This window comes from Erpetoichthys calabaricus, chromosome 2 (assembly GCF_900747795.2).
Source record: "Erpetoichthys calabaricus chromosome 2, fErpCal1.3, whole genome shotgun sequence".
In the NCBI taxonomy this organism is placed as follows: Eukaryota; Metazoa; Chordata; class Cladistia; order Polypteriformes; family Polypteridae; genus Erpetoichthys; species Erpetoichthys calabaricus.
In genome coordinates, this window is record NC_041395.2 from 186784359 (window position 1) to 186928537 (window position 144179).

General features: G+C 39.3%; 4 protein-coding genes across 6 annotated transcripts in view; 2 read left to right on the forward strand and 2 right to left on the reverse strand.

Moving 5' to 3' along the window:
* Positions 1-22655: 22655 nt before the first annotated feature.
* Positions 22656-81755, forward strand: LOC114645494 (uncharacterized). Its single transcript, XM_028793340.2, has 13 exons — positions 22656-23059; positions 25675-25853; positions 39978-40109; positions 61382-61520; positions 61607-61799; positions 62145-62286; positions 67427-67591; positions 67753-67790; positions 68126-68155; positions 69399-69565; positions 71463-71845; positions 79048-79144; positions 81498-81755. Exons 1-13 carry the CDS (start codon positions 22838-22840, stop codon positions 81738-81740), a joined length of 2130 nt encoding a protein of 709 aa, XP_028649173.2. The 5' UTR covers positions 22656-22837; the 3' UTR covers positions 81741-81755.
* Positions 81756-84982: 3227 nt separating this feature from the next.
* gatd1 (glutamine amidotransferase class 1 domain containing 1) lies at positions 84983-98657 on the reverse strand. Of its 2 annotated transcripts, XR_007934000.1 has the most exons (9): positions 98466-98657; positions 97776-97852; positions 93843-93948; positions 92985-93092; positions 90205-90299; positions 90004-90097; positions 89773-89884; positions 87312-88440; positions 84983-87236 (listed from the first exon to the last, which is right to left on the reverse strand). XR_007934000.1 is itself a non-coding variant. In XM_028794901.2 (8 exons), the coding sequence occupies exons 1-8, from the start codon at positions 98512-98514 to the stop codon at positions 88434-88436; spliced, it is 648 nt and encodes a 215-aa protein (XP_028650734.1). In that variant the 5' UTR covers positions 98515-98657; the 3' UTR covers positions 87277-88433. The 2 variants fall into 2 exon arrangements, 1 of the variants encoding a protein (XP_028650734.1); XM_028794901.2 differs by lacking the exon at positions 84983-87236 and having other exon boundaries at positions 87277-88440.
* Positions 98658-102994: 4337 nt separating this feature from the next.
* On the reverse strand, positions 102995-107294 carry LOC114643977 (uncharacterized). Its single transcript, XM_051922578.1, has 4 exons — positions 107155-107294; positions 105484-105875; positions 104870-105084; positions 102995-103063 (listed from the first exon to the last, which is right to left on the reverse strand). Exons 1-4 carry the CDS (start codon positions 107292-107294, stop codon positions 102995-102997), a joined length of 816 nt encoding a protein of 271 aa, XP_051778538.1.
* An 18445-nt stretch (positions 107295-125739) lies between these two features.
* The window catches only part of polr2l (RNA polymerase II, I and III subunit L), a 19730-nt gene continuing 1290 nt past the window's right edge, over positions 125740-144179 (forward strand). The window contains exons 1-2 of one of the 2 annotated variants that reach the window (XM_028794902.2): positions 125740-125855; positions 135618-135755. In XM_028794902.2, the coding sequence (XP_028650735.1) occupies positions 135661-135755 (95 nt within the window). In that variant the 5' untranslated portion in view covers positions 125740-125855; positions 135618-135660. Of the gene's footprint in view, positions 125856-135594; positions 135756-144179 lie in introns of both variants that reach the window. The other variant, XM_028794903.2, reaches the window with a different exon arrangement.

A 144179-nucleotide genomic window follows, 5' to 3' on the forward strand; every position in this document is an offset into this window, starting at 1 on the left:
CTAAACAGTGTCATCTCCAGACAGAGGAGCAGCTTCAGCGACAGACTGCTGTCACTGTCCTGCTTCACTGACAGACTGAGGAGATCGTTCCTCCCCCAAACTATGTGACTCTTCAATTCCACCTGGAGGGGTAAACAATAACATTATTCAAAGTTATTGTCTGTTTTTACCTGCATTTTTATTACTCTTTAATTTAATATTGTTTTTTGTATCAGTATGCTGCTGCTGGAGTATATGAATTTCCCCTTGGGATTAATAAAGTATCTATCTATCTATCTATCTATCTATCTATCTATCTATCTATCTATCTATCTATCTATCTATCTATCTATCTATCTATCTATCTATCTTGACATTAAGCACTTCAGTTGATATAGTTAAACTATAATTCAGGTAGTTGCTGAGAATTAATTATTGTTCTTGTGGATTGCTGTGATTTCCTTTGTCTGATACATAGTGTCAAAGATATATTGTCATATATCAACTTTATATACATAAAAAGATTAGGTAAATCGTGCAACCTTTTTATGGAACGCTTAATTTTGTTCAAAACCGCACGTCATATAGTATACATCTATAAATATAATTTTTTCGTGTTCATTAGGAGAATACAACAATGATACTCTCATGTCAATTAAACCAATTTAACGTGTGTATGTCAAACATGTATGTGACCCCGACACTACAGAAGCACGCACCTGCGGCACAAGGGCCGTGACACTCGAGAGACTCTATAACCCAGCCAGAGCCGGTATGGGGAGAAGGAAAGCCGGGCGGACTCCAAGCCCGCCCGCTGTCAAAAAAGAAGCCGGGGTTGTCATGCCCCGAAGAGAGGCCACACGGGAGGGTTTGTCCAGAAGATGAGGTCCTTATAGATGCCAATGGCCAGGATCTGTGTCGGTGGCCTGGGGGCGCCAATCCACGGCGTGACGACAGTGTGAGTTCCAGTACGAGAAAGGTAGATCCGGCTCCCATTTTTTCTGCAGGACAACAGGCAGAGGGCGAGCGTGGTGGAGGAGCAAAGCCACTACCTCATGGCAGGTAAGGGGGTGGAGGATGGGTGTCTTCCCGCTGGTAAAGGAGTATAAGCGGGAGCAACGAACCTCCGCCCCAAGCCTGATGAAAACCAAAGGGCACTGGTGGCAAAGGAGCAGGAGCTGCAGGACTCACGGTCGGCAAGGTGGAACGAGATAAGTCCAAGTCCACCGCTGGCTGACGAAACTAACCTGTGTTTGGCTGTATGGGAGCTGGAGGAGCTTCTCCAACCTGTGCTGTCTTTATTTCGGGCTCTGGGACTGCTCCATGAGATGCTCGAGTGGCTGGTGAGGAATGTTGGCACACCCCTAAGGGCTATAACACAATGGCTGAGGAGGCACAACACTGGATTCTCCAGCCGTACTGACGCAGCAGTACAGGTGAGCAACTCCTGTACCGTAGAGTATATGGGAGGGGCGAGTGAAAGGGCGGAGGTATTGATTGGTTCCCTGCGCCGAGTAGCCGTGCCTCTGACATGTGACACTGCTGTGATGACGGATCGCGCGGCTGGGGCGGGACTGACTAAGATGCATGTCAGCAGCCGGCTGAGAAGTGCCGGCTGCCAAACGATCACATCCCACATGCCGGCGTCGGTCTCGCAGGCATCTAAAGGGGCACAGACGGCATGGGATCTCCCTTCTACCCATAAGGGGACCCAGGCTGTCATTGTGCACCAGAATAAGAGGAGACCCCGGAGAGGGAAGGGGTCTCCAAACAGTGCGCAGATTGAGTCCATCTGCTCGAAGGCATTGGAGGGCTGCGCTGTGGAGAGGCGGAACCACCAGCCACCCTCAGCTGGGCGGATGTCAGAGCAGTACTTCACGTCCTGTTTCCAATCCCGCAGGGATCATACCAGAGGGGAGCGGCATTACTATGACTGCAATCGCTGTGGACACAGCTGGTGGTGTCGTCCCTGGAGGACGCGGGCGTTGGGGCAACACCTCCCGGTCTTTTGATCTTTTCATTCCAGGACAGAGCCGTGGACCAAAGGATGCCAAATCCTCATCCTGGAGAAGACCAGCCCTCATGGAACAAGCCACTATGCCCCACGGTGCTCAGCTGAGAGAGGGGCACTGTGGCAGACAGCTAGGACCCATGCCCGGCCGGAACGCCCCTTTGACACTTCCCTATTTTCACAAGTACATCTCCAAATGGTATCTTATTTCAAACAAATAGTGACCTGTTCAAAACTGTTCTAGGGACAGAGAGGACTGTGGACGAGTATGTTAAGGAGGAAGAGAGTCTCAGCCAAGCAAAGGTGTAACCACCTGAGAGAACTATTTTGAAGAAAATGATAAAGTACATTTTTGGCAAGAAGATACCAGCCTCCTTACCTGGACATTTGAGAGATTCAAATGTCTTCATGCCACAGGAGAATATTTGCTTTGACTGTAAAGACAATATTGATCACAAAAAGTCCAAAAATTATTACATTGACCAGAGTCTTTGATAGTGAGTTTAGACTTTGCTCCCTATTTGGCTTGAAATTTCTAGAAGTGACATTTGAGTAATAAGTAATCTAACCCAAAACCTCCGACCAACAACACCACCACCAGAGCCTTTTACAAACAGTGGCCATCACATGGAATGATATACCGTTATCAGTAGTTCCTAATTATGATGACCATATCATTCTTGGCTTATATGTTTGCTTATATTTAAGGGCCTTACTTTTTTTTTTTTAGTTGGGTGCAGTTAACCAGATTTATAGGTAGTATACTTTGTATGTTCCTTTCAGACATACAATGTTTTGAGGCGAGTATTTGAGGCCATGGAGCAAGCCAGTGGGTTCACACTCCCAAATCATAACAGGCTCCTTCATGCATTCCCACACTTTGAGGCCCTTACTGCACATGTGTATGGGGTTTTTTGTGTAAAATATGGGAATAATCCCACTGTTGTTATAATGGACCCCCACAAAAAAGGAGTTTTTAACATACCTGGCAAGTGTATTGAGCTTGTAGTTCAAATGACTTCAGTGTGCTCTTTATAAAACATCTGTTTTCTTGTGTAATCGAATAGTAATAGATTAAATCAACATTTCACAACTCATTTTAATACATTCAGTTTTAGTTAGTGATTTGTTTGTATAACAGAGGTCAGACTTTTAAATGAAGTCATAAAGTTAAAGGTTAGAACAGTACAACCGTTTTCCTTGTGTAATAGCTGTAGCTATGATTTGTTATGTCTCATATACAGCAATGGCTTTGGATTAGTGAATACTTAGTTTCTGCTTTTTTAAGGATGATGCTGTGAAGCAGTTATGTAAGGAAAGAGGTTTGGACAATTCAGGCTCCAAAATGGACCTAATCCTCTGACTGCATGAGAAAATTAGAAACAGGAACGTGTACAGTATGATAAAATATTTGAAAAAAAATGGGGGGCATCAGGTATGTTCCTTTAAGATATACTGTATATAGACATTCCCAGCAATTACATATGTGACGTTTCATAGCTTCATTGTTCTGGACTTTTTGGGGAGATATTATCCTAGTGGTTTTTTTTTGTTGTTGTTTCTTGGCCAGTTTTAGACCATTGCTAGAAATGTATTACATGACGTGCCTTAATAAATAGGCATGTAAAACATTTTAAATGTTTGTGATTGGAAGACTGATAAAATATTTACAGATGCAACAATTTTGTTCACAAAATTGATTATTGAATTATTATTGAGATTATTGAAACAGTGATCTACAGTACATACACCATAAATTATTTACTGAAAAAAATCATCAGTTATTCTTAATGTTTTTGTGGTATAAACCTGTTTTCTTAAGTTGTATGGTCCTCTTGACCCTCTGTGAAGACAGTGCAAGCTGTCTGGTTGAAATATACTGTATTTGCTTTTTAAACATGTCAAGGTCAAATGCATGCTTGACACAGTTTAAACGTTATGATCTTGTGTTCATAATTTTTCATGGATGGACCTGTGCATTAATGTATGTACCTTTGCCTTGTTTAGGTGGATGGGCAGTAATAATGTGCCCATGTGATCTTATCTATAGTGTAAAGTTCTGTCTGCGAGCAGAGAGCTCAAGAAATTATACGGACTTGGTTTTATCTTGGAAATACATGCTCAACATTATAGCATACAATTTTTCTAGAGTTTTAGCAACACCCGGAAACGGAGAAGTTGCCTTTCAGTCCTCAGAGCAAAGATTATTGGAGCCGTCAGAAAACAATATAAAACTGGCAAAGGAAAAGAAACTGACTGTCAGTCTCCCTTGGTTTCAAGAAAGAAACAGAAAGCCAGATGTAGACAGTCATCCAGTCAGTGGGTCCACTGAGCATTATGTCTTATATGACATTTTGCATGAAGCTAACACAAAAGATGAATGGGATCCTCTCCAAAGAATTAACCTGGTACCAGAGCTTATGGGGTACTTAAACTGTCAAGTCACTGAGCAATTGTTTTAAAAAAAGGATTGGAACAATTACTTTTTAAATACGATGTCCCCAATAACATAGATTTTTGTCATAACGTTCCACTATAGATTATGAAAATAAACAAAAGAATAAAGACCTCATTAAGAGGGTTCAAAATAGACTGGGGCAAAGCAAAATTTCCTTTTCTGTAAATGGGAAAGTAGTTAATGTAAGTTCTTTTTACGTTTCCGATTAGGGGAGAGAGGAGGGTTTTGTCTCTGTTCCAGATTTTTGTGCTTTTATTTTTTATGTATTTTATTTATTTATTTATTTTTAAAGGTGAGGGTGCAGTAGCAGCAGCTCTGCCAGAACAGACAAGTGAGGTGCTTGATAGCAGCCCTAGTGTAATACCCACTAGTATTCCAACAGGTTAGTACTAAGTGGACAAATTGCAAAATGACATATAGGCCAAAATTGTCATTTTATGAGCTGATGATTCGCAACGTTCTCAGCAGTTAGTTCATATGTGAGGAAAGGCAAGCTGAAGTTGGATAATATCTGTGCAAACAGGGTGTCATGGAGCCAAAGCTTCTCACCATGTTAACTCACTTTGGAATATACCCACTTAAAATGTGTTTTCCAAAAACTGCTATGCTTTCAAAGTACTATAAAAATGTATGTCTTTTGTTTCTGTAAAGCTACATAAGGCCTTGCATGCCCAGAAGCCTCACAATGAGATCATTGTGCATATAAAAATGTTACCTTGAAACGGATGGATTTTATTACTTTGGGACTAAATGAAGAACTGGAGGCAACAGTAAGAACATAGTTTTCTTCCATGATTTATCATTGCTTTTTATTTTGTTTCACAAAATGTCATCCACCCTTTCATTGTTTCTTGTCTTTGACAGATTGCTAACTGCTGCATGTGGCTAATCTGTGACATTCAAACATTGTGGAGTTTTTTTTTCTTTTTTTAAGGGAGTGTTAGTACTTGAGTTAAACTTAAATTTGATTTATTAACATGAGAACTTATTTAGGTAAAGGATATGCAAGTTGTTGATGCATACTGTATGTAGTTGTAACATGGAAATCGTCTTTGAACCAAGATCCCTTTGTCTCCCTCCCAGTAAGTATCATTTAAAATTATTTTGTAATTGGTAACATTAAGTAAAATGTGCACTATTAACCTAAAGCAATATAAAGTCAGTGCTTAGATATTTCTTTTTTTTCCTATCCCAAAATTTACTGCAATGCAGCCAAATGTCAATCAAAGGATGGCCTTTTGCTTCCAGCTTTTACAATTGTTCAATTCTACTTTTGCATTTTAATTAACAATCAATTGTTATTGATTTTAAGCTTTGTTTACCATTTATTACCATTTATTTAGCTCTGCTTTCTGCTGTATGTTTGAGCCATGCTGCATGTTTGCGGGGAAACCTTCGAAAAATATACTTCTACAGGTATTGAGACCAAAAAAGAAAATAATATACTTTTTGGACTCCAAAAATTCCTTCGACTTCCAGGATAACAGCTATGTGGTGCTGTTGAGGTTACATTTTAGAATTATTTGGACTTGTCCCAGAGTTGGCAGTTCCAATTCTAAAAATATGTTTTTTTGCTTGTTTGCCATTTGTTTATTCAAATATTGTATTTCACAGTGAGAACTGTTTAAATTTTTATTTGTATATTTGGTTGACATGGTTCCTTCAGATTTCTTAATAAATGATTTCCTTAAAAGAGTGAGACACTTAATGCTCCCCTATATGTGAAATACAGTTTCTTTTGATTGTTAATACTAAAACCTGATTCACAATTTTTTTATATCTTCAGATGGCCCTCTTTATACTAATCATTTAGGTGCCCCCATGGTAAAATATTGAATGGCAGGTCATGCAATATATTAAAAAACCTTTCTAGTGACACACAGCCAAATGAATACACAAGACTAGACTGTGTATAGACCAAAAATATCACAACCATCTTAGAAATGCTTTTATAGTTATTGCATTGTGAACCAGGCTTTTGATAAAGTTCTGACTACAGTGATGCATAATATTATATTTTTTCCTTTTAATTTAGTCCCTTAAGTTTGGGTTCTTGAAGCTATAATATGCTGTCTGGCTTAATTGTTTTACCATGACCTCTGCAAAGTTTTATTACTGTCAACTTTAACAAAACATTTCTGAACTGAACTGCTTAATAAAGACTTTTACAGAATAGGCAATGTAGCATTAAATTTTATGTATCTGAGACTGACAGTTATGTTGTACACAGAACAGCTTTCAATTTAATTTCATTTATATTTTTAACTGTCAGCAAACTTGCTACAAGAATATCTCCTGGAAATTAGATTTGTTAAACTTGTAATTCGCTTGTAGTATCTGACTTTCACATGTAATGTATAGATATATATTTTTTCCCTGTTACTAGAATGTCCCAAGCAACCTACTGGTTCAGTAGACTGTAGAGTATACATGTTCATGATATTTGATGTTTTGATTATAGATTTTATGTAACCTTACATTTGTACTTAGATTGTATATAATGTCTTTTTCTTTTTCTCTTATACTCTGACAGTATACACTTTATCTGACAATGGAGGAGGCCTTTGATTTTACTGCTGCAAATCTTTTAAAATGCTGCATATATGCATATATATAGATATATATATATATATATATATATATATATATATATATATATATATATATATATATATATATATATATATATATAGTAAAAAATAGCCCAGCTACAGACAGACACGACTCCAGATGTCCAAAACACACACGTTTTATTCACAATATTTACAAACTATTTATAGGTTTTGCTCAGTCCTTGGTCCTTCGGCCGCCTCCACTCCTCTCTCGCAAGCTCTGTCCTCTTCCACCCGACTCCAGCTCTCCAATTGAAGTGAGGCGGCCCCTTTTATTTTGCCCCGGATGTACTCCAGGAGCATGATGACAACCTTCCGGCAGCACTCCCCAGTGTGGCGGAAGTGCTGCCCTTGCACCCGGAATCAGTCCGGGCATATACCATCCCTGGTCCGTCAGCACTTCCTGGTGTACCGGAAGCGCTGTCTTCTAGGGTTCAAGGACCGTCCAGGCACCCAGGGAAGAATAGTGCCGCTCTCCCGGTCCGACCTACATCCAGGCATCCCGGCAGGGCAAAATTCCTGGACATCTATCACAAAATATATATATATATCTAGTATCTTACCAGAAGGATAGTGTAGAGGAGACATACAGAGATAGGCTGGTTTCTAGGGATGAAACAAAAAGGGCTTATTATGTTCTCTCGGACGAGAGAGCTGAGCCGTCCCATTGGGACGAAGGACCCAGCTAAAAATGGGTTAGCCCCAGACCAGCAGGCAGGGAGAATAAAGACTTGGAAATTCGATACTAAGGGATCAGTTCGGGGGCAAGCTATGGCACTCTGGGAACAGGTGTCATTATGGCTAAGCAATTATGGCTGAGTGGTGGTGGCTGGCCTTTTTTATAGCCCACCTGAAAGTGTTCCAGGTGCTTGACCACCTGGTCTTAATTGCACTTCCGGGTGGGGCTGATGATTCATCCAGCTGGGCTGTTGAAACCAGACAGCCCCCCCTAGTGGCCACCCCGGGCCCCAACCAGGCTGTGGAGGACTCCATCTCCCATGGAGCCCTGCGGGAGGTTGGGGAATCACCGCCGGCCAGGGAGGCTGCCACCAAGCGTCCCAGGGGAGGTACTGGGCTGCCCATGGATACTCCCCCGGAACATAAGCAGCAGGGGCGTCCCGGCTGGGCATGGGACCCGACCGTTCGTCACAATGCATATATGTTGTGAGGGATGGCCGGCCAAATATTCCAGTCCATACCTCCAGGCCGCCAGATGGAGGTCTCCCAGCAGCATGGAAGGTCCCCAAATTCCAGCAGGGCATTATGGACATTGTAGTTGTTATAAACAACCCTGCTGGATACCATGGGGACCACCAGAAGCCACTGTAGGGAGGCTTACAGAAGGCTACGTGCCCTATAACCCGGAAGTGCGTCATGATCACATGACCAGAAGGAACGACGTGCTTCCAGGTTGAAGAAAAGGACTTTTAATCTGACCCGGAAGTGATGAGGACTTATGGATTGTTGGGATGGAACCAAAACGAATAAAAATGTGAGACAACTAAAGCATTTTTTAAACACAATCCCTCCATTTCAGAGGCTCAAAAGTAATTGGACAAATTAAATAACTGGAAATAAAATATTCATTTCTAATACTTGGTTGAACACCCTTTGCTGGTAATGACAGCCTGAAATCTTGAACTCATGGACATCACCAGATTCTGGGTTTCCTCCTTTTTAATGCTCTGCCAGGCCTTTACTGCAGCGGCTTTCAGTTGCTGTTTGTTTGTGAGACTTTCTGTCCGAAGTTTAGTCTTCAACAAGTGAAATGCATGCTCAGTTGGGTTAAGATCAGGTGACTGACTTGGCCATTCAAGAATTTTCCACTTCTTTGCTTTAATAAACTCCTGGGTTGCTTTGGCTGTATGCTTTGGGTCATTGTCCATCTGTATCATGAAACGCCGCCCAATCAATTTGACTGCATTTAGCTGGATTTGAGCAGACAGTGTGTCTCTGAACACCTCAGAATTCATTCGGCTGCTTCTGTCCTGTGTCACATCATCAATAAACACTAGTGTCCCAGTGCCACTGGCAGCCATGCACGCCCAAGCCATCACACTGCCTCCACCGTGTTTTACAGATGATGTGGTATGCTTTGGATAATGAGCTGTTCCACGCCTTCTCCATACTTTTTTCTTGCCATCATTCTGGTAGAGGTTGATCTTGGTTTCATCTGTCCAAAGAAAGTTTTTCCAGAACTGTGCTGGCTTTTTTAGATGTTCTTTAGCAAAGTCCAGTCTAGCCTTTCTATTCTTGAGGCTTATGAGTGGCTTGCACCTTGCAGTGCTCCCTCTGTATTTACTTTCATGCAGTCTTCTCTTTATGGTAGACTTGGATATCGATACGCCTACCCCCTGGAGAGTGTTGTTCACTTGGGTGGCTGTTGTGAAGGGGTTTCTCTTCACCATGGAAATGATTCTGCGATCATCCACCACTGTTGTCTTCCGTGGATGGCCAGGTCTTTTTGCGTTGCTGAGTTCACCAGTGCTTGCTTTCTTTCTCAGCATGTACCAAACTGTAGATTTTGCCACTCGTAATATTGTAGCAATTTCTCGGATGGGTTTTTTCTGTTTTCGCAGCTTAAGGATGGCTTCTTTCACCTGCATGGAGAGCTCCTTTGACCACTTGTTGTCTGTTCACAGCAAAATCTTGCACATGCAAGCACCACACCTCAAATCAACTCCAGGCCTTTTATCTGCTTAATTGATAATGACATAACGACAGACTTACCCACACCTGCCCATGAAATAGCCTTTGAGTCAATTGTCCAATTACTTTTGAGCCCCTGAAATGAAGGGATTGTGTTAAAAAATGCTTTAGTTGCCTCACATTTTTATACAATTGTTTTGTTCACCCCACTGAATTAAAGCTGAAAGTCTGCATTTCAACTGCATCTGAGTTGTTTCATTTAAAATTCATTGTGGTAATGTACAGAACCAAAATTAGAAAAAAGTTGTCTCTGTCCAAATATTTATGGACCTAACTGTATGTAGATATTGGTTGGCTTCAAAGTTTAAGTCGGAGATTTGGAGATCATCTAATTTGTGTTACCATCAGAGAAAAGTAGTATTTTTTTCCCAATATGAGGTGTATCCACGAGAAATAAAACATTTGTTATTTGGTGAAAGTGAAATCCACAAACACTACAGGCAAAATATCCGAATCTACAATAATCTGTTCGTGTTCGCATCATTCAATGCTCAAAACGTAGATTTACATGATTCAGGATCATACACTATGAGAATCTGTGGTCCCACTACTACAAGTTTAATTTCAAAGAAATCACAATTCAGTCAGGTTTATATTTGTGATCACGGAGAAGCGATACAACATAGAATCGAAACAGTTAAACAATTGGACGTATTAGAAATTCTACAGCCAATAATGGATACAAATCCATACGTTCAAAAGTATCTTACTTTACACGAAATTTATCTGAAAAACATGGACAAAGTTTTCTTGGATTTCTATATGCATCCAAAAGATCACGCTCACATATATAATAAACCAACATGTGACAAATTGTCAGCGATAATAGTTTCAAAAGACGGATATTTTAAATACAGAGTTGATATTCGTGTTTATCCAAAAGCATGGCACGATTCATCACAAGCAGCAGATTTGGGAAATGACTAGTGAGTAGGGGGTTGGCGAGCAAACCAAGCAGGGGGCAGTATATATATATATATATATATATATATATATATATATATATACAATCTACAACTCTGCAACTACCTGGATGGATTGTTTTCAATAGCTGTAGAAAAGAGGTTAATTTTTCTACACTAAATCTTTAATGATAATATAAATTGTCTATATGAACAATGTCCTCTCATTTTCTATGTTTGTGATAGACTCTTACTAAAGCTCTGGAAAATGCTGAGAGGATTTCTGTAGCAGAGGCAGAGGGACATGTTTATGGATGGCCCAGTATATACAGAGTGGTATGTCATGTGAAAGAAGCAAGTCCTTTCTTTAACAATACCATTATTCTGTTAAGTAGAAAACCCTTTAACTATAGAGAATTTTGATAAGAATATGAACTAAATATATGTAAATGTAAGTATATACTATATGTTTAAAATGAAATTTTAAGTGAGCATTAGTACAACACCTTAAGTATTGATAAAAGCCAATTTCAGAATATGTCTTAAGTAGGATGTAGATATTCCAAACATTATAAGGCCAAGAGTTGTGCTTTCAAATGACTGTGCATTACAAACATGTTCATCCACATTACATTTTTCTTTAATTTATAAATATATACTGTATAATATAGGAGTGGTGCAGTGGTAGTGCTGCTGTCTCACAGTAAGGAGACCTGGGTTCGCTTCCTCCCTGCATGGAGTTTGCATGTTCTCCCCGTGTCTGCGTGGGTTTTCTGCGGGTGCTCCGGTTTCCTCCCACAGTCCAAAGACATGCAGGTTGGGTGGATTGGTGACTCTAAATCAGCCCTAGTGAGTGCTTGGTATGTGTGTGTGTGTGTGTGTGTCCTGCGGTGGGTTGTCGCCCTGCCCGGGATTGGTTCCTACCTTGCACACTGTGTTGGCTGGGATTGGCTCCAGCAGACCCCCATGACCCTGTGTTCAGATTCAGCAGGTTGGAAAATGGATAGATGGATAATATAGGAGTGGACATGCCACAGTTTTAATGCTTCAGCTTGTGTAATTTATTCCCTGATCAGTGTGTTTGTTAAATTGATTTTCTTTGTGCATTTCTTGAATTCAACTGAACCATCATTATTGTTGTTAATTGTAAATATTGTATTTGACATGGTTGCACAATTTATCCTGAATAATTATCAATAAAGTCAGCTTTTGATAGTCCAAATATTGAGTTTTCCTTGTCCTATTAAGTAGTGCTGACCCAATCAACTGACATACAGATGAAAAGTAGTAGAATTAACAGGTTTTACCAGAGCCTCCACTTGTAAAAACATGGTCTACAAATGGCATGTACCTTCAGGTACTTGCCAGTAATACCACAGGACTTAAAATAGTGTGGAAGCTGAGCATCCCAATCACACTTTTGCTGTTCACACTCAAAAACAGTCAAAGATGGTATGTTAGAATCTTATTGCTCTGGGGTCTCATTAAAATTACTTGGGCTGAAATGTTTTTGTATTGAAAATTGTCTCCAGCAAGGGGCTTTATTGATGTAGAACAGACTTGAGCCATTCACTCTCTTTAGTAATCATTGTGGAAATAATCAGATAAGAGCAATATGGTACAAAAAGTGAAACCAGAAATATTACCATAATAAATTTCCAACAGTTAAAATTGAATTACTTAAAGGTTAAGAATAGACAGAGGTTGTGTTGTGTATAGTAAAATGTCCAATGCAGCAGAGTCATTTACGGTTGGTTTAAATGGTTACATAGATCAGTTAGTAACAGAGAGCCTTACAGTCAGTTATACTGGAGCATACACACTCTGTGTACTCTTAATATATTGTTTGTTTAGGTAATCATGTAAGCCTTATGTCATGTTGATGTTTTAAGATGCCATGAAATTTCCGTCACCTCTAACTTGATAACAGTAACGATGTTGGTGCACATCAGTGCCTAGTACCTGATCAAACTCTTGGTAATAAGGATTCACACAATTATGTAGACACAACAGATAGGTTTATGTGTTATGCACACTACTAGGATCCGATAGGCTCAAACAGAGGCTAAATGAGACATGAACTACAAAAAAACATCTGTCTAGTTTTAATCCCTAAATGTAACTTTTGCATAAATAATTTTATATATTATAATAGACATTTATTTCATGGATGTAAAGAGGCATTACATATCCCAGAACTAATAAAGGTTCAATTAATTCAAATAGTCAAATAGCATGACTAACATTAGGAAAAAGCCACAAAAAATGCACAGTTAATTAATACAGTATTCAAGTCTAAACATTAGATCTTCACAGAGAGTTTAACATGGTAAATTTTTATAAAAAGTAATTAATAATTGAAAGGTGTCTATTAGATAGATAGATAGATAGATTACACTTTATTGTCCCTAAGTGAATATAAAAATTTTATACAGAGGTCCTGTAAATAAATAAATATAATAAAAACAAACAAACATCCCACTCGCCCTAACACACATAAAATCTTCTGGATTGGATAACAGAGAGAGCTTCTGTGGTCGATAACAGATTGAGATCTATAATAAACATGTTTCTTACATTTAGTATGGTTAACATGTGAAGGCAGTCAAAGGATGCCTTTCACTCATAATTTTATTGCCAGCTTTCTTAATTTTGTCCATTCCCTGTTACGTGAGTTTGAGTGTGTCAAATATCTAATCTAGAATCTTAATACAGCTAAAACTGGAATAGAAATCCACAGTGAATGAACTCAACAAAACTGCTGCTATACTGAGAATTGACAAGCATCCTTGTGGAATATTTGACACACCCCATAGTAAACAAGGGACAAAATCTGTTCTCTAGGCAGTATGAGGTTCAATGGAATATTACAGTACATGAATAGTAATGAAGGCGATATAACAATTTAATGAAGCATTTTTGCAGACTTTATCCTAGAGTGAAGACTTTACTTAGGTAATTTATTCAAAGTTTAAAATGTAATAGGTTTATAGCCACTCATCAGTGTGCCTTCAGTGTAGAATGTAGACTACTATTTCATTTTTATACAGTAATCCCTCGCTATATCGCGCTTCGCCTTTCGCGGCTTCACTCTATCGCGGATTTTATATGTAAGCATATTTAAATATATATCGCGGATTTTTTGCTGGTTCGCGGATTTCTGCGGACAATGGGTCTTTTAATTTCTGGTACATGCTTCCTCAGTTGGTTTGCCCAGTTGATTTCATACAAGGGACGCTATTGGCAGCTGGCTGAGAAGCTACCCAACTTACTTTTTTCTCTCTCTCTCTTGCGCTGACATTCTCTGATCCTGACGTAGGGGGATTGAGCAGGGGGGCTGTTCGCACACTTAGACGATACGGACGCTCGTCTAAAAATGCTGAAAGATTATCTTCACTTTGCTCCCTTCTGTGCAGCTGCTTCGTGAAGCGACATGCTGCACGGTGCTTCGCATACTTAAAAGCTCGAAGGGCACGTATTGATTTTTGACTGTTTGTTTTTCTCTGTGTCTCTCTCTCTCTCTCTCTCTCTCTCTCCCTGCTCCTGACGGAGGGGGTGTGAGCTGCCGCCTTCAACAGCTTTGTGCCGCGGTGCTTCGCATACTTAAAAGCCAAACAGCCCTATTGATTTGTTTGCTTTCCTCTGTCTTTCTGACATGCTCTGCTCCTGACGCGCACTCCTTTGAAGAGGAAGATATGTTTGCATTCTTTTAATTGTGAGACGGAACTGTCATCTCTGTCTTGTCATGGAGCACAGTTTAAACTTTTGAAAAAGAGACAAATGTTTGTTTGCAGTGTTTGAATAACGTTCCTGTCTCTCTACAACTTCCTGTGTTTCTGTGCAAATCTGTGACCCAAGCATGACAATATAAAAATAACCATATAAACATATGGTTTCTACTTCGTGGATTTTCACCTTTCGCGGGGGTCTGGAACGCAACCCCCGCGATGGAGGAGGGATTACTGTATTCGAGTAAACAATAACAGTCAAATATTTGTATTAATTTGACTGACTTAATTAAGCATAGTTTACACTTCAGTCTATGTGAACTCACTTAAATTAGACAAACACAAAATCTGTATTCATATGTTCATTGAAATCCCAATTCTCCTCCGATGTTGCTTAGTAATAGTAAGCAGTGAGCATCACCTGTCTAACCTTTTTTGTGATCATTATTTTTTAAAATCCCTATGCATAAATAACAGTCGTTAAACCGTACTATAATTACAATAATCCACTCGACAGAGTGCTATACTATAAAATATTGGCACTGGTAGGCTGCCATCACCTGTGTAGCTAACGATATACTAATGCATTGTTTAAACTGTTATTCAATAGAACAATGTGCTTATATTTACTTGCACTCAGAATGGCTTTGTGACTCCTGCTTTCTTTTTTAAATATTGCTAAGGCAATTGGCTGAAGTAGAAAATGAATGACAAAAGACCTCTGTTGATGATTTGCTGGATTAAAAGGTGATTAACAGCAAAGATTCAATTTATGATTGGATGAAGAAGTGATTGACAAACAAAAATCTAATGTCTGATTGGCTAAAGTCCAAAATGATTGACAGATGACCTCAATCACATGACACACTCATTTTTCTATGGGCGATCTTTGAGTATGAAATCGCTTACATACATCTCTGAGTATAAGCAAGTTTTACATATTAGGTCCCAGTATGCTGACAGCTACACTCTGATGGTAATGGCCAAAGACAGACTCGACAGTGGGTAGGGCTGATATGATTGTTAAGTAAAATATTCCTCTGCTGATCCTAAGGAGATCTTTAATTGAACAGAGTCACGCGGATGACAATTGCATTTACTCACCAGAAAATCACTTGTATAATCACCTTTCCCACTAAACCAAAAGAAGTATCAAACTTTAAATGCCATGGTGTTCCCACAGACTCTCTTTTCAATATTATAGCCACATGAAGGTTCAAGAAACTTAAATTAGAGAACTAATCCAAGAAAAGTGGAAACACTCCTGAAGCTCGTGGAAACTTTAGTGATGGCTTAAACAAAACAAGTCTAAAATAAAAAGAAATATTATCTTTTCTAAATCCCATCCTACTCTGCTCATCTAATTCTCTGTACAGCAGAGATTGTGAATTGGTAACATTGCTCTCCCCAACAGGAGTTTTCCACAACTTAAAGAAAGCGTTTGCTATGCTTGATGAAATCCCAGATGCATGTTGTTGTTATCACATTGCATGAAACAAATATATGAAAAATTTATTCTGGGAATAAATTTAATTTGAGAACCAAAAAAAAACAAACAATATTTTAAGCTTCTGCTACAACCAGAGGTTATTTTATTCAACATTAATGTGCAGGCGTAATCAAAAAATGAGGATGATGTGTGAAAATGAAAATCCCTTTGTCCAAAAACTTCTCTATCAAGTGAAAAAAAACAAATATTCTATTGGCAAGAATCTTTAGAGGCTTAAATCAGACTGCTCCAACCTAAACAACATAAACCAAATAGACATTTTATTATAATAAAGTAGTGCCATAAAGAAAGCTGGTAAAATCCCAAACTTACCACAAAAAACAATGAATATTGGAAACAATAAATCAATTTATCTGGAGAAACCATTATCATGAGATTATAATATTGCTTTCTGGATTAAAAAAAATGGAGAGAAATGCAAATAATTATTCATCTTTCAGGAAAGATAGATAGACAAGTAGGATCAAGAGAGAAGATAAGATATGAGTGTGTTAGTAAAGACAATTGCCTCAATTCTGGTAACTCAAACAATAGCACCTTGGTTAATGGCAATCTCTATGGTATGCATTTAAAGCATGGACAATGTGGTGATCATAAGCCATTTTAACTTTCTAAACCTTAATTGAGGAGCCTATTTGAGGAGCCTATTTTCGAAAGAAATATGGTCCAAGAATGGTGAAGAGGGTGAACAAATACTTCTTCACTCTCTCTCAAGTGCAGCTCATTGATAAAAACCTGATAAGCTCACTGACATAATCAAATTAGATTTCTCTTTTCAAGTTGTTCTAAAATGCAGACAGACAGATAGCACTTTACTTGTCCCAAGGGGAAAGTTAGTTTATAACAGAAGTTCAAGAAATATAACAAAAGACAACAACAACCCCCTTTAAATGCACACACGAATTACAACAAAGAAGAAGAAAAAAACTTATGGCTTGGCTATTGAGTGTCATTTAGTTCTAAATTGCACATACATTTGTAATACTCCAGCTTAAAAGTGACATTATTGTTAAAGACATTATACCTCTTTTCTGTGCCTTTTGGCATTTTAATGTGAAATTACAAGTATTTTTATATGTGATCCCATCTGTAGCATTCATGGTTTATCTTGTTATATACTACATTGCCTATTCAGTCAAATTTCATCTGCAAGTGCAAGTGATTATTCATCTTTCAGGAAAGTTAGAGAAGTAGAATCAAGAGAGAAGATGAGATGCAAGTGTGTTAGCAAAGATGATGGCCTCAATTCTGATAACTGAAACAATCACAGTAGTGAAGAGGGTGTGAGTCTGAACAGTGTAGAGTACTTTATCTATCCTTGGTAATCAGTTAGTAATCTGCTCTTCCAGCAGAATTTTCAAGCTAAGGTCCAATGAGTCAAATAATCTCTACAGTATTTTATTGTTTTTCTTGTTTCTTGTTGGCCATTTTATGTGTTCTTCCTATGTGAAATAACCAATGGACTTCCTCACTAGATGAACCTCCTAACTCAGCTGCTTTCTCATAGTTTAAAAGAATATTGGTTCCACTCCAAGGTTCTCCCTGCAGCTTTCAAGCTATCGATTTAATTGTAGGGTTGTTTACCAAACCAGCACAGGAACATTTCAGTTCCCTGTACTGCAATCCCATAGTGTTTTGCCCCTGTCTTTACTGCTGAAAATTGGGGCATATATTGGCCTGTAAATCAAGAACCAATGATGACATTCCTAAAATGTCCAGTTCTTTAAACATATCTGACAAATTCTTGACCACTGGTGTATCTATGCAATTGTGGAGCTTGTTGCCCAAGATGTCAGACACAGAAATGCACTCATTATCTTTTGGTGTTTCACATTTTGCCTTCTCTAAATTTAAGACTTTCCTTTGGCCTTGCTAAAGACAGTTACACCTGCTTATTCTGCATCTTCTAATGGTTCACCAGAATCAATGTGCTGAAAACATTTATAGATAAAATCTAAAATTTTGATTTTTTTAAATAAATAAATAACACAGTGTAATAATTACATTGAAATATAATATAACCTGGGGTTTGGTGCAGACTTATTTAACATTAACATTTACTTATCTAAATAATAATGTCTGTACTTCTTTTGCTAATGACTAGCAAGATGTGCCCGTTCATGTTCCTTGCACTTCAAAAAAGTCATTGGGATGCTGTTGCATGATCTTTCTCAATTGGCATCAGATTATATTAATGCACTCTGATGACATTGCCTGACAAATATAGAAAATTAGATCTAATTGTTAAGTAAATTAATAGTCTTTAAATCAGCAGCTGCACAGACAAATACAGGTTAAGTCAAAATTATGTTAACATTTGAATGACGGAAAGAATTTATTCACAAAACATACTTTATATGTGCAAGATGATTCTACAGGAATGTCTCAACCTGTTCATCATCATGTTCAACACATGTACTATATGTGGCAAATAAATTGTCCACAAAAATTGTATACAAGTATATACATAGCAGTACCATTAGTGTTAAGTGCATATTGGCTATTAACAGCCTACATTGAAACTGCAGCATCTCAAGATTTGAGTTTAACAGTTTTGAGGTGAAATAGAGGACAAGTTATAATAGTACTTATGGAACATGCAGACAACACAAACTGCATGAAACAAACAGAAGACCCTGCTTTCTGGTAGCAGTACTAACTGCCATGTAGCCAGGTGTTTGCTGTATAGCACAACACCATCAGACAATATGAAAATTAATTTTCTCCGTATTTGCCTTTTCTGCATCAAGACTCCATGCTCCTGTGAAATAGGGGCATCATAATGCCAGCTAATTTTCCTTAAAGTTTGAGGAACACACAAAAGGCTTCTTTGGTGGCTTTTTCAAATTTAGCACCATCAGGCAATCCTCCTCAGTGCTGGGTGAAGATTTAGATGTTGCTTAGCCCCAGCATAATTATAGTTATAACATCTTACACTCGCCGTATTCCTTATAGTGATTTTTTTAAAATTACTGTGGCTATCTTAGCAAATACTATTGGAATGTTTACACCTGCCCTGCAAAATCTTGACTGGGAAAAGCATAAAGTTAAAAGGAACAATGGAAGTCAAGTTGAGGACTGAAAGACCAAGAAAAGTTTCTGAAAGAACTGCTCATTGGATTGCTAAAAAGGCAAATAAAAACCCCCGCATGACTGCAAAAGATCTTCAGGAAGATTTAGCAGACTCTGGAGTGGTGGTGCACTGTTTTACTGTGCAACAACACCTGAACAAATATGACTTTCATGGTAGAGTCATCAAAAAAAGACCATTCCTGTGTCCTAGCCACAAAATTCAGCACCTGAAGTTTTCAAATGAACATCTAAACAATCCTGATGCATTTTGCAAACAAGTCCTGTGGACTGATGGCATCAGAATAAAACTTTTTGTCCACAATGTGCAAATGTATGTTTGGAGAAAAGGTGACAAAGGTGTAAAATTTTGCCAACAATACAGATTTCCATAAAAGATCAGTCAAGGCCAGTACTGTTAGCCAACAGGGTGCTGGCAGAAATTGGCCTACTGAAGGTAAAGAAGAGGGGGGGAGATGAGTCCGGAGGCAGGAGGAGAGGAGAGAAGGAAGGTAAACAGAGTGGAACTGAGAGTAGGAACTTTGTATGTTGGTAGTATGACTGATAAGGGGAGAGAGTTAGCTGATGTAATGGAGAAAAGGAAGGTTGATAAATTGTGCATGCAAGAGACTAAATGGAAGGGGAGTAAGGCCAGGTGGTTCAGAGGTGGATTCAAATTGTTCTATCATGGTGTGGATGGGAGGAGAAATGGGGTAGGAGTTATTCTGAAGGAACAGTATGACAAGAGTGTTTGGGAGGTGAAAAAAGTATCAGACAGAGTGATGATTATGAAGCTGGAAATTGAAGGTGTGATGCTGAATGTTTTTAGTGCATATGCCACACAAGTTGGGTGTGTGATGGATAAGAAAGAAGAATTCTGGAGTGAAATGGATGAAGTGATGGAGAGTGTACCCAAGGGACAGAGAGTGGTGATTGGAGCAGATTTCAATGGACATGTTCAATGGACATGTTGGTGAAGGGAACAGAGGGGATGAGGAGGTGATGGGTAGGTATGGTGTCAAGGAGAAGAATGAAAAATGTCAAATGATAGTGGATTTTGTGAAAAGGATGGACATGGCATGGTGAGGATGCAGGGAGTAGAGTTGGCAAAGGTGGATGAGTTTAAATACTTGGGATCAATGGTACAGCATAACAGCGATTGTGGAAAAGAGGTGAAAAAGAGTGCAGGCAGGGTGTAATGGGTGGAGAAGAGTGTCAGGAGTAATTTGTGACAGATAGGTATCAGCAAGAGTGAAAGGGAAGGTATACAGGATGGTAGTGAGACCAGCTATGTTATATGAGTTGGAGACAGTGGCATTGGCCAAAAAAACAGGAGACAGAGGTGGAGGTGGCAGAGTTAAAGAAGCTAAGATTTGGGTGTGACGAGGATGGACAGGATTAGAAATGAGTACATCAGAGGGTCAGCCCAGATTGGACGGTTTGGAGACAAAGTCAGAGAGGTGACTTGGACATTGGTGTTGGTTTGGACATGTGCAGAGGAGAGATGCTGGGTATATTGGGAGAAGGATGCTAAGGATAGAGCTGCCAGGCAAGAGGAAAAAAGGAAGGCCTAAGAGAAGGTTTATGGATGTGGTGAGAGGGGACATGCAGGTGATGGGTGTAACAGAGCAAGATGCAGAGGACAGGAAGATATGGAAAAAGATGATCCGCTGTGGCATCTATAACAGGAGCAGCCAAAAAAAGAAAAAGAAGAAGAAGATGTGAGCAGAAGCAAAAGTGTGTTTTGTGTGTTTCAGTCTCTGCCTCAGTAATTTGTTGACCCTTTACACTTCTAGATATACTAAGGTCTGGCCTGCATACATGTACAGTGGTTCTCCAAGGAGGATCGAAATGAGTGAAGATAAATGTCACTTATTTGCACCCAGAGTTTGGTAAATATAAAATATTTTTATACAAAAGTCTAGTTAACCATTTGCCTACAAAAAGAATGCATTTTTTAACTCAGATCTTTATCTATCTGACTATTAGGTACTTCAGTTTTGGCTACAAAGATTTGAATTGTTGATTTGTCTTTGTTAAGTGATTAGTTTTTGATTCTCTTTGATGAAAATTGTTTAACATAATAAAATACGAGTAACTTTCCCAACATAACCTAAGGAAAAAAGGATCAAGTCAAGATTTACATTTCCATGTGTGATGGACGGCAGGCATTTCATCCTGGCCTGGATGTCCCTCCTCAGAGAAAAGCAGCCTTTTCAGGGCATTACATCCCCCAGGATGCTAGAGGAGAGCTCCCCTGGATGGAAAGGGTTCCCGCAGGGCAGCATGGGACATGGAGTCCGTTTCTTCATTCCTGTTGGGGGCCGTGGGTGCTGCCAGGGGGAGCTCACCAAGAACCCGGGGACTATTACGGTTATGCCAACCTGGAAGTACTTCGGGGTCATGAGGACGGAAGCCCACAGTACTTCCGGGACACTTGATGAAAGAAGATGTGGTGTTGACCCGGAGAAGAAATACTTCCAGGTCATGGACTTTAAAAGGACTGTGGGAAACCCCAGCAGACTGAGCCGGAGTTGGGTGGGAGTGTGACGGAGCTGCTGGGAGTTGGAGGATTGTGTGATTTATTGTTATTGATTATTGTTTATTATTATTATTATTGGAAGAATTGTGGATTGTGTGGTGCTTTGTGCGCTTTATAGAAGAAAATATTAAAAGAATCTTCTTGTGCTTTTACAAGTGTGTCTGGGACGTCTGTCTGGTGGGTTCAACGGGGCGCTATAGAGCGCCTTATACCACACATGCACACATTTTGACTAGTGTTAAAAACACATAAACCATTGAATTCTGTCAGTTTTTTTCCCAAGAATCTGAATGGATTTTCCACATTACTAAAGGCACTGAATCCTAGAACTGACCTGTATCTAAAAACTGTCAAAAGAGAATGAACAGTTAATGAACAGTTAATAAAAGAAGAAATTTAATGACAACATCAGTTTTCATGGGACAAACATTAGACTAAATTCTTTGTAGCCCACCACAGTGCACAAAAATATTTGTCAAAGTACATCTTTTCATTTTAAATGAACCTTTTAACGCCATGCTACAGTTTCCCCTTGGGATGAATGACACATCTAAATGTCTACCAGAGACAGAGAGAAATATCCCATGAGGTAGCATTGTTTATGTTTGAGGTTGGATACATCCTGGGAATGCATAATATTAATAGTTGTGTGTGTTTAAATTGTATATATGAGCATCATGTGTATATCTCTTTAGAAGTTTGAATCCTTATCCATTGTGTAATCAACAAACAAAATACTTTTTAATAGTTTTTTGAATCAATACCAAGCTAATGTATTTAGTATTGTATTATAGATTTTCACAGAATTATGGATTAAAGTTTAATGTAAAAAGAATTTTTTGTATGTAAATCATCCACAAAATGCAGGTGTTTCCTTGTATTTAAATAGTGTTTTTAATGCTGTTACACAGAAAGTATCCTCCATCTTCATTTCTGGCTGAGTTCCAGCTCAAATGCTGAAAACTCCCACCGAGAAACACAATAGTCAGGCAACAAGTCCATAAATAGTCCTGTTCAGAAGATTGTCTACTCAGAGTGCAATTACATTCCTGACAATGTTAAGACTGGGTTGGTCTTCATCCTTGGTGGCTGAGCCAGTTCTGCTTGTAACTTCCTGCTTTCATTCTTTAAAAACAATGTATCTGACAGCATTTTTGTTCAGAGACTCAAACCAGCTAACACTTCTTTTATGGGCTCCTGAATTCAGCTGTCTTTAAACTGTGCACTTGTTTATCAGCTTGTTTAAGTTGTCTCAGCCTAGCATTTTACTGGAAACTGAAATCTGATTTCTGCAGTTTTGGGCCCTGTTAAAGAAAGATGAACATTGCCATGAATGTTCTCCTGGATTCCTTACTGGCAGCACCAAGAGGAAATTGGTTGTTTATAACTGGAACCATCAGCTCATCTGAGGCTGTGGGAAAATCCATGCTGCTCCTGCTACTTGCCTTGTCTATACTGAACAGCAGTCAGGCTACTGATTTCAAGTACATGGGATCTTCCTTGAGCCTGGAGATTCCTACAGGGAAAGCCATACCAGAGGTACATATTGCCATAGCCCACTTTACTATTAGAGTCATCTATGTTTCCATTTGTTTTATTACTTTATTTTTTGTTGTTCTCCTTTTTTTCCTTGTGAAGGGCCACAGTAGCTGCAGGTTTTCATTTTCATCAAGTTTTTTTTAATTGCAAGCCAGATATTACTATTTTTGTCTTGATTTTGATTAATTTGCCTGTTAGGATTCAATACCCTTAATTGCTTCTTTTATTCATAACCATTTTCTAATTGCTAAACAGATAACCAGATCTAGTTAGCATTTGTATGTTTTCATCATTATCAGCTGTTTCAATAAACTATTAGAAGCAAAACAGGAGAAAAACAGTGATGGTCTGGATAATTTTCTCAGAAAAGGAAAATCTACAATATTAGTCATGTCTAACATGGCAGTATTAGTGCACTAGCAATATTTAATTAAATATTTAATTTCCCTTAAGAACTGGCTTATAATTAAGAACTTGGCTGAAGTGAAACAGCATGGTTCTCCAGGTAGAGTATTCTCATAACCTCTTCTTTGTAATCCATAATTTTCTCCTTTTCCAAACTGAAACCATGCCAAACCCCACCCCCACACACACGGTTACTGCAAATTATTTACAGAATATAGAACGATACAAAATTCATGTTTGAAGTTCATGCATTCATGTTTGGAGCTGTATACTCTTTATTTTATGTTTTTATGTTATCACTTCATAATGATAAAAGTTGAAGACAGTTTACTAATCACATACTGTAACAGCTAAAAGCCATAACCATAAAGATAAATGCAGAAAGCTTTCACGAACAAGAAAGAGAATGAGGAAGAATTTAAACAATTAATGAAGTGTACATACGCAATATCCAGGCAACAGAGAAGACTGAAAATTGAAGACTGAGTGCTATGACCACTCCATGAACTGACTTCACTTCTGCATGAGGTGAAAAAAAAAATGAAGATTGAGTAAGTGTAAAAAAATGTGTTGTGTACTGCCAGACTATTTTTCTGTGAAGTCATTCAGCTTTGAAAATCCAATAACCTCCAGTGTCACAATTTCAGTTAACACAATAAACTGATGCAATGTGAAGGGAAAATTAGGAATAGTATCATGACCTAAAGTGACACCTTGTGTTTTTTGCCTTGTCACACAGTATATACTACTTAAAATAAGAGTTAATGGACTATTTTTCGCAGCATAATTACAAAGGATGAAATCTCCAGTAAACAGCCTTTTCTTCCTCCATTGAATTATTTTTTAAAAAAGAATGCAGGTCGTTTAATAATTGTCAACTTGTTATTTCTATTTGTACTTTTTTTGTTTGTTTTTGGCATGCATTGAATATTATATATGGCCACTGTGATGAAGTCATGTGTCACATAATTTCTGGGAATTCTGAGAGTGAGTATCATAGCAACAATTGATGCTATTGATGGAAAATGGTGGTGTCGTACAAAAATAAAATGGTTTCACAGTAAAACTCGAAATAATTTTGTAGAGCAAAATACATGTTTGTATAAGACTCCTAAGGCTCAAAAACCCTAGAATAAACGTAAACCTGGTCCAAATCCTACACCAAATATTCACAGAATAATTAAACAACACCACCCATTGTAACAGTGTGTGGGTAAACAGAGAATTACTGAATATTTTTTTCATTAGTGCATAATAATAAACTGATGCTCTGTGCAAGAGAGGACAGAGTCGACTATACTTCCTTAGAAGGCTGGCGTCCTTCAACATCTGCAATAAGATGCTGCAGATGTTCTATCAAACGGTTGTGGTGAGCACCCTCTTCTACGCGGTGGTGTGCTGGGGAGGCAGCATAAAGAAGAGGGACGCCTCACGCCTGGACAAACTGGTGAGGAAGGCAGGCTCTATTGTAGGCACTGAGCTGGACAGATTAACATCTGTGGAGGAGCAACGGGTGCTGAGCAGACTCCTGTTAATCATGGAGAATCCACTGAACAGTATCATCTCCAGACAGAGGAGCAGCTTCAGCGACAGACTGCTGTCACTGTCCTGCTCCACTGACAGACTGAGGAGATCATTCCTGCCCCACACTATGCGACTCTTCAATTTCACGGGGGGTAAACGGTAACATTATACAAAGTTATTGACTGTTATACCTGCCTCGCACTCTCTACCTTACATTTTTTAACTTGCACTGCATTTTTATCACTCTTTAATTAATATTGTTTTTATCAGTATGCTGCTGCTGGAGTATGTGAATTTCCCCTTGGGGATTAATAAAGTATCTATCTATCTATCTATCTATCTATCTATCTATCTATCTATCTATCTATCTATCTATCTATCTATCTATCTATCTATCTATCTATCTATCTATCTATCTATAATAGTTGCAAATAAGTTCTCCAAGCCAGAATACAGCGAGCAGCACTATACAATATATGTATATATATACAATTGTGTTGGAAGACAGGGTAAATAAATATACTGGCACCAAATGGGTGTTGTGTTTGGAAAAGCTATAACTTTAGATTTTGCTTGATCCATAAATATACCTTCTTATATTTCAGGTTAACCATGTTGATAACTGTAGACAACTACTCCTGTTTGCCTCCACTCATGCTAGCTCTAATTGTGTACTCTTTTTGCAGCTGATTGTGTACTACAGAAGCTTAGCATTGTCCCCTTGTCCCCCAGTGACCCAAGGGATGTGTCAAGTGTTAAACTGCACGTCTGTGGCTCAGCAGAGTAGCACTAAATACTCAGGCTGGTGTCTTAACCAGGGGCAAGCTGTGATTCCTATGAGCAACTCTTCAACACTGCAGATCAGGTAAGTGACATAGGATACATTCAACCTACAACTAAAACGTATCACATTCTGAAATTTTCCCTCCTGTGTTAAATAGATATCAAACTTTTTGTGCAGCTTGAATGATAAAAATCATTTGAAGTTGCCTTTCCTTGGTTCTGAATTGGACCACTTATAGATGTATTAATTTGGATATGGCCATAGGCCACTGTCATAGGCTCCAGTATTATACAGAGGTCATGTTCTTGGAGGAGATCGATGTATTCCTACATTAGAATCTGAAGCAAGGCTTTGTGCAGGTTACTGACAATAAATCATGCATTGTCTTGACACTGAGTTGGTTAGACTGGTAAATATGACCCATTTTTCTACCCTGATAAATGTTTTGGTGCAACGAGTCGCAGATTGTTTCTCTTCACAGTCTGACATATTTAAAAGCCTCACCACAACCACCAGTACCTAAAACCACTATTTGTTTGTTTTTGTTTATATGAGTATGGCCATTTTGTGTTCTTCTTTTTTATGGGCAGTATAGGGGGCAGAGATTGATGAGGGGACCCTGACTGTCTAGCATATTTTTTACTGTAGGTCTGCATTTGTCTATAAAAACCTGGAATAAACAGCCAATTAATAATTGGTTAGGTGCAATGGATTCACCATTCCAGTTTACTTTGGTAGGTCAAGTTTATGCTGGCTAACATCAAAATGTGTAATAGGTAATATGATAGTAGGGTGCAAAAACAAAGCACAGCATTAAAAAAAAACTATGCAAGCAAGATAAGCTTAAAAAATCCCCAAATTGTGTGGTTATTTCAAGTTTGCTTAACCAGACCCTGCTTTTGAGCTTATGTCAAATATTATGTCCAGTGCTACGATAACTGTGGAGGATAGAATAGCAATAGTTATCTCTCACCTGAGCACAGACCACTACATCAATGCCAACCATGATAAGAAGGCAGTTCCTGCACCTGGCTGTTATAACTGGGTCCTATTGACACAAGGTCAGATGTGACATTGTCTGTGACAACATCCAGTTTCTGCTATAAAATGGCAGTGCCCAGCTTCTTCAGTATCCTAAATGCCTCAAATATCGGAATAATCAGCAATAGATCTTTTTTGGTTATTTACTTTATTTTTTCTCTTTTAACTTTGAGTTTTGTTTTGCCCCTGACCCTTTCATGTTAAATTTACTCCTCTCACTTTTTTTTCTCTTTTTGACTCATGCCTTCTCTTGACTACAACAATCTGTCCTGACTGACTGTTAGTTACGGTGACTGAAGAATGCATTTACACACTTGGCTGAACTCAAAATGTTGGAGAGCCATAGAAAGGCTATGGTTGCAAACAATGTGTGCTGTGCTGACAGTGGTCCGATAGAGTCATAGCTAAAATAAGTCTGACAACAAATATGAGTACTGGCCTAGCATTTTGAAAAGGGTGGTTGTAGTGGTTAAATTTCCATCAGAACTAGAGTTGCCTTTTAGGGAACACAATAAAATTCTCTAGTGATTTGACCACAGGTATCCTGCAAGTTTTCTACAAGTTTAATCCATCCCTAAGTGTTATTTTTGGAAAGCATGGCAATGTCAGAAGTAACACCTTCATACCTTTTCTTTCTTACAATGGGTGTTCACCAAAATATAGATAAAAAATGCAAAGTAGTCTTCAAAATAGTCTGGTTTCACACAAGATGGGACAAATGATGACAAGTTAACATTTATAGTGTGATACATGTCACACAGTGGTTGCATTGAGTAATGTTGACAGTTTTCTGTGATTGTTGATGCTGTGGTTAAAATGATAAGCTCAGATATTATGTTCACTAATTTCTGCTCTGCTGATCTAGTTATTGTTGCATGTGGTCAGTTTCAGAGAAAGCATGCCCATGATTTCTCTTGCCAACTTGTAGAAATTGTATGTTTCAGTTTTACTTTCAGTGAGTTTTTGAATAGCACTCTTCACTGAGTGCAAACACAGAGTGCTGTGACAAGTTGTCAGGTAGACTTTACTGATTACATACTGAGTACATAAAGACACAAAGTAGTTTGAAACTGATTAACATAAATGGAGCCTTGCACTGTCTTTCTATTAATTAATTGTTGAACTATCAGTTTTACCAGGCTTCACCCTGAAAATTTCAGAAGGCAATGGACATCCGATATACTGCCGTCAGTTAATCGGGTGTATTAAAAGTACAGTAAAACCTCGAATATCCATCACTTGATTCACCATCAGTCTCTGTTCACTGTCAGGACCAAAGAAAAAATAAATTCTGCACGCCAGCACCTAGTTATTACTATACTACTAGTGTCGTGCAGTGCACTATGATCTATGAACATTGGAACAACTATCCGTTGTGCTAGCGCACAATGTTCTTCCCAGCACCATGTGTAATACCACATTTTGAAATCACAGTGTCAGTTACGTACCTTCCATTTTAATATCGTTTTATAGCTTTTTCTTTTGTTATAATTAAATTATTATACATAGATATGGCCAATAAACTTAAGTGTGAGGTGTTGGAACACACAAAAAACTGAAATTATAAATTTTTTACGAAATGGCGAAAGTGCCTCAAGTATTGCTTCAATTTACAGAGTCAGAAAAACAGCAATGAATGATACTAAGCGTCATGCTGACAAAACTGAAAAATGTGTTGAAAATGGAAACCACTGATGGTAATGTTATTATGTATTAATGTTAATGCGCTTCTATAATGTATTTTAATTTTCTCTTTAAATTCTGTTATATTACATTTTCTTAAAATATTGTGACATGCAGGCAGTTGGTGATGTGCTGAGGGGAAGTGGAAACCAGAAACAGTGGAATTCTGTAAGTGGTGGGACTTGGCAAAGGTCTTCAGTTCAGCAAGGGGCAGATACACCTTTTCGGAGACAATAGACAGGAGAAGTTAGGAGAAAAATGAAGGTGCGGCTGAAGGAAGTTTTGGGTAGGGAGTTAGCATATAATAAGAACAAGTGTTTGTGATAAAGAAAGAAAAAACATGAGTGGCAGGAGATAAACTAGTAGGGAAAGCTTTCTTTTATTGTTTTGGAGGTGTGCTCCTTAACCAGATAATGGAGTATAAGACAGGGCACCGTTCGTTACATAACGAAGACTCCCAAGTAAAAAGTAGAAAACTCCACTACCTCTGAGTTGTGTTTGCTTATTACACTGGTCATTACAATACTATATTATATTTTGTTAATATAGTTTTGTTTTGTAAATAAACTAGGGGGCTCAGCCCCTTGCTCGCTTCGCTTGCTCACCCCGGGTTTGATGTACCGGATATACAATGGGAATTGTTACATATGCATTATTTTCACTTTTTCTTTAAAACTTTTGTAAAAACAATACTTGTCATTTATTTCCGGCCCCAGGTGTGGTTAAATCTCTTTCTTGCAGGACGTATAACAATGCTCGCGTTGTGAAGGGGGGGTGGCTGAACACACACTAAGGAGATGCAGTCGGATCATGTTGACTTGCTGCTGCTGCTGGCAAGTTGCCTGTTATGTTTGTCACGCTGCACGTCGATCATTTTAAAACCTGTACAGCAGCTGTCCTTTTGCCACTTCGTGTCTCTGCTGCTCGCGTTGTGAAGGGAGTGCTGAACGCACGCTAAGGAGTTGCAGTCAGATCATCTGCTGGCTTCCAACTGCTGCTGCTGGCAAGCTGTGTGTTCTGCTTGTCGCTTGTCGTTGTTTTAAGAGCTGGGAGCACATGATGTCTGACTACCAAAATCATTCCAACAACTGCTTGGTTAGATGTCTGTGATCTTGTTTTAAATGTTGTCTCACTGCCTTGTCTCGCGTGACGTTACAGTGTCTCTCATGGGACGTCAAATTGCAATCTCTTGGCACCAAGTCTCATGTTTAAGGTCCCCGCAAGACGCTCTGTGGCCAATCTCTTTCATCTCGCGGGTCTTTTAAGTGTCTTCTGAGAAGATCACATCTCGTCTCCCTGGTCTCCCTTCCACCAAGATTTTTTTTATAATAGAGAGATACGACTATTCGCAAAACTTATCTACTGTATATCATTTTTAAAGTACATGTTCTGTTACCTGTCTTTTCTCCTACCCATCACGGCCTTAGTCTAGCCAAGTGCTTTTCTGTACTCAAAATTTTAAGTTTATTTTATTTTATTACCAGGGGCTAATAATAATGTGGGGTAGTGGGTAAGTCTTGGAACAATTAAAGGGAAACCATCAGAGAAACATTGTTTGGTCTAAAAGAAAGGTATACAATAGCTGGGTATCTTCTGCATAGGAGTGAAAATTAAAGTTATGTTTTCTAATGATAATTCCCTATGGAATTTTGTAAAGTGAGAACAGGTTTAGAGTACTGAGCCCTGAATGACATCATATTTAACTTCTGAGTATAATGATAGAGTACTTTCAGCACATTTCTGTACATACCAAAATCAGTTTGACGCACATGAACAAAATTATGTAAGCCCGAGAGCCCAAAGTAATTTTCCAGCCTTTGTAATAAAGTAGAATAGTCATTAGTGTCAAGCACTTCACTTGAATCCAATAACATATAATTATTGTTGAATTCCCACTACCCCACAGGATATTATAATTTTGTTTCTAGCACTTTTCTGTACTGTGTTCAGCGTGGTAGCCAGACTTAATTTTCTCAAATAAATTGTGATCTGTAAAGTGAGACTGAAACTACATGACAACCACTTTTTCAAGTATTTACAAAGAAAGTGTAAATTTTAATTTGGTCTATAATTGTTTGCTTATGTGACTGTATTAAATAGCTTTGGAAGTTTAGGGTAAGAGGAAACAGATGTGTTGTGGGATCTAATGCAGAAGACCTAAGAACAGGAGAGAATACCAGAGGAGTGAAGGGACAGTGTGATTGTACCCATTTATATGGAGCAGGGAGATATTGTGTTCATAGGAAATACTTAAGAACACTTTGAAATCACTTCAGTGATCAAAATTCGAAGTGTCTGAAGCCTCCTGACTCATCAGTTCAAGAAGATTACCACATATTATATACATTTGACACATCTTGATGTCTAGTTATGGAAGATTTCAAGCTTTTAAGTCCCCCACCCCCATTTTTGGACTTCTAGACCCCCAAAAAACCCTTATTTCTACTCAATTTTGGATCATATTTTCTCCAGGAAATTACACCTTTACGATAGAGTAAACCAATAGGTGTCTTTACAAAAAATGAACAGAAGGACTTGAAGCTGTGCATGTCACATTTCAACTGGCCCCAAGGGGTTCAACCTCTAATTAGGGATATGAGAGATCAAAGTTACTTATTTTCACAAAACTTTGAAAAAAAATGTGGCTCAGTAATGTAGTCATGGGGAGTGTTGTTTTTATGTTATTTTGAGGCTTCAATCTTTGCATTGAGACAGCTCAAGAAAAAGTCTAGTTTTTCCCAGTTGACTCTGGGGTTTGTCAGGGTTGTGTTCTTGTTCCTGCTCTTTTCAATGCTTACATGAACTTGTTGTTGGGCAAGGTCGTGGGGTCCAGCGGCTGTGGGGCATCTGTTGGTGAAGAAAGATTCATTGATCTTGATTTTGCCAACAATGCTGTCACGTTTGTGGAGTCAATGGAGGCTTCTGATTGGGGCTCTCGAGAGACTGAGCGAGGAATCTGAGTGTCTGGGCATGTAAGTGTCCTGAGTAAAAACCAAGATCTAAACCTTTAATGACCTCTTAGGCACAGCCATTAGCAGTGTGTCTGTCTGCAAAGAGTGTCGACCTTGTCAAGAGGTTTACTTACCTCGGCAGAGACAGTTATGTCTCTGGTGACTCTTCCTATGAAGTCAGTAGACGGATTGGGAAAGCATGAGGGGTCATGAGGTCACTGGAAAGGGGTGTGTGGCACTCCTGACATCTATGCAAAAGGACGAAGGTCCAAGTCTTTAGAGTCCTGGTGCTTCCTGTCTTGCTATATGATTGTGAGACTTGGACGCTATCCAATGACCTGAGACAAAGACTGGACTCCTTTGGTACTGTGTCTCTTTGGAGAATCCTTGGGTACCACTTGTTTGACTTTGTGTCGAATGAGAGGTTGCTCATGGAGTCCCAAATGAAGCACATTACCTGCAATGTGAGGGAGCGTCATTTACGGCACTACAGCCATGTGGCGCAATTCCCCGAGGGTGATCCGGCACGCAGGATCCTCATTGTTGAGAAATCAAGTGGTTGGACCAGGCCAAGGGGATGCCCATGTAACACCTGTCTGCGGCTGATAGAGGGTCATTTCCGGTGGGTGGGACTGGAGCGTGTGTCTGCTTGAGGGGTTGCCAGCCAGGATCCCAAGCTGTTTCGTCATGCGCTGTACCAGTTGTGACACATGAGTCACTGTCTTGCATCCCAAAACACGAGGCTGATTCTCAGTACTTTAGCAAAACCAGCTTTATTCAACTTGAAACAGGAACAATAGGGTTATTTATTGCAGCAGGAGCTACCACTCTCCCATACACAGACACAGCAAACGGGCTTAGTTGGGGCCAGGTCAGTGGCTAAGTTATGTTGTTCCCTGCATTTACAGTGTCCCTTGTATCACCCATTGGCAACAAAAGCTTATAGCCTTATCTTGATCGGCTCATAGTTGTTTCCACAGCGCTCTGCTGCTGTGCTGTGAACCTGTGGTTTCCTCGGCAAGATGCGGCAGTCGCACTTCAGCATGCTGTCCCTTTGGGAGGTCCTAAAAGAGAAACCTCACACAGTTCCTGCTCCCCAACCTGACCTGACCTGAAACTTTATTAGAAAAGAATACATACAGTGTTTATTGATTCGGCGAAGGTTTATAATAGAGTGCCACAGCAAGAGGTCTGGAAGTACATGAGAGAGAAAGGAGTACCAGAAAAGTATGCAAGGATTGTCCAGGATGGCAACATAATGAGGAAGTGAACACACATGTTAAACGCCTGGGTGTACCAGGGATCTTCTTTAAATCCTTACCTCTTTGATCTTAATATAGATGTCTTGACTTGATAATATTGTGTCATGTAACATAAGAAAGGAAGAAGTAGAGAAGAAGTTGGCAGAATGGAGAAGGGCTTTGGAAGATTCAGAAGTTAGCCTGCAGGGAGAGCTGTTGAAAAGAGTAGATAAGTTTATATATAAGTTCACTGTTAGGCCAAAAAGCAGACCTAGATGCAGAGATAACCCACAGAGGGCTGTGTGGATGAAACAATTGGATCAAGGCATCAGGAGTATTCATGTGATCGAAGAATTAATGTGAAGGTTAAAGGTAAGGCTTTTAAGACAGTGGTAATACCAGTACTGATGGAGCTGAAACATGGGCAGTGAAGGGAGTGCAAGAAAAGAAGTTGGAAGTGTCAGTAATGATAATGTAGAGATGGATGTATGGAGTTATCAAAAAGATGGACTAAGAAATGTGACAATCAGAGGTACAGCAAAAGTGGGAGAGATACTGTATATAAGAAAGTACAGGAAAGTAGGCTGAAGTGATATGGCCATGCAATGAGGAGAGACAATGAATATGTGGGCGAAGAAGTGATGGGAATGGAAGTAAAGGGTAAGAAAAAGTGGGGAAGGCTGAAGCAGAGCGGATGGATAAAGAAAAAGAAGAATTGAAGAAAAAGGTTTTGAATGTGGAGGAGATGCAGGACTGAGCTGTATGGAGAAGGCTGGCCAGGAAAAAATGAAGAGGAAGATAGAAGATTTGTCGGTATAGCTCTAATTTTTTTCAGTAAATTGCTGCTGCCAGAACATCTATTGAGCTTTTTACTAGTTTTTTTGGGACTGGGTCTAAAGGACAGGTAGTAGTTTTAATTTTAGAAAGTAAAGTTATTACTTCCTGTTCTGTTATCAAACTAACAATGTCAAATTTAGTGAAGTGAAGCAGAAATCTGGGAACTTATATTGTCAACTTTATCATTAAAGAAGTTCATAAAATCTGTACTTCTAATGTCTATCGATTGTTTGTATTGCCATTTATAATTCAAGTTTGTTAAATTATCCACTGATAAAAACAGTACATGAGGATTATTTCTGTTTTCATCCATGAATCTTGAATAGTAGTCAGAACTGACCATAAAGAAAGCTTTTTTATACAAGTACATTTTAACACAATCTGTCCATGCAGTATGGAAAACCACTTTTGTTGCTCTTCATCTACACTGTAATTTCCTGCACTCTAAGAGTGTGAGTACTCTCATTTAACCCAAGTGAGTCACATTACAATTACTGTAGATGTTGAGCTACATCATTTTCTATAATCATGTTTGGGTTTCTCAAAATATCATCTAGGTTTGATGTGGGGATATAATTCACATGTCAAACTATCCTTGTTTAAATGTGTGATTGTATTATTAAGAGCAAAAACAAATCAAACATAATTAAGTAGTGAGCAGAAATAACTTTATTTAATGGAGTAATATGAATTTTTAGTCTCTACTCTAATTAGATCAAATCTGACAATCTGTTGAGTCATTGATAACCTGACAAAACCATATTGTGTTTAACTGATAGGTAAAACATTTGCTAAAAAAGTCCATTTCCATATCAGTGTGTATATTAAAATCCCCCCTCAACATATAAATAATCATAATATACTTCTAACTCATAAAAAAGGCTGCCAGATTCATTCATGGACAATGAATACAGCCCTGGTGGTCTGTATATTGGCAAAACAATTGTGCTGGAATCTGTTTTAGTATCTGAGTGCCTTAAAGGATGTAAAAATCGCCTAAATTTTTAGAAATGGTTTGCAGTTCTAATTTTATTGGTTCTATTGCTCAACATGCATTAAAAGCTATTGAAGTATGTGTTTGAGAGGGCCCCTGTGAATATGTGTGTTCTCTGAGTGAGTCGCATCATTTTTCAGAATGTGTAGCCGAGGGACTTCTGATCACTTTCATTCACTACTGATATTTATGTAGTGTGTTTAATCACCATCACTTAACATCACCACCATTTAAGGAAGGATATTTTTTAATTCTGTTTTTTATAAGTTATAGCACAGATGTCCGTGACACTTTCAAAAATATTCCTAGCTGGTCTTAACATAAAATTTCAAAGTTTGTTGAACAATAAATTTTCTAATCAGCAGTTTTTAGTAATTTTTCATGTGTTTCCCTGAATGCCTCTGTTAATGGGTTTTGTAACCCAAGATTCTGAAAGTAACATTTCTTTTTTGTTTTATGCTCATTTTTAATTTTTTTGTGAGATTTTGTCAGTTTTCAAGGCTGAGCACTCATTTTGGGGGGTTTCTGTGGCCCTATATATGGAACCTCTTAATTTTTCAATTAAAAACATAATTATTTTATACTGTTTTCTCCACCATTTTGCCTATTACGTTGTTAGGAAAGCTTCTCATTGTCGGGTGGAGTGTCATCAGAGGTCATGAAACTCTGGTAAAAACATGTCAGGTAAAAATGTCTTGATTCAGGCACTTCCTGTTTGTGGATTTCAAAAGGTCCTTTTGTTGGTCTGTCTTTGTTTGAAAACAATCCTATTTATAAACTACTCTTTATTGATCACAAATTGATTTTTAGACTAATATACTGAATTCTTGTTTTGAATGGTACAGCTGTCTTCTCACCCATTTTCCTGGCTCTGACTTTATCTTTCCTCATGATCACCTTTAAAAAATCTTCGCTACTTGTGCACTAGCATAATAAAAAGCAATCTGAACAAGCTGAACATTTTTGGCATTCTGCCACAACATTTTTGTTTTGCTATAGGCACCTCCATTTCAGAGCAAATGCGTTGGGTGTTTCAATGAAAATTGTACTTAAAATTCACGATACATGTGACATCATCATGTAAATGTCACCTGTGCATTTCAGGAGCATCCAAGTTTGCAGGTAAATCCCTATGGTAGCGTTCAAATAAAAACTTTTGCTCATTGTCTGCCTGGATTAGAAATGAGTTCTGGTTATAAGTTCTTTGAGCTTCAGTTAGCAATTTAAATGTTGACATCAATACATTTTGACCTTCAGCCTTGACATTTTCTTGTCAATAACTATGTTTTATCAGCTTATTTTTATCATTCAAATATACTGTATATTGTGTTACTCCAAGTTAGTAAAGAAAAGCCAAGCAAAATGACACCTTTTATTGGCTAACTAAAAAGATTACAATATGCAAGCTTTCGAGGCAACTCAGGCCCCTTCTTCAGGCAAAATGTAATCATTACATCTTGCCTGAAGAAGGGGCCTGAGTTGCCTCGAAAGCTTGCATATTGTAATCTTTTTAGGTAGCCAATAAAAGGTGTCATTTTGCTTGGCTTTTCTCTACATTCATAATGGCTAACACCCTAGTACTCCAAGTCAGTAAAATAAACAGATTGGATGGATTTGACAATTATAACCCTATATCCCTATATATTGTAGAGTTTGAGGTTAGTGGTTGGCATCCTAGGATGATCTCAGCATGCATTTTTTTTCTTCCCATTTTTCTTGCATTGTTTTAGTTGGTTTGATGTCTTTTAGGAGATGTCTGCAGTGCATTATGTACCCCTGATGGATTTGGAAGACTGTGCAGAGATTCTGTCTATGAAGCAGTAATTGTGTGAAGCTGAAAAATGGCAAGTTCGAGGGATTTCTTTTTTTCATATGTTTGAGACCATCAAATGTCAAGCTTTCCGAGGGCAAACCAAAGGAGTAGTTATTGATCAGGCAGGAGGTCAGTAATGAGAATAAAAGTAAATACTAATAGTCAAAACTCCAAAAAAGTCATGGTGAAAATATTTAAAACTAGAAGTTTTAAATTACCTATAGATTTTCTTTCATCACTCACTGGAAAATGTTTGTTTTGTACAGTTCTCCAGAGTTTTAACTCTAGCCTCTACATTTCTGTCTTTAAAAACAATAGAGTAATGAAATTGCATATCATAATGTTGGTGATATACGTGTCCCACAAAGAAAATAACAAAGCCAACAGAGGAGAAATTTACTCAAAGTATTCAGGAAGTTTTAAAATGTAATTGTGACAATTTGCATTCTATCCATTCATCTTCTAAACCCACTTACGCAGAGTAGGGTTGCAGAAAAGCTGAAGCCTATCCCAGTTAGGATCAGGTGTAAGGCAGGTACGATCCCTAGATAGGTTGCTAGTCCATTACAGGCTGAGAAAGTATACACTCACACAAAACAAGGGTCAATTTAACATAGCCAATCCAACTAATCTGCATGTCTTTGGATTGTAAAAGGAAACGCATATCAGCATTTTAAAAATGCTTCAAAAAAATTATTAATTATGAAAAAATATTTCATGTGTATTGTATCTATTAAAACTAGCTAAATCATATTTGCATTTCATGCTTAGATTGTCTAACAATCACTTTTTGCCATTATTCCTCTTCAGCGCTATAAGGACCAGACTACTCTTGATATCCACCAGTCATACTGCTTGGTGCTCCTTTTACTTATTATAGTTTGTAGGAACTAGGCAGGCACAAGTTCCCTGTGACCCTGAACTGTATAATTTGGTTTGGGCCAGGAAATTTCCACAGTATTCTAGCCAACATAATATTTTTTTTCTCCAGTGTAATAATGCAATAATTGAATGTAGAAAACATATGTTACAAATGTTTGAATGATATACATTCCATGCTAATGTAATGCTGTAAAAATAACCAATAATCAATATGTTTCAAAAAACTGTACAGGCATGTGTGCTTTAGTTTTATTTCATTTGCATATTTACACTACGATTTAGTAAAACATTATTCAGGCATGTCACAATATTTAGCTTACTTAATGTCAGAATCTATATGAGGATAGTTTTAGGCATGACTTTATTAAACTGTAAAACAAGATCCTTTTTAAATGTTAACATCTAGGGTCAGACAGAGTAAAGAAACCCAAGTTAGTAAAACACCTTTTTAGCCTGGAAAATCTCTTTTATTTACTGACTGTGAAGTTGTGACATCTTGATTTTGGTGCTTTCTTTTCTCTGCCCCCCTAGTTTATGAACTGCTGCTTGTCCTTTCATCACGGGCAAGCTAAAGTTTATTGTTATGTGTACATAGTGCTATAAAATAAGTAAATAAAAAGTACACCAATTATAGACTTTACAGTATATACATTTTATATTTGCAGCACAGTATTATATATCTGCGGTGGGTTGGCACCCTGCCCGGGATTGTTTCCTGCCTTGTGCCCTGTGTTGGCTGGGATTGGCTCCAGCGGACCCCCGTGACCCTGTGTTCGGATTCAGCGGGTTGGAAAATGGATGGATGGATGGAGTATTATATATACACTTTGTTATTTTACAATATTTGTTCTTATGGCTGAAGGTTCAGCTGTCTTGTGGATAGAAATTGTTCCTGAACTTACTGGTGCAAGTGCCAATGTATAATCAGCCAGAAGTGAGAAGTGAGGTAAGCAGTTCTACAGGATGGCTGAGGTCTTTAATGGTGCTGTTTGCCTTTCTAAGTCAGCAACTGTCATATACAGTACTGTATGTCCTGAATAGAAAGCAGTTCTGTGCCAGTAATTTTCTGTTCCTTTCCCTTGAGTGCCAGCCTTTCCCCAGTATTACTTTTATTCACAAATAATACATCTTTTCTTTTAAAAATCATAATGTATCAGAGCATTTCTGTCAGTACCTTTTAAAAGGTCTTCAAAAACATATTAAAGTCCATTTTATACTCAGACTGCAATTGACTTGATATCAAGGAACTGTAAAAGATAATGTACAAATCTGATAAATATAGCAATATCTCAGTTAAGCAATCCTCCAAGAACAAAGCTCCTTTATAATAAATTTGTCATAAAATGTGCTATGGTGCATGGGAATTTTCAAGCTCCAGCCCACTAGAATGCTGTGATAGTCACTGAGCAACTTTCCTATACTGAAGAGTTGTTGTTCAGTTAGTTAGAATCTGAAGCCTATCTCAGGCAAGCAACTAGTGTAAAGCAGAAACAACCCCTGGATAGAACACTACTTATTGGAGGGTGAACACACTCATGCACAAACGCACACTTGGGCCAATTTATCAATACCAATTCACTTAACATTGCATGCCTTTGGACTTTGGGAGATAACCAGAGCACAACAACATGTACACAAGAAGAACATGCAAACTCCACACAGGGAGTTCACCTGGGATGTGAACACTGCGAACTCTGCACCACAGTGCTTTCTTTAGGCAATCATATTCCTCCTATGGTTCATCTAACTCTGATAAAATGTTTCTTATGTCAAAATACAGCCCTGGAACACACCTACTTTAATTAGCATAACATTATTAAATCTATAGATTATTAATATTCTGGACACAAAATGATTAGAAAGTTTCTGTTTTTCACAAATTATTGTTCAGCTAAAAAAAGTGGAACATGAAAATCCTTGCACCCTGCATACTACTGTAGAATAGTTTGCAACTTTATGGTGATGGTGATAGTGTTTTTGGAAATCCTGAGCTGACAGAAGACCAGATCAAAATTTTGTTATGTGCAGAGGGTCAGAATAGTAAATTTAGCAAAATTCAAAGGTTATAGAGAAGTTTTAATCTGGTTTCAGCTATGACAGATGCCAAACTAAATTAAAAACATTTACACAATTGCAAAGAACCAGAAGACTGTGTGATAAGGTATTGACCTAAAGTAATGGATTCTTCGGTTCTTTACTCAAGGTAGATATAGGACTGAAATGAACTAAAGTAGGATTGGGAATAGATAGATCTGGTTAAAAAACTGATTTGGTTCAGTGGAAGGATGGGTGAACAAGCAGATGAAGGACAATTCTATAAAAGTGGCCGAAGAAACTTTTGAAGGCTATCAGACTTGACTTGAAGGAGAAAATAAGTGGAACATTAAAGGGACACTTTAGTGGAAGGGATACACTTCAAGCGCATTCAAGATGAGCTTCAGTGTGTTTGCTTCATTATTATCAAGTAATGGAGGTAGTGCATCCTTCTAAACCATTCCTCAAATATAAGGAGATGCAGTTTTCCTAGTTATAATGTGAATTTTACCACAAAAAATAGATATCTATTAAAATGTGTACCTGTATTATAAGTCAAAGGTTGTTAAATGTCATGTTGCATGGTTTTGGAGGGAAAACATAAAAAAAGCCAATGAATAAAGATGTTCTATATTTTTTAATTTTTGTAACAATGTGATATTTCAGACATCTAGCAGATGCATCATACTATGCTAAACTCCTGTGCTGCCATTCCTTTTTATGTTTCAGACCCACTGGGTGCTGCTGGTTACCGGCTGATGGTCTCAAGTTTAGTCTGCCAATGAGTGTGGAATTGGGCATAAGATCGGATACACAAAATCCAAACCGCCTTCCTCAAGCTGGCATTTCACAGCCTATCAGGTGAGGCTGCATTTAGTTATGCAGATTTAGAGCTATACTAACTAGTGTCTGCACTTGCTAAAGACAAGCTGGAAATAATGGCTCATCTTAAATACATTATTTTTAATGAAATTTGTTTATTTACAGACCAGACACATCCATTATTATAGAAGAGGTATAATGCAACAATCAAACACACATTTCTATAAACAAATGGCACAAAATCAGTCCAAACAAAAATAGAATTAACCCAGATAATCAGACAAGATTAATAGAACCTTAGTTTGATAACAAAAAGTCCATTCTAATTTGTCATATTGATTAAAACAACAGGAATTAAACAGAATTGTTTTCAGAAGCCAAAAAGACTTACTATAGAATAACACTGTTGAATTATTGCCAGATTGTAAAGAAGATCTGAACAGTTCCACTGAGTCTTGAAAGGTGCATAACTCTGCCAGTTGACTAAAATTAGACAATGCACTAACATGGTTGTTCAGGATCATTGTTAGATTGTCTAATCCCTTCCACAATGACTCTAATCTCTGTTGTAAAAGAATAAGGAATGTATGTAAATCTGACATCATCCAATAGATGCTAATATCTTTGACTAAAAAGGTCTTAATTTGGCACAGTATCAAAACATTTCACCTAGCAAGGCTGATGTATAAAGGCATGGTTCACAATCTCCAATTCTATACCTTTAACCTGGAGAGATGTATTTTAAGATTAATTACACAGTTTTGTTGTACAAATTGATGAAGAATGAATGTTACAAATAAGCAAATTCCACTCCTTATCCGATATGTTAATAGAGAGGTCTCTTTCCCAGTGCTGCTTAATATTGTCTAGTGGTGAGCACCTTGACTTTATTTGATAAGTCTGCAGATAATACCACTGTTCTCCTCATTATAAGTGTGGACATTGATGAAAGCATTAGGGAAGTTAGGCCGAATCTTTTCACTAAATATTCTGATTTATAAACAGAAACACAAATGCAATGAAGGAATTCCATATTTAGAGCAGAGTTGTTCAAACGGTGTCAACAGATTGCCAAAATAAAGATCTCTGAAGGTCAAGCTATGCAATGACTTCCATAAATTAAGTAGTAAAGGGAGAGGCTTGAATACACAATTATCCTGTAATGGAGCAGTATCTGTCTTAAAGCATTTCCTACATTTCTTGCACGCGTAAAAAGAGTGAAAGGCAATCTGATCACTAGTAAACTGATGTCAATTATTGATGATCAGAACACAAGTAAGACAAATGAGAATGAGTTTATATAAGAATTTCTTTCCCTAACTAAGTAGGTGCAATCTTTGAACTTCCTGCTTCCTTCCACTGTATCATATTATGACACTCAGTAATAAAGCTGGACATCATGTAAAGCCATGCACTCTTTTCTTTATATTTTAATTTGATCCAAACACAAATATTTGAACTAAACCCAAATGTGTGCATTACAATAATGCAATATCCACATTCTACTCAGTTTCAAACAGAAACATTAAAACCAGTGAAAGCTCTGTTGCTGAGGTGTGCTAGATACCCTAAGGCAGGCATGTCAAACACGCGGCCCCCAGGCCGCATGCGGCCCGCAACAGAACTCTGTGCGGCCCACATTACAGATCCTAGTTAGCACTAAACTTGCACAAAATGATTACTATCATTTGTGATTGAATCATTCTGCATCTTTGGCGTTACTTATTGACTTTTCTTACTTCTGCCTTCTGACAAAAGCACGTTTCCCATGGCATTATGGTACCGGAAACGTCATCCGCTAATATAGCCACGACCCTTGTCCAAAGTTAATGAGCCGCAATGTCGCAACTGAAGTGCCATGCTGCTGCAGCCTGGCAGCAGGGGCGGCCTTAGGCATGTGCAAACTGTGCACCTGCACAGGGCCGCCACACCAATATATATTGAATTTAAAACAGAAAGAGAAAATAACGACACACCTGACGGCAATGTAGCCGAAAAATGTGTTTCTTGTTAATTAGTACACTGTATTTACTAATGTCGATCAAGTCGGAGCAGTAAGCTATATGTAGTATTATAAAGTTCTGCCGTGATGAGAATATCATGGGCCGCCACTTAGTTTTCAGGTTACGGACATGCGCATATAGAAGCGTGTCATGAGCACGAGGTGGCTATGCAGTGTCCGCAACGGACGTGGCCATCCCCCGTGCATAAGATACCATATTGGCATTGGCGGGCGAAGGGGCCATCGATTCTTTCTCTGCCCAGGGCCACCACAAGTCTAGAGCCGCCCCTGGTAGGCTACACTATTGGCTGGGCTGCTGAGACTGGCCACTGGGCAGAACTGACCATCACGAGTAGTAATAGCCCGCATATTTTCACGTTTTTTTGCTCTAGTTTTATGTAATTTTGTGCTAGTATTGTAACGAACAGTTAGTGCAGACTACAGCTGAAGATCTGAAGTGGACGCGAGAAGTTGGCGAGTTGTTTATTAACAAATGTTTGTGATTTTGAGTTTGTAAAATTAGTGTTGGTCAGGGGGCTTTTTGCATATCGGCTTATTTTACAATATAAACTTTGAAGTAAACTTAGTAAAGTAAAATTTGATTTTTGGAGGATTTGTTTTCCAATTTGAATTACTGAGCAATGAATTCAGTGAGCGTTTTCGTGATTTCAGTTCACACAAACAGGGCATTGTGCTGTTCTCTTACAACGTTGAGAATGCGCCTGAGAATATCCAAATGGAGTTGACTGAACTGCAGTCAGATTCTATTCTGAAGGCAAAATACAATGAAGTTGGTGTTGCCAGGCTTGTATGCTTACCTGCCACCCTCGTATGTGCAGATCTGTAAGTTGGCATCGAGAGTACTGTCTATGTTCTGAAGCACTTACCTTTGTGAGCAATTGTTTTCGTTAATGAAAGCTACCAAAACCGCACATCGCTCAAGACTTACCGTTGAGCACCTTTCATCCCTCATAAAAGTTGCAGCTGCACAAGATTTCAAGCCTGATATTGATGAACTAGTTACTAACAAGAGACGCCAAGTGTCGGGACAAAAGAAATAGATCTCACACTGTAAAACTCCTACAGTATATAATATAATAATATAAGGACCTAGCTAAGAGGCTAAGACTCTAATTGTACGCAGTTGTACAGAGATTGTATGGAAATAAATTGCTTTTCTTTAAACTTTAAGTGTTACATTTTTTAAAGTTTTCAGTATGTTACAGTGCGGCCTGCTGACGCACGTATGGCAGTCAAAGCGGCCCACCAATGGTAGTGAGTTTGACATGCCTGCCCTAAGGTGTTCCTACCTTTTGTTTTGTTAATGGGTTTCTAGGTGTTTTCTTTTTCTTTGAAATTAGCTTTGTTCCTGTTTCTAGGGAGTTTGTGTAATTAGGGATTGGCCTTCTCTTGTTTTGAATACTTTAAAGCTTAGCTTTGAATTGTAATCCTTTTAAAAATGCTACAATTATTGCTGCTTTGTTAGTATTCAAGATTCCATGTTTTCTTTAAGAAATTTCAGTTATTTTTCCTTTACTGTATAATTAATCTTTTTTGATAATTGATTCAAAATATCTAGTCTTTCAGTTGAATTACTTATTGTGAACTGCATGCTACAGGAGCATATAAAGAGCTGGCAAAGAGAAATTTAAATATGGAGTGAGGAGAACCGTTGGTATATATAAAGGAAGTCTATCTATGGCCCCTAAACATGAACGCCAAATTTACAAAACCAGAATTGCTGTCAAAAATAAATAAGCAGACATTCCTAACACTAAAACCTATGTTTTTATATTTTTGGTCAAAACTAAAATGCACATCCTAGGATGCTGCCATGTTATATAAAATGCTGTGACATAATAGTGAAAAAACATGAACAGCAAGCATGCCTAGCAGCTATAAACAAATAGCAGCACACACAAAACAAATTTCCAAGATGGCAATGTAATGACATCAAGAACAAAAACGACTGAAACATTTGGACAAACCTGGCATGTGTGAAAATGCAGGACCAGGTTATAGTGATGCCAAAATACAGAATCATGACAATTTTTCTAAAATAATATTATTAAGTATTTAAGTTTAATTAGACTCCTTACTGTCTTGAGCATTAATCATAGCACAGGATATGTAATACATTAAACAATTGATAAACATTGGACAATAGCTGTGATAGTTGGAGCACACCATCCTGTTCTCGTTTTTAAAAATGGGGATCGCCACCCTGGTCTGCCACTCCAGAGTCACAGTTCCTGATGACCACACAACATTGAACAGGCATGTAAGCCATGACAGTCCATCAATGTCCAAAGCCTTCCGCGTTTCTTGACAGATCTCATCTACCCCAGAGTCTTGCCACTGTGGAGTTGCTTAACTATATCAGTGACCTCCCTCAGGGAAATGAGCTTCTGGCTTTGTCTCCTCCACAGAGGGTTTGTCCATCGGGTTTAGGAGTTTTTCAAAGTGCTCCTTCCACCTCCAGACAACATCCTCAGTTTGGGTCAGCACTTCTCTACCCCCTTGCTGAAAACAGCCTGAGTGAATCACTCTCTTCCCTTTCTGAGTTGCCTGATGGTTTGCTAGATCCTCTTTGAATGTGATTGATAGTCGTTTTCCATAGTCTCTCTGAACTCCTCCCACACCCAGGTTTTTGCTTCCTTTTGTCCTGTCGGCACCTCTCTGCTGCTCTGGGTATCTCCCATGCCAACCATACACAGAAGGCCTCCTTTTCAGCCTGATGTCGCCCCCATCTCTGGTGACCACCTTGAGAGGCACGGGCCACAGCTCTTGGCAGCCGCTTTCACAGTGGAGGCTTTGAACAAGATCCATTTGGACTCTTTGTCCCTAACATCCCCTGGGAGGCGGAAAAAGCTCTTTCAGAGGTTGGAGTTGAAAGTCTTCTGGATAGGGGACTCTCCCAAATGTTCCCAGGCCACCCTGACTACTCACTTGGGCTTTCCACCATCTAATCCAACTCACCACCAGGTGGTTATCAGTTGACAGCTCTGCCCTTCTCTTTACCCGAGTGTCCAGAACATATGGCTGCAAATCTAATTATACTATTATGAAATTGATCATAGATCATTGGCCTAAGATGCTCGGGTACCAAGTACACTTTTGAGCCACCTTACATTTGAACATGGTATTCATTGTGGACAAACCATGCCTAGCCCAGAAGTCCAATAACAAAACATCACTCAGGCTTAGATCAGGGAGGCTGTTCCTCTCCAGATGTCTCCATCATAACCCACACTCTACTAGCAGAACTATGGAATCCCCAACGTATGACACCAAGATGGCCCTGTTACTCCAAACTAACATTTAGTGCATAGGCACATATGGCAGTCAGAGTCCTCCCCTCCATGACCTTCAGTGCACAGAGTTTGCCCTCTCGTTTTCCAGGATGAACTCCAACATGGCATAATAAGAAGCCCACTCCCACCTGATGCCTTACCTTGTGGGCAACTCCAGAGTATAGGAGAGTCCAGCCTCTTTCAAGGGTTTTGGTTCCAGGACCAGGCAAGTGAGTGGATGTGAGCCCAACTCTTCCTAGTTGGTATCTCTTTGCCTCACCCACCAACTTTGGCTCCTTCCGCCTAAGAGAAGTGACATTTCACATCTCAAGAGTTAGTGATGTTTCTAGGTTCCTGTTCTCCAAGACCTCTGCCTTTGACTGCCGCCCAGGTCACATTGCACCTTGCTACTATTCCTCCTGCAGGTGTTGGATCCACAGGAGGGCAGTCCCAAATCACATTTTTGGGCTGTGCCTGGCCAAGCCCTGTGGTAGGCCCAGCCACCAGGCACTTTTCCCAGGCCTAGTACCAGGAGACCCAAGTAACCCCATAACAGGAAGGGTACTGTTTTTAAATTTATGAATGTACATTTTTAGGGGCTTTGAATCACTCTTTGTCTGACTCCTCACCTGGAACCAATTTGTTTTGGGAGGTCCTAGCAATAATTTCTGCTCCAGACAACATAGCTACAAGGGTCACAGGACCTCTCAAACATCTCCAACACCATAAGGTGGCAAAATCTGGAAAGGAGACAATAGAAAATGACTGCAGCACTAGTGGTAAGTGAAGTGTCACACAGGTGCTGTTTAACCCATTTAACATCAAACCATATATTTGTTTACAGCTGGAAATAACACCAAGGTGCATCCAGCCTGGTAATTAAGACCAGAAAAACAAATTCAGAAAGTATCATACCCAGTAATCAGTTGAATAATTGTATCAGTTCTTGGTGGTACTAAAAATACATTATTACACTGATTATAACAATGTTTTATCCCTTACCTTTCTTAAAAGGTCAAGTTTGCATGATCTGTAAAAAAAAAAGTTCCACCATCTCTAGTGCTTTTATTCATTCTGTGACTGAATGGGTCTTGCATGGTATGCATTGCATTGGTGTTTAGGCTTTACTTGAATGCACCATGCACCACTCTATGCAATAAATTAGATGGACTTTTGGCAGAGGCCTTTTCATTCATAAAAGAAAAAGGTGACACGGCCTACTGATACTGATTAACTTATAGTAAATCCACTGTCAAACCCATAATCTCAAATCTTCATTTTATGCAAGCAGACTGCTACTTGGGAGGTGGTGAAAATAAAATTCAAAGTGAAGAGCAAAAGTTTTCACCTGACTTTAAATAGCTGGAGTTTAACTGAATGACTGACCAACGTAGTAGTGTTCTTCTTATTATTATCAGGTTGATTTGCTGTTTCAGTATTTCACACTGCCATTCAGAATTTTATCAATTGTTTCATGTCATTTTATTTGGGTAGTAATTTCCATTTGTTTTGTAGGATCCAAGATAATGCCTGCATGTGCTCTTTTCTTTCTGAGTCTTCCTGTCATGTCATTAGCAGTTGCACTTAGAAAACCCAGTGGCATCTGCTGTGCATCTGGAAAAATTAATTGTTATGCAACTAAGTCGTGACACTCATGAATGTTTGTTTTTTCATAAGATCAATACATTCCGCAAACTTCAGTGGGGAATTTAAATAATATATAATACAAATCACACAGATTTAATTTCAATCTCACTGCACTATAAATAATAGCAATTTGTCAAGATCATTCAACCATCCATCTATCCCTTCATCCATCAGTTTTCTAAATATGTTTATCCAGAAGAGAAGTGTACAGAAGTTGGAGCCTATTCCAGCAAGCATCAGGTGCAAGCCAGGAACAACCAGTGGACAGGGCACCAGCCCATCGAAAGGTAGATCATACCCCATAGACTACCAAATAGTAGCACAAGATTACCCTAATGCTTAATTCCATTGCAGTGGTCCAGACCAGGTTCAACTTCTATGCAGTTGATGTTGATAAACTGTGATGTTTACTTCAGTGATAACTTTTTAAAGGGTTAAGGAGTTCTTTAATATGATAATTTTATGCTCCTGACATCTGGTATAAAGCAATTTACTAAAGTTCAGGTTTCACACAGGCAGTGTAAAATAGTTTAAGGCTTTGGACTTCAGACCTTGAGATTTGATGTTCAAATCCTGCTACTGACACCATGAGCAAGTTACTTCACCAGCCCCTGCTCCAATTGAAAAAACAAAAGGAATGTTACCAATTTTATCACAAATATTGTAAGTGGCCTGGATAAAGGCATCAGCTAAGTAAGTAAATGTAGTATGAAACTATTACAAATCCAAATCTGAATATTTTTGCTTATAATTTACCTCCTTGATATCTCTGATAAAATCTGCAAATATCAGAAGAATGAAAGTATATTCTGTGAAGGAACCAGGGCGTCAGCAAGCCCTAAACCCCAAACACACAAAGAGTCCCGAGTTCAAATAAAGGATGGGTTTATTTACCACAATACCTTCACTATCGCACAAACAGAAACACAGTTTTTTCTCTCCATAATACTTTCTTCTCGCCACTGCACTACCCTCCTCCAGTCAAGTGTTGCTCGACTTCCTCCCAGCTCTAACTAGCCTGGATAAAGGAGTGCGGTCCCTTTTATTAAGGGCCAAGAGTACGTCCGGTGCCAGGGCCCCTACCTAATGGAGTACTTATACAAAAGTCCCATATTTTGAGGAGCACATTTTCCTGCAGCGCCCCATTGTGGCACCCCCAGACCCCAGCAGGGCTGTGCTGCCAAACTACAACTCCCAGTATTCCCTGCTGGTTCCTAAATGAGCACCAACAGAGAGGGCTGCTACCGTCTAGTGCCTGGAGAAAATGAACATTGTCCAGGGACAGTCCTTCCTTGTCCTCTCCTTTCATGGTGAGAGGACTCCTGTTTAGGCAAGGGATCTTCCTGACTCCTGGCCAGGATGCCTGTCCATCCTGTGTGCTTCTTACAATTCATAAATTGCTGAAATGCATTATAAATCACATTTAATTACACTAATATATGTTCTGTTATAAATATCAAAATAATGGCTCAGTGGTACCTGCTGCCTCACAGTTGTAGGTGCCTGGGTATGAGTTTGCACATTCTTCTACACCTAGGTTTTCACTGATGGTTACAGTTTCCTTCCACGTCCCCTTCTGTGAGTTGGTTAACTCCTGCCTTATACCAGACTTATAACATTCTAAATGGATAAGCAAGTGCAGAAAACAGATGCTGAAATCAGATGAATGAATAAAATGAAAATCATTAGTGTTTAAAGCTAATGTAGCCATGAAATCACAATTCAGATTATAAGAAGTTTAAACAGGTCATTTTACTTTTCACAACATTATGGTTTTCCATTTTTTATATAATATTCTATCCAGAATTATAGTTCATGCTTAATACTAAAAGGTTCCAAATATGTTTGTCATTACCAGATTGATTATCATCCATCTTACTTTTTTATTCAGATTTTTTAAAGGAAACAGACAAAAATGTATGCTACACCGGCAGCTAGAACAATTCATTATAAGTTTGCCTTACCTGTACTTAAATACAGAATTTTGCAGACTTAAAAGAGGAAGAACTACATAAACTTTAACTAACATTTCTCAGTCTGACTGAGTTCTATTTGTTTATCATTAAATGAAAATGGCTAAGTATGGTTTGGTTTCATCCATGTGGCCAGTGCTGCTGGGGTAGTATCTGGTTTGTGTAATCCTGGAATGTAAAAAGGACAACAGATTGATGGTTTAAAGTTTACACATGTAGCTGGTGTTTATCTCATGCTGCGCTCTGGTGCTTCACTCCTGTTACAAATCTGTACCCCTGCCTTCTGAAGTTCTCTTCTAGTACAGAATGTCTGTTTATTGGCAGGTTCTTAATCAAACTGCATGCTTCACACACAAGAAAAACAACTTACAAACTTTTATTTTTATATTGTGTACCTTCAGTATTAGCTCACTGCATAGAGTACAGTATGACTTTATTACTAAAATTTGGTACATATCACCAAAATACATATCTTTGCTCCATTTAAGACAAAAATTTCAAGTATCTATATATGAAAATACAGTACATTTATATGAGGTAACAAACAACCTTATGATGTTCACACATAGACAACAGAAATGAACATCTTTCCATATATTTGATGTGCATATTGTCTATCAATAATAAAATGCAGCCTGTAGATAAGCTTTTGAAAGAGTTTAGAATGAAAGTCACTAAAATAATTATGCAACATCTTAAAATGAAAACAGCAAGGTCTCTAAAGTGTCACTGTTCAAATAAAATTGTTAACTCTAACTGTAAAAAATTTAATTTGTTGAAATATACAGCTATAATAGTGCAGTCAGTGCTGCTGCTTTACAGATCCAGCTTTCTGGTTTCACAACCTGCTCCCAGTAATTGTCTTCTTGGGGACTGTGCATTCTGCTCGTGTCTCTGCAGGATTTTTGTTTTTTTTCTGGGTACTCCTTTGGTTTTCTAAAAGATTTGTTTAAATTAAAGTGATGCTTCAAAATTAACTCAGTTTAAGTGTCTGAGTGGAAAAAACCCTGCTTTAGACTGACAACCTGCCCAGGGCTATTTCCCACCTTGTGCCCAATGCAACTGTAACTGAAATAGCTAAACCCATAAAATCCAGGAAGTCAGATAAAAATATGTTTTAGTTTTATTAAAAGACAAAGCCACAGCAGTGTTGATCAGTATTTATGTACTTTAAATGTTGTTCCAGTGCCACATAGGCACTGTAAAGAAATGGACATGAATGAATGAGACAATGATGAGGTGATACTGCAAGGTCTTCCTTTGCTCTAATTATCCTTTCATTACATTGTTCATTTCAAATTCATTGGACATTTTTCCTTCTTATGTTGCTTCATAAAAGCCACTATGTTAGCAAGTTAGGTATCAATTTGACTACACTTTATAGGAACAGGCTTAGTGTAGACCAAGATTATTGTGAATTATGTTACCAGGAGATTAAATAGGCTACACCAAGGAAGAAACAAGCTCAGAATTATGGCCAGAAAGAAGCCATTAAAACTAACTAGATTAACCAACTAAGTAATTTTTGGGGCAAAGAGAGCATCATATTCAAATAAACTTAAAAGCAGAATTCAATAAACAAATTAACCAAAATTAATCTGTAACCAAATAAAACTTGAGTGCACACAGCAAAGATTTCACATAAAAACCCCAAAGCAAGGATAGTGCTGCACACCATATTTTATATTCTCACAAGTTTTGGATTACATGATGAAAAACAACTAAAACTAAACTAAAATGACCTCACCAAAATGGCAGCAGCATGACCTCACCATCACAAATAACAAAAAAACTCAACAAAATACATACACAAACTCAAAATGACAAATGTAATACTGAAACATAAACTAATGGAATTCACAATATCACAATGTAATGTCCAGAAATTATTGAGTATCCTTCAGGCTGGTGATGGTAAAGGTACAATGAATAGCTCTGTCTTTTTCAGAATCAATATTTCACACACTTATCTAAAATCTGCAAAGTGTTGTTCAAAGGTATTGCACCCAAGGTGGCAAAAGGCTACAGCTTTGATGCAATCAGGAAAGAAAAGTTAAGTGGATGAGCAAAAAGTGTTATCTGAAGAAACTGTGTAGGATTCATTACCAGAAACATCAACACCCATGGTGAGGTAAAGCCAGAATACAAAAACAAAGCTGTAATCAAAATAACTTTTCCAGTTGTTCAGAGCCTTCACTAGAAAAGGATAATTTGATCTACACAATGCTATCTTAAATAGTGTTGTGTATTTATAACAGCGGTTGCAGTCAACACAGTAACTGCAACCAGAACAGCATTTACATCACTTTTACTTATTTGGCTAACACCATTTTCCATGGCTGTTTACAGCATTTCAGGCACAATTGGTTACATTTCTTTTGTTTTTCCAATTGGAGTACATATAAAGTGGCTGTGGAAAACCTTCTTTGCAAATAAAAAGAAGCTTCACCAAAAAGAAGTTTTGGGGACCGTCCCCATATATTGTCCACCGGACAAAAGAAAAACCAAAAGAAACGTTGTAATCAAAAGCAAAAGCATTTTTAAGCAGATGATGAATTACAGTGAACAAAATTGTGCTTTTATACAGTAACTTAAATGGAGGCATGAAATGGTTAGCAGGAAATTGTTGGCAGCATGTGACATCGAAACGGAGAGACGGAAGCGACGTCATCTTAACAGAAAACCGGAAGTGGTGTCATCAGAAGTGGTCAGAAGTAAAGTCATGTCTGGCGCCGGAAGTGACGTAGCGGCGGCCATTTTTGGAACCCAGAAGTGTGATGTTTACTTCTCCTCGGTTTTCCTGTTGAGAGATTGAGAGAATTGGGTAAGTACCATGTGACAACCCAACCCCTTGTCTCATAATATTTTACTCACCTTTAGGCTTTTTGACTGCCTTCTAAACGCTCATGTGTGACATGACCCCCCTTTCAGCCCAGACCCATCAGGCCGGGCGACCTGCACCGAGAGGTCATGAACACGGGAGAGAGCATCCGCGTTGGCTTGCAAGGAACCTCTACGATAAACAACACTAAAATGATAAGGTTGATGGTCTAAAAACCACCTAGTGATGTGGGGGTTAGACTCATGGTGAATGGACATCCACTGTAGGGCAGCATGATCCGTTACCAGGGTAAACTCCCGCCCAATAGGTAGTACCTTAACTGCATGACAGCCCATTTGATCGCCAAGGCTTCTTGCTCCACCGCGGCACACCTGGTCTCCCGGTCCAGCAATTTCCAGCTGAGGTACATAGTGGGGTGTTCAGCACCATCGATGCACTGGCTCAACACGCATCCAGTCCTGTGTCCAATGTATTAGTCTGGAATATGAAAGGAAAAGAAAAATCAGGAGATTTCAAAATAGGTGCTGACATAAGGGCCAACTTCAAGTCACTGAATGCAGTATCAGCATGATTATCCCATACCATTTTTAAGGGTACTCATTTCTTTGTTACATTAGATAAGGGCAAAGCAATCTCTGAGAAACGAGGTACAAAACGATGATAGTAGCCCGCTAAACCCAGAAATGCTTGTACTTGTCTCTTAGTCACCAGACAAGGCCAATTCATGATGGCATTAATTTTGGAGCATTGCGGTTAACAGTGCCCCCACCCACCAGATAGCCCAAATATTTAGCTTCTTTTAACCCAAAGAAACATTTCTTGGGATCAATATGAAGTCCTGCTCGTGGCAGTGTGTAGAGCACTGTTTTCACCTGCAGCACATGTTCCTCCCATGTGCCGAAATAGATGACAACATCATCTAGATAGGCGGCACTAAATGAATTGTGGGGTCGTAGCAGTGTATCTACCAGACGTTGGAAGGTCGTTGGTGCCCCGTGCAAGCCAAAAAGGAGAACAGTGTACTGCCAATGTCCACTTGGAGTACTAAAAGCTGTCTTTTCTTTAGTGGAAGCCATTAAAGGAATTTGCCAATACCCTTTTTGTCATATCAAGCGTAGTTAGGAATTGGCCGTTACCTAGCCGATCGAGTAGATCATCTACTCGCGGCATCGGATACACGTCAAATTTAGAGACCTGATGAAGTCACTGCAAAACCTCCATGACCTGTCAGGTTTAGGAACTAAGAGAATTGGACTAGACCAGGGGCTATAACTTTCTTCAATAACCCCTAATTCCAGCATTTGTCTAATTTCCAACTCTACTTCCATCTTCTTTGCCTCCGGGAGCCTATAGGGTCTTTCCCTGACAATTACCCCCAGGTCAGTGGTGATGTCATGTTTAATCAGAGCAGTCCATCCTGGTAACTTGTTCACTACTTCCGGTACTGACAGGATAGCCATCTCTAGGTCCTGTTTTTGTTCTGGTGTTAAAACAGGTCCGAAATTAAGGCATGACTTTAAAACGTAAAGGGAGCAAGGCTGACCATAGAAGGGATCAATTTCCCTTTCCTTCCATGGCTTCAGCAAATTTATATGATACACTCACTTACTCGGTCGACGATTGGGTTGTTTTACCAAATAATCTACAAGTCCTTTTCTTTCCTTAATTTTGTAAGGGCCATGCCAATGTGCCAATAATTTGGAATGGGAACTAGGAACGAGCACCATTACACGATCACCCAGGACAAATTCCCGAATGGTGGTGTTTCTATTATAATAACGAGACTGCGCTGCTTGAGCTTTTTCTAAATTTTCTTTTAGTACTGGTCTAATTTTTTCCAGTCTATCACGCAATTGAGCAATATATTCTAGTATAGTTGAGGTAGGAAGGACCTCTTCTTCCCATCCTTCTTTTAACATATCCAATAGCACACGGGGTTGTCTACCATACAGTAATTCAAAAGGAGAAAAACCTGTAGAGACCCGTGGGACTTCCCGATAGGCAAACAATACAAGTGGAAGTAACTGATCCCAGTTTCTCCCATCCTTGTTAACTACTTTTCGTAACATCTGTTTTAAAGTTTGATTAAATCGTTCTACCAATCTGTCAGTTTGCGGATGGTAGACCGATGTTTTCACATGTTTTATTTTGAGTCATTTAGCCACCTCCCTCAACGTCTCCGAAGTGAAGGGAGTCCCTTGGTCCGTAAGAACCTCTTTGGGGATCCTTACATGAGCGAATATCCCTACTAATTCCCATGTGATGTTTTTAGAAGTAGCTGAGCGCAACAGAACAGCTCCTGGGAATCAAGTGGCATAATCTACTAGAACTAATATATATTTATGACCTGTTAATGAGGGTTCTAACGGTCCTACGAGGTCGATACCGACTCGTTCAAAAGGAATATCAATAAGGGGAAGAGGGACAAGAGGAGCACGGTCCCCCCTAGGAATCTGACGAAGCTGGCATTCGGGACAAGAAGCGCAAAATTGTCGGCCCTCTTCATTTATCCCTGGCCAGTAAAATCGAAGTTTAATTCTCTCTAGTGTTTTTTTGGAGCCCAGATGGGCTCCCAGAAGGTGGGCATGCGCTAGTTCACATACTTGTCGCCGATAAATACATGGTACTAGAAGCAATGTCCTCACTTCACCCCCATGTTCAGCCACTCGATATAAGAGTTCATTTTTTATTACAAAGAAAGGCATTCGTGGCATGGGATCTACGGACATATGTCCCTCAGTTGACACTATTGCATTCCTTGCAAATTTTAAGGAATCATCGTTCCATTGTTCTCTTTTAAAGGAAGATGGGGTAATTAAGAATTGGGAGGATAAATTCTGTATAGGATCTTGGGTGACCTCAATCGGAGGATTCTCTGCCACCACGTCCTCTACGTTAACCATGCTAGCTCCCGCAGAGGATGATGGGACATCAATTTCCTCATACTGTGTACCCATATGGGTCCTAGTGGCCGTTGTACATGGCATGGAGGCAGTTGGAGTAGATGAACTCTCCATTATTAAGCCCAAATATTTTCCAGGAGCAGTTGTATTTGTACCACTGTTAATTTTCTTCCAGTCTCTCCCAATTATGACTGGAAATGGAGAATCTGGAAATACTGCCATGGTTAATTTATTTATACTGTGATCTACCTTTAACACACAGGTGGCCATCTTATAATACCAGATGTCTCAGTAAATACATCGGAGGCTAGTTTTAATTTTAAGCCATTGTCGCAGTAAAACAAATCGGGAAGCAACAATGGAAATGTTACTTGCGGAATCAAACTTTGCCCTTACCTTCACACCATTTATCAGAACTGCACCTGTGTAAGGAAGAGACAAAGGGTTAATCACAACAGCACAGTACCTTTCTCCCTTCCCCAGCGAACAATCCATAGGCTCATTGGTGCAGGCTGGTAACAGATGTCCAACCTCCCCACACTTGAAACAGCGGGGGAGGCCAAAATGTTTGTCCCTTTGACGGACGGCAGGCTTGGGAGCTCGTTGAGAGGGCTCAGGGGCTGCCCCATGTGTCTGTTAGGTTCGGCGAGAAGACTGTTCTGGTCACTCTGATTTGCATGCCGTCCAGTGACGCTCTGCGATCTTTATCAGAGTGTCCATATTATCAAAATTTTGTTTCCGGATTTGCTGGGCGATATGTTCAGGGAGGTCATGTACAAAGGTCTTGCACGCTAACAGCTCGGCCATCTTATGGGAGTTATTAATATCGGGCCATAGCCAATGACATACTTTACTCCATGCCTCAAACGCCTACGTGTGGAGAGGCAGTTCGGGGTCAAATTGCCACTCCCTCCATTCTCTCGCCTGCTGTTCCAGAGAGATGCCGTAGCATTTGAACACCTCTGTTTTGAGAACATCATAATCAGCAGCCTGCTCCTCAGTTAAATCATAGTAGGCCCTCTGCACTATCCCCTTCAGTAGGTACGCCCACTCCGACCTCGGCCATGCGTTCCACTTAGCGGTACGCTTGAAAACCAAAAAATAGGATTCAATATCATCCGCCTCAGTTAAATAAGTCAGCTGAGTGGGTAGAGACCGAGCAGCCTCCGTCCATACCGTGGCTGCAGTGCGAGCCTCGGATTCGGCAAGTTGGGTCCAAGTCTCGCCCATTTGTACCTTTAAGGTACGTAGTTTGGCCATGATGGTTGATAGGACAGTATTCAGGTCTTGTTCCTCAGTCATTTTGAACAAAAATCCTGCCTGCTACGCCAATTGTGGAAAACTTCCTTTGGAAATAAAAAGAAGCTTCACCAAAAGGAAATTTTGGGGACCGTCCTCGTATATTATTTACCGGACAAAAGAAAAACCAAAAGAAACGTTGTGATCAAAAGCAAAAGTATTTTTAAACAGATGATGAATTACAGTGAACAAAATGGCGTTTTTATACAGTAACTAAAATGGAGGCAGGAAATGATTGGCAGGAAATGGTTGGCAGGATGTGACGTCGAAACAGAGAGACGGAAGCGACGTCATCTTAACAGAAAACCGGAAGTGATGTCATCAAAAGTGATTGGAAGTAATGTCATGTCTGGTGCTGGAAGTGACATAGCGGCGACCATTTTTGGAACCCAGAAGTTATGATGTTTACTTCTCCTTAGTTTTCCTGTTGAGAGATTGAGAGATTTGGGTAAGTACCGTGTGACAACCCCTTGTCTCACAATATTTTACTCGCCTTTAGGCTTTTTCACTGCCTCCTAAACGGTCGTGTGTGACAGACTTGCTTTTGGTCACATCGTGTCAGTAGTGGGATTTAAAAAAACAACAACCACAAGATTCAAAGTCCAAAGCCTTAAACAATATACCACACTGGAAGCACTGACAGCCACTATAAGCAACAAGACCACGCAGATAAAAACAAAAGAAAATCGAAGAATAGTTGTAAAAATAATTAATCATTTCCAAAAATTCTTAAATTTAGAAAATATTATAAGTTCATAACAAATAGCAGGGGGATTGATTTTTGAATCAATCATATCATCAACATGCAAAAATCAGGTTTCATCTATCAGCTCCCTAATAATCTTAATAATCAGTAGACTTCAATGAAAAGGCACTTTAATTAACACCTGTCACCCATTTATTTGGAAAATACAGCTAAATAGTTAAATAATGGATGACATGGTGGCTTTGTCAGGTTTGAATAGCCACCCCAACTCTTCAAATTAAATCAGTATTTGGACTGGAAAAATGTTATCTTTATACACCAAACAAGGTAAGAATTTCAACCAATTAACCTTGCTTCCCACAGATATTGCCTGTTTATTGACAACACCTTTGCAGTGACAGATTAAAGCGCTGCGTAACATTCAGTCAATGTTATTAACCGAGCCAACATTATACGTGTACTTTTAGTTTTACTCAGGATATTAGTACTGATTTTTTAATTTGGACAGTGTGGTGTTGCAGAGCAGATTGATGAACTTATCGGTGTTAAACGCTTCGTTGATAAAAAATGGATGGATTACAATAATTGTAATATATTTATAATAATGCTGTATTGCAAAGTTTTTAATGGGGGGATCTCCATCTGAGTGTTTACTTTTTGTGGCAGCGCAGGGGTATAGCAAACAAATAGTAATTCAGTTGTCAATACCCGTTTAGCTGTAAAACTCATAAGAGTTTGGCTGTAAAACTCATAATGAAATCCACTACCAGGGGCAACTATCCTTGCCCTTATGTTACTCTGGCAATTTTATTAGGTTTTGTGGTCACTGGTATGTGATGGGGTGGCACGGTGGCGCAGTGGGTAGCACTGCTGCCTCGCAGTTGGGAGACCTGGGGACCCGGGTTCACTTCCCGGGTCCTCCCTGCGTGGAGTTTGCATGTTCTCCCCGTGTCTGCGTGGGTTTCCTCCGGGCGCTCCGGTTTCCTCCCACAGTCCAAAGACATGCAGGTTAGGTGGATTGGCGATTCTAAATTGGCCCTAGTGTGTGCTTGGTGTGTGGGTGTGTTTGTGTGTGTCCTGCGGTGGGTTGGCACCCTGCCCAGGATTGGTTCCCTGCCTTGTGCCCTGTGTTGGCTGGGATTGGCTCCAGCAGACCCCGTGACCCTGTGTTCGGATTCAGCGGGTTGGAAAATGGATGGATGGATGGATGGTATGTGATGGAAATGCTGGACTATCAGAAATATCATGGAGGACAGGTTATAAAAGAGCATGCATCTTTAAAAGGACCTCAGAATTTTATTATATATAACAAGAAACTTCTCTAGAACACTTGTGGATGAAATAAATTGGAAATATATTAAAGAATGAAATCTTGTCCTCAATTAACACCTTTTTGAGTCAGGAACCAGGCAGGAGGAAGCTTGTTAATTTCTTTTTATGAAGAGGGAGCACCCTGTTACAACAATCTACTAAGGGATAGTGCCCTGAGCAGAGGTTGATAGCAAATGGTCACAGAACAAACACAGAAGCTCATACTAATTGATAATTGAATTTACATAACAGTGCTGAATTAATCCTGACATTTATTCTGATTGGTTTGTTGGCTTGTATTGTTTAACATTGACTTCTGATTGGTTCGTTGGCTTACATACCCAAATAAACATACCCAAATAAAAGTCTCATTTCTACTGTATTCCTATACTTCATAAATATTTCTTAAGTTCAGCATTTATTTTTTTATAGAAAACTGTGTATGTGTCAACTGTCAGGTCTTACCTGACACATGACCTCAGCCAATTTCTTAAAGTACCAGGCTAAAACAGTCTGTCTCTTTACTTAACCCTTTCAGTAATTTCATGTACATTGGAAAGAGCACTGACAAGCTGCATCACAGTCTAGTATGGAATGGTACACTGTGATCGATTGTAATGCTCTACATTGGTTAAAATTGCTCATTTATTACTGCAGCTACGTTTTTATCCATAAGCATTTATGACAAGACATACTTGAAGAACGTACTCCCAATGTCTCAAACCCTAGAAACAAATTATTTGGCCACCATTCTGCCATCCAGCAAGCGATGCCGTAGAATTTGATGCTGTACCAACAGGCCTGCAAACAGTTTTTTTAACTTCTGGGCCTTTGAATTGTTTACTATCATACAGCCATACAGTATATTTGACCTGTGACCAAGACTCTGTTGTTCATTCAGGTTTTGAGTTTTGTAGTAGAACTGTTTCATATATTGAATGATACATATTGCTTGTTGTTAACTGTCCATCCATCCATCCATCCATCCATCCTCTTCCGCTTATCCGAGGTCGGGTCGCGGGGGCAGCAGCTTGAGCAGAGATGCCCAGACTTCCCTCTCCCCGGCCACTTCTTCTAGCTCTTCCGGGAGAATCCCGAGGTGTTCCCAGGCCAACCAGGAGACATAGTCCCTCCAGCGTGTCCTGGGTCTTCCCCGGGGCCTCCTCCCGGTTGGATGTGCCCGGAACACCTCACCAGGGAGGCGTCCAGGAGGCATCCTGATCAGATGCCCAAGCCACCTCATCTGACTCCTCTCGATGCGGAGGAGCAGCGGCTCTACTCTGAGCCCCTCCCAGATGACTGAGCTTCTCACCCTATCTTTAAGGGAGAGCCCAGACACCCTGTGGAGGAAACTCATTTCAGCCGCTTGTACTCGCGATCTCGTTCTTTCGGTCACTACCCATAGCTCATGACCATAGGTGAGGGTAGGAACATAGATCGACCGGTAAATTGAGAGCTTTGCCTTATGGCTCAGCTCCTTTTTCACCACAACAGACTGATGCAGAGCCCGCATCACTGCGGACGCCGCACCGATCCACCTGTCGATCTCACGCTCCATTCTTCCCTCACTCGTGAACAAGACCCCAAGATACTTGAACTCCTCCACTTGAGGCAGGATCTCGCTCCCAACCCTAAGAAGGCACTCCACCCTTTTCCGGCTGAGCACCATGGTCTCGGATTTGGAGGTGCTGATTCCCATCCCAGCCGCTTCACACTCAGCTGCGAACCGATCCAGAGAGAGCTGAAGATCACGGCCTGATGAAGCAAACAGGACAACATCATCTGCAAAAAGCAGTGACCCAATCCTGAGTCCACCAAACCGCACCCCCTCAACACCCTGGCTGCGCCTAAATCAGTTGTTAACTGATTTTTACTTATTTATTTATTTGTTATTTGATACTGTTGATGCTTATTCCCTTTTGTTTATTGTTGTCATATTGCTTAGTAATTTGCAAAAGTGTTCTTGTACCATACACAGCCTAACTCTGCATTTATTCTGTTTATTTTTACTGCAGCAGCAACACCAGCAACAAATACTTTTCATTGCCTTGTAAAGTATAATGACAATACATTTTACTGTCTTCCATACTAAAGTTGGCATTTTGAAGAAAAAAAGAAAGTTAGGAGCACTGAGAATTTTTTTTGATTGATAGAGTCTAAACTAGATTTTTTTAGGGTGGTAGAAGCAATTTTCAAAATAGAGACCACAAAGTGTTATTTATTATTGCTGTGATACCCAATAAAATCATAGAAAATTTGTTAAAAGAGTTGGAGAGAAAGGATGGCAAGGAGAGGAGTATAATGAAATGAAAAAAAATCAAACATTCTGCAGTGGAAGAATTGATTAAATTACCAATACCTCACAACATTTCTGTTGCTACATGAGAGAAGTAATAATGTAAGTTGCTGATGTTGAATTGGAACTTATTTTGGAATTGGAGTCATGCAAACATCAAGTTCAGACATGTACTTTTAGAGTAGTATACCTGCTAAATGACCCTTTGACATTTAAAGACCCAGGAAATTCGTAAGGGAGTCAGACAAAATGTATTTAAGCCAAACAAAATAGCAGAAATTATCATAACCTAACATTTATGGTACAGATTAATAATGGGTCTGTAATCTTGTATTAAAGGAATCCATACAACTACAACTACTTATATTTAGGAGGAAGAAGTTCCTAAAATTTGAGCATATCAAATATTAGTAAAGCTTAAAGGAATAAGGTTATTAAGATAACATTTTGTACTTGTTAAAATTTTCTCATTTATTTCTCATGGCAATTGCAAATTCAAAGCAGATAGATAGATAGATAGATAGATAGATAGATAGATAGATAGATAGATAGATAGATAGATAGATAGATAGATAGATAGATAGATAGATAGATAGATAGATAGATAGATAGATAGATAGATAGATAGATATAGACACTTTATTAATCAGAAGGGGAAATTCACAAATATACAGTATTAATAATTTTTAAATCTTGCAGTTTATCAGAAAAGGTTTAACCATTAACATCTATTTGCAGTTGGGCCATAGTTCCATTAATCTCACTAAACTTTTTCTATAGTTGTTTTAGTTGCCAAAAATTCAGATTTTAAAAACTAATTGTTTTAAATTCCTTTTAGTTAAAATAATGCAGTGAAACTGATTTTTCATCACTAATTTTCTTAAATTAATTCCCCAGCATATCTCTCCTTTACTAGTTTTAATGCCATGTACTGCTATCCATATGTATTCCAGTTATTCAACTCATTAGCAAGTTGAATAAGAGATTGTGTGAACCTTTAAATCTATGTCTGCCATCTCCTCTACTCTGATTATTACAGGGTACCTCAAAACTGCCTCACTGTTTACAACCTAAATGTATTTGATCCAGATAAGGACATGGTGAGATGTCGCTTTGGGAATCAGAATGAGGGAGAGTGCACCAACTGTTCCCAGTATTCATTCCTGCAGCTGGATGAGGCAAGACAGACAAATTGAAATTGTATTTGAAATCCAGGCTTTTTTTTCACATGCCAGTTTTCCTATAATTTCATAATTCTTTTTAGGTGAATTGTGTTCTGAATTACACTGGAAGTGAATATAAAGGAATATACATAGTGGAGCTCATTATTGAAGACTTTCCAGTAGTGGATATAGTCCTTTCTAGTAACTATGGCAACCGGACCATTCCAGCTTATTCCCCATCTTTTGGAACTTCAGCAAGGTTGAGTGCCACTCCATTGCAATTCACCATAACAGGTACTAACAGATCTGTTTTTGTACTATCTGTGAAGAACTGTTTGTTTGTTCCTAGTTTCACAGAAAACCCATTTTAACTTATAAACTAACATGTTTCAAATCTACAGTGTCCAATTTCAATTTAGCTACCATTTCTCTTGTATCAGTTAGCAAAAGTAAATTTCACTGCATCTTTCAGAGGCAACTACAAAGTCCTGAGAACAAAGAACTAGCATATAGTGCAATAGTGCCTCATTCTTAATGCTATAGCTATTTTGTTAAATAAAAAAAAAAAAGATTCTAAACCTCTTCTGAAATACTCTGCTTAGGAATTTAGCTTGGACTCTCTTCTCTTAATCTCTTTAGTGGATGAAGCTGCCCTGGAGTGTAACCCTGGAATGATTCGGCCTACCTTTGTTGCTCCCACCCCATCTAGCATGCACATTTTTCCATTAATGCCATATGAAGAAGTATCATTTACAATCAGCGCTGTGACCTCCCAAACCAGGTGAAAAAAAAATTGTTAGCTTTTCATCTTCTTTACAGTTACTACTGGTTGTTGCATGAAAGATAAAGTTAAACATTTTTGTCTCCCAGGTCTTTCCAGGTAATGTTCTAATCGTGTCAGCCAATATGCCACAATGGAGTAATTAGTTAATGATTGACAACTTATCATAAACATTTAGAAGCAAAAAACATCTTAGGCTTCAACATAAAAATGCATTAACCCTACAAGATAAGGGTCTCGCTGCAGACCTGCCATTAGTGGTCTGCAGACAGACTCTTTTGGGGAGAAACTGTGATGGATTTAAGGAGCCTGGTCTAATAAGTGATGTGTGAATATTTTAAATACTTGTTGAAAGAGATTGAAGGCTACTGTGGAGCTTTTCTTTTAATTAGCTGAAAAGGGAACATTCGCTTTATTGGGTATAGCAACATGATCAGTGTAAATTGTTTGTTCAACAGTTTTTTCACAAAACAACTACAACTACAATGATAATAATAACTAGAAACACTTGGACCTCCGGCCCACGAAGAAAGGTAGTTCATACCCCTCTTACTAAACACAGTACCTCAGGCCACTTTCCTGAGGGTACCTCAGCCTTTTTTGCTCCCTAATGATGTGTATGAATGTCTTTAGCACTCAGAGTATATGACTTGCCAATTAAAAATGATCAGTCAGCCTGGGCAATACATCTCACCAACTGTCCATAAGGAAAAAAGATAGTTCATGCACCTTTCACAAAGCACAGCACTCAAAGGTCCCTCTGCTGAGGTTGCTGCAATGCCTTTCACCACCATCTTATGTTGGCCCAGGCCTTTTACAGACAGAAATGCTGCATGTTCATGTGGCTGTTCTTTTTTTGCCAGCCATATCATGCAGCTGCACCACCATTCACCATGCAAAGGACTGGAAGCCCAATAACATGGTAGAGGAAGGCCATACCTCTAATTATTTGCTTATGTATGACTTTCCATTGCACTTGGAGTATATTGACTGGTGGTTTGCTATGAAAACGATCAGTTGGCCTGTGCAATTTGCTTTGTTGTCAGGAGAGCTCACTGTGGTTCCATTCCTGTCAGTAATGCAGCGTGCCTGCTGTCAATGTTCCACATCTCTGTTTGTCATGAGAAGAACCCAAAGCCCAATTTCATGGCCTAAGTAGCCCACATGACCAATTCATGGATTGCATTATACATATCATGGCATAAGCTTGCAATAGAGACCAAGATCAAGGTTCAAGGCACAGTGTGCCTCGAGGTTTTGTGTGACAGATTGCGGAGGAAATTTACTGGCACCCCCACAGGGTGCCCTCTGTTCCTAATGAAATGGAGGCAATAAAACACAGGCAGACGGAAGCTTCAGTCAATCATCTTTATTTTATAAGTCTTTCAAGAAGTAACCCTTACAGCAGCACAAGCACCTAATTAGCAAATGTTACAAAGGAGAACCTTGTACTGTACTGCACTTTATTTATACAATTCATTGATTAGATTACAGTTCCAAGGAATTCATTACATAATTCAAAAGACCTTTAACATTATTGGTTTCATCCAGTGCAATGCTGCATGTGCAATGTAAGGAAGCTGGTTTCCTTTTTAACAGCGCACTTACATCATATGCTAGGTTCACACCGAACCAGGGTTCAAATTTAACTTCTATGAGATAAACAACTGTTATCACTTTATTTATATAGATAATAATCCTCCAACCAGAGCAACACAAGTGACACAAATGCAACAAAACAAAATTAGATGATCAATATGATAATATGAAGATAGCCTTTGAAAATGTTGTTAAAAATTTAATGTATAAGTATCTCCCAAATGGACTTCCATTATAACTTTCACTAAAACTTTCATTAAAAATTGGAAAACAGAATTTTCTATGTTTCACTGATTTGATTGATCACAATCTTCACTTGCTAAAATGTTTGTTTCCCATTTTTGTGTTCTCCTCATACATTGACATGGACACTTTAAAAAGGAATCATGGGCCAGTGTTTAAAGATGATTATTATACTTTGATTTCATTGAATTTTCTGATTGTATTAGGCTTCTAATTTTATATCAGGGACCTAAATTAAATGTATATGTTTATGGTTCAACTTTAAACCACACATCCGACAGGTTTCTATCTCCAGGGGCCTCATGTATAAACGGTGTGTACGCACAAAAATGTTGCGTTCAAATGTTTCTACACTCAAATCACAATGCATAAAACCTAAACTTGGTGCACATTTTCACGGTAGCTCCAACCCTGGTGTATGCAAATTCTCCACTCGGTTTTACATACTGGCGGCACCCAGCGTCAAAGCAGTGCTACTGTTCCTGTGTGGTTGCTCTTTCTTTTTTAGATCCACATCCCTGACGCGGCTTTATCATATACACTGAAACTAACTGCATATTGTTTATTAGTTTAAGGCATCTGATTGCAATTAACTTGTAACAATATAATGGTCGAGGGAATAGCCAAAGTATTCCAAATACCATAGCTGCTTTAGCGTTGTTAATCTCACTGCACCTTCTTTTTCTTCTTTCAGCTGCTCCCGTTAGGGGTTGCCACAATGGATCATCTTTTTCCATATTACTCTCACTGCACCACTCGGAGTATTTATATCACTATATCTGAGTGGGGAATCACAGATCTGCAGCAGCTGATCAGAAAGAGAATTATCGGTATACAGCATCAAGCACACACTGCCTCAGCCATGCTGCCTATTTGAACTGCTCTCACATGGCAAACGCTTCAGAGCCTTTCCTGTACAGACCTCGCGGTTCAGAAACAGTTTCATCCCAAGAACTAGAAACGCACTCAATCAGTCCATCAAGTGCTCCTTGTAGAACTGTTTGTACTTGTAAGTACAATTACCTCACTGTAAACTTGCACTACAGTTGTAATATTGCACAACCTGAGTCACTTTATAAAGCGCTTATTTACATATGACGACAATATCATTTTTAAGATGACATGCAGCAAAATATGTTTCTTATATTATACAGATAAAACTTTAACTTCATTTAAATAATCTATATTGTTAATAATTAAACATGTGAGGACATGGTGCCGCAGCGCTAGCGAGCTGCTGGCGCTCTGTTCATGAATTGTTCCTGCCTTGCACTGTATTCTTGCTGGTGCTGACGCGACACTGGAAGGATAGATGGATAGAATAATTAAACACGTACTACGAAGATATTTCAATGTTCCTTAAAAGTTTTGAAGAATCGGCGTTCTAAGCTTACAGATGGCTTAACGTCTATTACAGAGGTGATTGTGTGGCGATTGGGTATTTGGAGAAAGAAAAGTAAGGACAGGAATTGGAGGTTAGTACATTTGAAAGAGACAGTACTGCTACAATAAAGTATTTCATCAAAGGTCGCGCATGGCGCAGCAAGCATCTTGCGTGAGACATGAACAATCACTGTGCCACCGTGTTCCCATGTTTAATAACATGCTTTAATTCCTATGTGAAAGGGTACAGCCCGGACACAGACAAGAGGACACATTCTTAGCCATCACCACACGTTTATTCACAGTCCTATTATTTACAAAGTCACTATGTGCACTGCCACCAAACACCCCCCACAGTCTCTCAACAGTCCCAGCTTCTTCACTAGCCGTCTCTCTCTCTCTTTCACTCTCTCTAGGCCTCTCCTCACTGCCTCCTCTCCGACCTCGTCCACCTCCTCACCCGACTCCAGCCTTGATGGTCGGGAGGCGGACCCTTTTATAGGCAGCCGAATGCCGACCACACCCAGCCACCTGTGACACCTATCATCATGAAAATTATATCACATATACATCTCAGTATTTTAATTATTCAGAGAGCTGTAATATTACAAATGTAATGGATTCTGTGTCCTGTCGGAGGAAGAGAAAGCCCAGAAGCACGTAGTAATTCACACACACATAGAGCACATAAAAGATCAAATACAAAACAAAGCATTTAACATGCTACTTTAGTTATGATGGGATTTGAGAAACTAGAAACATTAAACAATTGTAAGATGAAGTTTATGATGTTCTACTTTAATGACAAAATAAACTATGTGATTAAAGTGGAAATTTAGATATTAAAGTTGACATTTCGTGCTTTTTCCCACTATGTGCCTGTTTTTTTTACCTTTTTACGGCGACTTTGATATCTGACCGCTTTTTTTTTTATTTCGGGCACTGTGTGACTTTGTGAACTTGAGATTTTGAGTTTCTACGACACTCTATGTCACTCAATCAACTTCTTTTTGTTGTTTATACCACTTTTTAAACCAGCAAATAGTATGTTTTTCCTTGCCTCCACTTGGTATTCACTGAAATTCTTCTATTTCCCCCCATGCTTTTGCCATTGCCTTTTCACAGAACGCTGCGCTTAAGAGCTATTGATATTGATTTGCATATTCAAAGAGGCGTAATTCTGGGAGGAGACGGGGCGGGACCTGTGCATTACTTTTCACGCTGACCGGGATTCTTGTGTCCCCTGTTTTGAGGAAACACTTGTCCATTTTTGGGCAAAATCTAAGCATCCTGTAAGAGTAATCCTACTCTTGAACCATCACTGATCCAAATGCCATAGTGTATTCTTTGCCACTTTCAAACAGTTTTTTATTGCTAAGGTGTAATACAGTATGTCCACACCCATCTTTCATTATTTCTGACCATCAAGTTTCACTTTGGAGGTAGTAAACCTCTATGATGTCTGTGTTTCTCTAGACTGTGGCCAATTAGGTCACTAGACACTTCACAGCAAACATTTCCCCAGGCCTGGCTCCAGGAATAATTCTCAGTACAATAGTTTAGAGTGAGGTTTGCTTTGTTTTAGTTCAGACAGTATTTGGGATCAAATTAAAGATTGCAGTTTGCCAGGTCCTCACCTTGCACCAATCTAACTTGTGTAACCTAGCCAAAAGCATAAAACAACAATATAACTGTAAAGAACACTGAGTATATAAGTGCCTCTAAAGAAAAGTCCAGTAAAGTTAGTTTGCAGTATAGCGAAATATAGTATTAAACTCCTTCATATAATGTCCACAACTGAGTTAATCACTAGTGCAGGGTGCCATTAGGAAGCTAGCCAGGCTCAATGTTTCCATAAAAGGTGTTTAGCCAAGTAGCTGTTTTGATAAACTCTGCCTTTTTGGGTTTTAAATAGAATCTCAAATTTCACCATTCTGGGGCCTCCTGGACTACAGAATTCCTTGCTGTGGTTTGATAAGAGACAAGATTTCGATGTAACATCTGCCAATGTGTCCTGGACAAGAATCACAGTCTATCAGCCCATCTATATTTCAGTGTGCTTTTCTGCCACCATTGACAGGTAAAATCTTCATTCATTTAGACAAATAAAAATACAGCATAACATCATTCTTATGATTAATGCAACATCTGATCTGAAATATTATACCTGAGGTTACATTCAAGATTACATGTAATGATGTGACATCTATTATGTATGACTGTTACTTTTATTTTTCACAGGTTTCAGTTGGTACCAAGGTGCATATGGATCCAGCAAAGTAAGTAATTTTAGTGTCTTCTATTAGCATTCTAAGGGTACATTGTTGCTGAAGTGGAAATGAAAAGTTATGCACTTCTCCTCCCACCTACACAGTATATGTTCTTAGAGTGCTTGTAGTTCTACTATAGACATGTGTCATCTGTGTACTTGTGGCCACCATTTTAATACAAGTTAAAAAGTTTCCAATAAAAGAACATCTACCTGAATTTGTCATACATTTTTTAATCCACACAATTTTGCATAGAGCCTAAACAGTGCATTACATTATGTGCTAAGCTGCTAGTCCAGTTTGTGGTATTTTTTAACTGTCATATATCATATGATTCATTTCAGTACCATCTGGGGCCCCCCCTCCTGGATCAGGTAAGAATGTCTGCCTTTTTCTACTAAGCACACAGTGTCCTGCATTGATTTAATTGTTTGCCTGTTCAATACCACAGACTTGGTCTGCTACACAAGCTTCTTCAAATGTGGAGGAAAACTATTTTATAACTAAATAAGTGTAGTGTGACTGTGTGACAGTGTGACTCAGTAGTACAGCTGGCAAAATTAACCTAAAGATTGAATTCCTAGTATCCTTCCAGTTCATATTAACGTAGACTGTTTGTTAGTTGGCAATATCCCTTTGTGTGTTATCCCAAACCATGCTTTTAAACGATTAGGAAAATTATTTTGAAGACTCATTTTCTGAGAGGAACAAAAAGTTTCACCACACTAAGGTCTGAGCAGAAGACATGCCCAAAGCATGTGACCAGTAAAGCAAGTTTTTAATGATTCCACGTTGAAATCATGGGACAGGAAGTCATAATCAATTATAAGATTAATTTGAAATTTATTTATAGAGCAAATTTAATTTATTGAATCTAGGTCATAGTGATTTACAAAAAATAGTAGACCAATTACCGTAAAAATACATATACAATATATATAAAAATAATTAGACAGTATATTACTGTCAAGGTAAAAACAGACTGTGATGATCCAGGTTGGCTTCTGCTGCCATACGCCCTTAAACCCAGGGCTGTTGATAGTCGAGCACCAAGATGAGTCAGAGCAATGAGGAAAATAAGCAGACATGAGGTAGGTGCAAAATGTGCAAAGTGCTTTAATTCAAACAAACAGTGTTCCAAAATATAGTGCAGTGCTTCTTCCTTTATAAATAAATAAATAAACCATAAAATAAGTATCTGTGTAAAGGTGAAAAGTGAATAAATAAAACAATCAATAATTCTTATCAGGAAAAAGATTTCTGTATTAAAAATATACTACATTTACTCTGGTATAAAAATCAACAGTGAAGAGAAATATTGTTAAATCAATCTGAAATGATTTTACTGCCATATGTGTAGCACTTTGTTGGTTTTTGATATAAGGAAATGTCACTGAGCATTGCTCGTATGAAAGTTGGTTAAGGAAGGAAATTTCTTTTATTCTGAATCTCTCTCAAAATGCCACTTTTCTAGGCTGTTTGTATATCCATTAGTATGATTTTAATTAATTTTTTAAAAATGTGCCTTGAAAATTAATTTAATATTTGAAAAAAAAAATGTATTTTTGAAATTTAATTATTTTATCCATATGAAACATGACATTGTTTATGCCCTAGCAATACAGTGCCTGGAGACAGAAATGAAGTTCATATTGGCTCGGACCACACTCCCAAACATCCACGAGCATGACCTGCAGCTCAATGACCCATCATGCAGCATCATTGGCAATGCAACTCACTTCCTGCTGGATATACCACTGTTAGGTTGTGGGACAAAGATCCAGGTAGAGCCTTTTCATGTTTGGAAGGGTTAAGTACAAGGGCCAATGTATTTCAGCTCTGCCAAGCTTCAGGTTTAAAAATGTGGTGAGATGAGATTGTTGTGTATTCTTTCTTGCTTTCTTCAATACCTTAAAAGAATGTAAAATTACAGTCATCATCAATATATCAGTCAAACATATCACATCAGAGATCCACAGATCTAGAGTCTGTGGTTTACACCATCCCATCCAATGCTTGACATTGTATATGGCAGGGGTGGGCAAAGTCATTCCTGGAGGGCCGCAGTGGCTGCAGGTTTTTGTTCTAACCCAATTGCTTAGTAAGAAGCACTTATTGCTCTAGAAACACTTCTGCTTCATTTTAGTTATCTCCCTCGTTAAGATTTTGAACCCTTATTGCTTATTTAAGTCTTAAACAGCTGCATTCTCGGTTTTTAATTGCTCCTTATTAGCAATTAGATGCAAATGACAAAAGAAACCAGCAGTTATCCATTTTGCTTGTTACCCTTTACACCTGTGTGTATTTATTGTGCACTATTTGTTTTAATTAAATACTTGGAAGGAAAGAGAAGAGAAAAAAGTGAAGGATTGAGAATTACCCATCCATTTTACACTTCAAAGTATGTGGATGATATCCTTAGAATGGAACAAAAATCTAGGATATGAGAATGACTTGACATAGCAGAGTTAAAGCACTAACAAGCCATGAAATGTAATTATTGGCAAGGATTGTTTTCTAATTAAGCAATTGGGTTGGAACAAAAACCCGCAGCCACTGCGGCCCTCCAGGAATGACTTTGCCCACCCCTGGTATATGGTGATCTTAGGCTTTTATGCCGCTGTTCAGGCACGGAAGCTGTTTGCTCCAGATGAAGAGTTCTTGGGCTGATGTCACCTCCAAAGGCGGCTTGTAACTCTGCTGAGAGTGATTCAACATGTCAAAAGCAATTTTTATGTGCTTTTCACTTCAGCCCTTGGCAGCCCCACTCTGGGAGTGTGCGTGGTCTACCACTTTTTGGCCAAGCTGTTGTTGTTCATTAGATGTTGCCACTTCACATTAATAGCACTCACAGTTGACTGGGGTAGGTCTAGCGAGCGAAAATTTCACATACTGGCTTGTGGCAAAGGTGGCATTCTGTGACAGCGCCACATCTAAAGTCACTAAGCTCTTCAGTAGGACCTATTTTGCTGCCGATGTTTGTCAATGGAAATTGCATGGCTATGTGTTGATTTTATGCACCTGTTAACAATGGGTGGAGCTGAAACACCAGAGCTAAATAACTTGGAAGGGGAGTCTACATACTTTTTGGTGATAGTGTTTATTGATGCACATCTATGAAGACAGTGAGATATACAATATTATGTTTAATATTTAAATGGTGTTTCATTTTTCCAAAAATGCAAAGAAATGGGTAAAATGTACAAATCTTGAAAGCAAAATTATTGTGGTTTTAGGTTTTTCTAAGTTGCTGTGAAAAATAAACATTTGAGTGGGAATTACAGTATTTTACCACAACTTAAAAAATATCATTTTTAAAAGGTGAAAGGAAGAACTACAAGTACAAACAAGCTGTGTCTCTTAGAGTGGTAGGGGACAATAAGTTTTCTGAATGAAAGGCAAATACTGATCTGTAACTGGGAGTCCTTGCCAAATTTTCATTCTACTTTTATGTTCTTATTAAATTAAAAATGCTGTAAAGTTTTTACTATTATGGACACTGCTTTTTGTGGAGATTTATATTTTGAATTTCTTTTTTACTGGTAGCACAATAAAAGCATTTTTTAAATGACTATTGCTTTATGAAAGTAGTCTTACAAAAAATAAGAAATAAGATATGAATTAACTGTAATACAGATCACTTGAAGTTACACTTGCCCGTAATCTTGCTTTTTTTGGCAGGTGGAAGATGCATACTTTGTTTTCATCAACACTCTCATGACGCGGACACTGTATGGAGTAATAACACGTCTTCCAACATTACGTTTACCGATTGCATGCCATTATCAATCAATGGGTAATGTTGGAAACAATATGAATGTGTCCACGTTCATCTCTGACAAGGCTTTTGGTAACTTCAGTATTCATGTTGAGTTTAAGCATTCCAGCCTGAGTCGTTCCAGCACTGGCCTAATCCAGTCTCCCTTAAGGGTGGCAAGTAATGAAATTCTCTACTTATACGTCTTTGCCAACACACCAGTTCCTAAAGTGGATCTTATAGTGCAGTCGTGCTGGACTTCTGAAGTGAACAATGCCACTACAGGCAACACCTTCATAAAACAAGGGTAAGAACTGAAAGACAATTACAACAATAATGATAAATATTGTAAGTAGTAATACAAGGATAGTGCCAGTAGTCACAGGAGTACTTATGACATTTAAGAATACTGTATATATGAAAAGATCTATTTTACTTCTATTCTCTAGATTTTATCTTTTTCATTTTGCAGATTCAGCCCTTCACTAACTCCATGATATTTATATAAGTGTGTTTGTATACTGTATATATACACACATAAACTCTTAGTAGCCTCTTTATTAGGCAGGCCATTATAGCAGCACATAGGACATAGCTTTGTGTCCAGAATAGTCTGAATTCTATTAGGAATGGATTAGGGATTTTAGTTCATTGACTGGCTTAATGGTATCACACAGTTCCTGCAGGGTTTTCAGTCATCCATAACCCTCATCACCCCAAATATGATCTGTTGGATTGAGATCGGGAGACTGTGCAGGCCATTGGTGTAAACTGTGGTCACTCTCAAGTTTATATAGCCAACTTTAGATAATGTGTGATTTGTTGCAATATCTTGCTGGAAGTATCCATTTGTAAAAGGATAGACTGTGGCCATTAAAGAATACAAAAATGGATAGACTGTGGCCGTTAAAGAATACAAGAATGTTTAACAGCAATGCTTAGGTAATATCTGGCATTCAAATGTCACTCAACTAGTACTAGGAGACCTAATGGTTCCCAATAAAACATGCCTCACATCATCACAGTATCAGCATCAGAATGAACCTAAAATACGAAACAGAATGGATCCGTGAATTCATGCTGTTTATGCCAAATTCTGATCTTACCATCAGCATATTTCAGCAGTAATCAAGATTTGTCAGAAGAGGTAACTGTTTTTTCAGTGTTCAGTCATGCAGTTTTTGTAATCATGTGCCCACTGTAGCCTGATCATCCTGTTTTTTAAAAGTGAGGCCTAGTGTGTTCTTCTGCTGCTGTTGCTAATTTGCTTCAAGGTCCAATATGTTGTGCTTTGTGAGATACCCCTCTGTAATAAAGGCGCTTGGTTGGAGCCGACCCGACACAGATAGACACAGAAGCACCATAAAATGAACAAGTCTGTTTATTTTTTCTCTTCCTGCCGTGGGGCATGTCTTCCCCGTGTCCCACAGCCCAACACAGTCCCAAACACCACAAAAGGCACACAATACAGTTTGTTTCTCTTTACCACCACTCCTCCTCAAGCTTAGTCCTCCTCCTCCCGACTCTGGCTGTCGAGTGGTGGTGGCTGGTCCTTTTATAGCCCACCCGGAAGTGTTCCAGGTGGTTGACAACCTGGTCCAAATTGCACTTCCAGGTGGGGCTGAAGACTCGTCCAGCCGGGCTGTTGATTCCAGGCAGTAACCCCTAGCGGCCACCCCAGCTCCCAACCAGGCTGTGGAGGACTCCATCTCCCATGGAGCCATGCAGGAGGTTGGGGGATCACCGTCGGCCAGCAAGCAATCTGGGGGAGGTATTGAACTACCCATGGTTGCTCCCCCGGAACATATGCAGTAGGGGCGTCCCGGCCAAGCATGGGACCCGACCGCCCATCACACCCTCTATAGTCTGAATTCTGCTTCAACCTTTCACATTTGGTAAGTTTTTTACCAACAGAACTGTCACTCACTGGATCTTTTTGTTTATCACACCAGTCTTTTTTGACTGTAGAGTCTGTATTGGGTGAAATTTCAGGTAGGCTACTATTTCAGAGATTTCAGAACCCCCACATCACCTGTCATACAGAGGTCAATGTTTTTTAGATCAGATGGCTGGCATGTTTCTAATGTTTGATTAAATTATACCTAAACCTCTTAAACATATCCCCATTCTAGACAGACTAAGTTGCAGGCACATGATTTGCTTTTTTATATATAAGGTATACATATATATATACTGTAGCATAGTCTATATATATTGTTAAGTATTGTGAAAATCTAACTTTTCAAAACAACGCATGTGCATCAATAGCTAGCTGCAATGACAATGATTCACTCCTTCAAAAACTCTTACACTCTTTCTTTTAATGAGGTTGCAGGTTTCTGGTACTCAACTTACACACTATAGTAACTAGCCAGTGAAAAAATATCCACCAGATGAACATGAACATCATGTGAAAGTAAACAAACACCATTGACAACTTAGTTATAGTGTGCCCCTTTCAAAAATTCTCAGCAATTGAATGCATTAATCAATTTTGCTTCATGATCAGATGCTGTAATACCTTTACCCCTTGAAGAGTCAGGGCCTATTGATTACTAGAAGCAGATGATGTGATCAGTGGGCAGCCTGCCCAATAATGTCAATAGTAAGGGAAACACTGTGTACTGATTATCAGATAGCAATGGCTTTCCAGTTCTTCCACTACTATTTCTGTTTTCCTTTGACTTATAATTATTTATGACAGCTTGCATATCACACTTGAAAATCTGGTTTGATGTGCTGTTGCTTGCAATCTATAGTCATGCTTACACAAAACTATGATTTTATGTCAAACAAAGTGCATTATTTTAGTCTTTATCTTGAGGCATCTCAGTATTTTTGGTTATTGTCCGGTACATCCATTAATGTGTTAGACTCCACCAGTAGCACATTTGGTTTTTGTTCCTCGATAATTTGAATCAGATGTGCTGTTGGTGGAACAGCTTGGTTGCCTTAAAAACCAATCCTGTGCTGTTGTAGCCTTGCCACAGATTTTTTGGAAAGCACAAAAAAGTGCAGTAGGGGAAATAAGTATTGAACACGTCAACATTTTTTTTTAGTAAATATATTTCCAATGAGGCTATTCACATCAAATTGTCACCAGACATTGGTAATAACTCAAGAAATCCACAAATATTCACAACATTAAAGGCCATAAATAAAGCAATGTTTAATAAAATGGAATGACACATGTAAAAAGTATTGAACACATTAATTTAATACTTAATGGAGAAACCTTACTTATTCCTCCACTGTACTTGTCTTCATTTTTCATGTTTATTTGTGTTTATTCAAATGTTATACAGATAGATAGATAGATAGATAGATAGATAGATAGATAGATAGATAGATAGATAGATAGATAGATAGATAGATAGATAGATAGATACTTTATTAATCCCAATGGGAAATTCACATTCTTCAGCAGCAGCATACTGATACAATAAATAATATTAAATTAAAGAATGATAATAATACAGGTGAAAAAAAAAAAAACAGACAATAACTATGTATAATGTTAAATATTAACGTTTACCCCCCCTGGTGGAATTAAATAGTCGCATAGTTTGGGGGAGGAACGATCTCCTCAATCTGTCTGTGGAGCAGGACAGTGACAGCAGTCTGTCGCTGAAGCTGCTCTTCTGTCTGGAGATGACATTATTTAGTGGATGCAGTGGATTCTCCATAATTGATAGGAGCCTGCTGAGCGCCCTTCGCTCTGCCACAGATGTTAAACTGTCCAGCTCCATGCCAACAATAGAGCCTGCCTTCCTCACCAGTTTGTCCAGGCGTGAGGCGTCTTTCCTCTTAATGCTGCCTCCTCAGCACACCACTGCGTAGAAGAGGGCACTCGCCACAACTGTTTGATAGAACATCTGCAGCATCTTATTGCAGATGTTGAAGGAAGCCAGCCTTCTAAGGAAGTATAACCGGCTTTGTCCTTTCTTGCACAGCGCATCAGTATTGGCAGTCCAGTCTAATTTATCATCCAGCTGCACTCCCAGATATTTATAGGTCTGCACCATCTGCACACAGTCACCTTTGATGATCACTGGGTCTATGAGGGGTCTGGGCCTCCTAAAATCCACCACCAGCTCCTTGGTTTTGCTGGTGTTCAGGTGTAGGTGGTTTGAGTCGGACCATTTAACAAAGTCATTGATTAGGTCCCTATACTCCTCCTCCAGCCCATTCCTGATATAGCCCACGATAGCAGTGTCATCAGCGAACTTTTGCACATGGCAGGACTCCGAGTTGTATTGGAAGTCCGATGTATATAGGCTGAACAGGACCGGAGAAAGTACAGTCCCTTGTGGCGCTCCTGTGTTGCTGACCACAATGTCAGACGTGCAGTTCCCAAGATGCACATACTGAGGTCTGTCTTTAAGATAGTCCACGATCCATGCCACTAGGTATGAATCTAATCCCATCTCTGTTAGCTTGTCCCTAAGGAGCAGAGGTTGGATTGTGTTGAAGGCGCTAGAGAAGTCTAGAAACATAATTCTTACAGCACCACTGCCTCTGTCCAAGTGAGAGAGGGATCGGTGTAGCATATAGATGATGGCATCTTCCGCTCCCACCTTCTCCTGATATGCAAACTGCAGAGGGTCAAGGGCGTGTTGAACCTGTGGCCTAAGGTGGTGAAGCAGCAGCCTCTCCATGGTCTTCATCACATGTGATGTCAGAGCAACAGGCCGAAAGTCATTCAGCTCACTAGGACGTGATACCTTTGGGACTGGGGTGATACAAGATGTTTTCCAAAGCCTCGGGACTCTCCCCTGTTCCAGGCTCAGGTTGAAGATGCGCTGTAGAGGACCCCCCAGCTCCGATGCACAGACCTTCAGCAGTCGTGGCGATACTCCATCTGGACCCGCTGCTTTGCTGGCACGAAGTCTCCTCAGCTCTCTGCTCACTTGCGCTGTTGTTATTATGGGTGGGGATGTTTTTCCTATGCTGGTATCAGCAGAAGGATGTGTGGAGGGTGCAGTACTCCGAGGTGAGAGTGAGAGTGGGTTAGGGTGGTCAAACCTGTTAAAAAAGTTGTTCATTTGGTTTGCTCTCTTCACGTCTCTCTCAATGGTGGTACCCCCGCTTCGAGCTGCAGCCAGTGATGATCTTCATCCCATCCCACACTTCCTTCATGCTGTTATTCTGCAACTTCTGCTCCAGCTTTCTCCTGTACTGCTCCTTCGCCGCCCTGAGTTGGACTCGGAGTTCCTTCTGCACACGCTTGAGCTCATGCTGATCACCGTCTTTAAAAGCCCTTTTTTTCTGATTCAAAAGGCCCTTGATGTCACTTGTAATCCATGGCTTGTTGTTAGCATAGCAGCGTACAGTTCTTACTGGAACTACAATGTCCATACAGAAGTTGATGTAGTCAGTAGTGCAGTCAACAACTTCCTCAATGTTCTCATTATGAGATCCCTGCAGGATATCCCAGTCTGTAGTTCCAAAAAGTTCTCTCAGAGTATTCTCAGCCTCCGGGGCCCACTTCCTGAATGATCGTGTGGTTACAGGTAGGACTCTAACTTTTGGTTTATAGTGAGGCTGAAGCTGAACCAGGTTATGATCTCCTTTCCCAAGCGCAGGCAGCGGGGTGGCGCTGTATGCGTCTTTAACGTTTGCATACAGTAAATCAATAGTCTTATTTCCCCGGGTGTTACAGTCCACATACTGGGAGAATGCAGGCAATGTTTTGTCCAGCGTCACATGGTTAAAGTCTCCAGCGATTAGCACAAGCGCCTCAGGGTGCTGCGTTTGTAACTTAGCAACAGCGGAATGGATGATGTCACTCGCTGACTCCACGTCTGCCCGAGGAGGAATGTATACAATAACAACAATGACATGTCCAAACTCTCTGGGCAAATAGTAGGGACGTAAACTTACGGCCAACAGTTCGATATCCCTGCAGCAAGTGGAGATTTTGACGTTAACATGTCCAGAGTGACACCACCGTGTATTAACATAGAGAGCGAGTCCTCCTCCTTTGTGCTTACCACAGGTACTTGCATCTCTGTCCGCTCTAACTGTGCTAAACCCGGGTAGCTCCACGTTGGCATCTGGGATGGTGTTAGTTAGCCACGTTTCGCAGAAACACAACAAACTGCATTCTCTGTAGGTCCTTACATTTTTCACCAGCGCAGCCAGTTCGTCGATCTTATTTGAGATTGAGTTTACATTCCCCAGAATCACAGAAGGCACCGAAGGCTTGAAACGCCACTTTCTCGCAAGCCGCTTCTTTTTTAGCTTAGTGCCGGCTCTGCTGCCACGATACCGCCTTCTTACCTCGTCGGGTAAATATGGAACCACACCGGCACTGGCATTTGTTCTCAGCGCCCGAAGTTGAGTACTTGAATAGGCGAGTCTCGGCGTGTTAAAATCCATGCCCACGTTGTAAAAGTAAGTGTGTCCAGGGAAGGAATCCACATAAAATAAAGTGGTAGAAGTGATCAATAAATAAAAATAGAAAAATAAAAGTAGAAAAGTACACATACATATACAGTCATACACGGAGCTGCTGAAAAGGCTGCCACTCACGGCGGCGCCGGATGCACTATATACATGCAGAGGCACAGTGCCTAGTGCCTACATTACTGCCTAGAAAATTAGCTTTAAAAATAACTTTTGCTCTGTTCTAGTAATATTAGGTCATATTATTTATGCAAGATATGTGAATGTTTATATATTGAAGATTTCTTGTATGACTGAAGGAATGTATCAGATAAATAAAAAGAAATAAGCTCTCAGAGAGAGATATTGTATAAATTAATGTAGCATCTTATTCTCTCAGGTTGGTATAGCATAAGGTGTGCAGGAGATTTTTTTAGTATAAATAAAGCTGGATTTAGGATTTTTTTAATGCAGCAACAATTCTCACATAAGAAAAAATCAAATCAGCTGTGTGAGCACTACCTAACAGCTATTGGATGACAAATAAATGTATTCCCAATGATTACCGTAAAAAGTAATTCAACTTAATGCAGATATTTTATTTTAGGCAGTGAACAATTCGAAAAAACAATTCAAAAGAATAGGGAGGCACAGTGGTGCAGTGTTAGCACTGCTGCCCCACAGTCCCGGGTCCTCCCTGTGTGGAGTTTGCATGTTCTTTCCTTGTCTGTGTGGATTTCCTCCAGTTGATCCGGTTTACTTACACTGTACAAAGATATACAGGTTAGATGAATTGGTGATGCTAAATTGGCCATAGTGTGTGTTTGCTACGTTGATGTGTGTTTATCCTGATGCCCTGTCCAGGGTACACCCTGTGTTAGCTGGGATACGTGGGTTAGAAAGGACAGGATTTCAAAATAATATTATACACACTGCCATTCTCAGCAATTGTATGTACAGAATTGTGAAATATTGGTAAAAAAAAAAACAAAATCATGTTACTTTAATGGACACAACAGCTGTTTCTTATTGTGTTACTTTTACATCTTCTCTGTGCCCTTTCTTCAAAGAGCCAAACAGACTTTTTGACCAGGTATCACGTTTCTTTATCTGTTCTCTTAGGTGTGTACAAGAAGGTATTGTGCAGCTTGTAAGTGATGAGTCCTTGGAGAAAATATACAAGATCAACTTGGGAGCAATTTTGAATTTGGTTTCAGAGGTCAGTGTTGCCATTCATTACATTCAATGTGTAATTTATTCAAAATTGCAAAATTGGGAGGGCTAACATAAATACATTGTTTCTTTCAAGTTTATCTTCAAACTAAATTAATTACAGAGCAGTCAAGGATTTGATCCACAAAAATTTTACAATTACTACAGTATTTCTGTATCTACATACTTGTTTTTGCTTTTAAAATGCTGCCACCTTTTCTATAGTTATCTACTCCATCTTGTGGCCGAAAAAAATATTTTCATGGGACATGGGACAACAGAGACAAATATGTTTTTGTACAGTGCAGTGTAAAGTGATGATAATCAATGCAGATAAAGATTGTGTTAAGAAACTTTTGTTAGAAAAGTGAGAAATAACACAAATCTTTATTTTATTTAACAAGATCAATGTGCTGTCACAGAGAGTTTTAAGAGTAAAATATAGTACCAAACACGCTCTCTGATTGGCTCTTTCACTGATCTTATAAAGCTAATCTAGGTGTGACGTGGTCATCCTGTCTCCAAGACAACTTTAAATTTCTTGTCATTATAAGCAGGAGGCTGCAGCAAGGTGTGTGATCAACTTAGAAACAGGGGTTATAAGAAAAGTTCAGAAAACTAAAATTGTTTCCAAAGTCAGCTGCTTTAGCTTGCGCTTCTGACATCATAAATGGAACTCAACATCACTGCATGTTTGTATGACTTAGAAACAGTTTTTGAAACCATATGTGCAACTCTGCATTATACATTTGATTTAAACCAGTTCTTATCTACTGTCAACACAAAAACATGCATAACCAAGTGATACCTTAGACTCACAATATAACTGAGCTTATTACACTTTCTACTTAATCTAATTATCAAAATGTTGAGGTAATTCTTAAGCAAACACCAAAGCATTAACAGACAAAGTACATTTTCAGAATCCAATAACAAGCTGTTTTAACATAACAGTTGTTTCAGCATTACAAGAAAACTCCTTGAGGAAAATTGTTTCTTTCTTTTAAATATCTTAAATTACATTACAAATAATTATCAAGATATTAAACATTAATCTACATTAAACACATAGCTGAATGCTAATGTCATGAATACTGACTCACAAGCGAGTCTTCTGTAGCTGTAAATTTATTAGACAATATAAAGTTAATGCCCCGAGATGAACTTGCACTGCCCACCACACTTGCTCACCACCCTGCACAACAGGGCTGTCTCCTGGGAGGTGGGATGCAGTGCCCCACCTAGCCTTATAGCCACTGGGCACTTATGTATTTTTGATAAAACTCCCCCATGCACAGGTATGCAGCACACTGTTTTTACTGTATAGTAACCTGCACCTTCATGTATCAGTCCAGCTATTCATTTGTTTTTTGGTGTGCATATCCATTTAAACTCATTACAATAAAACTTTGTGAAAATATTGTAATTCTGATGCCACTCTTAAGGTTTCAATACTGAGGCAAAAATAAAAGAGATGGCTTATTAGACTTGGAGCCAGTCTTCTGTTACTGACATTTCTGGGCCAAATATTCCACCCATTAAGTCTTCAATTTGAAAAAAATGATAGACCTATTCAAATTCAGATCTCTCATTAACTGAACTTCAGAGAAATCTACTGGAGCAAGAGGATGCCAGCCATTTCCCCTTTTGGCCCTGTTCAATAGTATAGTTTGGATGGGCAAGTACCTTGTCTTACTACTTCCTGTTAAAGGTAGTGATGTTGCAGGTCATTTACTTTGTGATGCTCTGCTATTCTGTGCTGCCTCCTTGAGTGGTGCTGATAGTTACAATAATATTTTAGTATAACAACACCATGTTGAATTTTTAAGATGTTCAACTGTCCTAAAACCTGTTGATGAATGAACTATGAAGTGCTTGATCATGTCTATGCAATTTTGATAAACTCTTTTTCTTTAAAGGATTCCTTTGTAACAACTTCTTGGTTCAGCTCATTGAGCGATATTTCCAGAGAGACAAAGAGGCAGATAAATACATTTAGGACAAGTCAAGTCAAATATCAATAAATAAATTATAATATTTCCTGGGTTCATAAGGTTTGCTGTGTGCTTCCTAACAGTGTTAGCTTTTAGAAAACTCCATCTATGTTTCGCCGTGACTATGTCACATTTTGCTAATATTGTAAGATGGAAAGATAAACAAAATGTATAGAGTCTTCCTCAACCCAATTGATATTGAGGGGCTCTATAATAAAAAAAAACAGAATAGGGCCAGAAGCAGAAATTGTATCATTGTGGAAACTTTTATTAAATGGAATACAAATATGGCAGCCTCCATCTGTCTGAAGAGATCTCTTGTCTTTCCAACAGAAAGCTCACCTATTTGCTTTCATATTTTTACAGGTTTATGTCCAATGCATTGTGCAGCTGTGCCTCAACATTGACTCCACTATGAATTGCTCCTCAGGATGCCTTTCCAATAATACGGTGCAGTTCAACCCCATGTCCAGAGAGTATCATGTGAGCTCAGGACTAATTAGCCTAATACAGTCCAGTACCATTGGAGCTACAACAACCTTGCTTTCCTCACCACCCACTCAGCGCCAACTAGGTACCTGTATGTTCTGTTATGTCAGAAACTTGTAACTTATAAATTTTTAAATTCTGTGCTCTCTACAGAAAAGCTGTACATTAAAAGGTTGCCATTTACTCTTTGACAGGCAAGATTAATTCTAATGCAAAGAGGACATGTTAAAGGCAGCCAGATGGCCTTCCACAAATGGGCAGTTTGCTACTTTTTAGATGGAAGAGAACATGTAATAAGTTTCAGCAACATTCTCTCATTAAACCCTGATTTAAACAACCAACTATAGGGCAGCTGAACACTGAAGTCATGAACACCAGTTCATGGGAGCGTCCTATGTAGCTTTCACTTCATTAGAATGAATAAAATTAATATCCTGAGATGGTCTGGCACCATCTACAGTTTTATTCCCTCCTTGCATTCACTCAACTGTTCTTGAGATAGACACTAGGCCTCTGCAACCTTCAAAAGGAGAAACATGGTTGGAAATGGGTTGATGGATGAAAGTTAATATCCCCTTAAATATTTACAGTGGTATTAGATAGAAAAAAATTTGTGCTGACAAAGTGATCCATCGCTTTAGTCATGGACTGTATAATACATTGTACATGGCAAAAAAGATGGTTCACCTTATTGCTTCTCTCCCAACTGTTATGTTTGTTTATTCCATTGGGAAATGCCCAATTCCGGTTGTCAAGGTTGAGAACATGTTTGATTCTTTGTTAGCCAAAGCTTTCAGCCTCTCTGTAAATAATTTATAAAAGTGTTCTTGCATCTTTTATTGTATTTTATTTATTTTATTGTATTCATTAGGCGAACTCTATGTGCTTATACAAATTTAAAGAAAAAAATGATGTCTATGTAGAGTATGGGTTCAGATCCCAGCCTGGTCCCTTGTCCATGTAGAGGTTGTGAAATATTTTGTCCTGGCATTTCTTTCATATTATAAAGACAAGCAAATTCTTTTGACTGGTATGAGTATGTGCACTATGATGGACCAACACCCTATTCATAGCTGGCTCCTGACTTTTGCCTGAATCTACCATTATAGGCCATAGAAGTACTTCTTCTTCTTCATTTGGCTGCTCCCGTTACAGGTTGCCACAGCGGATCATATTGTTCCATATCTTCCTCTCCTCTACATCTTGCTCTGTCACACCAATCACCTGCATGTCCTCTCTCACCACATCCATAAACCTTCTCTTAGGCTTTCCTATTTTCCTCTTGCCTGGCAGCTCTATCTTTAACATCCTTTTCCCAATATAAACCAACACAATCTCACTTCTCTGACTTTGTCTGCCAACTGTCCAACCTTAGCCAACCCTCTAATGTACTCATTTCTAATCCTGTCCAACCTCGTCACACCCAATGAAATATTAGCATCTTTAACTCTGCCACCTCCAGCTCTGTCTACTGCTTTCTGGTCAGTGCCACCGTCTCCAACCCATATAACAAAGCTGGTCTCACTACTGTCCTGTAGATCTTCCTTTTCACTCTTGCAGATATCCATCTGTCACAAATTACTCCTGACACTCTTCTCCACCCATTCCACTTTGTTTGCACTCTCTTTTTCACCTCTCTTCCACAATCCCTGTTACTCTGTACTGTTGATCCCAAGTGTTTAAACTCATCCACCTTCACAACTCTACTCCCTGTATCCTAGATAGATAGATAGATAGATAGATAGATAGATAGATAGATAGATAGATAGATAGATAGATAGATAGATAGATAGATAGATAGATTGCATCCGGAAAGTATTCACAGCACATCACTTTTTCCACATTTTGTTATGTTACAGCCTTATTCCAAAATGGATTAAATTCATTTTTTTCCTTAGAATTCTACACACAACACCCCATAATGACAGCGTGAAAAAAGTTTACTTGAGGTTTTTGCAAATTTATTAAAAATAAAAAAACTGAGAAATCACATCCATCCATTTTCCAACCCGCTGAATCCGAACACAGGGTCACGGGGTCTGCTGGAGCCAATCCCAGCCAGCACAGGGCACAAGGCAGGAACCAATCCTGGGCAGGGTGCCAACCCACTGCAGGAGAAATCACATGTACAGGTATAAGCATCTGTTTGCAAGTCTCTATAAAGCTTTCTACCAGCCTGTCAGTCTGTGGTGGATATCCAGACACTAAGTTTGGCCACCTGTTTAAACATCTCAGGCATAAAATGCTTTCCTTAATCCATATAGATCTCTATGCAAATGCTTACTCATTTAAATACTGCTGCCTAGTTGAAAGTCACAAAGCAGGATGGTTTTGGAATACCAGGTGGTATAATTGATGCTCATTAGGATATATTTGTGTTCACAATTACACTATTAATAATCTATCTATCTATCTATCTTGTTGAATCCAGGCCTGGCAGAATGCAGGTTGTTCTAGAGCTGTATGCAACAAAATGACCCCTGAATGTACTGTATCTAGTCTTGTATTTTGCCTGTGATTTGTATTAGCTATAATAGCAGAGGTATTATGCCATGTGCCAATTTTCTTTTAACAGTGTTTTATAGAGTTATAATCCAGAGTATAAACTAATTTACCTTTCCACTCCTAAGAATCGTGTTGATTTATGACTTAATTCATGTTATGATTCATGTTAAACTCTAAATTGGCCTAGTGCGAGTGGCTAAGTGAACTCTAAGATGGCCTGGCTCCGAAGCCAAGGATGATTTCAGCCTTAAACCCAGTGCTGCCAGGTTGGGCTCTGGCTGTCTGTGACTCTAAATCAGACTATTGGGGTTAGAAAATGGATAGGTAGATGACAACTGAATAATGATAAACAGGTTTAGGAAGAACAAGACTTTGGGCACGGTGGCGCAGTGGTAGCGCTGCTGCCTCGCAGTTAGGAGACCTGGGTTCGCTTCCCGGGTCCTCCCTGCGTGGAGTTTGCATGTTCTCCCCGTGTTTGTGTGGGTTTCCTCTCACAGTCCAAAGACATGCAGGTTAGGTCCATTGGTGTTCCTAAATTGTCCCTAGTGTGTGCTTGGTGTGTGTGTTTGCCCTGCCCCGGGTTTGTTTCCTGCGTTGAGCCCTATGTTGGCTGAGATTGGCTCCAGCAGACCCCCATGACCCTGTAGTTAGGATATAGCGGGTTGGATAATGGATGGATGGATGGAAGACTTTGGACATAGTATGCATAACACATTACAGTGACATTCTCAGATTTAACACTTGGAGCAGAGTCTTGGAGTAAGTCTTTCACTTAACAATTTTATTTTACAGATTTTATCATAACAAAGCTTCAGATACTAATTAGATAAAGGCTTCCTACTTGTACACTCAGTAGTCAATGACAAGAAGTATACAGTACAACACATGGTATTTGTTTTCATATGGCATAACATTCATGTAGCTGACAGATTTGACTAGCAAAGCTACTATAATGAATTTCATAGGAATTTATTTCATTAGTATTTGTAGGGTATGATCTAATAATTGAAGTACAGATATACAATGATTAATCATATAGTCTAACAAGATTTAGATTTGGGGCCTAACATGCGTTATTTGTTAGAAGGACCTGCTGACCTGTGTTATCCATAGTGCATCACTTGGCGACTTTTTTTTTCCTAATAACTGATGGAGACAAACTAAGAAAAGATTTCATGATGCTAGACTTAAGAGACCTAGATGAAAATTGATTTTAATGAAGATATGATAATATTGTTGTGTCTACAGTAGATAACAATTCAAATATTGTAACATAAAAACATTTACCAGGCATAATGTAACTGATAAATCTGCATGACCCAGAAGTTAGCCAACAAAGTTTTCACTGGCAGAATATATTAGCAAAGAACATCAAAATGGGTGAAAAAATCCAAGAGGTGGATACTATACTCTTTTTTTCACATCCCAAAATATGTTTTACATTAATTGACAACAATGGCAGGCCTTGTGTGAGTGAGCATTGATGTATAATGAGCATGTTCTGTGATACTGTGACTACCCTTTCAGGTTTGGTGCCAAACCTGCTGAAATAGGCCCCATGCCCTGCAATCATACACTTCAATTAAGCAGCTTTACAAAATGAAAGGACTTGATCTGCATTTGCACTCACAAGATCTAATTAGGCAAAGAGCTTCTATTCATATGTATTTCAGTTTCTGATCATCTGACCTACTACGATGAAAACCTGCTGCCTGTCAAGTATTTACATACCTCCAGTTTAACTTTCTGTTCTTTGCTTGAATAGATAGATACTTTACTAATCCCAAGGGGAAATTCACAAATACGAATACGCCCAGATTAGCATACAGTACATAGATGGCTGTCTATATATCAAAAAAATCATTCAGCTTCTGTAACCTGAGCCATATGACATTTCAAATTAGTGTAGGCTGCTGAAATGCACTGATCCAACTAGTAATACATGAAGAACAAGTTTTCATTGTATTTTGACCACTTAAAAGAAAATTCCAATAATTATTCAGAGAAGAGGGAATGTATAAAATAAGGTTCCTTTGGAAAGAATTGAATTACTTTGTGATCTTTACCTCCTTGGTCGACTTTGGCAATCTATGATTTCATCTTGTACTTTAGCATTAATCCATCACTATCTACCTTAACGTTTATGTATGGTTGTGAGTGCAGATGATCCTAACCAAATTCATGCAAATAATACAAGAGTGAAAAAAAGAACAAAAGTAGCCAGAAATAGTGGGAAGATCAATCAAGCTTAATAGTAGGAAATAGCTCTGAAATCCACAAACCTGTAAACTTTAATATCCTACCATGAGGTTCTGTCCACCGTTTGATTTAAATGTGTTTTTGGCAATTCCTGCAGGGAGTTGTTATTGCACTGCAAAACAGGAAGCAGTTTTCTTATGGTGCTCCATGAATCTGTATTAGTTCTTACCTTCAGCATTTAAGAAAGCGATGGTTGACCTTTATGTGTTTTTGTGAATAGAGCTTGCCTGGCTGTCCCTACAATTAGGAAGGGCAGTAGTGTAATTGCCACAGAAACCTAAAATAACTTATTGAAAATATGAACAGTGTACAGTATGTCATGCTAGAAAGTATTTTATCTGGTAAAGGCTTACAGTTAGTGAAGTTTCAGGATACCTTCCTAGTGCGTGATTGTGATTTCATTTGTACTAGTTTCTGATTGATTTTTTTTTCTCTTTTCAGCTGCAAGCTATGTTGCCATCATTATTGGTACAGTCATTGGCTGCACAGTCACTCTAGTGGTTGCTCTTCTGGTAATGAAATCCTTTCAGGGTGTGACATACAGAAGGATTCACCACCTAGTAAGGGATCGCTTCAGTTCAAGTGGAAGCTGGTCACCACAACAGTTCACCAATATTTGAGAACCACCACAGAAAAAATATAATGGTGAATTTTCAAACATAACCAGAGTCACCTGCAAATACTTAAAGTTTCGATTTTTACCTACAAGTAACCTACTCACTGAAAAGCTTACTTCATTTATATGTTAGTTTGATTAAGAAATAGATTTCATATCTCAAAACAGTTCTAAAGTGGACAATACAACTGACAAAGGAACTGGGTGCATTTTATTCATATAAATTCTACACAGACCTTGTACCATGCAACAGCAAACCCGAGAAAAAACAAACAATAATCCTCAGTTGCATATGATAGTTGAATTTCCACTTTTATATAAAGCTCTTATTACCTCGTTTGTATTGCTTCCAAAAGTCTACTCAGTCAGCTGTGCAGGTGGTGAGTATAAGGCTTACTTCTATTTTTATGGCCTTATGTCAGCTGTTTAACTTCATTAGTTGCCTTGCACAAGGCCCGATTTTCATTCCATCGTTAAAGGAAGGAAGCAAAGACTAAATGAGGGTTGTATCTATGTGGTGGAATTAAAAGTCTACTTTTCAAGAAACTTCATATGTAAATGCCACAAAATATAGTTTCTGTATCTTTGGAAATAACTGAAAATTCATTCTCAAGGAGAAACTGTAATGCTCAAATTATATCAAATACAGTATAAAAAGAAAAGAAATCATTTAATTAGTGTACAGTGCAAAATACAATATTAAAGGAAGCAATTGTAATGAATTAAAAGTTAAATTATTATGCAGTATACAAATATATACATATTGTACCCATAAAAATATGATTAAATTGGATATTTCATAGTTTGAGCTTGCATTAATATTTAAATAATGTAACTCCTAGAAAGATGCAATTCCCATAATCTTTCATCCAATCATTTTGTTCAGTTCCAGCCTCATACTACAGTAACTGTAAGCAGCATGTCTACATTTATTGCACAAGTACTGACAAAGGATCATTTGATCTTGATTTAAAGGAACTTTCTAAAAATACTTTAATAAATTAGTTTTAAGCTTGGGCGTGCATCCACCACACGCTTGTAAGTATCATAATGTAAGCATAAATAATGGTAATGTGCAGCAAAACAATACAAAAGGTTTACACTTATTTCTGGTTTCAGCAATTCATTCATCCAACATTATTTGTAGACCAGTGAGTCATGATTATTAGCCAAAGATAATCATTAGAAAAGGAACATATAACACATTGGATTTTTTTTAATCATAACTTTAGGTTAAACGATTATGAAGAAAATGCCTAATTTGTGGAATTTGTGCTTGTGGAATGTAACATCTTAACAGGGGAGGACTGTAGGTTTATATCACCGAATGCCAGCTTCTGAACAAAACAGGAAATTTGGAAAACACCTGCTCCTTGGGAACAATGATATGAATACAGTAGTCTTTTCCAAGTTCCATCCTATTCTGAAATACCTTATTTCCTAAGATTAAAAAATGTAAGAAAATGTAGGTTAAATTGGGAACTTCAAGCAACAATCAGGTCAAATGAACAATATGGAAACAAGTTTTCACACATAGTTTATTTCTAAGACTGTAGACATCAGTGAGGTAAAACATTTTAAAATGAGAAAATCAACACATCATAAACAAACTAAATGATAAACTTAATAGCACTACTTATAAATACACACTCACTATATGTATTTACACAACAATCTTATCAAATAGTTAACCACATTTGCAGGTATTTTCCACCCAAATAAATGGCCTAATATATGCTTAGAACAATGTAAAATGTATATGATACAGAATTATGGGTAAATGTACAAGTTACATCCATGACTTCAAAACTTTTTACTACTGTTTATAATGAAGTTCCTTATAGCAGAAAAAGTGTCTGATTGATTGTCAGATCACTTTTACCAAGCAGCAATCATATTGGCTTATGTTGGAAAAATGTATTCATTTTCAAATCAAACAGAGAGAGGTTGGGAACACGCTCCGATTACAGTGCCTTGCCACACCCGAGTGCAGCCGTGCAACAGATGACACCTCTTTTTTTTTTTTTTTTTTTTTTTTTTAAATATAAAGCGGCTGGAGTGCCATTCCTGCCACCAACCCCCAAGTTTTCCCTGCAAGTTGGAGGACCCACTTGCAGGGCTGGATACAAATTAACGTCATACACAGGACAGAGCAATTGCAGGTTAAGGGCATTGGACAGGGGGCCCATTCAAATCAAAGTAATACCATAAATTTTAACCAAAACATTAGGACATATTGCACGGAGAGATAAATATAATAAAAGTAATCCTAAGGAAAGACTATATAACAGATTCAATTTTTTTTCAATAAAATTGCTGTGACACTGCCTAAAATGTCTGATGGAATTTATTGCAATCATAAAGAGAAATAGAAACTAGAATTAAAGTAACCAAAATTAACTGTGCAGATTCAAGCCTATTAAGCGAGTTTATTGATTCAACTCTATAGAGAAACAATGCCTGCAGTTTTGTGCAACTGCTAAACAGTTTCAGTATTATTTATCTAATACAGCCCAATTCCCATGATTCTAACTGCTTGTTGATGATCCAAGGCCCATATACTGCTTGATAAAACCTGAAATCTACAGACTTTTTTCAGTCTCAAAGTGCCAGGACCAAGGCAAATCAGCAAATGTGTAGATCATCCCAAACTGGTCCAGTGGCAAAGATGTAACTATCATATCATCTTATTTATTCAAAGGAGTAATACAGGCATGAAGTAACACATTCTTTGTTAAAACAAAAAATTTAAAACTTTCAAGAACGGAATACCTGTTGTTGCAAAGAAGTATGAGATTCTGAACTGCTGCAAGAGTTGACTGGTCATTCTGTCCAGTGACAAGATGCCTGTCCAACACTACATGCACTGCATCGACTACACTTGCTGCAAAGCAAGCACAAGGTTACACTTGAAGAGGCTTCCTTTTTAGTTAAGCCCACCTACACCTGTTCACAGCAGTGGGTAAAAAGGATGAGAGATTTAAATAAAGGATCTTGTCTCACCGCTATATATAGCGCCAGAATCCTTAGCGAAGTCTTCCATCAGGATAGAAAGATTTGCAAAGTCCCTGCGTCTTACCAACTCAAATATTGAGGGCTGTAGAGAAAGAAAACAAAGTTAATGCCAAAAAAAGAATGAGATCACCATAGAGGTTTTCTTTTTCTTGTCACATAGCTGACTACCAATGCCTTCAATGCACTTACTCCTGTCATGCTGTACTCCTTGAATATCCAAGACTTATCTTCATTGATGGCACTGCACAATGCAGTCACTCCATGTCCTATGGCACAGATTGGCTCTAAAAGATAAACAAAGACAACTGGTACCAATAAGAGACTAATTCACAAAAGAAGAGTTTGAAAATAAATTACTGGGGATATCTTTCCAGACAGCTTATTGCTAGAAACAAGTTCTTCAATGTAAGTATTTAAAAATACTTAATTGTGTCTTTATGAAAATACAGTTATAAAGGAGCTAGGCTGAACCTGAACCTCTTGGAGTATATACCACAAGGGTTTCAGTTCAATTAAAACTCAAGTGTATTTGCCTGTGTACCAAACTTAAACTGTATATGTTAACTACTGCATTGTACTCAGAATTCAAAGCCCTTTGCAGCAATAACAGTTTTCTGTGTGTCTATCTACTTTGCACCACTAAAGCAAAAGTGGGCAGAGGAAGGAATACAAAATGAATAACCATATCAGTACACAGATCTCTCATCTTTTAGCAGAACAATAACAGCCACCGAAATATATACTAGAATGTCTGAAGATTAAATAGTAAAAGTTCTTTGAGCAGTCCAGCAAAACTGCAGACTTAAAGCCCATTGGGAATCTGTGTTACAACTTTGAGACCACAAGTGGTATCTAAGAATGACGCTGTTACAGCCAGTCAATGACAATTCTTGGATGAAAACCACCTCTGCATAGTGGGCAAAGTTGGTAGATGCATACTTAAAAAAAATAAAAAAAAACACTTTGTTGCCATTGCAGTATAGGGGATGTACTTACTGTAAGACAACAGTTTACTTAAGATTTTTTTTTTAATTTTTCTTTATATATACTGCATTTACTTGTTTACAACCAATTTTACTTGTACAATAAATACCTCAACTTACACCAGATGAATTCTGAATACCAATATAATTAAGAAAAAATTGTTTAATCATTATAAAAATAAAAAATAAGGACAAGAATACTTTTGCAATTTACTATAAATCACTGACGACTCAAATTTTAATTATTAAGTATTATTACACATTAATCAAAAGATTTCTTTTGATATACTTCTTCATATGCAGAAAACTGGGGCACATGGCCACAGATAAGCTGACAAAGATGGTATCCAGTCATTATTCCAGAGGTAAGTAAAGTGACACCTACACAAACTGTCTATCAGCTCACCACAGAAGTTTGGTTTATTAACAAACTTCTTTTTGCTTGTAAATTGCTATACTGTTTTCCCGCTAACGGAGAAGATCCTGCCCAATCAGACTGGCAGCACAATGTAAACTAAGGTTTTTCTTTAACTCCAATTGATGCACACTTTCAGATGTCCAGTGGTCAGATTTACAGTATAAAACTTGTGAATGCGAAAAAAGAGGCCTGAAACATGCATATTCAACGTTACACACTAAAATCAGGATTTATAAAAGAAAACTTTGATGGAAGAACTTCCACATATTTACGGCAACTTTGACTCATGCATACGCAACATTTCAAAGAAACTGGGAAATGATGGCACCACTGATCACCTAGGGAAATATGCATAATTTATATCACCAACCTATTATTATAATGTGTGTTTATGTGACAAAAATCTTAAACCTCAAAAGTGATTTCTATGATGTACAGATTATATTTGAGTTCCCTATTATATTGTAAATGCTGGGTATTTGTGAAAAAAAAAAAAAAAAGTCAAATTATATTGGGTACCTGTTGTCACTTCTCAAAGAACTGGCAGAAAGGTCAGGAATATCTCAGTAAAACTTTAGTCCCATCATGTCCGATGTGCTGGAAGCCATTAACCAACCAACAAAGCACTATATTCAGTTTCCATATGGTGAGAATGTACATGCATAAAACATGTTTTTGCCAACATAAAAATTGCCAACACAAAATGAGAATTTGCAGCAGTGTCCGGTGTTCCTAGCATAATCAGAGCAATTGACTACACTAATATTGCAATAAGGGTACCTGGCAAGAATGAAGCTACTTTTATTACCTGTAAGCAGTGACATTCCATTAACACTCAAGTCATCCATAATACCAAGATGAGACTGATAAACTTCATGACTCGGTGGCCTGGGTTAATCCATAAATCAATTATTTTGAAGCAAACTAGCTCTGGCAGATGATCTGCTGATAGCGTGGTATGTGATGGCTGGCTTGTTGATAAGGTAACTGGCTGAACCGTCAGAGTTTCATGTGGCCTATACTGTTAATTGTAACAGAAATCATGTCATTATATTTGCCAAGTGATCATGGCCACCCACTCAGACGCTGGTGCCTTATACTGTTCTCCGACCCCAGGACCAAGAGCAAAGGAGAGGTGCAATAATGCCATGCACTGCCTCAATGCATCAAGTTGGAGCCAATCAAGATCTGCAGAACTGTGACTGTGTTGTACGGAGTTGATTAGCATACTCCATATATGGCGATTTCAGGGTGACAACTAAAGTGGGGTTCAAGCTGCACTTACTGAAGCAAATTTACAAGATGATTTTGACTTATAAAAGGTAATTTGTGTACAAATGTACATATTCAAGGTTTATAAATTGTTTTTTTTTTTTTTTTGCATGTTATTTTGGTGTATGCATATTTTCATGCTCGAATCCACATAAAGTTTTATAAACGTGATCCCAGTGTGTCTTGAAGAAAATTACTGTATTGGCAATACACTGCCCTAAATTTACTTGCATAAAAAGTACAAACTAAATATTCTTACTTTCCTAAAAAAAATAAAATAAAAAATCAGGACTCACTGTTTTCTGTGACAAAATGTTGTAGGATCTTTGCCAAGTAGCCATTTTGGGCCAAGTCAGTCATGGCACCTGGGCAACTAGGAATTAACAGAGCATGATACCGAGAGCCTACACAAGTACAAAATTTGAAAAAAATGGGAGGGTACAAAATTCATTAATTGCAGAAAAATAAGTTCAACATTACTGTCTTTATTTTTGTTCTTGAACATTAGTAATATTTATCTAAGAAAATTCCATTTTAGACCAAATGTTAAGATTACCACCAAGCTTGCTAACACTGCAATTCTAAATTCTGGCCCTTATCAGGAAATGGCTGCATCATAAATCTTTAAAGATAAATTCAGGAATATTATTTATTAATTTCAGGATATTTTTCTTTTTTGTCCAAACTTTTAAAATATTTACTTATAGAAAATGGTTTCCTGAACCTTTCGGCTACTAGATTTTGTTAACAGTTTTTGCTCCTCAAATTAGATGAATTGAGTTTGTTCAACAGTTTGTTTCTGATCATGGTCTGTAATTTTTTTTACGGCTTTCCTGGCTTAATTATATTACATAAATATATCAAAACCATTTCATTATTTACTTTTTAAGTAAAATTTGTTTTAAGGCATGTTTGATGATCACATACAGAAATGATAAAAGGAGTAACTGGTCCTTTGTAGAACACTCAGTTTTTCACATAGAGAATTAATAGCCTTGTGAACTAATTATGACCAAATAAAACTCCAGAAGATCATACATTGAAATACACTTCTAACATTTCAAAGAGTTTAACTAAAAGGGAGAATTGTGTATTTGATCAAAAAATTCAGTAATACAAAAGCCAGCCTTTACAAAACATTATACTAAAACTACCATCAATAGATTCCAACTTAGCAGGACTGGCATAAGATTTCACACGAAAGTCCTGGATCCACCGCATATTACTGTCATCAACATCCAGGAAATCAATGGGTTTACCCTGAAATGCATAACCACTGTTAAGTACCATCATGGTATGGAAGATTTGATTCATATCCCAAACACTGTGATGCTCTAGTTCAGGGGTGTCCAACTCCGAGACTGGAAGGTTACCATGACTGTAGGTTTTCCTTCCTGCTATTTTCTTCATCAGTGACCAATTTCTGCTCTTAATTGACTTCTTTTCCCTTGATTTTAATTGTCAAGACCCAGACTTCTGAATTGTTTTTTTCCCTCACATGGAATCCAAACAAAAATGAAATGTGGAGTATGCCAAAAGATGACTAGCTAAATTGGGTCCTCAGACTGCAAAGGAATTCAGCAATGAGCAAGGTCAGTTCCTGGGGGGCCACAGTGGCTACAGGTTTTTGTTCCAAACCAGATGCTTAATTAGAAACCAGTCATTGCCAATAATAAATCTTATTTCATTTCTCGGCTTGTTATTGTTTTCATTCTGCCATGACAGGTCATCCTTGTATTGTAGATTATATCCTTTCCAAGAATACCATTCAAATGATTTGAAGCCTTAAACAAATAAGTAATTCTCAGTCCTTCACTTTTTTCTCTTCTGTTTACTTCCAATTATTTTATTAAACCAGACAGTTCACGATGAAAACAAACTGGTGTCAATGGAGACAAGTTAGATGGTTAACTGTTGGTACCTTTGTCATTTGCATCTTTTTGCTAATAAGGAGCAACTGAAATGGGAATACAACTGCTTAAGACTAAAATAAGAAGTTAAGGGTGGAAAATCTAAACAAGACAGACAAGTAAGTGCTTCATCTGCAATAACTGACTTCTTATTAAGAAACTAGGTTGAAACAATAACCTGCAGCAAATGTAGTCTTCCAGGACTGATGTTGCTCACCCTTGAGCTATTTTCACTCCAATCTCTTAATTAGAAGCCAGTTCTTGTTGTTAATTAACCCATTATTTAATTCTATTGCATAATGGTGCTCTCATTCTGCCACAACAGACATTTCCAAAATGGTAGATTTTCTTTTTCCTAAGATCACCTTCAAAATGTTTTGTGGATCTGATTAGACCAACATTACTGAAACCTTCACCTTTCTTTATTTTCAGACTAGGGGGCTTCACCCCCTGCTCGCTTCACTCGCCAACCCCCACAGCCTGCGCTACGTACCAGCCACTTCACGTCTCTTGCCGCTTGCGTATGTGGATTTCACTTTCATCAAACAACAAATCTTTTAATTCTCGCGGATATGCCTCTTCATTGGGAAAAAAACACTACTTGTCCCAGATGGCAACACAAATTAGATGATCTACAAGTCTCCGACTTAAACTTTAAATCTGAACAATATATTTGATCTCTTTTCACTGTTCCTTTAATTCACTGAGTAATAATTTCCATTTGTTTGTGCTAATGCAATCTTTACTATCATTTTTTGAGACTTTCGAATTTTAGTATTTTCATTATCTCTAACCTGCTCTGCATGTGTATTGCGCCAACGTTTTTGAATTCTTTATGACGTTCTACTTTCTTTGTCATCAACTCTTTGTCTTTTATTTCTGGCCCCGGGCATGGCTAAATCTCTTGGCACAAAGTCTCGTCTCGCGGGACGTGAAAGTATCTCTCTGAAAAAGTCACATCTCATCCCAGGCTAAAAAGTCTCATCTCGTCCCAGGATTTTTTTTATTATAATAAGAGAGATTTTGTGTGAAGGACTGGTTAGCTGGTCATGTGTTGGCTCATTTTGTATTTCATTATTGTTTCACTGTTAATTAATGAAAAAAACAAACAATTAAATGGTAAGTAAATTAAATGCAAAAGAAATTAATTAGCAGCAAAAACTGGTCACTAATTAAATTAAGAAAAAGGTTAGGATGAAATGCTACAGCCACTGCAACCCACCAGGATTGGAGATGGCCACATCTGCTCCAGTGCAATCTTTTAAGCTTCAATAAACAATAGCTAGAGGCTAAACTTCTATTTTTCATTTCATTTTGATTTATTATGAATCTAATACTGTAGTGTCCTTTCACACTAGAATTAGGCCAGTAGCCTGGTTCCTGGTGATTTTCCAATTCAAGTAAAACTTTGAAGGAGGAATACTTGTCCACTGATTACATCAAAAGAGGTGGATGGGTATTGGAGTACTTTGCCACACAGTAGATGTGAATGAAATTACAGTTGAGTAAACTGCCATTTCTCCCGATTTTATTGCCTTGTTTGAAATTTTGTGTTCCCACAGAACTAATGTAGGCTACACAAAACACCTATCTGAATCATCTTTTTTGATATTTGTCTATATTCAGCACTTTGTTATAGACTGGAGTTTTGAAGTCATGCTACCTTTATCAGTAACAGTGCAGTATGCCTGTTATTTCATTTTGTATAAAAATTGGCCAAGACAAATCCAAGCAATTTAAGAAACTGTTCACAAATAGCACACAGACCAGTAATGCAACAGGATATGCTTATTGAATTGTTATTGATACGTGTACAGAATATAGTGAAATTCTTACTTGCACAAGCAAATCAACATGCAGTATGTCACCACTCTCTGGCACCATGATAACTACCGTACCTCAAAACATTTGTCTTCCTTACCTTTTTTATAAAACAGACAAACTACTTTAGGTAGCCAAAGAATGATTAACTTGACAACTATACAAAGAAAATTGTATTAACCTCTCTATTATATAAAAAAAAATCCTGAGACAAGATGAGACTATTTTGAAGAGAATTTTGCAGGTCTTGAGATGAGACGAGACTATTTCGAAGAAATTTTTTCAAGTCACCGTTAACACCGTACGGTCTTCCACTGGCTGAATTACTGTTGAAAGAAGGATGTATCGTAATGTTATTGCATAATTTATGTATGAGTGATGGGTTATGCAATGGGACAAGATTAGTTGTATTAAAAAATTGGTGGAACAATTCTAACATGAAAATTTTAACAGGCAACAAGAAAGGTAATGTAGTACGTATTCCGCGAATAACAGACACCAAAGGAGATCTTGATATGCCATTTGTATTAAAATGTGTACAGTTTCCCATTACAATAGCTTTTGCTATGACAATTAACAAATCACAGGGACAAACATTCCAAAAAGTCAGTTTATTTATTAGAGAGAAAGAAATGATATTCACTCACGGGCAGTTATATGTTGCATTGTCACAATGCAAATCCAAACATGGAATCAAAATTCAATGCAATATTAAAGAAAAGTTAATTCCAAATATTGTTTTTTACTTAAGTTTTAAAGTAAAAGTGAAAATTTAAAAAGTATTTGCCTGTTAATATCAAAGACAAACAGAACAAAAACATAGATAGATAGATAGATAGATAGATAGATAGATAGATAGATAGATAGATAGATAGATAGATAGATAGATAGATAGATAGATAGATAGGATACTTTATTAATCCCAAGGGGAAATTCACAATATATGTGAATAACGTATAATGCAAAGAATACCTAAAACGCAACATGAAACAATTTTCTTTCAATTTATTGCATTTTACTATTTTTAACTGCTTTTTAACTAAATCTTCTGCCTCTAACAATACTTTGATAATCCCATACATATATCTGGGGATTGGCGAGCGAAGCGAGCAGGGGGCTGAGCCCCCTAGTAATTTAAAAAATTCAGAGTTTAATGTTACTAAAGACTGAAGCATTCCCAAGTTGCCAGAGGAGAAACTAAATGAACCGCAAAAACTTTAGAAAATTAGAGAATTTAGCAGTTGTGCAAATGTAGGAAAGCAATTTAAGGTTTCCTTATTTAAATGCAGATCAAAGTCAGCATACTACAATAGCTAAGAACATTCTATTTCTTTAAAAATCTGAAGCATTACTCACCCCAGGAGTAGTGATCTGCAAATTGAATGCTGAGCTGCACAAATTGAAGGAATTTATGAAGGACTGCGCTGACACCCCTAGTGCAGTAAAGACAGTTACTTGGTTAAGGGCTTAAATATAGATAGATAAAACAAAAGAAACTAATACAGATGGCGAACTTGTTATAAACTTTACTTACAAAGGGTTAACATAATTGCTCTGAACGTATGGAAAAAGACAAAAAATGCTGGAAACACACGATTGTTATTACTTGATATGGACAGCTAATGGAAAACATGACTAATATGATAACTGATATTGGTTGCCAGGAACAGTGGTTTACAACACTGCAGTAATCTAGAGATTGAAATCAGGCTGATCCCATAATTCGGGGAACGGGCAAGTTACACCAGGCAGAGTGCATGAATGAGAGGACTTCTCCAACATAAAAGTGAATAGACATATGTAAAATACAACAACCTGCCCCGTTTCTGCTTAAACTCCTTTACATTTCTGAAAATCAAAATGAGTTAAATGTGATGACAAAATGTAAAATGAAGTCCAGGCGCACAAGTCCTTTTAATTATCTAACTTGCCAAACCGTGATTAATATAAACACCGACTCGTATTCAATCTGGACGTTTGCACACGCTTTGCTGAAAGTACCAAATCTACACACAATTGCTGCTTCCTTAAAGCTGCCTATTATACCTTCCGCTGCCGAGCTCGCCACCATTAGGCAGGCCGATTTGGACGCCATCGTATACTTAGGAGAACCTTAAGCTGGAAAGAAGGTGTGTATCTAAGGATGTTCATGTAGGACTGCCGCTTCTTCCAGGCGCTTTATTATTACGCTTTCCTGGGCGGAACACTGGCGTCGCGCTCAAAATACGTACTCTCGGCTAATAAACTGCACCGCGATTTGAGAGAAGGGTCCGGCTGCAGGGATTTGATGACTCCTCTGTGTTGGCTTGGTCCTTAGTACTGTATAACTACCAAGTCGGTTTGGCGAAATGTGCGGTCGAGTTACGGAGTTGCAGCGTCAATGTAACCATTTCTCGGTTGTTGACACAGGAATGGGTATCCCAACGAAGCAGCAAGTGTCTTCTTGTGGCAAATGAACCGAATAGTTGAAGAGAATGTGCCACATTATGACATCAGATACGGTACTTGAGGAAAGTGCTTTTAAGGACTTTGTCGACTGAGATTACTTTTAAAATACAACTCTGTACTCGAATCACGGCATACACAATACTAACATGCATACTCATTCGCTATTCACATCATTACAAGTGATGACAAGTATTCACTGCACGCAGTTTTGCTACACTGTGTTATCTTTTTTCGTCGACGATTAACTTGGTTGCACGGCTACACTCGGGTCCCAATCCGGTGGTTCGTCGTGCGGGGAGTGTGGCAAAGCACTGTATCAAGGGCATGCTCCCAACCTCTGAACTTTCCTCAGTAACTTAGTTCTATTATCGTCAAAATATTTAATTATGTTGGAAATTTGGCCATTTATATTTAATCTGTTTTCTTTTAATTTTTTTGTCACACAATAATACACTCGTTATGGGGGGATATTTTAGAACGCGTTAGATTACCGGTAAGTGGAACCGGAGTAGTGATAAACTGAAAGCCCTCTGAAAATGAGACAGATGATGTGCTTTAAGTATATGCGTGGATTCTCCAAAAGTAACATTCCCAGATAGCAAATTTCATCTTGCCCAAATCTGGTCCACTTCTGTCAGGGCTTTCTGGCCCACTTACCACAAGGATTGATGGCAACAGAGTGGACCAAATCCAGATGCTGTATCCCAGCCAAAACAAAATTAAAACTCAGCCAAACCTGCCGAAGTCTGCCCAACACTGAAGCAGGGGAAAATTAACTGGGCCTCATGTGGGCCATAGGTCAGATTTTCACTTTGCTCATTTAAATATACTTAAGTAATAGTAAATAATAGTACAGTATATAGTATTATAACTATATTCTATATTATATAGTACTACAGTATACTATATGACTATAGTATTACATAGTGTAACTTATAATACTATGTACTACTGTTACTTATTTAAATATTATTTACTCCTACTTTACATATATGATGTCCGACTAATATCTACTGCATATCTTTAATATGAACAAACCCAAATACATATATTAAAAATTATTTTATTGTCATATACAGTGCAATGCATTTCAACAAACAGAACAATCCTGAATCTGCATTACATGATCAGTAACAAAATTACTAATATTGAAGTTTGTAGACGTGACAGTAATAAAAGTAAATGTTACATTTATATCGAAAACAAACAAAACAATGTTCCTTGCGTTTCTGACATATCCAAATAAATAAACCACCATGACAAAATAAGTCTATAATACATTTATAATTTATACAGTTATATATTACCATTTTCTTATGAATCAAGTGAGCATACACATGGAAAAATAACAAATAAGCCTGTATGTTTCTAAAAAACATCATATAAGTGACATACACATATTATAAAATATATTTTTACATTGTGACAGTTTGAGGTCCTCTCGACCCCTTGAACCCTCTGACCACTCTTCAGACACCAGGTAAAAGTCCAATGATTATTTATTTGGACAATATTAAAGTGCACAAAGCACCTACACTCCACAATACTCATATAATAAATCAATAATTAAATAAACAATTAATACAATCCTCCACTCCCAGACACGTTGCCACCCTTCCACCCAGCTCAGCTCCACGCTCTGGTCTCTCATAGTCCTTTTTATAGTCCTTGACCCAGAAGTGTTTTGCTCTCTCTGTCCACGTGACCTGGAACACTTCCGGGTCAGATAAAAATCCTTTCTTCACCACCCCGGAAGCACGTCATTCCTCCTGTCCATGTGACTTGAATGTACTTCCCTGCAGCGTCCCCTAGCGGCCCCCACGGCATCCAGCAGGGTTGGGGATCAAAACTGCATTGTCCAGAATTCCCTGCTGGCATTCGGGGCACCTCTATGCTGCAGGAAGGGCTCCACCTGGTGGCCTGGGGGTATTGGCCGGGATGAACGGCCGACCACATATCACAACATATTGAACTTAATTTTAACTGCTGCCTTGCACAATTAATTATTTAAATCAACAAACAGGGAAAGGTTTCCTAAATGTAAGTGTTTAAAGCAAGCACAAAACAAGAATGTATCAAACAGATGAAAAAAAAAAGGGATGGTAAAAGTTTCGGTCACCAAAATGTACAAACATGAATTTTTGAAAGTCCATGATTGGATACCTACTATTACGCACAGTTCCAGATGGTGCCTAATGTTAGAACCCAGAAAGCATTGAATGAGTGCTAATCTCTTTGAGAAGGTTGTGGCAGATCAAGTTTTCACATTTGTGAGGGTGGAGAGGAAGTTAAAGTTGGTGATATAAGAGTCCAACTTGTCCTCAGCAAAGGTGTACATGCCCTTGAAGCCTGGTCTTAATGATGACTTGAAAGAACATGCATTTCACCTGCAGCCAAGAAATCAACAGTTGATCAGTTACTTGAAATTATACAGTTTCCTAATTAACTTCTTACTAGACGCGTTTAAGATTTGACAGTTGTGAATTGGGCGGCCTGGACACAGACAGGCAGACACGTTTAAAGCCATCACCACACGTTTATTTACATTACCGTATTTACAAGAGTCATAAGTGCACTGCCACACAAACCCCAACAGTCTCCCAAAAGTCCAGGCTTCAGTTAACCACCTCTCTTTCTCTTTGTCTCTCCAGGCCTCTCCTTGCCGCCGCCGCCGCCGCCGCCGCCTCCGCCTCCGCCTCCGCCTCCGCCTCCGCCTCTCCAACCTCGTCCACCTCCTCACCCGACTCCAGCCCTGAGCGAGGGGAGGCGGCTCCTTAAATAGGCAGGCGGCTGACGACCACACCTGGCCACCTGCCACACAGTGCTCACCTGATTCTTGATAGCTGTTTTTCCTCTGACGCTCCATTCTTTCTCGTCTCCCTCCATCCCTATCTGCAGCCAGATGAAGCCATCTCTTAATCCACATTTCTATTTCCTGAGTTGTGGCTCTTGATGTTACAGAGTTTCTTCATACTGCATCTAAAGAACAGTCATTATACACTCTCAGTCAATCAGCAGTTGATACTTATTTGTCAGACATGAGTATTGACTGCTTCCAACCATAATGGTAAAGAAACAGGCAGCAAGTGTAGGCTAAGTCAGTCAGGCAGTCATTTCCCAACCCGCTATATCCTAACACAGGGTCACGGGGGTCCACTGGAGCTAATCCCAGCCAGCACAGGGCGCAAGGCAGGAACAAACCCGGGCAGGGCGCCAGGACACACACATACACACCCACACACAAAGCACACAAAAGGGACAATTTTGGACCGCCAATGCACCTAACCTGCATGTCTTTGGACTGTGGAAGGAAACCCATGCAGACACGGGGAGAACATGCAAACTCCACGCAGGGAGGACCCTGGAAGCATACCCAGGTCTCCTTATTGCGAGGCAGCAGCACTACCACTGCGCCACTACTGCACCACCATGCCTCCCATAGGCTATGTCTTTGTTGTTTATTTACAGTAAACAAAGCGACTATATAAAATGTAGTTGTATTCTGACAAGAAACAATATTTACAACTAGAGATATTTGTGCAATACCGTATTTGCATCAGTGGCGTAGCATAGTGGGGGCGGCAGGGGCGGCCTGCCCCGGGCGGCACTTTTAGGGGGCGGCAAAATTTCACAATAAATAATAATAATATCTTGTAAAAATTTGAACCATACCTAAATAAGGGGGTGGCGGAATTTTCCTCTGCCCCGGGTGGCTGACACCCACGCAACGCTACTGATTTGCATGCATTACTGCCTAAACGACTGGCTTTAAATACTTCCATGTAGTTAGTTCACAAGCTTGACCAATTGCTTATCACTGATGTTTAACCCGATTATGGGTTAGCATCACTGCTGGCTGAAGACTTTAAGGCCCAAAGTAGAATTTTATTCTGTACAAATAGATTGCACTCTGATGCAAAAGCTTCTTTCCCTCTCTGTGTGTCTCTGGAGAACAAGCCGGGATATGCAAAAATGACAAATTCCTAATGTAAGAAATTGTATATGGAAAATAAAGTAATTATCATACATGGCTATAATTTCCCTTCTTTCTAACATCATTTAGTATTTTGCCTGATACATTTCATTTAATGTTGAATGTTAAACATTAGATCTTTTTTTCCCCCCATTCAACTGGGGTTTCCTTGGTAGCCAGAGGGCCCTGAGCAGCCACTTAGTTTGTTTACATCTTGACCTGGCTATTAAAAAAGTGTTAGTGTGTTAAGATTTTTTCAAACAGTACTTTGTGACAAGGAAAGTGACATTTAATATGGAACTATTGTCCATGCCAATGTGAAACCTAAGCTGGTTAATCCAGAAAAAATGTTCACTTTTTATCTGGTCATAATGCATATACAGTAATCCCTCCTCCATCGCGGGGGTTGCGTTCCACGCGATATAGCGAGGGATTACTGTAGTTTACTTTTAATAGCTTGGTTTATTGTAAACAAACAATAAAAAATACTTATATCACGGAAATTTTCAGTCACAGGTTGCTTCATTTTAAAAGGCAGTGTATGCGTATTGAAATCATGATAAATACTCACCACTCACAATATCCTTAATGTGAAGGCTATGGAAACATGTTTTTCCATTTATTCCCCTCCAGTTAAGTTGTTTGGCCAATGAATTGGTCAAAGTTTGCCTCATGATTCTCCGCACCGTGTCTCTCACATCAGTGCCTCCTTGAATCCCAAGCAATGTAATCTGCCAAAGGTTTCCACGAAGAAAAAAAAATTGCTGGAGTTCATAACTTCTTAAGATGCACAATGCAATAGAAATATTAGGAGGAATCAGAACAAGCAACAAAGTAAAAGATTGAAAACATACAAGAAGTTCAAGCACCTATAATAATAATAATACATTTTATTTATATAGCGCCTTTCCCATGCTCAAGGCACTTACAGAATATAATAAAGAACGGCAGAATATACAGTATATAGCATTGTACAAACCAGATAAATAAATAAAGAAGATTAAGACAGTAAATTCTGAAAAAAAAACAGACAACATAATTGATGGTCTAGCACACACACATACAGGTTACATGAGCATCTTGACAAAGAAGTAAACTGAGAGAAAGGTAATAAAGTCAAGTAGAGCTAAAAGCCTTCCTGAACAGATGAGTTTTGAGTTGTTTTTTAAAAGAATTCATGGAGTCAGCTGACCTGATTAATTTCGGTAGGTCATTCCAGAGTCTGGGCGCTATACAGCTGAAGGCCCTATCACCCATGGAGTGTAGATTAGTGAGGGGCACAACAAGATTACCAGGATCAGAGGACCTTAGTGGGCGGGCAGGCACATAGTGATGGAGAAGGTCACTGATGTAGTTTGGTGCAAGGTTATTTAAAGCTTTGTAGGTTATTAGTAGGATTTTATATTCGATTCTGTAGGACACAGGGAGCCAGTGAAGACGGAGCAGGTAGCTCTCAAATGAAGCTAATACAGGTAGAGCTATAGAATAAAATGTACATGTTGAATCTTTGGGGTAAGCTTGGACATGGGACTCCAAACACCATTTGATAAGATATGTTAACAATGTCAAATAAAAAAAGCATTTGACAGTCCTTTAGCATATTGTCATGCCCAATACAGACAGCCTTTACAGATGTGATCTGTGGTCAGACATGTCAAGTTATGAGCACTTCATTTAATTTTCAACAAAGATTTGACTACAGTAGCAGTCTTCAATACTCCCAAAAACTGACAACCATGATCGGGTAGGAATTTTTTCAGGCCTTTTAAAAATTTTACGTTGTAGACTATTAAAAGCTTTTTTGACTTCAATAATTAAAAATATATATTTTTTATTTATTTAACTACTGTAACTGCCAAAGATAAGTTTTGCCTCCCATGAAAAAAAGAACTTTTGTTTAACTATGCCTACATTTTTGACTTGTGCATATCTGATGAGTGCCGTTTGGGCATATAAGACAATACAACTTGAAGCCTGTCATTGTTTGAAGGTATATTTTACAGTTGCTATTAAAAAAGTTTTTCCTTACTAGTTTTTTTTTTTTTTTATTTACACCAACCGCTAGGTCACTTTCAAGCTGTTGCAGGGATGTGAGATCTTGTAGTGGAAGAATGTCTTTTTCCAGCACTGGATCTGAACAACTGTCACTACAGCATTTCTCATGAAGGTCTTGTACGGTTTTTAAAATCACTTTGACTTGCTCCATCATCATCTCCTGCTTAACAAGAATGTTTCGAAGAATGGCTAAAACAATGCACAAACACCACAAAATTAATATCAAACAAAATAAGACCATAATTGTCAGAGACATTTACCAAAGGGGATGAACACCTTTGAAGTGTGAAATGTAAACTATAAATTGGCAAACATGATGAAAAGTGGAAAAATAAAGGAAACAGATGAAAAGAGAAGGTAAGATCAATTTAGCTGTATTAATGAATAAAGATAATGAAAAGTGGGTCCTGTGAGCAACACCAAATACACACACACAAAGTTGCACAGATTCATAATTCTTTTACTCAAAATGTAAAACATTTAGGGTATTTTTTTTGTGCTTCACAGTTGCATCTGGTATCAGGGCTTCATTTAAAGTGACAAATACGGAGGCAGCTATATTAAAGAGAAACTGAGATAAACACTTACGGCCATAAATGTCTTGATTTGGTCCATCATTTTGTTGTGAGGTAGACCAGTGTCTAAATGCAGTATCTGGAATTTCCACACACTGTGGGGTTAGGTGCTGTTCCACTGTAGATGCACTTTGATTTCTGTAATCATTTCTCAGGCTTTTCCTTTCTTGAGTGCATCCTCCACATTCAGTGAACCTACATTCAGAATGTAGCTGAACACTGTCAGGTTGATGCATCCTGCACATTGATTTTGCATTTCGTCCAAGTTCTCCATGGTCAGCAGACATCTTGGTGGTTGATTTTGAAAATTTTTGAGGAGGAGTTATCTTGGGTGGCAAAGGTAGATAGTTTTTAGGTTTGCTCCAGTCATCACCGTCACTATCACTATCAAATCTTGTGTTTGCTCTTTGGGAAAAGATTAAAAAATTATTGACAAAATACACAGTGCCTCATACAACTGTGCAATTATGAGAAAAAAAGTTTTACCAGTTTAGACAAATGTTCATGAATTAGCCTTGTGGTAGTTATACTAAACTAGCCATGTGCGCCCAACTACATTGCGCGTGTTAAAGTTGTCTGTGAAGGGCTCCCTGTTTAAACGCGGCTGCCAGTCGTGAACTGGGCCCTTTGTCGCACAGCATTATGATTTTTTATAAGGGAAACAAAATTACAAAACAAAACCCTTGGACATTGATTCGATAGGAACGGCCTACTCGGAATCACTGTCTGAATAGTAATTATATGGTGGTGTAGGAGCATTTCTGCTTCTCTCCGTTCACAGTCCGTGTCGTTTTCACGACGCTGTTGTTTCCTCTCACGATCTCTTCTCAACCTTTCTCCAATCTCGCAGGTTGCTTTGTGGCAATCCAAAGAGTAAGGCAATATACACGGAGCAATGGTTATAAAAGGAGGACACATAGGTATCCAGGCTCTTTAAAGCATAAATAGAGATCACTTCACTGACATGTGAGCAAGCCACGGTACAACTGTGAGAAGCGCAGCACTCGCCGGCTACAATGTAACAATAATAATTTCCGGAACGTGCTGTTACGTTGTCATTCATTTTACCCACTGTCTTTCTTTCATTCATATATTACGTAGACACGTACCTTTTATCTTCGGCAATCTCATTCTCTAACCAGGCCTCAGGAGCTAACCAGCGTAACACTGTCCACCACCCCTTTCGTTATTCCGGCACATTGTTGACATCCGTGAGTAACAACAACGTACTAAACTGGAAGGTGGTTTAAGCATGCATGGAATTCGCGGACAAACAAAGATTAAGATCCAAATGAAGATTATATATAAAGATTAGTTAATTTAAAGCACAATTTGTTTAGTTTGAATGTCTGCGTTTTGAGGTGTGACTGGAGTACTACAGTCTTCAGTAGTATAAGCCTGGAGGAGATTCTTAATGCAATGGCTATGTTTTAGCTATCTCTCTACTGCCATCTAGTGCTTCTTCTTCTAATTCATTCACAGACAAACAAAGATCAAGATCCAAATGAAGATTATATATAGAGATGATTAAATTGCAGTATATAAATAAAATGAGATAACTGGATCATTAAACTTTTACAGCTGGATCATTAAAGTATTACAGCTTGAATATTCAATGTATTAACACAAGCAACAGTCGGCAGGTGATGCTATAGTTCAAGCATATTAACTATTTCAGGCTTACATTTTCTTTCTTTTTGTCCTTTTTGGAATTTCATCGTCTTCTTCATCTTCTGCTATCTGCAAATCTGAGTGTCTTTTGGCAACTGGAAGCTTCAGTCTTGCAGTTCTGTAATTTCTGTTAAATTCCAGATGTAAGAGCATTTACTCTATAATATGCATATAGTCAGGAATACAAGAATACAATTATACCAGGGTGGCTGCTGCCTCGCAGTAAGGAGACCTGGATTACTGTCCCAGTTCCTCCCTGTGTGGAGTTTGCATGTTCTCCCTGTGTCTGCGTGGGTTTCCTCCGGGTGCTCCGGTTTCCTCCCAAAAGACATGCAGGTTAGGTGATCTGGAGATCCTAAATTGGCCTTAGTGTGTGTGTGCGTGTGCACCCTGCGATGGACTGGCACCCTGTCTAGGGTTTGTTCCTGCGTTGGTAGCTGGGATGGGCTCCAGCAGACCCCTGTGACCCTGTTCTGGATATAGCGGGTTGGAAGATGACATGATATGACATGACAATTATACCAAATATTATAAATATAAACCTGTTGTGTACATAACTTCAACCTTAAATGATTTCCAGTTTTCTTTGGGCTGCTCTTTATTTATTACAACCTTATGGATATCTCCGGTTTTATATGGTGGCCAAGCACACACTCCATTGGATACCCTATTGGATGGTACTAACTCAACTTCATTGGATTCCGAAAAATTCATAATGTGATGCATAGCCTACAAAAATTACTAAAAACAAATTTTTTTTTAAAACATTACATTTACAAACGTTCTTGATAAATGCACTTACAACATGCATGCATGCTTACAATTACTAATCAAATATAAGTAACAATAATAATACATATGATTAATATATACAGTAAATTATATCAGTTAAACATGATTTCATTTGTGCAGTTGAAATAATCAAATTTTCTTACCTAGCAACTTCACACACCACCATAAATCAGTCCAGCATATAAAGAATGCAAGTGGTGGGGTGATGAGAGTTTAAAAAACTAATTAGAAAAAGCCCTTATGAACTCTGTAACACAACAGGAAGAAACAAACAAACAAAAAAACAAAACATATTGTTTTGTTAATCTGTACTTATATGAAGTAGGGGGATTACAAGATATTTGTCATCTAGTGGCAAATGCACATATTTCAGCATGCCAGAACCAATAGGTAAACACTGAAGATTTGAGGAAAGCTTGGACACAACAAAAATCCCCCGGCATGAAGAATCAATTGGATATTCAAAAAAAATGGCCTTGTGTTGGTATTCCTGGCAGACAACATATTCCCTGACTTCACGCACAATTATATTTTGAACTATGACAATTTTATTGTCAATTTTAATACAGGAATCCCCTGCAGAAACTTTGATGACAAATCCATTAAACTCCACCTCTTTAAACTGGAGTACTACCTCAAAGTGTAGTGGAACTGGACCATCTGAATGTTGCATTTTCAAACTCTTTTGAGGGTGTATGCTAAAATCAGTATTTAAATGCAAGGAGTCAAGCTCTGAAATCCTATGTACAGTGCATCCGGAAAGTATTCAGAGCGCATCACTTTTTCCACCTTTTGTTATGTTACAGCCTTATTCCAAAATGGATTAAATTCATTTTTTTCCTCAGAATTCTGCACACAACACCCCATAATGACAACGTGAAAAAAGTTTACTTGAGGTTTTTGCAAATTTATTAAAAATAAAAAAACTGAGAAATCACATGTACATAAGTATTCACAGCCTTTGCTCAATACTTTGTTGATGCACCTTTGGCAGCAATTACAGCCTCAAGTCTTGTTGAATATGATGCCACAAGCTTGGCACACCTATCCTTGACCAGTTTCGCCCATTCCTCTTTGCAGCACCTCTCAAGCTCCATCAGGTTGGATGGGAAGCGTCGGTGCACAGCCATTTTAAGATCTCTCCAGAGGTGTTCAATCGGATTCAAGTCTGGGCTCTGACTGGGCCACTCAAGGACATTCACAGAGTTGTCCTGAAGCCACTCCTTTGATATCTTGGCTGTGTGCTTAGGGTCGTTGTCCTGCTGAAAGATGAATCGTCGCCCCAGTCTGAGATCAAGAGCGCTCTGGAGCAGGTTTTCATCCAGGATGTCTCTGTACATTGCTGCAGTCATCTTTCCCTTTATCCTGACTAGTCTCCCAGTACCTGCCGCTGAAAAACATCCCCATAGCATGATGCTGCCACCACTATGCTTCACTGTAAGGATGGTGCCAGGTTTCCTCCAAATGTGACGCCTGGCATTCACACCAAAGAGTTCAATCATTGTCTCATCAGACCAGAGAATTTTCTTTTGCATGGTCTGAGAGTCCTTCAGGTGCCTTTTGGCAAACTCCAGGCGGGCTGCCATGTGCCTTTTGCTAAGGAGTGGCTTCCGTCTGGCCACTCTACCATACAGGCCTGATTGGTGGATTGCTGCAGAGATGGTTGTCCTTCTGGAAGGTTCTCTTCTCTCCACAGAGGACCTCTGGAGCTCTGACAGAGTGATCATCGGGTTCTTGGTCACCTCCCTGTCTAAGGCCCTTCTCCCCCGATCGCTCAGTTTAGATGGCTGGCCAGCTCTAGGAAGAGTCCTGGTGGTTTTGAATTTCTTCCACTTACGGATGATGGAGGCCACTGTGCTCATTGGGACCTTCAAAGCAGCAGAAATTTTTCTGTAACCTTCCCCAGATTTGTGCCTCGAGAAAATCCTGTTTCGGAGGTCTACAGACAATTCCTTTGACTTCATGCTTGGTTTGTGCTCTGACATGAACTGTCAACTGTGGGACCTTATATAGATAGGTGTGTGCCTTTCCAAATCATGTCCAGTCAACTGACTTTACCACAGGTGGACTCCACTTAAGCTGCAGAAACATCTCAAGGATGATCAGGGGAAACAGGATGCACCTGAACTCAATTTCGTGCTTCACAGTAAAGGCTGTGAATACTTATGTACATGTGCTTTCTCAATTTTTTTATTTTTAATAAATTTGCAAAAACCTCAAGTAAACTTTTTTCACATTGTCATTATGGGGTGTTGCCAGTAGCGTAGCGTGGGTGTCAGCCGCCCGGGGCGGAGGAAAATTCCGCTGCCCCCTTATTTAGGTATGGTTCAAATTTTTACGATATTATTATTATTTATTGTGAAATTTTGCCGCCCCCTAAAAGTGCCGCCAGGGGCGGGCCGCCCCTTCCGCCCCCACTACGCTACGCCACTGGGTGTTGTGTGTAGAATTCTGAGGAAAAAAATGAATTTAATCAATTTTGGAATAAGGCTGTAACATAACAAAATGTGGAAAAAGTGATGCGCTGTGAATACTTTCCGGATGCACTGTATAACCTGTGTTAAAGGACAGTGAGTTCGTCTAACCATTTTCAAATGGAAAACCTGATATAACATCCAAACTACCATGGGCTTTAACATCTTGACTTAAATGAGTTAGCCCATGTACATTATAGCTGACAAACCCAGGACCATATAACTCACTAAAATGCTTGAGAAATGCCACTAGCAGAGACTTAGCAAAATCATTCATTGTTGAACAATACCCAGGACTTGCTAAAATGTGTATACTCACAGAGAGCGACATGAAATTTTGATACACCTCAGAGCACAATATCTCTCACTAAACAACTGGACCCATGTACAACAAGAATTGTCTCAAATCAGTTGCTTTCTACCGTAGTCTTTCAAAAAGTGAACGGGGCTTCCTTGCAAACTTGTTAGGAGTGAAACCACGTAACACTACCAACTTATCATAAATTAACGAGACTTGACTAGCTGACTGTCTACTACTAACTGTAGTGGGCCATTGCTTCCTATCCACAAATCCAAGAGACGTCTCATTACTCCTAAGCATACAAGGTGCATGTAATCATGCAGGAATCCCTTAATCATATCTACGATTTCTGAGAGAGGTGAAGAATCTATATGGTGTGCATCATCATCTAAAGTTTTAAATGATTCACCTGTTTGAAGACAAGTGGTTTCTGGAAATGTCATACGGTGGTTTACATATACTCCTTTTTGCACACACTTATCAGAACTGTGATATCCAGTGTGTGATTTTATGTCCTTAATAAAGGCTCTAGCAGCTGCATCGCAAACAATTGAAGATAAAGTGATGAAAAATGTTTTTCTTTTCACAGGAAATCCTTTTCCAGTTGTTTTTAACTCATTAACTAGAGCGCTCAAGTACTCAGAAAGTGAGTTTGGTTTTGAACATCCACAGATCAATGCAATCAAAACTGGAATCTTGATATAATTCTTTACAATTCCAAGAACTGGCCAAAACTGAAGTGAAGAACTCTTAAAAATAGGAAGCCCATCAAAATAAGTTGCAAATTAAAAGTGTGTCCATTTGGAACAGTTGACCATACCTTTTCAAAGAAAGCTCACAGAGAATGTTTAATGCCAAAGTAATGAAATGAACGACCACCAAGCATTTCAACTGTGTAAGCAGTCTTAGTTTTCAGTAAGGACCTTGCATCTTTTGGCAAAAAAGCATGATTAATTCTGTTAATAAAATTAATTAGACAATGATATATTTTAGTAGAAATAATTATCTATATATATATAATTCACTAATGTCCTGCGGTGGGTTGGCACCCTGCCCAGGATTGGTTCCTGCCTTGTGCCCTGTGTTGGCTGGGATTGGCTCCGGCAGACCCCCGTGACCCTGTGTTCGGATTCAGCGGGTTGGAAAATGGATGGATGGATAATTCACTAAGCCGCCGACAAGTAGCCACCCATGGAAAGCACGCAAGTACCCACCCATGGAAAGCATGCAAGATAGCCACGCCCACCAACTCTAAGACCATTGGATACGACGAAAACTCGCAGAGCCATGCCCACCAACTCAGATGCAGCAACTCACAAAACATGACATCATTGGATACGACGACAACTCGCCGAGCCAGCCCACCACCTCGGACGCAGCACCTCACAACACAGGGCGTCATTCACGTTCGTCTCTGCTAGACTCCACATGCACCTCTGAGCCACGTTGACTTTTCATTATTCTTTTCGGTTATGACGCATGCACCACCATCGCAAACTGTTTTACACGCCATGGTCTTAGAGTTGGTGGGCAGGTGTCTGTGTGTTGCTCTTGCGAGCGGGCACATGACCAGGTGGTGTGTATGCTTTGAGAACGAGGGTGGATGCGGCAGGACCATGTAAGAAGAGGCATGTTTGTCGCGGATGTGAATCGCTGAATGAGCGTGCGACGGCGGTCCTCCAATTGTCAATCACGGACAATTGTATGTTTCCCTCTCAAAACACAATGAAGGAAGCAGTCTTTGAAAACCAATAAGCCCTGTGCCTCTGTTTCATTAGCGTCTCACCTGCTTCACCGATGCAGGCCCTGCAACAGTTGAGACGGTCTCTCAGCAGCTGACCTTCTACACAAGCTGTGTGTGTGTGTGTGGGTGGGTGGGTGTTAGTTAATTAATTACTCGAAGGATTTCAAGATTTAATATGCACAAGCGGTAACACTGCAAAAGCAGCCCAAACCAGAAAAGACGGCTGGCAAAAAGTGGCCGACAAATTAAACGTGTGTGCATTGTACTTACTGAAAGCAGCGTTACGGATTTTGCAAATGCTCATTTTTTTCCCTCCTTTTAGACAACTGTGTCTTTCTGGAAGTGTTCAGCCATCAATAAATAATTATGCAGCATATGCCTGCAGGAACACGTGCAGCGAGCGAGCAAGAGAGAGAGAGCGCGAGTGAGCGACACACACACATACACACATACAGGCGCGCGTGCGAGAGAGAGAGCGCTGGACACATAAGAATAGTAATACTTCGTTACATTGATATAGCGGTGTTCTCAGTATTCAAAGCGCTATCCACACAGGGAGGAACTGGGAAGCGAACCCACAATCTTCCAGAGTCTCCTTACCGCAAAGCAGCAGCACTACTACAGCACCACAAGGCAGTTAAAGAATGCACTGGGCTCGATTTTGTTTTCACTTCTGTTTACAGCAATCGTGTCGGGCCCTGTGCCTCTGTTTCATTAGTGTCTCACCTGCTTCACCGATGCAGGCCCTGCAACAGTCGAGATGCTCTCTCAGCAGCTGACCTTCTACACAAGCTGTGTGGGTGGGTGGGTGGGTGTTAGTTAGTTAATTAGTTACTCAAAGGATTTCAAGATTTAATATGCACAAGCGGTAACACTGCAAAAGCAGCCCAAACCAGAAAAGACGGCTGGCAAAAAGTGGCCGACAAATTAAACACGTGTGCATTGTACTTACTGAAAGCAGTGTTACGGATTTTGCAAATGTTCATTTTTTTCCCTCCTTTTAGAAAACTGTGTCTTTCCAGAAGTGTTCAGCCATCAATAAATAATTATGCGGCGTATGCCTGCAGGAACACGTGCAGCAAGCGAGAGAGAGCGAGTGACACACACACACATACTCGCGCGTGCGTGAGAGAGAGAGAGCGCTGGACACATAAGAATAATAATACTTCGTTACATTGATATAGCGGTGTTCTCAGTATTCAGAGTGCTATCCACACAGGGAGGGACCGGGAACCAAACCCACAATCTTCCACAGTCTCCTTACTGCAAAGCAGCAGCACTACTACTGCGCCACAAGGCAGTTAAAGAATGCACTGGGCTCGATTTTGTTTTCACTTCTGTTTACAGCGAACGGGTCATAGATAGCATTGTTGCAATGTTACTTTTCTTGGTGGCTTATTACATTACGGTTGTTTCACATGTTCATTTTTTTCCCCTGTGCTTAAAAGACATTAAAAAAGTGTTTCTCAACTGTGACTCCGGAACCTCACAGTACGCAAGCTATATTAAGCGTCAACAACGAAGCCCCGCTACACCTTAATCTACAAGTACTGACAACTGTGTCGTTCAGGAAGTGTTCACCCATCAATACATAATTATGCAGCGTATGCTACGCCGCGGGTTGGCTAGTTTCTTTTTATTTGAATACAGTAAGGATCAATCTTTTAGAAACTTAATAAAGGAACATGTAAGAGAAATGCTGCTATATTTATGAATAGTTAAAAAAGAAGGTGCTGTTTCTCTGGTTTTTGTTGCTATCCATACACCTATTGCACGCTCTCACCTTACTTGCGGTTCTTGTGTCTATTCTATTTTAGTAGACTCTTGAGTTTTGATATCACATACTAGTTTTTCTGTGGTTCCCTCAGCCCCGAGCCCCATCCCTGCTAAGTCCATGACCCTGACTATTGTAATCTGGGAATTTATGCCAAAAGTAGGAAAATAATTTTGCTGGGTTCAGGGATGGCTTAGTGAAGTAAATTTGGTAATTTAGTTAATTTTCATTTGCTGGTGTAGAGTTGTAGCAAAAAAATTAAAGTGAGCCACTGTGATCTGTGAGTTTTATATCACCTTAATTTTTTTTTTTTACTTATGAATGGGTGACTGGAGCCATGAATAAACACGGCTGAAGCAAGCTGACAGAGTGATGGGAAGAGACCAATGGAGACAACTTAGGCAGGCTATTAAAAGAGAGAAGGTGTATCCTGTGGTCTTACAGTCAGTTTACGGTCAACATTTACTGTGTGCTATTTCCATTTGCATTAAGCCAGCAAAAGATTATAGCTCATGTTTGGCAAATGTATGTTCTTATTTTGGAAACAAATACTGTGAGAAAAATATAACTGCCCTGAACATTAGCGTTTACCTATGGATGGATGAAAGATATTGCTTGTGCCAGAGCCAATTTCAGGAATCCTATAATCCTATAATCCTATCGCGCACGGATAAAGCACCAAAAAACATCACGAACTGCTGCGTTTTGGCGTTCACAGAGACGTGGTTGGAGCCCAGCGTACCCGACTGCACAGTTACACCAGACGGGTTCACAGTTTATCGGGGAGACAGAACAAAGGACTCAGGCAAGTCAAGGGGAGGGGGGTGTGTGCTTTATGGTTAACTCTTCATGGGCTACGGATGTGTGTGTCTTAAAAACACACTGCTCACTGGTTCTCGAGCTGCTGACCATTAAAGTTAGACCCTTTTACCTCCCAAGGGAGTTCAGTTCAGTTCTCCTTTCAGTTGTTTACATCCCCCCACAAGCTAATAAAGCTTCGGCTATGGATGAACTGTATGATGTTATCAGTGGACTAGAGAACGCTAACTCAGAAGCAGCATTTATTGTGTTGGGAGACTTTAACAGAGCAAACATGAAGAAAGTTCTCCCTAAATACTATCAGCACATCTCTCCCCCAACAAGAGGTGATCAAACACTGGATCATTGTTACACCTTATTCAAGGACTCCTACAAACCCCTCCCTCGCCAAGCTTTTGGAAAAGCAGACCATTGCTCAATATTGCTGCTGTCTGCATATAAACAGAGACTTAAACAGGAAAAACCGGTTTACAGGGACATCTACAAATGGGACAGTGAAGCTGAGGGGACCTTACAGGACTGCTTTGAAACAACTGATTGGCAGATGTTTGAGGATGCAGCTGATGGCAACATCAGTGAATTCACAGACTCTGTCACAGGATATATCAGCAAGTGCATTGACGATGTTGTCACTAAAACCTCCATTTGCATATATACTAACCAGAAACCCTGGGTAAATAGGGAGATTCGGGCGGCACGGTGGCACAGTGGGTAGCGCTGCTGCCTCGCAGTTGGGAGATCTGGGGGACCTGGGTTCGATTCCCGGGTCCTCCCTGCGTGGGAGTTTGCATGTTCTCCCCGTGTCTGGGTGGGTTTCCTCCGGGCGCTCCGGTTTCCTCCCACAGTCCAAAGACATGCAGGTTAGGTGGATTGGCGATTCTAAATTGGCCCTAGTGTGTGCTTGGTGTGTGGGTGTGTTTGTGTGTGTCCTGCGGTGGGTTGGCACCCTGCCCGGGACTGTTTCCTGCCTTGTGCCCTGTGTTGGCTGGGATTGGCTCCAGCAGACCCCCGTGACCCTGTGTTCGGATTCAGCGGGTTGGAAAATGGATGGATGGATGGATGGGCTAAGCTCAAGGCGCGGACCTCTGCCTTTGGCTCAGGGGACTCTGATGCATACAAAGCAGCCAGATACGACCTACGGAGGTCCATCAAGAAGGCCATACGGGACTACAGGGACAAAGTGGAGTCAAGCTACCACAGCTCTGACACCAAGCGCCTGTGGAATGGACTGTGCTGCATCACTGACTATAAAAAGAAAAACACAGTCAGTGTTCAGCCCACTGCATGTCTTGCAGATGAGCTCAACACTATCTATACTTGTTTTCATGCAGCCAACAAAGAACAGGTGCTATATCCTCAAGGGGGGCAGTGAGTCACTCTGATCCTTGAAACGTCTGACGTGAGAAGGTCCTTCAAAAAGGTCAATCCTCGCAAAGCTCCGAGACCAGATAGAATCCCAGGCCATGCCCTCAGGGCGTGTGCTGACACAGCTAGCAGGTGTGTTCACCAACATCTTCAATCTCTCCCTGAGGCAGTCAGTGGTCCCCACTTCCTTCAAGGCATTCACCATCATTCCTGTCCCAAAGAAACCGCTGGTCTTCTGTCTGAATGACTATCGCCCGGTTGCACTGACATCGGTCATTATGAAGTGCTTCGAGCAACTGGTCAAAGGTTACATCTGCTCCTCCCTCCCTGACACGCTGGATCCTCTCCAATTTGCTTACAGAGCAAACAGATCTACAGAGGATGCCATTGCACTAACAATAAACACTGCCCTCACCCACCTGGAAAGAGGAAATACATATGTAAGAATGCTGTTCATAGATTACAGCTTGGCATTCAACACCATCATCCCCTCAAAACTCGTCTCGAAGCTTGACGACCTTGGGTTGGGGACGACCATCTGCAGATGGATTTTCTCTTTCCTCATAAACAGGCCCCAGGTGGTGAGAGTCGGTAAACACACGTCCTCATCACTCATTTTAAACACAGAAGCGCCGCAGGGCTGTGTGCTTAGCCCCCTCTTGTATTCCTTGTTCACCCACGACTGTGTTGCAAAACACGGCACAAACACCATCATCAAGTTTGTAGACGACACAACCATCATAGGCCTTATCACTGACAACGATGAGACGGCCTACAGAGAGGAGGTGCTGGCATTGAGTAATTGGTGCCTGGATAACAACTTGTCTTTTAACGTCAGCAAAACCAAGGAGATGATCAGAGGCAGAGGCAGAGAACACCAGGCCATGTACATCAGCGGCGTCGAAGTTGAAAGGGTTAACAGCTTCAAGTTCCTCGGAGTAAACATCACCAAGGATCTCTCGTGGACCCTTCACATAGACACTGTGGTTAAGAAAGCTCGCCAGCAGCTCTGCTTCCTGAGGAGGCTGAGGAAGTTTGGCATGAGTGCCAACATCACCTCAAACTTTTACAGGAGTGTGGTCGAGAGTCTGCTGACGGGCTGCATTACTGTCTGGTGTGGGAGCTGCTCTGCCAGCAGCCAGAAATCACTACAGAGAGTGGTGAAGGCAGCAGAGCACATCATGGGCAAGAGTCTCCCTGCCATTGAACATATTTACCTCCATCGGTGCTTGCGTAAGACAAACAGCATCATAAAGGACCACGGCCATCCATCACACCAGCTGTTCTCCTTGTTACTGTCTGGCAGACGATACAGGAGTATGGCTGCTTGGACTACAAGACTTAAAAACAGTTTTTACCACCAGGCCATTCAACTCCTCAACAGCAACACCTGAACACTTACATACACTTACATTACACCTACATTGCATTACATCTACATTGCACTACTCACACACAAACTGTACCTGCACACACTCTGAATACTGACTGGAACATGCATCTGCACTTTATGGAATATGCATCTGTACTTATAAAACATTATCTGTGCAATAACTGTCATTTGTACTTGCTTCTCATTCAACTCATATTGCTCTATTTTAAAACGTACACATTTTATTTTATATGGCTTGTCTATTTTTAACTTGTAATTTTTTTTACATTATTTTTTAGCTTTATTGGATCTAGGCTGAGTGACTTGTTTTTCTTGTCATACACATTTCATTGTATGTTGACCCTGTGTTAACCTATATATGACAAATAAACCTAAACCTAAACCTAACCTAACCTGACTGCATGCTTTTGCCGGGAGCGTTCCATTTGAAAATTGTATTATTGTGAGTGCCCAGCCAATAATTAATGAATCTAAGTGTATCTTTTCTTTTGTGTTATTTTTTCTTTCTTCATCTGAGAATCACTGCTGTACCACTAGGAAAGAATTTATATATATATATTGTCGCAGTTTGAGGTCGCTGTCGTCCTCTTGAACCCTCTGACTCGACTCCAGACACCAGGTAAAAGTCCAAATATTACTTTTATTTAGACAATAACGTGCACAAAGCACCCTCCACTCCACAATACTCATAAATCAATAAACACTACAATAATCAATCCTCCACACTCCCTGACACTTTGCCACCCTTCCTCCCAGCTCAGCTCAGTGTACTGGTTTCCCAGAGTCCTTTATATAGTCCATGACCCAGAAGTGTTTCTCCCTTCTGTCCATGTGATCATGAACACTTCCGGGTCGGATAAAAAGCTCCTTTCTTCAACCCGGAAGCACGTCGTTTCCTCTTGTCATGTGATCATGACGCACCTCCGGGTTATAGGGCAAGTAAGAGTCCGGCAGCCTCCCCACAGCTACTCCTGGTGGTCCCCATGGTATCCATCAGGGCTGTGCATATAAACTACAAAGTCCATGAGGCCCTGCTGGAATTCGGGGAACGTCCATGCTGTTGGGAGAGCTCCACCTGGCAGCCTGGGGGTGAGGGCCGGAATATTTAGCCGACCACCCACCACAATATATATATATATATATATATATATATATATATATATATATATATATATATATATATATATATATATATACACAGTACATATACTTTTGGGTTAGTAAAACCTGCAAACTCTAACAAACATATTCCCAGGGAGTGTGTGCCCTCTACTTGATGTAAGAGAAATACATTAAAATCAAATGCAGAATGGAATCATCTTCAGTGTACTTTAAGAAAATGAAGGATGTATTGTGTACCATCTTGCTGTAAGTCTTTTTTAAAATAACCATCTTGCACTTCAAATTTCAACTGGTGTTTGAACAATTGCTCAGTAAATGGAATTATGCCACCCCAGTACTCATAGGTCTAGGTTTGAAAAAGCCTTGTGACAGAAGGAACAGGTATGCACAAAACTGGAATTCTGACATGTTAAGTGATGCCACTTCAGATTAAAATGCTGTAAAGTAGCAGTAACCTGCCATATAATTGCATAGAATTTTAATTACTTCAAATATGGGTTGTTACAAATGGCAAACTTATTTACAGTTTTGGGAACCAAAAGTTCTTGCTGGGTTGCCAAGCCTTGCAGCCACTATTAAAAGCAGAGCCCTGACTGTAATGTAATTTTAAGCATGGAATGTAACATGTAACATGTGCAAGTTATGACTGCAACAATACAGAGAAGAAACCTTTATTTTGAGTGTTTGATAACTTTTTTCCTGATTTTTTTTGTGATTTGTTCTTCTTTTAATTTTCACTAAAGTTTTTACAACAAACTCTGAACTGTTTTGCGCTATGCATCTGACATATTTCAGACCTTACCTTGATTGACTTTGAGAATGTGGGAAACAGGCAGCCACACTCAGTAGTTTTTATGAAAATGCAACAATAAATAATTGTTGTTCTTTGTTGATGCTGACACACATCCAAGACTGTAACATGGTTAATCCAGAAAGATTAATTTAACATGGAACTTGACTGTATATGATGCACCACTTTAAAAAAAAATTATTTGTGTACGCATCTGCCATTGATCCATTTGACTTTGTAAGTGATTCAATACATGGAACAGCAATGCACAGGAAATAATATAATTTGAAGGAGACAGACCGCAGTGGGTAGTGAAAGCCTTAATATGAGGAACTCCCAATGAAGCTGAGCTCAGAAGATACCAGAGTTACTGCAAACACAACAATAAAGATAAACTCAGTGCTTAATGTTAGTTAAATTTTTTCTCTGGCTTTCAAGGGCACATATGTATGTTGTGTGTCCTGCAAAATGTACAGTTTAGTTTTTCAAGACAGACAGAGAGCTTCCCCTGCCAAAATGCCTAGTTAACTTAGAGTTGGTCGAGAAAATTTGTGCTTTGGAGGACCACATTAGGAACCTGATAGGATTAGGCAAACTGAAAATTGGATTCACTTGGTTTGTTTAGACAATTTGGCCATTTCTAATTTGGCTTCAGTCTCTCCAGGCCCTACTGTAGTGAACAGCACCAATTCAGCCACAGAGCAAGTGGGTAACAGTGAGACTGAGATCTAAGAAGTCACAATTTGTCCCTCAGTACTGAGGTCACCAATTTGGACCCAGAACAGATTCTCAGTGCTCAGCAGCTCGTCTGTCAAGGCTGAGTACAACAAAGTGCTCTATAATTTCTGACTCTGTTGAAATGATTTTTGGGAAAGGCCTGGATTTTTAATGAGAGATGAACTTCAATCTAACTGGATAGGATCTTTTGTTGTATCTGAAAGTATGGCAGCAAAACTAACTGGCTGACTGATCAGAGCACAATTCAGGCCACAGCCTTGTGATCTTAAATTGCAGACTATTGTTTATCCCACATGTTAATATGCTGTTACTTTTACCCAGACTTTGCATTGTGGGGCATCTTATAAATTTAGTATTGAAACAAAATCTATATCACTTGATAAACAAAGGATATCGAGCATAATTAGACCAAGAGTTCAAATCAGATCCTCCACTATGGGTGCTTGTATTATTAATTTAATTCAAATTAAAACAATAAAAATACCACCAGTACAGAAACATCTTTCCACTTTAAAATTCTACTTACTAAATATTTGCTGTATTGGAAATTAATCTGCTTGGTAAATGATATTATATTAACTCCAAAATCTGATTTGTGTTTTCTAAGTGAAATGATTAACCATTCTATTTTGTTACAGAGGCTGGCAAATTACATTTCGCACACAGGCACAAGCTGTGTTTGCCTGGTTTAATAATTTTTCAAATTGTGTACAGAAAATGTACTGACAGTAAATACATTGTGTCAGTAAGTTAAAGCAGTGGATGAGTGAAAACTATTTGTTTCTGAATATAGAAAAAACAGAAATGTTAGTTTTTGGATGGAATGATGCTGACCACTCAGTTGGAATCACCATTAGTTTTACTAATGTTGTAAGATTAAGACGTTTTCCAAATATGCAAGATTATTAGAAATTAATTCATGCTTTTATTTCTAGTAGGATTTACTGCAATCCATCATTCACTTGCTGTTCATATTTTTCCTGATACAGCTTTCAGTTAATTCAAATGCTGCTGTAAGAATTATTACACAAACCAGAAACTATGAACATATAACTCCAGTTCTCCAGTCCTTACACTGGCTCCCAGTTAAGCTTAGGACTGATTTCAAAATTCTCCTTTGAACTTATAAAATCCTGAATAGCCAAGGCCCTGCTTACTTATCTGAGCTTATTATTACTTGCAAACCAGTGCACATATTGAGATCTCATAATGTCAACCTATTTAAGATTCCAAGGATTAATAAAATAACAGTGGGAGGTCAAGTTTTTAGTATCAAGCCCCAACACTACCAAATGATGTGCCTGATAATATAAGAGATGGCCCTTCAGTCTCAGCTTTTAAATCCTGGCTGGAGACTTACTACTTTAGTCTAGTATACCCTATTAGAACTGCTGAGTAGCTGTAAATATTGTATTTCTGCTTGTTACTCATATGTACAGAAATATAAGTTTAACAATATTTTTAATATTTCCTGTACATGGAAAAGTCATCTTGGATAAAGGAACATTGGAATATCAGATGGAAAGATTTTCTCATCAGATTGGATAGCCAGTTCAGACTCCACTATAAAAAATCCAAGACTGGGCAGGTGGCTATTTGGTCAAGGTCTCCAAAAATGTGATTTTATTTGACTACCGTTATTTTTGACTTTCTCTTTAACACTTATTCTCCACCATTGTCAACTGGCTGCAGTTCCACCAAGTAATTAATGGACAGATACTATTAGCTGCAAGTTATGCTTATTCAGTTTCTACTTTGTCCTTTGTGTGTTTAAATAAATCTGCATTTATATGTTTACCAGTTCTGTATTTAGTAATTAGTACTGTATAATTAATACTTGTGTTTTAATTGAGAATTGTTCATAGACCTCTGTGCCTGCACTCAGTGAAGTGAACTGTATAAAAAATACATTGTTGTTGCTGTATCTGCTGCCAGAGTTGGTAGATGTATTGATTTATGTACAGTTATAAGAGTTTGATGGCAGATGCATCCTCAAATCATTTTTTTTCCCTTAAATGATGCCTTATAGCACACTAAGCGATTTGGTGCTTTATCAGACGTTTGGCACACTTTTCTTACAGAACTGCATCATCAGTTATTAGGATTGGCAGAACATACTGTAACTGTGGATGAACTATTGTTACCAAATACAATTATGATGCTCTTTCACTCAGTTCATGAAATTTAAACCTGACAAATCTGGCATCAAATTATGTGCACAGCAAAAATGTGATAAACACTACGCCCTGTTGGGCACAAGATCACAATCAAATGCCAGGGAAAGGCTGATTGAGACTATCTGCCTTTCATGGAAAAGAAAGAAATGTCACCATTAACAATGGCAGACATTCCATGGCTAACAAGCCTAGTCAGTATTTGTGAAAAGCAAGATGGGAGATGGCTGGTTTCAGCCAGTGAGCTAGTTGACCCCAGAGGCTGAAGGTTTAGGTATGCTTGGGCTTCTCTGTGCTGAGCCACCATTTCCAACAGCATTAGGGTAGTGATACCAGACAGGTACTGTCAAAAAGTGATTGATGATTGACATCCTAACCCTAAACCCAACCCAAATTATGAATCATGCCCCCGCCCAAAATTTTGAAATATAAAACTTATGCCGCTTGTGACACATGACTTTACTTAAAAAAGTAATAATATTAAGAAAATACAAAAATAATGGGAGCCTCATTAAAATATACACTTCTCTTGCATGTAATACATAGCAAAGAAAATGTGTTATCTTTTTAAAATTAGGATTCTCAATAAAATATGCATGCCTTATTTTTTCTTGATAACAAGATTAAAATAATAATCTCCTACTTCTACTCACCTAGCTCAAATGATGGAGGAGGCAGAACCAGATGTTTATGGGGGATCAATGCCCATTTCCAAGAGAGCGGTCACTGAGATAGATAAGTAACTCCTTAGTGGCAAGGCCCTGGGGTAGATGAGATTCGCTTAAAAATGCTGAAGGCTCTGGACATTGTTGGGCTGTCATGGCTGACACATCTGTTCAATGTTGCATGGTCATCAGGAGCTGTGTCTTTGGAGTGGCAGAGTGCGGTGGTGGTCCCTGTTTTTAAAAAGGGGCACAGGAGGGTGTGCGCCATCTATCGGGGGATCACATTCCTCAGCCTCTCTGGAAAAGCTTATGCCAGGGTACTAGAAAAGAGACTTTGCCCGGTCATGGATCCTCAGATCCAGGAGGAGCAATGTGGATTCTATCCAGGCGATGGAATGGTGGTACAGCTATTTACCCTCATTAGGGTTCTGGAGGGGGCAGGGGAATATGCCCAATCGGTCTACATTTGTTTTGTGGACTTACAAAAGGCATATGACTGTGATCCTTGAGGGATCCTGTGGAGGGCACTGAGTGAGTGTGGGGTTCTGGGGCCACTAATAATGGCTAATGAAGTCAGTGTATGAGCATATTGAGAGCTGTATCCACATACTCAAGAAAACATCAGCACCACTTCCATTGGGTCTGGGACTCCGCCAGGGCTGTTTTTTTCCTACCCTGTTTGTGGTTTTCATGGACGAGATATCAAAGTGCAGCCAGGGTAGGGGTCCATTTTGATGGCCTTAGAATCATGTTACTGCTTTTTGAAGATGACATGGTCCTGTTGGCTTCATTGGGCTGTGAACTCCAGCACGCATTGGGACAGTTTGCAACTGAGTGTGAGGCGGCAGGGATGAGGATCAGAACCGCCAAATTTGAGGCCATGGCTGTCAGTAGAAAAAGGTGGACTGTCCTCTTAGAGTGGAAGGTGAGTTTCTGCCTCAAGTGGAGGAGTTTAAGTACCTTGGGGTCTTGTTCACGAATGACAGGAAAAGGGATAGTGAAATTGACAAATGAATTGGGGTGGCGAGCCCTGTAATCCGATCTGTAGTTGTGAAGAAGGTGAATTTCTTGATTTACCAATTGAGCTACGTCCCTACCCTCGCATGAGCTTTGGGTAATGATTGAAAGAATGGGATCACAGGTATAAGCAGCTAAAATGAGCTTTCTCTTCAGGGTGGCTGGGCTCTTCTTTAGAGATACAGCAAGAAGCGCAGACATCTGTGAGAGGCTTGGAGTTGAGCCACTGACCAGAGCTCTGGATGAAGAGAAGGCAATTGAGGTGGTTTAGGCATCTGATATGGATGCCTCCTGGATGCATCACTGTGGAGGTTTTATGGGCACAGCCACCTGGGAGGAGTCTGCTGCGAGTATTATATCTCCCAGATGGCCTGTGAACGCCTTCCAACAGCAAGATTTTTCAAGTGTGGCTGGGGAAAAGGACGTATGGGCCTCACTGCTAATACTGTTGCCCCTGTAACCCGGCTTCTAAGTGATTGAAAATGAATTAATGTTTGTTTACTTCAAAATGTGCGCTTATGAAAGGTAATGTTGTACAGATGTGTATTTTAAAGTATTATCTTTATGAATATGTGTGTGAGCTGTGACTGTGTAATTTGTGAGTAGTGTTATAGGAATAAATGAAACCGAATTTAAATAAATTGAAGTAAATTGACTGGCTCCTTGTCCAGGGTATGTTCTTGCCTCAAGCCCACTGCTGCGAGGCTAAGCACTGGCTCCTTGCCACACTGAACTGCTCAGGAGACTTAAACAGATGGATGGGTAGATATTGACTTTAATACATGTGAGACAGTCAGATTAAAAAGAAATATGTGCAAACAGCAATTAGGAGATGAAGTGAACCATTTTTCACACATTGGGGAGGGCTGCATTTGATTTAGAGCTGACTTCAATTCATTATTTTGAAACAGAACTGAAAGATCATGCACCTAAATGTGTCCCTTATTTTCTAGAGGACCTCTTTTGCAAAGAGTAGTATAATATGGAAATGCTATTTATATCTTTGTAGCAAACATAAAGTATAATTTCTGCAGTATATTGGGAGGGAATTTACAGCACAATAAAATCTGGCTGGTTTCTTTTCTTTTTTTTTTATTTGAGAAATAGTGAAGCTTGCATGACCTCTAGTGGAAAAGAAATGATTTCAGAAGTACTTTTTGGTTGAGTTTACCTATTGCAAAAAAAAAAACAACACAATTTGGTTTAAGCGGGCAATAGTCCTCTTCCCAAAACGTTACGTTTAAACCACAGCTAAATCACTAACGGGAAAATTGTTGTACATTTATTTAGTTGTTACTTCATAAAATAATAAAGGAAAAATCATCCCGCAACGATATAAATGAATTACAGTAATAGCATTTTGAGAGCTACTTGTAATTGAACTCCAGTCCTGTAGGTGGAAGTAATAAATAGTTGAAGGCACTCTGGAACTCTTAAAACCAACCACTCTGCCTCATCCTACCAGTGAATATCGATTACCACGTGAGTCCGGCGGATACATCTGTTTTCACAACAGGTTGTGTTTGTCGTTAGACGAAACCTTACGGTAAGATATCCATCTCATAAACACGTGTTGGTATGAACGCGGCACGTATTTTCTATTTTACTATGCGCTACAGTAGTCGTTTAGGGAAGGTAGACCCTGTGGGTGACGCTCGGATATTTTAACAAGGAAATTACTATACCCTTAGCAGGGTCCTGGAGGGTGCATGGGAGTTTGCCCAACCAGTCTACATGTGTTTTGTGGACTTGGAAAAGGCATTCGACCGTGTCCCTCGGGGAATCCTGTGGGGGGGTACTCCGAGAGTATGGGGTACCGGCCCCCCTGATAAGGGCTGTTCGGTCCCTGTACGATCGGTGCCAGAGCTTGGTCCACATTGCCGGCAGTAAGTCGAACCCGTTTCCAGTGAGAGTTGGACTCCGCCAGGGCTGCCCTTTGTCACCGATTCTGTTCATAACTTTTATGGACAGAATTTCTAGGCGCAGCCAGGGCGTTGAGGGGGTCCGGTTTGGTGGACTCAGGATTGGGTCACTGCTTTTTGCAGATGATGATGTCCTGTTTGCTTCATCAGGCCGTGATCTTCAGCTCTCTCTGGATCGGTTCGCAGCCGAGTGTGAAGCGGCTGGGATGAGGATCAGCACCTCCAAATCCGAGACCATGGTCCTCAGCCGGAAAAGGGTGGAGTGCCCTCTCAGGGTTGGTAGCGAGATCCTGTCCCAAGTGGAGGAGTTCAAGTATCTCGGGGTCTTGTTCACGAGTGAGGGAAGAATGGAGCGTGAGATCGACAGGCGGATCGGTGCGGCATCCGCAGTAATGCGAGCGCTGCATCGGTCTGTCGTGGTGAAAAAGGAGCTGAGCCGCAAGGCGAAGCTCTCAATTTACCAGTCGATCTATGTTCCTACCCTCACCCATGGTCATGAACTATGGGTAGTGACCGAAAGAACGAGATCGCGAATACAAGCGGCTGAAATGAATTTCCTCCGCAGGGTGTCTGGGCTTTCCCTTAAAGATAGGGTGAGAAGCTCAGTCATCCGGGAGGGGCTCAGAGTAGAGCCGCTGCTCCTCCGCATCGAGAGGAGTCAGATGAGGTGGCTCGGGCATCTGATCAGGATGCCTCCGGGACGCCTCCCTGGTGAGGTGTTCCGGGCACGTCTAACCGGGAGGAGGCCCCGGGAAGACCCAGGACACGCTGGAGGGACTATGTCTCTCGACTGGCCTGGGAACGCCTTGGGATTCTCCCGGAAGAGCTAGAAGAAGTGGCCGGGGAGAGGGAAGTCTGGGCATCTCTGCTGAAGCTGCTGCCCCCGCGATCCGACCTCGGATAAGCGGGAGACAATGGATGGATGGATGGAAATTACTGTGAGGATGCCTTGGGTTAGAAGATGCAATCAGAACAGAGTACTACAGCGATCGCCAACGCAATGAGATGTCGATTAAGTAGCGAATATGTAATGTATATTCATAAAAATGTGATTCCCCTTGTTTTGTTATTAGTTTACGCAATATAGTTTCCGTTGTCCTTCCTGAAGCCAAATTGTGGCAAGCGCCGTTTACGTAGACAGATGCAACCACTGGAAGACAATTTTGTATGTGTAGTGTTCATTTGTAGTATGTAAAGTTGCTCAAATTGAATTAAAACGCAAACAAAAATGCTGTTGACAGAATTAGAGTATCCTCTGTGTTAAACTTGAGCTCTGAGACATTTTATTTTACGACAAAGAAACGTGGCGAGGTAAGTTATTTTCATACATCTTGATTACATAATTTTGGGGAATCCTTGTATGTAATGCATAAAATGCATATTTATTTTTTAGGTTAAACTTTACCAGATGTTTCATAAAAATTAACAAGGTAGATATAGTTTACACCTGGATGTTTTTTTTTCGGTTTATTTAAACTGAGAGAATGTTAAGGTACTTTTTAAACCGTATGCATTTTAGTTGTGGGAAACCTGTCTAGAGTTAAATTGTATATTACAATAGTTTTGTGTCACAATTTTGTTTTCTAAATGTCGGAACAGATGCGGAGCGATCTGTTGATATGACGACCAAAGATATAAAGTATTCACTCTTTTTTTGGGTGTGCCCAAACCTTGGTCTCCGTGGCACTAATGAATGTCTCGGTAACGTTTGGACTTGTACATAATTGGAAAGATAAAGATTGAATAGTTTTATTCAGTTATTCTTACACAAGAAAAAACATGACATTTCTGTTCACGGCATCGTCAAAACAGATGACAACCAAAAAACAGTTTAAAATTCGGACCTATCATTTTAAAATAATCATTTTAGCTTTTGGTCCATCTTCAGTCAGATTTGTTTTATTGTAACAAGCAAGTTACTCTTTAGCACATTAAACATGCAAAGTTTGATGAAGGTGCTGTTCTTAAAAAAAAAAAAAAAAAAAAAAGGACAAAGGCTTTAGTATTTTAACGAGTTCCGCGTTTTGTATAAATCATCCTTGAGATGCTGCTCTGTCCTAATTTTTGTCAGACACAAACTGTTTTGTTTGGAGATATTGTATAATTCATCATGTGATTCTTGTATGATGGCTCACAGAGTAGATAGACTCTGGTAACATTTTCGTTAAAACGTGGTAGTAAGTAATATCTGAGAAATATTTTATAAAAAAAAAATGTCTAACACAGTTTTCGGCTTGCAAAATTAAGTAAACAAAAATAGGTACTAAATAATTAGCAGGACATGGCAAACACAAATTTTAAGGTGACCCAATGAAAATTTGTTTTTAAACATATTCCTAGCAAAACACTTGCTTTTGTCTTAACAAACACTACTTAAGATCAAACAATAATGAAGTTTAATCTGAAATCAGTCTTTAGACCCTTCGCAATCAGTTAAAAGAGCAAAACAATTTGTCTGCTTCTCTTCATTAGGTGAAGTTTTTATAGCTACATAGTACTTATATTCTCCATGATGTTGTGTTTTTTGCTTATTAAACCAGCGTTGTTTTTTCAGCTTCTGTATTTTTGCAGGATTTTCAAGTCATGTGAGCTGTTAAATGAACAATTCCATTTAAAAAATTGCAACTATTGTGTTATGTCACTTGTTTTTTGTTTATGTACTCTCAGGTAGCAGAATTCATCTGTTTAACACCAGTTTGATTTTTTTTTATGTCTTTGGCTGCACAGAAGTAAACTTGTCACCCAAACTATATCTTTAATACATTTATTTCTAATGTTTCAATTACAGTAGCCATAGAGTAATTCAAATTATTTGTAAATTAGCTGGCTAAACTGTGATTTTATGCATTGTATCTTCTTCTTTTGGCTACTACCGTTAAGGGTTGCCACAGCGGATCATCTTGTTTTCTATATCTTCTTGTCTTCTACATCTTGCTCTGTCACACCCATCACCTGCATGTCCTGTCTCACCACATCCATAAATATTCTTTTAGGCCTTCCTCTTTTCCTTTTGTCTAGCAGCTCTATCTTTAACATCCTTTTCCCAGAATACACAGCATCTCTCCTCTGCACCAAACCAACTCAATCTCACCTCTCTGACTTTGTCTCCCAACTGTCCAACCTGAGCCAACCGTCTAATGTACTCATTTCTAATCCTGTCCATCCTCATCACATCCAATGCAAATCTTAGCATCTTTAACTCTTCCTCCTTCAGCTCTGTCTCCTGCTTTCTGGTCAGTACCACCGTCTCCAACCCATATAACAAAGCTGGTATCACTACCGTTCTCTAGATCTTCCCTTTCACACTTGCTGATAACCAGTCTGTCACAAATTACTCCTGACACTCTTCTCCACTTATTCTACCTTGCCTGCACTCTTTTTCACCTCTCTTTCACAATCCCCGTTACTCTGTACTGTTGATCCCAAGTGTTTAAACTCATCCACCTTCACCAGCTCTACTCCCTGCATCCTCACCATTTCACTGACCTCCCTTTCATTCACACACATGTATTCTGTCTTGTTCCTACTGACCTTCATTCCTCTCCTCTCTAGAACATATCCCCACATCTCCAGGGTTTCATCAACCTGCTCCCTACTATCGCTACATTTTACAATGTTATTAGCAAACGTCATAGATGAGATTAGATAGGAGTCTCCTTGGACTGTCGTCCTGTCCATCACCATTGCAAATAAGAAAGGGCTCAGAGCTGATCCCTGATGAAATCCCACCTCCACCTTGAATGCATCTGTCCCTTCTACCGCAGACCTCACCACTGTCTCTCTTCCCTCATACATATCCTGTACAACTCTTACATGCTTCTCTGCCACTCCGGACTTCCTCATACAATACCATAACTCCTCTTGAGGCACCCTGTCATATGCTTTCTCCAAGTCCACAAAGACACAATGCAACTCCTTCAACACCCTCGGAGCAAACATTGCATCTGTTGTGCTCTTTCTTGGCATGAAACCATACTGCTGCTCATTAATCATCACCTTCCTTCTTACCCTAGCTTCCAGTACTCTTTCCCATAGCTTGATGCTGTGGCTCATCAATTTTATCCCCCTGTAGTTACTACAGCTCTGCACATCTACCTTATTTTTAAAAATCAGTATCAGTACACTTTTTCTCCACTACTCAGGCATCCTGTCACTTTACAAGATTCAATTTAGTGCTGGGCGGTATGACCAAAATTCTATATCATGGTATTTTTCAAAATTATACCAGTTTCACGGTATTGGATGGTATTTTTTTCCCATGCATAAGTGCATGTTAAACGCATTTTCCACTGCAATTACTGGCTAAAAATAACCTATTCCACTGTCATGAGAATTGTACATTGTACAAAAAACATTTTAATGTGCACACAAGTATAAATACAGGTTTGCATGGCCCCATAAAGTGATAGTTTTCAAGGGGGTGGCACTAATGAAGAGAAGGAATCACATTGCATGATAGAGCAATATAAAGCCTATTTATTGAACAAATTTTGCAAACAACTTAAACTAAAATTTTGACAACACATTTTCAACCATCCAAAGAGTCATTTAGACTTAGTAAAATATCCAGAGGTGCTTGTCAAAAGTTGTACTGCACTGAACATGTCTTAGAAAAGGAATAAATAGTAAATATTTTTTGTAAACCAACTACACTTTATTAATGTTAACAATCTCTGTCCACAGACACGTTAAAGGTACTTTTTAAACAACTTTACCATCATTAAACTGCATAATATTTAAACTAATAAATAGCAACAATACAATAAATAATAGTGCAACTGCCAGTAATAATACTATTACTTCCAAGACTTCAAAGCCCAGGTGCATTACATAATATTCACCAAGTTAAAATAAAATAAAACGAGTGCAGCTTGGTGATGACATCTTTACCAACTGAACCATCATTAAAGCAAACTGCATTAATATGGACCTTGCTTCAAGCTAAGCTATATACATAAATAATAAAACTGCAACTTACATTTATATTTGCGGTATAGCCCTACGGAAGCGTATTACGGCCACAGTGAAGAAAAAAAAAAACTATATGTCGAGATTAAAGTCGATATTTCCACTTTATTCTCATAGTTTATTTTGTCATTAAAGTAGAATGTTGTAAACTAAACTTCATCCTAAAATCAATGTTTACTAGATTTTCTCAAATCCCGTCATAAGTTAATGTAGCACATTAAATGCTTTGTGTTAAGTGTTCCCTGACCCAGTTGTTAATCGCTACGCGCTTCTTAAACTGACTTCCTCTGCACTAAGATGAGGCGCCGGCAGCAATCGCCACACAGAATACATTCACTTCATGATATTCCTGCTCTCTGATAATGTAGAATTCCAAGATAAATTTTCATGATGAAATGCATTAAAGCAGGTATTAAACATGCACGGTAGTGCTGCCCCCTTGCAGTAAGGGGTCCCCAAGTGTACGTTCAGTGTAAAGAACTTTATGGCAGGTGTGGCAACGCTCCAAAAAGCTGGATGTATGAATGGGTATCGCACAGGTTTAACATAAATATTGTGTAAATATTGGGTTTGTGATCTGGTGGTCGGAGACACGAACACAGAATTCAATGCATGTTCTTCTGAGTGGGCTTTCTTTATTGCATGTGTGCTGTCTGTCTGATGTACCAAACACGCAGTTCCTATCTTTCCTTTTTCTTTCTCCACATAACCAATCGCCACACGATAAACGTCTTTGTGAAATTAAATGTAGTTATAAACTTAGACCATGGAATGTTCAGAACTTTAAAAAATCTTCATTATACATGTTTAATTATGCCATCCGTTTAGGGTTGTGCCCATCCCATTAAGCATTGTGTGCGAGGCAGGAGCAAATCCTGAACGTAGCGCCAGCACATCGCAGGGTGAATATGAGCAATACATACACTAGCAGGGTTAATATAGCATAACAAAACCCCGCATCCTACATGACTTTGAAAGGAAGTTGAAGCACGCTGAGTAAGCCCACCAGAAAAAACATGCAAATTCAAAGCAAGGAACAACCGGGACCCCATTGCTGCAAGGCAGCAGTGCAACCTCCATGCCACCATGCCCCCACATGATTAATACATGCTTTAATGCATTTCATCATGAAAATTATATCAAGTATTTATCTTAGCATTGTAAATGTTCAGGGAGCAGGAATATCATGAAATTAATGTATTCTGTGTGCAGCCTGCACCTCCTCCTAGTGCAAGAGGAAGTCAGTTTAAGACCCTTAAAACAAAGCACTTAATGCACTGCATAACTTATGACGGGGTTTGAGAAAATCTAGTAAATTAAATATTCATTTTAAGATGAAGTTTAGTTTACGATGCTCTACTTTAATAACAAATTACGAGAATAAAGTCAACATGTCGATTTTAATCTCAACAAACTGCGAGAATAAAGTAGAAATGTTGAGAATAAAGTCAACATGTCGTCACACTATTAAACAGTACCCAGGTAAATTACACAGTATTGGAAAAAATAAAACAAGTACAACTTCGCTTGCAGTATTATCCAGTAGTATAGAAACAGTATTCACACATTTGAAAATAATGGTCCACATCTGACCTTTTAAAACCAAAGTATCTCCAGACAACGGACGTGACTCCTTTTTCCAGCAAAAGTTCTTCTGTGTCATCATTTTCAACTTTATCGTCTGCTACAGCTTCAGTTTTGGAATGTTCTCTGTCCATTTTCACCGCACAATTCCTCCATTACCGCATGTACTCCGTTGCACACCTGTTTAGCGGTGTAACAGTGAAAAAGAGCCCCTGCACAACACCAGTGTAGCAGTGAAAAAGGTCCCCCTTAAACAGTTTCCCGCAGCGCCACGTTCCGAACGTTCCATTATCCATTATATCCTAACTACAGGGTCACGGGGGGGTCTGCTGGAGCCAATCCCAGCCAACACAGGGCGCAAGGCAGGAAACAAACCCCGGGCAGGGCGCCAGCCTACCGCAACGTTCTGAACGTTGTTTAGGCAATTTAAACTGGTGTTGCGGTATAAGAAAAATCCATATCATAGCAAAAATAAAAAATGGTGTTCGGTATGAACCGGTATACCGCCCAGCACTTAATTCATTTTAAACAATCTGGTTAAAAACTCCACTCCCTTCTCCTCTGGTTAAAAACTGCTAAGCACCTCTATGTTTCCACATGTATGTCATCTGGATTAATAACCTTTCCATTCTTCATCCTCTTTCTACCTGTTACTTCCTCCTTGCTAATCTGTTACACTTCCTGATTCAGTATCTCCACATCATCCAACCACCTCTCCCTCACTCATTCATCAGCCTCTCAAAGTACTCCATCCATTTTCTCATCACACCCTCCTTGCTTGTATGTTTCCATCTTTATTCTTTATGACCCTAACCTGCTGCAGATCTTTCCCAGCTCAGTCCCTCTGTCTGGCCAAATCTATACAGGTTATTTTCTCTCTTAGTGTCCAGCTTCTCATACAACTCATCATTTTTTTTTTTTTTTTAAGCCTTCGCCACTTCTCTCTTTACCTTGCGCCTTATCTCCTTGTACTCTTGCCTACTTTCTGCATCTCGCTGACTGTCCCAGTTCTTCTTCGCCATCTTCTTCCTCTGTATACTCTTCTGTACTTCCCTATTCCACCACCAGGTTTCCTTTTCCTCCTTCCTCTGTCCAGATGTCATGCCAAGCACCCTTCTTACTGTCGCCCTTACTGCTTCTGCCGTAGTTGCCCAGCTGTCTGGAAAACTATTCATTGCCACCCAGTGCCAGTGCTTACCTCCTCCCTAAATTCAGCCTAGCAGTCTTCGCTTTTCAACTTCCACCATTTGATCCTTGGCTATGTCCTCACTCTCCTCCTCTTTTTGATCTCCGGCATTATCCTACAGACCACCATCTTATGCTGTCTAAATACACTTTCCCCTGCCACCACTTTGCAGTCTGTAATCTCCTTCAGATTGACTCTTCCGCATAGGATGTAATCTACCTGTGTGCATCTTCCTCCACTCTTGTATGTCACCCTATGCTCCTTCCTCTTCTTAAAATATGTATTTGCCACAGCCATGCCCATCCTTTTTGCAAAATCCACTATCCTCTGACCTTCTTCATTCCTCTCCTTGACACCATACCTACCCATCACCTCTGTTCCCTTTACCAACATGTCCATTGAAATCCGCTCCAACCACCACTTTCTGTCCCTTGGGTACACTGTCCATCACTTCATCCAACTTGCTCCAGAAATCTTCTTTCTCATCCATCGCACACCCAACTTGCGGGGCATATGCACTAATAACATTTGTCATCACACCTCCAATTTCCAGCTTCATAATCATTACTGTGACAGACACTCTTTTCACTTCCAAAACACTCTTGACATACTGTTCCTTCAGAATAACCTCTACCCCACTTCTCCTTCCATCCACACCGTGATAGAACATTTTGAATCCACCTCTGATCCACCTGGCCTTACTCCCCTTCCTTTTAGTTTTTTGCACACAGAATATATCAACCTTCCTTCTTTTCATCATGTCAGCTAATTCTCTCTCCTTACCAGTCATACTGCCAACATTCAAAGTTCCTACCCTCAGTTCCATTCCTTTTACCTTACTCCTCTTTCCTCTGGACACATCTCCCCCCTCTTCTTCTCCTTCTTCGGCCATCAGCAGCCCAATTTCCGCTAGCACCCTGTTGGTTAACAGTACTGGTGGTGGTCGTTGTTAACCCGGGTCTCAACCGCTCTGCTATGGAAATCTGTATTGTTGTCCGCATGTTCATCTGGCAAAATTTTACACCAGATGCCCTTCCTGATGAAAACCTCCCCATTTATCCAGGCTTGGGACCGGCACGAAGAAACACACTGGTTTGTCTGTCCCCTGTGGCTGGGTTGATTTTGTGTATTAATTTTGTATAACATACAATGCAATCTCTATAAATGTTTAAAATGGTAAAGATTTCTTAACAACTAGTTACAAGAATCAGATTTTGACTTTGTTCGTAGTGTCCAGATTTCTGTGACAATGTAAGTCACACAATTTAAGGACATTTTGACATGCAGACTTTTATAAACAAAAAGATAATTAAACAAAAGCTTTGTAGTTCAATATCAAAACCAGACCATAATTAAGAGTGAAGTTATAAATTATAAGCATCTGTCTTTCAGAATTAAGAAGGTGGACCCATTGATACAGGTGTTGTGCTGTGAAGGTTAATATCTTGAAAATGATGCGCAAACAGACTGACTCTTTGACAAAGGATACTTTAATATAGTATTGCCCTAGACTTTGATTTTGTGTAGATTTGGTTGTTGTATGAGTATGTGGGTTCTGTTATTCTTGCATTTTTAAAGGGCAACAATATAAAAAAGTGCAGCTAACTTTTTTCTCTTTATTTTAGGCACTTTTTTTTTAGTATTGTAGTTCCCGAATCCTTTGACACTCTTGCTACCCAAGAGTCTGCAAAATGATCATTCCTGTAAGGTGCTTCACATGTGGCAAAATTGTTGGCAACAAGTGGGAGGCATACCTGGGCCTGCTGCAAGCAGAATACACAGAAGGGTGAGACTGATTTTTGTACTTTTAGTGTTTGCCTATTTTGGATGTGACCTGGTTAATAAATCATACATACAACATCCATCCATCCATCCATTTTCTAACCCGCTGAATCCGAACACAGGGTCACGGGGGTCTGCTGGAGCCAATCCCAGCCAACACAGGGCACAAGGCAGGGAACCAATCCTGGGCAGGGTGCCAACCCACCGCAGTACATACAACATAGAAATATTTATTTAGTTATGCTTATTCTGTAGTAATGCATCATGTATCTTAAATATTGAATTTATATTATTGTTGTTGTGTGCTTTTTCTAAGGACAGCTTCGAAGTGCTGACATATGTTTACCAGTATAACACACAACAGGAAAGTTCATATCAATACAACATCTTGGTACACAAGAAGATAAAACAGTAATACAGAAATCCATAAAGTTTGGGGACAGTATAAGTAAGGTAATATAAAATATTTGCCAAACAAAATATATGGCCAGTTGTCAAAGAAGCGGAAAACTAAAAGCTCTGTCCACATTCTTCCTTCCTAGCTTCTTATCATTCGTCATGCAGAAGTCTGTAAAAGGTAGTAGTTTATAACAATGTAGTGGTTAGGTTGCATTGGTTTGGAGATGTACAGAGGAGAGATGCTGGATATATTGGGAAAAGGATACTAAGGATAGAGCTGCCAGGCAAGAGGAAAAGAGGAAGGTCTAAGAGAAGGTTTATGGATGTGTGAGAGAGGACATGCAGGTAATGGTGGTAACAGAGCAGGATGCAGAGGACAGGAAGATATGGAAAAAAATGATCTGCGGTGGCAACCCGTAATGGGAGCAGCCGAAAGAAGTAGTGCCGTGTCAATAACGTTTGATTGGTAAGGTTTCCATCGGTGTTCATGGTCAAGAAAAGTAAAATCTATATAACATAACTAGATAGATAGATAGACTATATTTAGTATAGAACTGGAACATTGATAATTCTTGATATGCCTAAAACAGCTTATTATCAGTATGTAGGAGTTGAAGAGTTCAACACTTTTTTTTGTTTAAAATATAGTGTTAAACAGCTTTTGAGCAGTTCCATTAAAACTATATATGAAGCAGTTATTAAACGTATTTATCTTGTAGCCCCCTTAGCATTGTTTACCTATGGAAAATGAGCCAAGAGTGTTGAATATTTTTCAACAACAAATACTATGTGAAGCAGAAACTTCATGACATAGGAAAGGTATGTGTAGTGTCCACTGCTGTACTGATGAAGATTTAGTACAGTGATCCCTTGCTATATCGCGCTTCGCCTTTCGCGGCTTCACTCCATCGCGGATTTTATATGTAAGCATATTTAAATATATATCGCGGATTTTTTGCTGGTTCGCGGATTTCTGCGGACAATGGGTCTTTTAATTTCTGGTACATGCTTCCTCAGTTGGTTTGCCCAGTTGATTTCATACAAGGGACGCTATTGGCAGATGGCTGAGAAGCTACCCAACTTACTTTTCTCTGTCTCTCTTGCGCTGACTTTCTCTGATCCTGACGTAGGGGGTGTGAGCAGGGGGGCTGTTCGCATACCTAGACGATACGGACGCTCATCTAAAAATGCTGAAAGATTATCTTCACGTTGCTATCTTTTGTGCAGCTGCTTCCTGAAACGACATGCTGCACGGTGCTTCGCATACTTAAAAGCTCGAAGGGTACGTATTGATTTTTGACTGAAAAACAAACTCTCTCTCTCTCTCTCTCTCTCTCCCTGCTCCTGACGGAGGGGGTGTGAGCTGCCGCCTTCAACAGCTTTGTGCCGCGGTGCTTCGCATACTTAAAAGCCAAACAGCCCTATTGATTTGTTTGCTAGAGATTGTTTTCTCTATCTATGTGACATTCTGTGCTCCTGACACGCACTCCTTTGAAGAGGAAGATATGTTTGCATTCTTTTAATTGTGAGATGGAACTGTCATCTCTGTCTTGTCATGGAGCACAGTTTAAACTTTTGAAAAAGAGACAACTGTTTGTTTGCAGTGTTTGAATAACGTTCCTGTCTCTCTACAACCTCCTGTGTTTCTGCGCAAACCTGTGACCCAAGCATGACAATATAAAAATAACCATATAAACATATGGTTTCTACTTCGTGGATTTTCTTATTTCGCGGGTGGCTCTGGAACGCAACCCCCGCGATGGAGGAGGGATTACTGTATACAGTTGTGCTTGAAAGTTTATGAACCCTTTAGAATTTTCTATATTTCTGTATAAATATGACCTAATACATCATCAGATTTTCACTCAAGTCCTAAAAGTAGATAAAGAGAAACCAATTAAACAAATGAGACAAAAATATTATACTTGGTCATTTATTTATTAAGGAAAATGATCGAATATTACATATTTGTGAGTGGAAAAAGTATGTGAACCTTTGCTTTCAGTATGTGATGTGACCCCCCTTTGCAGCAACAACTACAACTAAACATTTCCAGTAACTGTTGATCAGTCCTGCACACCGGCTTGGAGGAATTTTAGCCCATTCCTTCATACAGAACAGCTTCAACTCTGGGATGTTGGTGGGTTTCTTCACATTAACTGCTCGCTTCAGGTCCTTCCACAACATTTCGATTGGATTAAGGTCAGGACTTTGACTTGGCCATTCCAAAACATTAACTTTATTCTTCTTTAACCATTCTTTGGTAGAACGACTTGTGTGCTTAGGGTCGTTGTCTTGCTGCATGACCCACCTTCTCTTGAGATTCAGTTCATGAACAGATGTCCTGACATTTTCCTTTAGAATTCTCTGATATAATTCAGAATTCATTGTTCCATCAATGAAGGCAAGCCGTCCTGGCCCAGATGCAGCAAAACAGGCCCAAACCATGATACTATCACCACCATGTTTCACAGATGGGATAAGGCCCTTATGCTGGAATGCAATGTTTTCCTTTCTCCAAACATAACACTTTTCATTTAAACCAAAAAGTTCTATTTTGGTCTCATCCATCCACAAAACATTCTTCCAATAGCCTCCTGGTTTGTCCACGTGATCTTTAGCAAACTGCAGATGAGCAGCAATGTTTTTTTTGGAGAGCAATAGCTTTGTCCTTGCAACCCTGCCATGCACACTATTGTTGTTCAGTGTTCTGATGGTGGATGATGAACATGAACATTAGCCATTGTGAGAGAGGCCTTCAGTTGCTTAGAAGTTACCCTGTGGTCCTTTGTGACCTGACCGACTATTACACGCCTTGATCTTGGAGTGATCTTTGTTGGTCGACCACTCCTGGGGAGGGTAACTGGTCTTGAATTTCCTCCATTTGTACACAATCTGTCTGATTGTGGATTGGTGGAGTCCAAACTCTTTAGAGATGGTTTTGTAACCTTTTCCAGCCTGATGAGCATCAACACCTCTTTTTCTGAGGTACTCAGAAATCTCCTTTGTTCGTGCCATGATACACTTCCACAAACATGTGTTGTGAAGAGCAGACTTTGATAGATCCCTGTTCTTTAAATAACACAGGGTGCCCACTCACACCTGTTTGTCATCCCATTGATTGAAAACACCGGACTCTAATTTCACCTTCAAACTAACTGCTAATCCTAGAGGTTCACATACTTTTGCCACTCACAAATATGTAATATTTGATCATTTTCTTCAATAAATAAATGACCAAGTATAATATTTTTGTCTCATTTGTTTAACTGGTTTCTCTTTATCTACTTTTAGGACTTGAGTGAAAATCTGATGATGTTTTGGGTCATATTTATGCAGAAATATAGAAAATTCTAAAGGGTTCACAAACTTTCAAGCACAACTGTATGTGCTTTATGTGATATGTTTTAAAACTGCTACCAATGTGCATAGGCACTGTTCAAGCAAATATCAACTTTTTGTTTTTATAATATTCCAAATGTACCCAGTGCTTGCTTTGTAAAGCATGTAGAGCTTGCTACTGAACCAGGCACATTTTGATGTGATGCTCTGTATCTACAACAGCTTTCCCTTATAACCCATGAGACTTTCATCCATAGTTATGTCACAATCAGGAGCGTACACCTTCTGCATATTTTTGATGATTGCCTAATACACATTGTACAATTTGTACGGTTTCTGTGCTGGGTGACTGGCTTCATCATAGTCATTATTACTGAAATGCAGGTGTTTCATAATGTGTGTAAAGTGAAGTCACACATAAGTTTACCGAAAATGGGTGTCTACCACAACTAGTTTGTGGTCCAGTACTTTTTGTGGACTGGTTTATCCACTATGCAATGCAGTATCGGAAGAATGAAAAATACCTGTATACGTTTGTTATTTCATCCGCTAGATGGCAGTAGAATACTGTTCTGTGAGTTATTTGAGCTTAACACTTTAAATGGGATCATTACACGCCACCCCAAGTCTAACTCTGGCTTAATCATAATTTACATAGAATTCTGAGTCCAGGTTATGCTTGGAATTAACACTAAAGGGATTAATGTTTTGTTAGACCAGGAGTGGGCAACTGTTTTTTTTATGGGGGGCCACAGGAAAAAGGCAGCTTATTGAGGAGGGCCAAACTGTTACATTGCAGTAAACATGTTATTTCTTATTTTTCACCGTATTGCAATTAATATAGACCACATATTCAGATTTTGTTTGATTTATTGAACCATGGAACATACGCACACTATAGCTTGCTTTCTAACATAATCTACAATTCCTGATTATATAAAACAAAATAATACATTTTACTGCATTACTCACTGATAAAAGTATTTTACTGTTTCTGTATCTTTGACAACTTAGCGGGAAGAATCAAGTCTTTGAGGAGCTTCAACTATTGCAATGAACTCGGGTGTAATTCCTGATGTTGCTATGTACAACAGCGGACATATGGTCATCACCTAGGGAAGATCTATACCTGGATTTGTTGAATTTCATTACTAAGAATATCTGTTCGCTTATGTATGTTGATCCAAAGAGGACAAGCATTCTCTGAGCTAGTCTTCTCAACTCTGGGAAACTCTCCTTTTTGAGAGAATTGTAGAATGTCAGTAATGGCACTGATCTGAAGTGTTCTGCCAGCAATGCATCAGACTGCAAGTCTTTAAGCTCAAGTTGTACCTCACTTGGGGCACAGTCCACATCACATGTGAAAGGAGAGGAAATAATAATAATAATATTAATAATAATAATGCATTTTATTTATAGAGGCACTTTACATTAGCAGTAAATGTCAAAGTGCAACATAAAAAGTTTAAACAAAGGCAAGGCAAGATAAAAACAAAGATAACAATAATTATAGCATTCTTGTTAATATGCTTTCCTAAATAGAAAAGTCTTTAGCTGTTTTTTAAAACAGCCCACAATCTGCTGTGTTCTTAGGCTCTCAGGTAGGGCATTCCAGAGCCATGGATCAGTGGCTGCAAAGGCTCGGTCTCCCATTGTATCAAGTTTGGTTACAGGGGGGCGAAGGCGGTAGGTATTTGTAAAACGGAGGTTTCTTGTAGTGGGTTGTAATAAAAGGAGTTCTTTAAGATATTGTGGAACATTTCCATGGATACACTGGTGAGTAAACAGAGTTTGTATTCGATGCGGAGATGGATAGGGAGCCAATGAAGTGATCGAAGGATTTGTGAAATGTGTTCATATTTCCGCACCCTCATCAGGATTCTTGCAGCACTATTTTGAATTTGTTGTAACTTTTGAAGGCTCTTGTTGGGTATCCCGATGAGGAGTGCATTACAATAGTCCAGCCTGGATGAGACAAAGGCATGAACCAGCATTTCAGCATCACAGAGGGAGAGGTAGGGACGGAGTTTGGCTATGTTTCGGGGATGAAGAAATGCAATTTTACAAAGGTGATGGATATGTATATCAAATGAGATGGTGAACATTTCAGTTTCCACTGCGCTGAGGTCTTCAGATCGCCTCGAAAAACTCACCATGCAGTGCCCAGAACATGGCAGCATATCAGTTAAGCTGATCAGCAGATTGACATACCTTCCCACACTGAGAGGGAGGAATCTGTGTTCTACTCTACTTGTTGAGAGAGAAGGCAGCAGCTTTCTCATGAAGGACTTGACTAGGCTATGTATATCAAGTGCAAAAAGACCTTTGCCTTGCAATTTTGTATTCAGTTCATCCATAGGTGCAGTCACATGAACAGCAAATGCTAAATCTGATAGCCACTTAGTGCTGCTTAGTTCAGGGATGGGGTTTCCTTTTGACAAAACTCCTGAATCTCTGATTTCAGATCCCAGACCTTTTGAGATTTGAGTGTGGTAGTCTATATCCGTGTGATCAGTCTCGTGCTCCTCCAGCAGTGCAACTAGCTCTCTGTGAATTAATGCCCTTGGAGAATAATGTAAAATATGAGTTTTTGGACTGGGTTAATCTCATTTTTTTCCTGCATCCTGTCCCAACATTTTTACCTGTCAAGTTAGATCCTTCAGTTGTAACACCAACTAACTTTTCACTGCAGTCGTAACTTATTCATGCACGTCATAACATTAGTAAATAAATTCTTGCTGGTTGTTGTCCCTTTCGCCAACTGCATAGAAGCCAGTTCCTTTGTCATTTTAAAGTCTTCTGTTATTCTTTTCACGAAAATCGGAAGGTGTGTTGTGCCACGTACATCACAGCTGTCATCCAAGGCCAAGGGGAAGTTGATATTTTTCACTGTGCATTTCAGCTGTAGTACCAGATTCCCCACAATTTCCTCAGTCCATCTTGTAACTATTCACCATGAGAGGGCCAGATGTTCAAAAGCATATTCCTTCTCTGGGCAGAGAATTGCCACCGACTCCAATAAAGTACTGTTTAACAAATTCTCCATCAGAAAATGGTTTTCTTCTTTTGGCAATTTTGTGAGTTAATAAATGTCTACACCGATCCGCACAGGCGGATTGGTGCGGCGTCCGCAGTGATGCGAGCTCTGCATCGATCTGTCATGGTGAAAAAGGAGCTGAGCCGAAAGGCAAAGCTCTCAATTTACCAGTCAATCTACGTTTCTTCCCTCAACTATGGTCATGAACTATGGGTAGTGACTGAAAGAACGAGATCGTGAATACAAGTGGCTGAAATGAGTTTCCTCTGCAGGGTGTCTGGGCTTTCCCTTAAAGATAGGTTGAGAAGCCCAGTCATCCGAGAAGACCTCGGAGTAGAACCACTGCTCCTCTGCATTGAGAGGAGTCAGATGAGGTGACTCGGGCATCTGATCAGGATTTTTCCTGGATGCCTCCCTGGTAAGGTGTTCCAGACACGTCTAACCGGGAGGAGACCCCGGGGAAGACTCAGGACACGCTGGAGGGACTATGTCTCTCGGCTGGCCTGGGAATGCCTCGGAATTCCCCCGGAAGAGCTAGTAGAAGTGGCCAGGGAGAGGGAAGTCTGGGCATCTCTGCTCAAGGTGCTGCCCCCGCGACCTGATCTCGGATAAGCATAAGAGGATGGATGGATGGAATATATGTCTAGTTTTTACTGTTTCTTCTTTTGCAGTATGAAGTTTTGTAAAAAAAAAGACTGCTGTTTTTTCAGTTTAGCTAACAGTTCCTCTGTAGTCCTCACCTTCTCCTCTTCATATAAATTTCTGAATTTTTTCAGCATGCTTAGTCTCGAAGTGATGACTCAAACTGTAGTCTTTTATTGTAGCCATATGCTCTTTGCATACCAAACAGATTGTTTTACCGCAGTCCTCTGTCCAGGATTTGTTGAATGATCTGTTTCCACACAACTTTTTGTCTTTTACTACTCATTTTTGTTGTGTCTTTGCACAAAATGCAGACGGGATGCAGATTAAGAACAAGTATCATCTTCCTTTATTCAATATAACATGAACAATCTCTATATTTCCCCTGTCTGATAGCAACTCCCGCAATTTCCTATACATAATAAATTTTGATTTGTGTCTGCACGGTCACATCCAGCTGTGATGCAAATTGACACACCAGGCCAGTATGGATTGTCTGCACCTTCCAAAGGCAAATCAGAACCAGATCCCAGGTCTGTGTTACAACCTTGTAAGCACCAGATTTCTCTATAGGTCTGCTCAGAAGAGTTTTCTCTTGTAGGATTTCCCTGTTTCCTGGGTAGGTTGATCTCCTTCCACACTCCAAAGAGATCTTAGATCTGTCTTCCTACAGTGTTGTAGAGCACAACAAATGGCCAACAGGCTCTCATTTGCCCATACGTGCATGTGCCAATAAAACATTTTTTTGTGTTTAGCTGTGTTATGTAAAATTGTCAGTCTTATTGTAAAGATTTGTAAAGTACATTTCCTTAGTGGAAAAAGATTAAATGTGTGATGTATTGTCCGAAATGTTTTTATCTCGTATAGTACACAGTGCTGTGGAAAAGATTTGTACCCTTATTTGATAGCCTTTGTTTTTGTAATATTAAATAAAGGGAACCAGAGTAAAAAAAAAAAAAAAAAATTTTCTAAATTGCTCCTTAATATATTTTAGTAATACCTATCCTA

What these genes read in the sequence shown, in the direction of transcription:
- gatd1 (XM_028794901.2), bottom strand. Translation starts at nt 98,514, where the DNA reads ATGGCGTCCAAATCGGCCTGCCTAATGGTGGCGAGCTCGGCAGCGGAA. An exon ending in GGCGAGCTCGGCAGCGGAAG is followed by an intron (nt 97,853 to 98,465) that starts GTATAATAGGCA and finishes TTACTGCACTAG; the next exon opens with GGGTGTCAGCGCAGTCCTTC. An exon ending in TAAGTTGGAATCTATTGATG is followed by an intron (nt 93,093 to 93,842) that starts GTAGTTTTAGTA and finishes GTACTTGTGTAG; the next exon opens with GCTCTCGGTATCATGCTCTG.
- LOC114645494 (XM_028793340.2), top strand. Translation starts at nt 22,838, where the DNA reads ATGAACATTGCCATGAATGTTCTCCTGGATTCCTTACTGGCAGCACCA. An exon ending in TCTTCAACACTGCAGATCAG is followed by an intron (nt 25,854 to 39,977) that starts GTAAGTGACATA and finishes TTTATGTTTCAG; the next exon opens with ACCCACTGGGTGCTGCTGGT. An exon ending in CATTCCTGCAGCTGGATGAG is followed by an intron (nt 61,521 to 61,606) that starts GCAAGACAGACA and finishes AATTCTTTTTAG; the next exon opens with GTGAATTGTGTTCTGAATTA.
- LOC114643977 (XM_051922578.1), bottom strand. Translation starts at nt 107,294, where the DNA reads ATGCTCTTACATCTGGAATTTAACAGAAATTACAGAACTGCAAGACTG. An exon ending in AGGACAAAAAGAAAGAAAAT is followed by an intron (nt 105,876 to 107,154) that starts GTAAGCCTGAAA and finishes CTTTTCCCAAAG; the next exon opens with AGCAAACACAAGATTTGATA. An exon ending in AAATCAAGACATTTATGGCC is followed by an intron (nt 105,085 to 105,483) that starts GTAAGTGTTTAT and finishes GCATTGTTTTAG; the next exon opens with CCATTCTTCGAAACATTCTT.